At 34.4% G+C, this 137,913-nt stretch overlaps 20 protein-coding genes, 1 long non-coding RNA gene, 1 other non-coding gene and 1 pseudogene across 41 annotated transcripts; 13 read left to right on the top strand and 10 right to left on the bottom strand.

Annotated features, from left to right (window-relative positions):
* Positions 1-4,672, bottom strand: part of LOC125423924 (probable L-gulonolactone oxidase 6) — a 16,286-nt pseudogene extending 11,614 nt beyond the window's left edge.
* Positions 4,673-9,633: 4,961 nt separating this feature from the next.
* On the bottom strand, positions 9,634-13,322 carry LOC107423798 (probable L-gulonolactone oxidase 6). Its single transcript, XM_016033433.4, has 4 exons — positions 12,502-13,322; positions 11,015-11,270; positions 10,779-10,880; positions 9,634-10,667 (listed from the first exon to the last, which is right to left on the bottom strand). The coding sequence occupies exons 1-4, from the start codon at positions 13,189-13,191 to the stop codon at positions 9,931-9,933; spliced, it is 1,785 nt and encodes a 594-aa protein (XP_015888919.3). The 5' UTR covers positions 13,192-13,322; the 3' UTR covers positions 9,634-9,930.
* Positions 13,323-18,348: 5,026 nt separating this feature from the next.
* Positions 18,349-19,669, top strand: LOC132804569 (uncharacterized). The gene is made up of 2 exons (XM_060819248.1): positions 18,349-18,828; positions 19,292-19,669. Exons 1-2 carry the CDS (start codon positions 18,349-18,351, stop codon positions 19,667-19,669), a joined length of 858 nt encoding a protein of 285 aa, XP_060675231.1.
* A 3,668-nt stretch (positions 19,670-23,337) lies between these two features.
* LOC107423797 (probable L-gulonolactone oxidase 4) lies at positions 23,338-27,159 on the bottom strand. Its single transcript, XM_016033431.4, has 4 exons — positions 25,778-27,159; positions 24,508-24,763; positions 24,303-24,404; positions 23,338-24,189 (listed from the first exon to the last, which is right to left on the bottom strand). Exons 1-4 carry the CDS (start codon positions 26,465-26,467, stop codon positions 23,441-23,443), a joined length of 1,797 nt encoding a protein of 598 aa, XP_015888917.1. The 5' UTR covers positions 26,468-27,159; the 3' UTR covers positions 23,338-23,440.
* Positions 27,160-29,599: 2,440 nt separating this feature from the next.
* On the bottom strand, positions 29,600-32,767 carry LOC107423775 (protein IQ-DOMAIN 17). Its single transcript, XM_016033399.4, has 5 exons — positions 32,304-32,767; positions 31,885-32,160; positions 31,504-31,752; positions 31,075-31,212; positions 29,600-30,932 (listed from the first exon to the last, which is right to left on the bottom strand). The coding sequence occupies exons 1-5, from the start codon at positions 32,382-32,384 to the stop codon at positions 30,114-30,116; spliced, it is 1,563 nt and encodes a 520-aa protein (XP_015888885.1). The 5' UTR covers positions 32,385-32,767; the 3' UTR covers positions 29,600-30,113.
* A 2,972-nt stretch (positions 32,768-35,739) lies between these two features.
* On the top strand, positions 35,740-40,653 carry LOC107423783 (uncharacterized protein At5g08430). Of its 2 annotated transcripts, XM_060818683.1 has the most exons (9): positions 35,741-35,975; positions 36,987-37,066; positions 37,440-37,627; positions 37,827-38,775; positions 38,972-39,069; positions 39,376-39,435; positions 39,748-39,798; positions 40,011-40,083; positions 40,274-40,653. In XM_060818683.1, exons 1-9 carry the CDS (start codon positions 35,797-35,799, stop codon positions 40,408-40,410), a joined length of 1,815 nt encoding a protein of 604 aa, XP_060674666.1. In that variant the 5' UTR covers positions 35,741-35,796; the 3' UTR covers positions 40,411-40,653. The 2 variants fall into 2 exon arrangements, with proteins under 2 accessions (XP_060674667.1, XP_060674666.1); XM_060818684.1 differs by lacking the exon at positions 39,748-39,798 and having other exon boundaries at positions 35,740-35,975.
* An 8,825-nt stretch (positions 40,654-49,478) lies between these two features.
* On the bottom strand, positions 49,479-51,286 carry LOC107423780 (NAC domain-containing protein 43). Its single transcript, XM_016033407.4, has 3 exons — positions 50,920-51,286; positions 50,557-50,825; positions 49,479-50,310 (listed from the first exon to the last, which is right to left on the bottom strand). The coding sequence occupies exons 1-3, from the start codon at positions 51,101-51,103 to the stop codon at positions 49,525-49,527; spliced, it is 1,239 nt and encodes a 412-aa protein (XP_015888893.2). The 5' UTR covers positions 51,104-51,286; the 3' UTR covers positions 49,479-49,524.
* An 11,548-nt stretch (positions 51,287-62,834) lies between these two features.
* On the bottom strand, positions 62,835-63,914 carry LOC107423784 (uncharacterized). Its single transcript, XM_016033411.4, has one exon. It carries the CDS (start codon positions 63,626-63,628, stop codon positions 63,032-63,034), a length of 597 nt encoding a protein of 198 aa, XP_015888897.1. The 5' UTR covers positions 63,629-63,914; the 3' UTR covers positions 62,835-63,031.
* A 9,819-nt stretch (positions 63,915-73,733) lies between these two features.
* Positions 73,734-77,538, top strand: LOC107423785 (uncharacterized). Of its 4 annotated transcripts, none has more exons than XM_060818745.1 (7): positions 73,734-74,113; positions 74,825-75,007; positions 75,163-75,298; positions 75,705-75,822; positions 75,959-75,995; positions 76,094-76,361; positions 76,623-77,538. In XM_060818745.1, exons 2-7 carry the CDS (start codon positions 74,825-74,827, stop codon positions 76,721-76,723), a joined length of 843 nt encoding a protein of 280 aa, XP_060674728.1. In that variant the 5' UTR covers positions 73,734-74,113; the 3' UTR covers positions 76,724-77,538. The 4 variants fall into 4 exon arrangements, with proteins under 4 accessions (XP_060674728.1, XP_060674729.1, XP_048334483.1 ...); XM_048478526.2 differs by lacking the exon at positions 73,734-74,113 and having other exon boundaries at positions 74,152-75,007; positions 76,623-76,738; positions 77,119-77,538; XM_060818746.1 differs by lacking the exon at positions 73,734-74,113 and having other exon boundaries at positions 74,150-75,007; positions 75,705-75,795.
* Positions 77,539-80,042: 2,504 nt separating this feature from the next.
* On the top strand, positions 80,043-82,105 carry LOC107423778 (pentatricopeptide repeat-containing protein At1g05600). 2 transcript variants are annotated; one of them, XM_025076106.3, is made up of 2 exons: positions 80,043-80,328; positions 80,421-82,105. In XM_025076106.3, exons 1-2 carry the CDS (start codon positions 80,271-80,273, stop codon positions 81,944-81,946), a joined length of 1,584 nt encoding a protein of 527 aa, XP_024931874.3. In that variant the 5' UTR covers positions 80,043-80,270; the 3' UTR covers positions 81,947-82,105. The 2 variants fall into 2 exon arrangements, with proteins under 2 accessions (XP_024931874.3, XP_015888891.3); XM_016033405.4 differs by having other exon boundaries at positions 80,044-80,328; positions 80,492-82,105.
* A 569-nt stretch (positions 82,106-82,674) lies between these two features.
* LOC107423779 (large ribosomal subunit protein P1) lies at positions 82,675-84,182 on the top strand. Of its 2 annotated transcripts, XM_016033406.4 has the most exons (4): positions 82,675-82,816; positions 82,917-82,997; positions 83,465-83,680; positions 83,809-84,182. In XM_016033406.4, exons 2-4 carry the CDS (start codon positions 82,929-82,931, stop codon positions 83,860-83,862), a joined length of 339 nt encoding a protein of 112 aa, XP_015888892.1. In that variant the 5' UTR covers positions 82,675-82,816; positions 82,917-82,928; the 3' UTR covers positions 83,863-84,182. The 2 variants fall into 2 exon arrangements, with proteins under 2 accessions (XP_015888892.1, XP_048335913.1); XM_048479956.2 differs by lacking the exon at positions 82,675-82,816 and having other exon boundaries at positions 82,894-82,997.
* A 1,041-nt stretch (positions 84,183-85,223) lies between these two features.
* On the bottom strand, positions 85,224-89,186 carry LOC107423777 (granule-bound starch synthase 1, chloroplastic/amyloplastic). Its single transcript, XM_016033403.4, has 14 exons — positions 89,026-89,186; positions 88,446-88,805; positions 88,252-88,332; positions 88,056-88,154; positions 87,843-87,932; positions 87,439-87,502; positions 87,244-87,344; positions 87,032-87,141; positions 86,688-86,931; positions 86,398-86,574; positions 86,086-86,277; positions 85,910-85,996; positions 85,700-85,828; positions 85,224-85,562 (listed from the first exon to the last, which is right to left on the bottom strand). The coding sequence occupies exons 1-14, from the start codon at positions 89,113-89,115 to the stop codon at positions 85,446-85,448; spliced, it is 1,941 nt and encodes a 646-aa protein (XP_015888889.3). The 5' UTR covers positions 89,116-89,186; the 3' UTR covers positions 85,224-85,445.
* Positions 89,187-89,659: 473 nt separating this feature from the next.
* On the top strand, positions 89,660-100,185 carry LOC107423794 (uncharacterized). The gene is made up of 19 exons (XM_016033427.4): positions 89,660-91,512; positions 91,728-92,039; positions 92,150-92,389; positions 92,506-92,626; positions 92,693-92,850; positions 93,017-93,650; positions 94,155-94,219; positions 94,315-94,416; positions 94,525-94,667; positions 95,190-95,245; positions 95,893-96,542; positions 96,644-96,834; positions 96,971-97,259; positions 97,684-97,971; positions 98,070-98,179; positions 98,659-98,992; positions 99,090-99,497; positions 99,600-99,840; positions 99,924-100,185. Exons 1-19 carry the CDS (start codon positions 89,887-89,889, stop codon positions 99,947-99,949), a joined length of 5,994 nt encoding a protein of 1,997 aa, XP_015888913.3. The 5' UTR covers positions 89,660-89,886; the 3' UTR covers positions 99,950-100,185.
* Positions 100,186-100,579: 394 nt separating this feature from the next.
* On the bottom strand, positions 100,580-100,651 carry TRNAC-GCA (transfer RNA cysteine (anticodon GCA)). Its single transcript has one exon. It is a non-coding gene; the product is annotated as a tRNA-Cys (tRNA).
* Positions 100,652-101,167: 516 nt separating this feature from the next.
* Positions 101,168-104,221, top strand: LOC107423789 (pyruvate dehydrogenase E1 component subunit alpha-3, chloroplastic). Its single transcript, XM_016033417.4, has 3 exons — positions 101,168-101,762; positions 102,210-102,990; positions 103,702-104,221. The coding sequence occupies exons 1-3, from the start codon at positions 101,532-101,534 to the stop codon at positions 103,977-103,979; spliced, it is 1,290 nt and encodes a 429-aa protein (XP_015888903.3). The 5' UTR covers positions 101,168-101,531; the 3' UTR covers positions 103,980-104,221.
* A 400-nt stretch (positions 104,222-104,621) lies between these two features.
* LOC107423787 (conserved oligomeric Golgi complex subunit 4) lies at positions 104,622-108,235 on the bottom strand. Of its 2 annotated transcripts, XM_025076590.3 has the most exons (4): positions 108,095-108,235; positions 106,310-107,988; positions 105,251-105,889; positions 104,622-104,943 (listed from the first exon to the last, which is right to left on the bottom strand). In XM_025076590.3, exons 2-3 carry the CDS (start codon positions 107,948-107,950, stop codon positions 105,260-105,262), a joined length of 2,271 nt encoding a protein of 756 aa, XP_024932358.3. In that variant the 5' UTR covers positions 107,951-107,988; positions 108,095-108,235; the 3' UTR covers positions 104,622-104,943; positions 105,251-105,259. The 2 variants fall into 2 exon arrangements, with proteins under 2 accessions (XP_024932358.3, XP_060675189.1); XM_060819206.1 differs by lacking the exons at positions 104,622-104,943; positions 108,095-108,235 and having other exon boundaries at positions 105,143-105,889.
* LOC107423790 (RNA-binding protein CP29B, chloroplastic) lies at positions 108,132-109,561 on the top strand. The gene is made up of 4 exons (XM_016033418.3): positions 108,132-108,590; positions 108,665-108,766; positions 108,882-109,187; positions 109,267-109,561. Exons 1-4 carry the CDS (start codon positions 108,132-108,134, stop codon positions 109,315-109,317), a joined length of 918 nt encoding a protein of 305 aa, XP_015888904.2. The 3' UTR covers positions 109,318-109,561.
* Positions 109,562-109,865: 304 nt separating this feature from the next.
* Positions 109,866-111,923, bottom strand: LOC107423788 (pentatricopeptide repeat-containing protein At4g01400, mitochondrial). Its single transcript, XM_016033416.4, has one exon. The coding sequence runs from the start codon at positions 111,508-111,510 to the stop codon at positions 110,152-110,154; it is 1,359 nt and encodes a 452-aa protein (XP_015888902.2). The 5' UTR covers positions 111,511-111,923; the 3' UTR covers positions 109,866-110,151.
* Positions 111,924-114,937: 3,014 nt separating this feature from the next.
* Positions 114,938-119,846, top strand: LOC107423791 (two-component response regulator-like APRR5). 4 transcript variants are annotated; one of them, XM_048479373.2, is made up of 9 exons: positions 114,938-115,165; positions 115,351-115,596; positions 116,334-116,495; positions 116,598-116,728; positions 116,834-116,986; positions 117,395-117,569; positions 117,649-118,045; positions 118,386-119,172; positions 119,270-119,846. In XM_048479373.2, the coding sequence occupies exons 2-9, from the start codon at positions 115,362-115,364 to the stop codon at positions 119,378-119,380; spliced, it is 2,151 nt and encodes a 716-aa protein (XP_048335330.2). In that variant the 5' UTR covers positions 114,938-115,165; positions 115,351-115,361; the 3' UTR covers positions 119,381-119,846. The 4 variants fall into 4 exon arrangements, with proteins under 4 accessions (XP_048335330.2, XP_048335329.2, XP_015888907.3 ...); XM_048479375.2 differs by lacking the exon at positions 114,938-115,165 and adding an exon at positions 115,736-115,804 and having other exon boundaries at positions 115,457-115,596; XM_048479372.2 differs by having other exon boundaries at positions 114,938-115,596.
* On the top strand, positions 119,281-123,352 carry LOC107423793 (NDR1/HIN1-like protein 12). Of its 4 annotated transcripts, none has more exons than XR_009639765.1 (4): positions 120,582-120,599; positions 121,572-122,268; positions 122,422-122,489; positions 122,884-123,352. XR_009639765.1 is itself a non-coding variant. In XM_060819196.1 (3 exons), the coding sequence occupies exon 2, from the start codon at positions 121,642-121,644 to the stop codon at positions 122,251-122,253; it is 612 nt and encodes a 203-aa protein (XP_060675179.1). In that variant the 5' UTR covers positions 120,582-120,599; positions 121,572-121,641; the 3' UTR covers positions 122,254-122,268; positions 122,422-122,754. The 4 variants fall into 4 exon arrangements, 2 of the variants coding, with proteins under 2 accessions (XP_060675178.1, XP_060675179.1); XR_009639764.1 differs by having other exon boundaries at positions 122,872-123,352; XM_060819196.1 differs by lacking the exon at positions 122,884-123,352 and having other exon boundaries at positions 122,422-122,754.
* Positions 122,128-128,076, top strand: LOC107423776 (metal tolerance protein 1). 5 transcript variants are annotated; one of them, XM_048479379.2, is made up of 3 exons: positions 122,128-122,268; positions 122,422-122,489; positions 126,617-128,076. In XM_048479379.2, the coding sequence occupies exons 1-3, from the start codon at positions 122,250-122,252 to the stop codon at positions 127,802-127,804; spliced, it is 1,275 nt and encodes a 424-aa protein (XP_048335336.1). In that variant the 5' UTR covers positions 122,128-122,249; the 3' UTR covers positions 127,805-128,076. The 5 variants fall into 5 exon arrangements, with proteins under 5 accessions (XP_048335336.1, XP_048335337.1, XP_048335338.1 ...); XM_048479380.2 differs by lacking the exons at positions 122,128-122,268; positions 122,422-122,489 and adding an exon at positions 124,010-124,187; XM_048479381.2 differs by lacking the exons at positions 122,128-122,268; positions 122,422-122,489 and adding an exon at positions 124,570-124,588.
* A 2,683-nt stretch (positions 128,077-130,759) lies between these two features.
* LOC107423782 (transcription factor bHLH67) lies at positions 130,760-134,063 on the top strand. Of its 3 annotated transcripts, none has more exons than XM_016033408.4 (4): positions 130,760-131,536; positions 131,986-132,720; positions 132,846-133,307; positions 133,557-134,063. In XM_016033408.4, exons 1-4 carry the CDS (start codon positions 131,504-131,506, stop codon positions 133,638-133,640), a joined length of 1,314 nt encoding a protein of 437 aa, XP_015888894.2. In that variant the 5' UTR covers positions 130,760-131,503; the 3' UTR covers positions 133,641-134,063. The 3 variants fall into 3 exon arrangements, with proteins under 3 accessions (XP_015888894.2, XP_024932306.2, XP_024932304.2); XM_025076538.3 differs by having other exon boundaries at positions 130,763-131,248; XM_025076536.3 differs by lacking the exon at positions 130,760-131,536 and adding an exon at positions 131,568-131,720.
* A 477-nt stretch (positions 134,064-134,540) lies between these two features.
* LOC112492637 (uncharacterized) lies at positions 134,541-136,995 on the top strand. The gene is made up of 3 exons (XR_007242548.2): positions 134,541-135,458; positions 135,925-136,074; positions 136,222-136,995. It is a non-coding gene; the product is annotated as an uncharacterized LOC112492637 (long non-coding RNA).
* Positions 136,996-137,913: the final 918 nt, after the last annotated feature.

The raw sequence follows: 137,913 nt of genomic DNA, 5'->3' as shown, positions 1-137,913 counted from the left end.
TCTCTCCCTCTCTCTCTCCTCTCTCTCTTTCTCTCTCCTCCCCCGCCGTTTTGCCAAAATAAAAACCACTGTGGGTGACAATGTTCACCCACGTGGACCTCTCAGATGTCGACATGTGGCGTCACTGTTCACTTAAGCCAGATATATTAAAATATTACGGTATTCGGAAAGCTTCATATGTCCATAACTTTTTAATCGGATGTCCAATTTAAGCGTGCCGCTCGTCTATGAACTCGTATCGATGAGTACTTTACAACCATATGAAAGTCAAAATAAAATTCTACAATGATAAAAAGTCAACTCTCGACACCTTTTGGACAGTTTGCACCTCGACTTGTTTTGCCCATAACTTTCAAACCATAGCTCCATTTTCGACGTGCTACTAGTCTACGAACTTGTGCCAACGTGTAATTCGTAACGGTATCTCAGTCAATCTAGAATTCCATCCGAGTCAAAAAGTCAACTTTTGACCCATTCGGTCAACGGTCAACCTCGGTCAAAGTTGGAAAACTTCTGTTGTACTTTGGGACGGGGTGTTACAATGACATTGGGGGAGAGCCTGTGATATGCATATTGAAGAAAATACTCTATTCAACCAAGAAGCTCACATCTACCCAACGGCATGCACTCTTCAAAATCAAGTGCACCATAAATGGCAAAGCGTGTGAAGTAATCATAGATAGAGGCAGCACCGAGAATGTTATTTCAAAAGCATTAGTTAATGCTTTACAATTACCCACTAAGCCTCATCCTAAATGTTACAAGATTGGTTGGGTTAAGCAAGACTCCAAAATTCAAGTAACCGAAATAAGCAATGTCACATTTTCTATTGGCATCAACTATATTGATACTATTGAGTGTGACATAATTCGGATAGATGCTTGCCACATACTATTGAGGAGACCATGGCTTTTTGACCGAAATGTGCAGCACAATGGGAGGCAAAACACATACTCATTCATTTGATGACATAACAAGAAAATTGTCCTCTTACCACCAACCCCACCAAGAACAGGTCCACACAAAACTTCCAGAGATAAGCTGAGACACCCACCTCAAAACTTGTTGGGCCAACTTAACACTCCTAGTGCTACACAAGATTCCTCACTGTACAACCACTCTCATGCTTTAAATGCCCTTATTCTCAAGTATGCAGAGATGACAGAGAGTAACATTACTATCCCACCAACCATTCAACCACTCCTTGAATAATATAGTGACCTCTCACCAACTGAACTTCCAAATGAATTACCTCCTCTTCGTTATCTACAACATAATATTGACTTACTTCCTGGTGCAAGTCTTCCAAATCTGCCCCATTACCAAATGAGCCCCAAAGAACATGGAATCTTGCAAGGTATAGTAGATGACCTCTTGTCAAAAAACTTGATACGTCCAAGCCTTAGTCCATGTACCGTTCCAGCCCTTTTGGTCCCAAAGAAAGGCAAAACATGGCGTATGTGTATGGACAGCCGAGCCATTAACAAAATCACCATTAAAAATATAGGTTCCCAATTCCACGGTTAGAAGACATGCTGGACAAACTTGAAGGCTCTAATATCTTTTTCAGATTGGACCTCAAAAGTGACTACCACCAGATTAAAATCCGACCAGGGGATGAGTGGAAGACCGCATTCAAAACTCGAGAAGGCTTGTATGAGTGCTAACTGATGCCGTTTGGCCTTTGCAATGCTCCAAGTACATTCATGAGACTCATGAACCAAATTCTCAAACCTTTTATTGGCCAATTTGTGGTGGTATATTTTGATGACATTTTGGTGTTTAGCAAATCCAAAGAAGACCACTTAACTCATCTAAGAAAGGCTCTACAAGTGCTAAAGGAGAATAAGTTAGATCTTAGCATTCACAAGTGTGAGTTTGCTACTGACCGACTTCTTTTTCTTGGCTTCATTATCAGCAAGGAAGGAATCCATACTGATCCCAAGAAGATACAAGCCATAATTAATTGGCCTCCACCCAAGAATGTCACCGAATTAAGAAGTTTTCATGGCCTTGCCACTTTCTATCGGAGGTTTATTAAGAATTTTAGTGAAATAGCTACACCATTAACAACAAGTTTTAAGAAGGATGCTTTCAAATTGGGACAACCACAACTAGACAGCTTTGAACTTTTGAAGAATAAGCTCACCAATGCACCAGTCCTAGCATTGCCAAATTTTGACAAAGTGTTTAAAGTTGACACCGATGCATCCAAGGTGGGAATTGGAGCTGTCCTCACTCAAGAAGGCCGACCAATTGAGTTTAGTGAAAAACTTTGTCTAGCATGGCAGAAATGGTCCACCTATAAACAAGAGCTCTATGCTGTCATTCGTGCTTTTGATCATTGGCAACACTACATCATTTAAAATGATTTCATTCTCCATAGTGATCATCACCCTCCTAAATATCTCAATTCACAAAAAAAAACTCAATGACCTGCATGCTCGTTGGCTTGAGTTCCTTCAAAAATTCCACTACATCTTCAACCATAAAGCTGGACATCGTAATACTGTAGCTGATGCATTGAGCCGAAGGTATTCACTCCTCACCATTTTGAAATTCAACCTCCAAGATTTCAGCCACCTCAAGGAATTGTATGCTGAATATGAAGATTTTTCTTTCATATGGGAGCAATGCCAACTCCACCACAACATGGATGATTATCACATTGTTGATGGCTATCTCTTCAAAGATAACCAATTGTGTATTCCTAAGACATCACTACGAGAGTTCATAATGAATGATCTTCATTCGGTTGGCTTAGCTGCACATGCTGGACTTGATAAGACCACATTGACTATCACCCAATGTTTCTTTTGGCCTAAAATGACTACCAAAATAGCCTCTTTTGTTACCCATTGTCCCACCTGCCAAATTGCTAAAAGGCATACCCAAAACACTGGTTTGTATACTCCTCTGCCAACTCTGTTACAATTTGGGAGGATCTTTCCATGGAATTCATCCTTGGCCTTACAATGACTGTCAAACAAGTTGATTCCATTTTTGTAGTCGTTGATTGCTTCTCCAAAATTGCTCACTTTATTCCCTATAAGAAAGCCTCAGATGCAAGCTTTGTAGCTCACTTATTCTTTCCGGAGGTGGTTCGTTTACATGGTATTCCAAAAACCATCACTTTCGATAGAGATGTCAAATTTGTCAGCTACTTTTAGAAAGTTTTATGGAATAAATTTGATACCAAGTTGCAGTATAGCAGTCCTTACCATCCCTAAACCGATGGCCAGACCGAAGTTGTCAACTGCACACTTGGTACCATGCTTCATAGTCTAGCTTTAGACAAACCAAAACAGTGGAACTCTCACCTTCCACAGGTTGATTTGCATATAATAGCATGGTCAATCGTTCCACCGGTCTTCAACCTTTTGCCTTTGTGTATACAAAGATACCCAAAAATACCATTAACCTCATTTCACTCCCTCTGTTAGTTCATCAAGGAGCTATCACCTTTGCTGAAAATTATGCTCAGTTTTATAAGAAGATTCAACATAAAGTTGAGAAAGCCAACCTTAATATAAGGCAGCTGCGGATGCCCATCGTCGCCACAAAACTTATGCTGAAGGTGATTTAGTCATGGTTTACTTGTGAAAGGAATGTTTCCCTGCCGGTACATACAACAAGCTGAACCTCGCAAACTTCATCCTTTTGTCATCTCCAAATGTGTTGGGCCAAACACTTATCACCTTGATTTACCTGAAGATCTCCACATCTCTCCTGTGTTCAACGTTGCCGATCTCCATCCATATTGTCCTCAAAATGCTTCTTCTACTCTTTCTTTACAACTCGACGATGAGTTTCCTGACACCGGGAAGGAGTTGATGGAGGTGCAGCAACATAGCTCCGCAACTCGGTAGCAACTTAGCTCGGCAACAGCAGCTCGGCAGCAACATAGCTTGATAGCAGCAGCTTAGTAACAACACAATAGCTCAACAACAGCAGCTCGGCAACAACACAGTAAGCTCGACAGCAACAACAACAAGCTCGGCAGCACCAGCAGCAACACAGCAGCAACAGCAAGCTCAAAACAGCAGCAGCTTCATCATGAACAGTAACAGATGCTAAAACAGGGGAGAACATAGTGCTACAATACCATACAAATGAAACCCAATTTAAATCTTGTGGTCGTTAGCTTGCATGTGCCAAAGTTCACATGACCCAAATCAAAAACACACCATTTTGATCTTTCTAGAATAATTGTTTAAAACGGACCGTTTTCATTTTTAGGTTTATATATGTAATAGTTTGCCACATTTCGGGTAGACAATTTTATCTTCTTCAACATATGAAATAGCTTGGTGACCAAGCTGAGTTTCCAGCAGCTTCCTTTGCTGGTTGTTTGTGAATGGTAAATTCATTTTTCTTGTTTAATTGAAAGCTCCTACATCAGGTTGCCACCTTGATTTTTGACCCTTTCTTGGTTGCAGAAGCCACTGCCGCAATAAGTTCTTCCTCAGTTATGCGGTACACCACATTGTGAGCTCTACACGCACTGCGATTGGGAACGTAGCATAAGAGTTTGTTATGGTGCAGTCTGTGTTCTTGGACTTACACTGAATTGGCTCCTCTGGAGTACAACATACCGTTAACAACAAGAGAAATAGGCATTTTGATAGAGAAGGCCCCCCACAACACCATTTCTTGGGTATGACAAGGACATGGTTGCTAATTGAAGCGTAGCTCAATGCTTTGTTCTTGATATTGTATATGCAGTTGCATGCCTATCAGGACATATATATATATATATATATATATATATAATGCCAACAACTTACATAGGCATATGAATTCATAATGTAGCGAACTTGGTTATGTAAAAGATTTGATTGATTTAGTAACCTTTATTCACATATAAAAGAGTTCATAGATTTTTTTATATTAAAATATTATTATAATCTAAAAAAATTAAAAAACAATATTGTGTTATTTGTTTGGTTAAAAGTGAATAGAATAGCATTTATGAAGAATTCAATAATCTTTATTTGTCTGATTAAAAGAAAATTTAATAATTAATTTCAATAACTTTATTGCATTACAAGTTATACAGGTACTGGAACAATATATATGTATATACTCTATATACATTAACATAGTGCTATATCTCTCACATTTAAAACGATCCTTCTAAATTAAAATATATTATAAAGTCTATGACCGCAGCTTTGGTACCAAGAAAGAAATACGAGGTAATCGGTTAAGACACCATTTCTCGTATAATTATCATTTGTATTGTTTTACTAACATTAATATTATTTTAGCTGGTATTGTTATTAGTAATACTATTTTACTTCCATTTAAATGAGTTTAAATTGTTTTTAATGTCTTGCAAAATAAAAAAAGAGGAAGAAAAACACATTTAATTATTTATATAATTAGTTAGCCATCTAATCAGTTTTGTAAAAAGCCAGTTTAAAACTAAGGCTACCAATGATCGTAGGCTGATAAGCCAGAAACCTACTCTAAACACGTGCATTTCTTCCTCTTCCCCGAAGCCTTTGAACCTGCAACAAGAGAAAAACCAGTGGAAATATCACCGTGGAATAATATTGCCCAAATTACACATATTACACGGTGAAGCGGATTCCATCATCTTTTACAAAGATTCAGAAACGCAAATATACTAGAAATGCTGACAGAGGAGCGGACTACCACGTTCCAAATTTTGCATGCAAAAATGGACCTAAGTGCATAATTTACCAGCCCCACGTGTACAGTTAATCAACCACCATTCGTGTTCCTTGCAAACAAAAATCCACAAGATATTAAATGATGCAGGTACAGAGCAACATACAAAACAACAAAGTAATCGGATAAGATGCATTTGCTATATCAATATCAAATATACATATAGAGAGCTTTCAAAGGGTTATAAAGCATGCTGAATAAGTTCTCACTTATGTAGGTGGTGTAGCCCAATAACTCACCGACTAACCACCGAGCTAGATTTTTGAACCATTATTCTTGTTACAAGTATTGATACAAAGTTATAAATAATTACAAAAAGTTATAGAAAAAATCATGGCGTGATCTTAGACAAATGTTAACTAATAGGTAAGGCAATTATTAACTGAAAACTGTTGGGTGTGGTTGGCTCAACTGATCTGTCATTCACATTCACGCCTTTTTTTCTTTATATTAGAAGTGCAAAGACTATATACGGGTAGATATTAACTAAGATTAGGACTATAATTAAGAATTTCCTTTTAGGTGGGATTCACATAATCTCATTACTATGGAGGTAGGTCTCATCCTTTTGAATCTCATTGTCTGTCACAATCCAGTGACCATAGCACTTTGTTTGTTTAATGAAATAAACTTTTCTGATTATAATTGCCTTAGGTGAGGTGATTCCTTTCAATATGTTGGTGGTCCTCGTTCGGTTTTTTCTGAATATAAACAAGTTTCCCGATCTACCAACTGAACTGGTGGTCCTCGTCCAGTTATTTATTTATCTATTTTTCGGGTTAAATTAATCATTAACCTTTGAACTTGAAAGTTGAAATCATCGTTATTTTGGATTGTGCAACCACAAAATTAACAATATCCACACAAAAAAAAAAAAAAAAAAAAAAAAAAGCAGAGAGAAGGGGATAATCTTAGAGAAATGCTATGAGTGCGCACACACGACTAAAGTACTAGTAATGGCCGTCTGCTATTGTCTGTCCATAGTTAGATTCTGCCTTTTCGACATTTATTCCACTATCGTTTGCCTTTTTTTTTCTTTTCTTTAAGTTATTTAATGACGGATGGAGAAAACTCCGTCTTTGATGTTTTAGACTTCTCCTCTTCCCTCTTTTAACACCGTACTTATTTCAAAAAGAGATCAACTTGATCTTTTTCCCCTGTGTAACATCACGGAACGTTAATACCAAATTACCTTTAAAACACAAACATTAACGGCAAATAAGACCGTCAATTACTGATCGAGTTTTGGCTAAGAAAATATCCAGCCCTGCTTGAATCCTCCGAAAGCATCCCTAGATTTCTCCTTGAATCCTCCCTCCTACGATTTCTTTTTATGGGTTTTTCTGAATCTGAATTAAGACTTTTGGTGGGATTGACTTTAAAGTTTTCTTTTTTCAGGACCTACATGTCGGGTTGCATGGATGCCTTTTCAAAAGGTCATTGGGAGGTTTGGTCAAACAAAAAAGTCAGAGGATTTTTCTTTTCTTTTTTTGGATTATAAAAAAGTTAGAAGATTCAATGTTGGTTCATTCTGTAAAACTTCTAACGTTTCTCCAGCTGTATTATCGTTATCCAACTTTGCAGTCTATTCAACATCCACGTTTTTTCAGAAGAAAGTAATATTGATCACGTTAGTGCCATGTCATTGCTTGATTTTTTTTCTATTTCTATTTTTATTTTTTTATTATGCTTGACCATATTTCTTCTCAAAATCAAAAGACTGTTACTAAATACACTTTACCATCCTAAATTCTACATGTTTTACAGTTTATTAGAATTTAATCTCGTGGATGGAAGTTTATTATAGAAACGAAGACTCTTTTTTTCCCTTTTTTAAAAGGATAGAGACGAAGACTTTGCTCAATTCTTTTTAACCCTTTGATTGTTCAGTTTTGTTGGAATGGAATGCAAATTTTTTGCTCCCCTTTTTCCTCTTTCGTTACTCCTTTTCATTTTCCATTCCTCCGGTCCACTGGGGAGATAAGAAAAGATGTCCTCTTTTGGGATGTCTACGTGAAGCCACTACTCAAGTTTGACAATCTTATCACTCAAGCGGCCCAACCTTGACTGACTTCTGCCATCACTCTCTGGGCCATTGTCACGTGGCTCTCATTCCTTGCAGAAAGTTTAGGGTGGTTAGCGGCATTAATTTAGGTTTGACAATTAATTCGCTAATTGATATATTAGTATTAACATAGTATTTTTTTTTTTTAACAATTTACCTAAATTACAATCTATTCAAAATTATTTCATTTCCATGATTCATATTCTCGTGGGTTTCATTTCCATGATTCGTATTCTCATGGATATAAATAAAGATGTTCAACCATTAAAGCTAATCTTCTTTGTCAGTATTAACGTAATTAACATGATTATAAATGGATTATTATTTAATACGCTGAGCCATTTAATTTGAAATTGATACCAATAAGTCAAATTAATGTATATATACAAAATAAAAATAATGATAAATAAATGTATATTTTAATATATTATAATATAAAAAATAATAAAATAACATAACTAATAATAATATTTTATTAAAATAAGTTAAATAGGTCAGATTAAATAGGTCAATCTGCTTAGCTGAAATATTAAATAGGTGTGGATTAGAGTTGGAAAACCTCAGCACGATTGAACTTTTAATAATAGGTTGACACAAAATACAATATGGCTGACACGAAATACAACTAGTTAACATGCATGACTTATCACTCCTAGTCTATTCACATTATAATAATTGTTACCCATATTATTAAACTCCATACACATTTATATTTAAAACAATTTTTACTTCCTGTACCAATAAAATATATCTATTTTATCCCTAGAAGAAATAAAATTAAATTAACATACACTACATTCAAAATGCCCTAATTTTATGCTAGTACAATCAAAAAAAATCTCTAGTTTTCACACCCATTATAATTGGTAAACAAAAATGGGGTAAACAAAAGTGGAATGACAAGCGACGGACTGATGATTTTGAAATTGAGCATTGAAAGTGCCTTAATTAGAAGTTCATCTCAATTATGGTAAAAACTTAGATATTTGTCATGGATTAAAACTTTTTATGCTCGATACTCCATGAATCATAGAATTATGTTTGAATGTAAATTCAAGATAGATGAGATTGCTCTATATTTAGTTTTGAATTCATCTGAACTACGTACACTAGAAACGACATGAAACTTCGGATTGTATAATGTACAAAGCATTTGAAAAATTTTTGATAGTGAATCGGTTTGCTGTGCACAACCTGATTGTTTTTAATCTGTTCGAGTTTGTATATCTAATTCAACAATAGCTTTTGATTTATATAAGCTGAATGAAAATTTAAGTGAAGTCATTCAGTATATGTAGCCCAAATATTTTAAATTCGTCCATATTATATACATAGTAGAAGACAACCAGATTTAGTTTATATAACTATAAATGACAATTCAATGATATGTGAAATCATGCTGTCCATATACCTCAAATATTTTGAATTCATTGTTATATTTTTAGATTGAATTCTATTGCTACGGTTTGCTATTTTTTTATCTTCATCATTAATGTTTATTGTTTTTTTTTTTTTTCTAAAACGTTAAATACAGCCTATTATATGTCATATTTGATTTTCATTTTGGTTAAGTGCTTAATGATAGTACTGACCTTTTATTAATGAGTATTCTTGACATATAAAAATATTAATAAAAATATAATGCAGGTAGCAACTTTTGTAATATAAATAAAACCACTTTTAAATTTATTCCTCTAGTTTATTAGTTGATTGACCATTTTACCCCTTAATTTATTGGTGAATGCAGTTTACTCGTTGGTGCTTTATTTCAGTGCTAACAAATTATATTACTTTGAATGCTCAACATAATTTAATTTGCAAAATAACTTTGTTGAACTGTATTTAACATAATGATGCAACTAATACTAATATTAGATTTGAAAAATCATTCACTGTCTGCTTTTGCTATCGATAAATTGACACAACCACTAGTGTGCTATTGCATTTTATTTTAGTTTATTTTTTTAGCGGAAACACAAAGTAGTGAAGGAAGCCAATCCCAGGACCTTCCTATGACCAAATTAGTTTTTTAGTGCAAGATCCATTTGCAACAGTGTTGCAAGCTCCTGGTATAAAGAGCCAACAAATATACGCGAGAGAGTCCTCCAGCCTATGGCTTTACCTTTCACATAAACTTTCTATTTTCCGAAGAAACGAACGGAGGGCTGCTATTCGGCATAAATTTTGCTATTAAGACTTTCTTGACGAGAACAAACCCTTGCATCCTCGAAAACTTTACCATGAGTACAAAAATAACCTTTGACTGGGGCACAGTGAACATCTTCTTGGCATATGCACAAGCCTTCCAGTGCACAGCCTTCCTTGAACATGGCTATCCCACTCTGCAGTCCAAAAAGTTGGTCGGTCCATTCACTAGAGAAGAGCCCCATTGGATCATACAATTTCTTTACGGCCAAGAACTTGCCGGCATTCTTATACTTGTTAATCACCCCATCAAATACTATGTTCCGATTCTTCCCCCAGTGCGGCAATGCCCCGTATTTTATCACTGCCATTTGCTCTATTTCTTCAACGACATCCTCGTAAAGCCTAGGAGTCATTGGATCTTTGCTTCGATAATATGTGAAATCGAAGTCCACTGCATCTTCTTCTTTGCCTAGGTAAGCGCTGGAGATTGTGACATAGCGCATGAGAATCCCATTGTAGAGTTCAAGGCCGCACAAGGCCTTAGGTTGTAGCTCAACAAGCCTCTGCACATCTTGAATGAAGCTCTTAACCGAAGACAACCCAATACTAAATGTGGTTTGGTGAAAGAATTCGCCTTTCACTCTTGGGTCCCATGCACAAGCTGTGATCCTTTTGTCCTCTGGGCCTTCCAGGCAGGACCCTGATGCTTGAAGCCGGTGTTGATATCCTATTACGGGATAGCCCGTAAAGATAACACCTTTCCAAGTTCATATAGCTTTCAATCAGAAAACATATGCTATATTTATGCACACAATTTAAACTTTGAGACAGAACAGAAAGACTAAGTACATAAAAACAGAGTATATACCATTGTTAGTCAAACCGAATGCAGTGTTTAAGAGAGTGGACGTGACCAACTTTGCACCTATGCATTTCCCATCATCATCACTCTCCGATTCTTGATTCTCCTCTGACACAGTTGATCAGAACAACAAACAAAAACCATTAAAGGAAATATATATGTATATATATATATATATTTTTGTGTGTGTGTGCAAAGTGGTTGACAACTTGACATATAGCTACCTAACTAGTTAACCTAACCTGTGGTTCTAATAACTGCCAGGGTTAGGGAGGGTGTGGAACGGAAAGGTGTGAAATCATATAAACCATTGCCAGAAGTGTTTATGGGGACTCGGTCATCGACACGATAGACTGCCTTGTGTTGACTGGGGTACCATGTTATATCTGCAAACTCGTGCTTTTTTCCAAAGCTTGCTGCTTCATCGCCCAAGTCAGAATCGGTCTTGGTCAAGTAAGTAATGGACCGCTTGAACAGTGGCTTCAGTCTCAGAGTCACCTACACAAAGCAATCAACTTCTTAACTTTGGCACTTAATTATTACAACGGTAAAAAGAGACATATGCTGTCAAGCAAACTAGAATCCGATCAATTGACAACTAAACCAATTATGTGTTTGGTAAAGCTTAGCATTGATCCCAGATTCTCAAAGAGTGTGGTGTTGAGAAAACTCTATTATTTGTATTTGTACAAATTATTGTACAAGCACTATCGCAAAAGTGAAGTAATCATACACCACACTCACTCTTTGCTTGGACACTTCCGACTATACTGACACACACCCACTCAATAGCACTCTTCTCACTAGATAGGAGATAGCATACTATAAAATTGACTCTCACTCTTGTGCTAGCACACAAAGATATCAAGCTTTACACCTATTTATACAAGTAAAGTTTTAATTGAAGATAGCACTCAAAGACATCAAGCTAGCTTTACACCTATCTATACAAGTAAAGGTATAATTAAAGATTTTTACTGCAGCTATTTTCATCATCAATTTCTATCTATTACTCGCTGCCCAAGCTCTTAAGACTCATTTAGACAATTGTAGAATAACCTAGAAAAGTCAGTATTGACACTCTCGTTATGCGTTTATCATTTTGAATGCACTTGTTTTGGAGATTGGCTTGCTTAGCCCCAACTCGATAAGACTCGGCAGATATAGAAGAAGAAGTATATCTAAAGGGCTTGCTAAAGTCGGAAGAAGGATCCAGGCTCAGCAAACTTGGACAAGGCATCAAGGCGTTTTCGATCTGTTCTAGTAAACACTTCTGACTATTTCACAGGCTAGTGCAATGAATATGAGTTGTTGGGGGGGCAATTCTAAATACACCAAACAAACAACTTTATACACCCATACAATTAGTAGAAAGATTAAATTAATTGAAGACAATGGATCTGGGTATATACTGTTAATGTTTTATGCTACTTAGAACTAACGGAATTGGGGCTTCCTCTGATAATCTTGGTTTTTAAAATTAATTTTGTGTTGTATATTATTGTATATATCCTGTATCAATACGTTCACTTAAACATTCAGAGCAAGCAGCAGGGAAGGGGATTGAGTATCTTTTAAATTAACCAAATTCGTCATTAATATCTCAATTAAATACCTTCATATTCTATCAACCATCCATAGTATTTTTTGAAAAATGCAGTTTGTATGCGTTTGCATATTTTTTTTGGGCTTGAAAATTGAAGAGAGAAACTTGGACTATTAGATATACCTGTGAAATAACTCCCAAGATTCCAAGTGAAACCCTGGCTGCGTCAAGTTCTTCATCACCATCATTGAATACCCGAACCTTCACATATCCATCTTCAGGACCTCCTGGGCTGACAATTTTTAGTGCGGTAACATAATCATGAACCGAGCTTCCTTTACCCCATAATGTGCTTCCATGGGCACCTGTACTTAACAGACCTCCAATGGTCAAACCCCACCAATAGGGTGCATATGGCATGGCCAACCCTGCATTCGCAGCTTCGTGTATCAGCTCCTTCAGTGTCACGCCGGCCTCCACAGTCATTGTCATGGCCTCATCATCTATCTTCAATACACCGTTTAGATATTTTGTGCTTATGAGTAGCCCATCTTCGCCGCTTGGACAGATCAGCTTGGGAATGCTGTGAGAGTAACGTGTTGCAACCTTTATTTTTGACCCTTTCATGGTTGCAGAAGCCACAATTGAAAACAGCTCTTCCTCGGTTGTGGGATACACCACATTGAGCGCTCTACAGACAGTGCGGTCGGGGAAGGCACCAATAGAGTTTGTGATGGTGCAGTTTGTGTTACTGGATGTACACTTGATGGGGTCCTCTGGAGGACTACAACATACCTTCCAAAACAAAAGGAATATGCATTTTGATCGGAGAAGTTGCCCCACAACACCATTTCTCAAGTATAACAACGACATGGTTGCTAAGTATTATAGCGTCCACAATGCTTTGTTGTTGTTGTTGTTGTTGTTGTTCATTTCATAAATGCATCTGCTAGTAGGACATTTATATAATACCAATAATGTACGTATAGGTTTATGGATTGGTAGGGTATGTGACAAATTCAATTGAGTAAAAGATGCTTTAAAGTCGAGGTTAATCTAGTGGTTTGATGTTGAAGTCATACCCCTCAGTTATAGAACATTATTGTAATTGATATGTTAAAAAAAAAAAAAAAAAAATTTGCTTTTAAGGTATTGTTTATTAATTTGTTTTGCTGAAAGTGAACAGATCGTTGCCTTTGTTTATATTCAATAACTTTATGATATTGTGGGTTGTATGAGTATCGGAGCAATATACACTTAAATATGAAATATATATATATATATATATATATATATATATATATGCATATTTCAATATACAAAAGAGCAGTTTATCGTAGTTATTAGTGAGCAATCTTGCTAGAGTATCAACTATAATTTATTCACCAACCTATTTACCAGCTAATAGAATAACAAGTTCACCAAAAACCTAGTTACTAAATGATGTATGATCAAGTAAATATGGATGAGTAAGAATGAAACTCAATATAAATTAAACCAATAAAACATTATTTATACCATCTATCAAATGAGTTAAAAAATAAAGTTGCTAAAGTAGTTGGCCTTTGTAGTTTTATTGAGCCTCTAAAACAGCTTCTAAACTAGAATAATGCTACATATACAAGTTAATTATTTTAATATATAATCTAAGTATAGATAGGAGAACATTTTCATAAAATGGTAAAACTCAATATATACAAGTCAATAAAGCAATAATGATACACAAGCAGACAAACAGGAACATCTAAGTTGCAAATGTCAAACATCTAGCAGGCTTTCTTTCTCAACGAAATTTCTCTGATTTATTATTGCCTTTGGTGACGGTGACACGTGATTCTTTTGAGTATGTGTCTCAAAAGTCCGTAGCTTTAGGATATGCATTCCCTTTGCATGCAAGAGTCAATATCCGCAGGCTGCCTGATTTACCGATTGAAAGGAATATTTGGAAGTTTTAACCTAACAAGATTGTCGATTCTCACCAACTGCTGTCCTTCTTTGTTTGTTTGTTTGTTTGATTTTTTTGGTGTTAAATAGTAATCTTCACATTTAACTTGAAATCATATCATTTTAAAATATGATACGTACCATAAAATAATTAACAGATCAGGGGATAAAGGGGTTGAAAATGTCTCTTTGAGTGCATGTACAATATCTTGGAAGCCAACACGCTGGCCTTCTGAACTGCATGATGATTGTATTGTATTCAAGCAGTACGTAGTTAACGGATTCGGAGGCTTAATTCTCACTCAAAGTTGAAGACGGCAATATCAGTGTCTTGGAAATATCGACGATTTCCAGGAAATATCGGATATCAACTAAAGCGATATATAATCGATTTTTCAAGTATACGGGAATTTCAATGAAATATCAAAGAAATTACAGAAATTTAAAACCTTTCCCACCCTCGCGTCCATTAATTTTTCTGCTATTTTCCTTCTAATTTTTTTACTTTTTTATATGTACGGACCATTCTTTTTTTCTTTTTCTTTTTTGAGTTCTGAGGATATCGGTGTATAATACAATGGGAATTAAATAAATAGTTTATAGTTATCAAATAACTAAATATGTTTATGCAACAATATATATATATATATATATATATAATTTTACATTGTTACGTTCACGGAATTAAAATTGCCATATACAGTATAGCTATCATATCATATTATATATATGAGACAAAAAATAATTAATAAGTGAATTTACGAATGACCAAAACTTCAAAATTTTACAACGATTGAATATTTTGCAATATTTTCCTTCGATGGCTAAACAACAAACGAGTATATATCACATCTGTGGTAACCTTCATTACCCTCACGCTAACATTTTTTTTTTTTTTTGGGTAATTATCTTAACACGACAAAATTTGTTAACCACATTATAATTTTAATGATATTTTTATATTTTTTAAATACCTATTAATAAAATATCGGAAATATCTTAAATATTTAATCAAAATAAAAAATTAAATTTTCTTATACACTGAACGAGATTGAGATTTTCTGTCCCTTCTCTCTTGTCCCCAAGTCCTACAAATTAAATTGTGGCACCTTATTTAAATTTTATTTTATTTTTTAGTTTTATCTCTTTGCAATTAATTCTATATTATTTCTTCGTTCTGCTGTTTCTATCCTCCTCTTTTGCTATTTATTTGCACTGATTGATTGTTAGCTTCAAGAACATATTAAATTGCAGGTTTAGATTGGACCAACAAAAATCAATAACAGAGAAGAAAAAGAAAAACTATTTTTGCTTTCCTTTGTTTCAATCCAAAATAAAAATAAATTCAACTTGCTAATGCTTGACTGTTACTTCAAATCCCAGAGAAAACCAAAACAAATTGCAAGAGAACCTCCCCTCTGTTATAAAGCAACCTAATCTCAAACTGTCTGAAACCTCACCCCAAGAAATTGTATTAGAAGTTGAAGTTACCCAGCCGAATTTCTAGAAAAGCTTGTATTTGAAAGATTTTTTTATGCAGATAGGTTGGTGTAGCTCTTCTCTTGTCTTGATATTTTGATGTTCGGTGGACTGGTGTAATACATGGCTGCCTTTGTATAAACACTTGAGGTGGTGCCTAGGAAGAGATCAATTGAATTTGCATCAGGAGGTTGCTTATATGTTTGTTTATTTGCTATAGAAGGATTGGTCAATATCTAAGTTGTTAGAGCTATCTGTTGCATCTACTGTTCATTGTCAAATGTTAATTATTGATCTAAAATATGTGCCATTTTGTCGGCAGGTTATAAATAAAAAAGTTTTCTTTATAAAAAGGGCAAAAAAAAAAAAAAAAAAAAGAAGGAAGAAAAAGATGCAGATGAAAAATAAATAAATAATTAAAAAAAAGCAGAAAATATATAGATCTGTGACTTTTTTTCGGAAATTAAAGATGAAGTGTATTTAAATTTATTTTTATTAGGGACAAAACGACATATATTATTAGTATAAAAAATTAAAAAAAAAAAAAGGACAAATTTCATAGGGGTGTATGCAAGGTTTAAAATATCCGAAATTTCCTCGATATTTCTATTTTTTGAAGGGGTCAATATAAAATTTAAGTTCGATATAGAAATGGATAAAACTTCCATAATATCTATGGAAATTTCCGAAATTTCACGAAAATTTCCATGGAAATTTCCGTAAAATATCTACATAAACTCTTTGATGATTTGGTTAAAAAATCTATAATTTTCATAAAATTTACATGGAAATTTCAAAAATATCTATGAATTTTTTTTCATAAATATTATTGAAGAAGATAATTCATAATTTTTTTAAAAATTTATAAATTTTATTTTTCATTTTCTTTTAAGAAGAAGACAATATATCATTCAATTATATCAATCAACCAAATACTCTCCATGAATTTCCTATACCATGGGGTATGAATTTCCTATACCATGGGGTATCTTACAATAGTATTATATAGTTTTAAAATTAAAAAATTATTTTTTTTTGTTAGATAATCTTAGTACATTATTATGTAGTTTTGAAAAAATATTTTTATGCTAGAGAAAAAATATTTTTATGCTAGAGAATCTTAGTACATTATTATAGAGTTTTGAAATTAAAAAATATTCTTTATAAATGTGTGTTTAACCATTGCTTGGGCACTTTCTTGTCTCTATATATTACATTTGCTTGTCCACTTTTTTTTTTTTTTTTTTGCATAATTTCACGTGTCTTTTATATTAGTACATCATTATATAGTTTTGAAATTAAAAAAATATTCTCCATAAATGTGTGTTTGGCCATTGCTTGGACACTTTCTTATCTCTATATATTACACTTGCTTGTTCACTCTCTTGTCTTTGCATAATTTCACATGTCTTTTATATTAGTACATCACTATGTAGTTTTGAAATTAAAAAATATTCTTCATAAATGTGTGTTTGACCATTGCTTGGACACTTTCTTGTCTCTATATACTACATTTGGTTGTCCACTCTCTTGTCTTTGCATAATTTCACGTGTCTTTTATATTTTACCAGAGCCAATACATATTCTTCACAAGTCATGAGTGTGCTTTTGATTATGAAATATTCCATGGAAAAAAAAATTCACATTATTATTTTATTTAAAGAGCAAGTTTGATGCTTTGTTCTTAACATTTTTTCTTATACATATTTTCGGTTCTCACAAAATTTCAAGTTCTTTCATACAACTTCTTTGGATATCCTTTTTACAGGTTAGTTTCTTTATCTTAAAAAAAAAGAGGTTTATATTTACTTTTATACTTTAAGATCTAAATTATTTAATTCACTTGTATTATTGTAATTTGAATTATTAATTGTAAGCTAATCAATTATATATTAACATATGTATCTATCTCTATATCTATATGGTGAAAATGTAACATGTATATGTATATATATATATATTTATATGTAGTAATCATAAATGATTAGATTTATAAACCCAAATTTAATATATACATTAAACTTAATGTATGATGTGTGATTGAAAATATAATTGTTTTTTCTTATTGGATAAAAAGTATAACTTAAAAAACTCACTTTGTCATTTAATTTTTTCATGTTGTCTTCTACGTAAGCAAAACTTCATAATATAATATGTTAAAACCTATAAACAATAAATAAAAACTTGATTAGAAAATAAATCTTATACATATATATATATGTCGGCTAGAATATACATTGTTAAAGTATATTAAATTTGCCTAAATATATTGGTTATTTCTTTTTTTGCTTTGAAAATATTGGTTATTTCTTTATGTAGTGTTTTGTCCCTTTTCCAATTGTAAACATCTATACTCAAGACATTGGAGATCTGTAAGGAATCATTTTCATACTAGGTACATTCATTAAAAACGAATTATTTAATTTCAAAGATCTTGATTTTTTTGTTATACTAAATTATTTTTCATAGTTATAAGAAAATATTTTAATCAAATATCTCTATCCAATTCCGATTAAAAATTCAAATATATATATATATATATTCATAGACAAATATTAAAATTGTTATTATTACTATTACTGTTACTTTTATTATTATTATAGGATAATGGCTAGTGGAGGAAGCAAACATGATCCTACATGGGAACATGGTTTTCCAATTGAAGGTAATAAAAGTGGAACAATATGCAAATATTATAATCGCGTGATGAAGAGTGGTCAAGTAACACGATTAAAATACCACTGTAGTGGTATTGATCCTTCACACAATGTACAACCTTGTGGTCAAGTGCCTCCTGAAATTAAAAAATTCATAATAGATTTGTTAAAAGGAAAACAACAACGTAAGATCAAAAAAGCAAATAGAATGGAAGAGATTCGTGCAGATTTACGAGGACAACTGCATGCTGAAACATATGATGAGGATGATGATGACATAGCATATCCACCTTGGATGGATCCATATGAGAAAAATGATTATCGAGAGGCAATTTGTGCTTCTAAACAATCAGAGTGGGAAAGAAGTCATCTCCACAAAGTTCGATATCAAGCTGAAGGAGGCGAATCTAGCAGTCATGCTAAACCTACAGTACAACGAACACAAAGTCTTAAAGATCCACAATCAAGATTTGTTGCACCAAGCTTATACAAGTCCTCTCAAGCAAAGCAAAAAAATATAAAAAAAAAATTTCTGGAGGAAAAATAAAAGAAGGTATGGGAAGAATAATAAGTAAATTTTTTATTTATGAAAATTTACCAGCAAATAAAGTATCATCCCATCATTTCAAGAATTTGGTAGCAGGATGCTAACAAGCAAGGCCAGGTATAGAACCTCCAACCCCTTATGAGATCAGCACAAAATATTTGGATATGGAGTATGAGGAGATAAAAGACATGTAAACAAAATGAAAGCGAAGTGGGAAACCTATGGTTGTACAATCATGTGTGATGGATGGACAGGTTCAACCAAGATATCTATTATTAATTTCATGGTTTACTCAAAAGAAAGCACAGTTTTTCTAAAATCTATTGATGCTTCAAATCAAATAAAGGATCATAAATACATATATGAGCAATTGAAGAAAATAATTTTGGAAGTTGGGAAGAAAAATGTGGTACAAATTGTAACAGATAACGGCTCTGCATTTGTTAAAGCTGGGAAGAAATTGATGGAAGATTACAATTTGTACTGGACTTCATGTGCAGCACATTACATTGATCTCATGTTTGAAGATATTGGGAAGAATGAGAATGTGGCTATTGTGATCAAGCAGGCTAGAGCAATCACAACTTACATCTACAATCATAATTGGTTGCTAGCAAAGATGCGTGAAACTTGCAAATGTGACATCATTCGTCCGGGATTTACACGATTTGCCACAAACTATCTTGCGCTTGATAGCTTGGTTAGAAAGAAAGTAGGACTTTAAGCAACTATTCACATCTACTGATTGGACTAATCATAATTATAGTGCTTCAAAAGAAGGCCAAACAGTGAAAAATATAGTACTTAATCATACTTTTTGGGATCAAGTACATAAGATGTGACAATTATTTGAGCCGTTATATAAGTTTTTACGTATTGTTAACACCGAAGTTTGTCCAACAATGGGAGCAGTATATGAGTTTATGCGAATTGTTAAAGAGGAACTTGACAAAATGCATGGTGCAAAGTGGATATTAAAGATTATCAATAATAGGTGGGATAAAACCTTAAAGCATCCATTACATGCAGCAGGTATGAGCTCATAGTCAATTTATATAAAATATGTTAGACTTTTATTTTTTTGTTAATATAAAATACTTTATATCTTTCATTATTTATCTCTAATTAAACTAAAATATATATATATATTTTTTTTTTCTTTTATATAGCTTATTATTTAAATCCTCAATATCAATATAGACCTAGGGTTGGAGAAGATTCTAATCTTATAAATGTTGTACATGATGTCTATGTTATATTGGATCCTAAATCAGCCGCAATTAGCCAGTTTGGAAAGGAGGTATAATAATGATAATTTATTAACATAATATATTTTAAGGGTTTATAACTTTATTTTATTTTATTTTACAGCTTACATACTTCAAGGATACAAGGAAAGGATTTGCAAGACCAACAGCAATTGCTTCTAGAAAAGAGATGTCTCCTGGTAAGTTTAAATATTGTAGTATGTGAACATCAATGGATGTAATAGTACAAATATGTAATCATATAATAATTATTTTGTAACAGTTGAATGGTGGGTCATGTATGGTGGCAGTGCACCTACAGTAAGAAAATTGGCATTGAAAGTTTTGTCACAAACAGCACCATCCTCTGCCTGTGAAAGAAATTGGAGCACTTTTGCACTAATACATACAAAACAAAGAAATAGACTAGCATATAGTAGAATTGAAAAACTAGTCTATTGTTATTATAATGTGAAACTCAAGTTGAGGGATATGGAAGCTGAAGAAGAAAATCATCAAGACTTGGATCCAATAATAATATTTGAAACTATAATGGAAGATGATGATGAAGAGGGCAACCAAATATACCAATGGATTAGAAATGTTCATTTAGATGATCATGAGGAGAATCTTGATCCAAAGATTGCTCAACAAGCTGAAAAAGAAGGGATAAATGTTCAAAAAGTGATTATTGAAGAAGTAAATTCTAGTAGTGGTGATTCATTTCAAAGGCTTATGAGAAAGCCAACTAGAACTACTAGTGCTTCAGCTCCATTAGGTGGTACACATTCACAATTTGAGACTCTTAGTAGTCACTCTAGCTCCAGTGGTGATGAAGATAACTTCAATATATTATCTGAATTAGAAGATAGAAGAGGTAGGGGCCAAAGGGAATCACCAAGTCAAGAAGTTAGATTAAGCCCATTTACTGGTGAACAATATTACACACATGCAACACAGGATGAAGATCATTGGAGTAGAAATGTAGGTCAAAGATTCGATGCTGTTGGAAAAGACTATACACGTAAAGAGAAATCTATGATGGAGATGTCATAACAAGAAGAAGATTCAATTTCTATGAATTTTGGATCTATGAGGGTTGAAAGTCATTTTCATAATCCTTATTCAATGAATAATTATGGAATGTCATCAAGTAGCAACTCATGGGTACCATCTCAAACTCAACCATAAAGAGTAGTAGTTATGCACATAGTCAACCAATAATGCAAGATCCATATAGTTGGCATATTAATAATTATATGCAAAACTATCATGGAGATACATCTTTTCATAATTACTTCTCACATTTCACATCTCAAAATCAAAATGAGGAAGAAACAGATGATTTTCAACCACCCAGAAGTTCTATGTGGTATTAATATGACGTTTATGAACTACAATATAATTGTAATAATTGTTTTATATATTTTAGTTAATAAATAATTTTATCATATATGTATTTTTTGATATATTTTTATTAATAATAATTCATCTATGGTTATTAATGTTTAATTGCTCATTATAAATCAATTCACTAAGAAGAACATAACATCCATTCAATATTTTAGTGAGTTTTATAATTAATTTGATAATTGATGGATTAAATAAGCTAATTCTAAAGTTTCAATAAAAATTTCCATCTTTTAAAACAAATTTTCATCGTTTTTTTATAATTTTTTATCGATATTTGATATTTTTTGATATTTCCATGGAAATTTTCGTATTTTGAACTCTTGATATTTCCGTTGACATCGATATTTTGAACCTTGGGTGCATGTAAAATGTAACGTAACTAACAGTTTTTTTAGTACGAATAGAACTCATTTTTATTACCTTAATATCATACAACTTCTTAATTTTTCTAACAATATGTTTCGATTGAGGGAATAAGAGAAAAAGGAAAGGAAAAGATTTAAATTTTTTTTTTTGATTATTAAAATGAAAGGATAAAAATTACTATTTTAACCATCTAACTTTTCATTTAAATTGATAGGAAACTAAAAGAGAAAAAAAAAAGAATTTATTAATGAAATTTTTAAATATTTTAATACTATTCTTATTAATTAGAAGATAATTGGTTAGCTATTTTATATTTAAGACATTTTTTTAAAAGTATAAACTATATTAATTATTTTTTACTCCTTTCCTTCCATCAACAATCATTAAAACAAACAATTATCATAAATATTTTCTTTTCTTTTCTTTTCTTCCTTAAATTTATCTTTTCTTTTTCTTTTTATCCTCCAATCCAAACATTTTATAAAGTATAAATTATCATTTTGCCATATATCTTGATTAACTTGCTTAATTTTCGGTCTATTTGTCTGTTAAATTTATTTTTAAAAGCGTCATGGTTAAATTTTATTTATTATATACATACTTTTCTAGAGAAAGTATACTTTTCTTATATAAAAGAAAATATCACACTTAAGTATACTTTTTTAAGAAAATTTTTTTTTTTTTTCGAATTCAAATATTATAAGCATCTATCAGAAAAATGGAAATTTCTCTGAAATTTCCTATGAAGTTTTAATTTTTTTTATACTTTTTTTATATTAAATGGGGGCCCCAAAAAAAAAAAATCTAATTTTTTAAACCATGCTCCCGAACCATGCCAAACGTTTTCCCCCTATGGCGTGAACTCTGCCTTGGCGCACTATGCGACTGTACTCGATCTTTGGCGGACTCTGTTGCTGCTTTTTTCTCCCATTGAAGTGCTATTACGCGATCGCAATAGTAATATTATTGAAGAAAATATTGTTAGTACATTGTCAAAATTATTGATGCTGAAAAATGAAAAATATCAATGATTTTTGTCAGTACATGTGATCTTTTATCAGTGGATGTGCGTGCATATGACTATTTAATTGGATCTTTCATGCTGATATATTAGTTTAGTTAAATTTCTGTGTAGCTGTTTTTGTTTTAGAAGTCAAAAATTTAAGTGTAACCTAATTAATTAATATTGTATCAACATAAAGCCTATGGTGGCCACAGCTAGTAATGAAAAGATGGGCGTGTCACATTCTACCACATGTGATAGAACTTTTAAAAAAAAAAATTATAAAAATTATATATTTCATCATAAATCCATCATAAAATAAATTTATCAGCTCACTCTAACAAAATAATATATATATATATATATATAATATTATGTTGATTAACCAGTATAAAATAAAATAAAAACTGTTTATTATGTTCCTTGTACTTTCTTTCCATATACAGAGAAAAGTTTATGTGTAACCCTAATCGAAACCAGGCAATTGATATAAACATCGCTTCTGAAACTTAGGACGAGAACAAACCCTTGCATCCTTGAAAACTTTACCAGGTCTACAGAAATAGCCCTTGCTTGGGGCACAGTGAATGTCTTCTCTGCATATGCACAAGCCTTCCAGTGCACAACCTTCCTTGAATTTGGTTATCCCACCTTGCAGTCCAAGAACTTGGTCAGTCCATTCACTAGAGAAGAGTCCTAGTGGATCATAAACGTTCTTAATTCTCAAGAACTTGTTGGCATTTTTGTACTTGTTTATCACCCCATCAAATACTATGTTCCGATTTTTCCCCCAATGTGGCAATGCCCCGTATTTGATCACAGCCAGTTGCTCTATTTCTTCAATGACATCCTCATAAAGCCTAGGAGTCAATGGATCTTTGCTTCGATAATATGTGAAATCGAAGTCCACTGCTTCTTCTTGTTTGCCCAGGTAAGCGCTAGAGGCCGTAACGTAGCGCAGGAGAATCCCATTGTAGAGTTCAAGGCCACAAAGGGCCTTAGGTTGTAGCTCAACAAGCTTTTGCACATCTTGAATGAAGTTTTTAACAGAGGATAACCCAATACTGAAAGTGGTTTGGTGAAAGAATTCGCCTTTCACTCTGGGGTCCCATGCGCAAGCTGTGATCCTTTTGTCCTCATGGCCTTCCAGGCAGGACCCTGATGCTTGAAGCCGGTGTTGATATCCGATTACAGGATAGCCCGTAAAGATAACACCTTAAATTACATGTTCATGTACTTTTCAATCAGAAAACATATGCTATATTTATTCATACAATTTAGAATTTTTGAGACAGAGGAAGAAAAACAGAGTGTGTATATAAATATACCATTGTTTGTCAAACCGTAAGCAGAGTTTAAGAGACTGGAAGTGACCAACTTTGCACCTATGCATTTCCCATCATCATCACTCAAGGATTCTTGACTCTCCTCTGTCACATTTGATCAGAACAACAAACAAAAACCATTAAAGCGAATATTATTTTTCTTTTTATGTGAGTGGTTTGATATATAAATTATATAAGTTAAGCTAACCTGTGGTTCTAATAACTGCAAGGGTTACGGAGGGTGTGGAGCGGAAAGGTGTGAAATCGTATAAACCATCGCCGGAAGTGTTTGTGGGGACTCGGTCGTCGATTCGATAGACTGCCTTGTGCTGACTTGGATACCATGTTATATCTGCAAACTCGTGCTTTTTGCCAAAGCTTGCTGCTTCATCTCCCAAGTCAGAATCGTCCTTGGTCAAGTAAGTAATGGAACGCTTGAACAGTGGCTGCAGTCTAAGAGTCACCTACAAAGCGATTAAGTTCCTAACAATTATGCTTTATTTATCATTTTAAATGGACTTTTATTTTGAAGATTGGCTTGCTCAATCCTAATTCAGCGGCATAGAGGAGAAGGTCAATACTCAGTATTCTATTTCCTTGACCGGTATTTGTAGGACTGCTGAGGTTGGACGGACTCAAACGTGGACATGGCCACATTGGTTTTTCTATTTGGGCTGAATTCTAGTAAACGTGTCTCACCCAATCTCAGGGGCTACAAAGGACTGTATACACACATTATTAGAAAAATTAAAAATGATGAAACAACATAATTCTCGGGGCCCATCTAGTTATTGGGTTGGGTCGTTGGGGTTCGCCTATCTAGTTATTCATCATATCCTGCTTCTATGTATGGTCTTTAAAGTAAACCTTGAGATTTATTATTGTATATATATATATATATTTATATATATCTTGTATTCAGTTTTAAGCATTGCAAGATTGTTTCCTTTGACGTGGAGTAAAATGCAAAAGATTTAGAGAAAGGACGGCAATTCAATCAAGATAATCTCTGTTTATCCATATTTCCATATGCAAACATAGATAAACATGTACATATATAAATATATATATATTGTAGCGGAGTTTTTTTTTTTTTTTTTTTTAATTTGTTTGTAGTACAGTGTTGAATTGCAGTTTGATCTTTAAATTTATTATGCTTCAACTATCACTTAATCATTCAGCTGGCAAGCAGCAGGAGAGAGGCTTTGACTTGGGGATCTTTCAGATTAACAAAAATAACAAATCTTTCAATAAAGCATGTGTTGATATTCCACCACACACATCCAATTTTGCAAATCAGAATGTCAGAGATACTCAAAAAGGGTGTATAACTAGAAAGTGAAAATATATATATATATATATATATATATATATATATCCTCAATATGGTATTCTTTGACTTAAAACTTAGAGCAAAGTAGTCATGCTTAATGAGGTAAAAGCAAACTAAACAAAACCAAAATATATAGTTACCATACCTGAGAAATAACTCCCAAGACTCCAAGTGATACCCTAGCGGCTTTAAGCTCTTCATCACCATCATTGAGCACCCGAACCTTGACATAGCCATCTTCACGGCCTCCCGGACTAACAATTTTAAGGGCCGTAACATAATCATGAACCGAGCTTCCTTTACCCCACAATGTGCTGCCATGGGCACCAGTACCTAACAGACCTCCAATGGTCAAGCCCCACCAATAAGGTCCATAAGGCAAGGCCAACCCAATATTGGCAGCTTCACTTATAAGCTCCTTCATTGTGACGCCGGCCTCCACAGTTATGGTCATTGCTTCCATATCCATCTTCAACACACGGTTTAGATACTTGGTGCTTATGAGCAACCCATCTTGGAAGCTTGGACATACCAGCTTTGGAATGCTGTGAGAGAAACGGGTTGCCACCTTTATTTTTGAACCTTTCATGGTTGCAGAAGCCACTGCAGAAAAGAGCTCTTGCTCCGTCGTGGGGTACACCACGCTGTGCGCTCGACAGACGCTGCGATCGGGGAACGCACCGTAGGAGTTTGTGATGTTGCAGTTTGTGTTATTCGAAGAACATTTGATGGGGTCCTCTGGGGGACTACAACATGCCGTCAAAAACAAAAGGAAAAGGCATTTTGATCGGAGAAGTCTCCCTATAACACCCTTTTTGGAGTATAACGAAGGCATGGTTGCTAATTTTAGAGAGTTTTGGTGATGTTTTGTTCTTGGTGTATAAGATTTAATACCAAGAACAGGCTTATGGATTGGAATGGGAGTAGTAGTTGTAGCAAAACTCGGTTACGCTAAAGATGCTTTTAAGTCAGTGTAATTATAAAAAAATAATAACAATAAAATATAATTAAAATGATTGTTTATTTGTTAATTGGTTTCAAAGGAAATATTTGTAAGTTTATAATTAACCCGATAGAGAAGGTTGCCCATTCTTTCCAACTGTTTGGTCCAGCTTGTGAGTACCAGATCGTGATAAATAAACAAATAAATTTAAATATAACAGATAGAATAAAAAAATAAAAAACCTTAACTTTTAAACCATCATATTGGAGTCAGAGGATGAAGCTTCTTTTCCCTTTGTATACACTACCTGCCATAAAATAGATGAGTACAGGTGTGTATGCGTTGAAGATGACGTTAAGTGTGGTTTCCTCTCTTCCTAGTTTCAATGTGTTGCAGCCTTTGAAAACGAATTTGGTGATGGATATAGAGATAATAAGAGAGATAAAGAGTGGGAATACGAAAGTGGGAGGTCCTCTTTTAGAATTTGCGGAGTGAGTGCGTAGCATATGTTGTGTTGATAGCCAACCACACAATAAATTCTAACTTCTCAATGGATTCATGCCACTTCACAACACAATCTATAAGTTGTTGGGCCATTATGATGATTGTGCTATGCACATTAATATATATAATATATGTTTATGGGTAAGTCAGGCACTAAATATGATTATCAAGTTAATGCACTAGTTGGCGGTTGAGTCGGTGGGGATAAGTTTTCTTCTCTCGAATTTTCTATCTTTTTATTTTATTTTATTCAATTTTTATAATTTTCTTCATCCCTTATTCGGATCATTTCTTTCTCCAACTTCCTGTGATGGCTGTGTACTTCAATTAATCGAATTGAATGAAGTTATATAAAAATATGTATATGCAAATAAATCTCACATGATACCATTCATGGATTGCTATAAATACAGCTATCTAACTACTAATTAATTAAGATGGCTCAACTACTAAATAATTGTACCAAGACTGTCCCATTTATTATTGTTTTCACCATATTGAGTATCTAGCCTAATTCGATAATATCGCTTCTTTTTTTGGGTAAATCAATATCACCGTATTTGTTAGCATCTAAAAGAAGGTACATACTTTCTTATTAGATCCCACAGTTCCAATTTTAGGGTTCCGATTTCCTGTAAGTGCCCATGCAAAACTCAGGCCCTTGCCTACGGCCGGCCTTTTGATATTTTGACATTTTTAGGAGGAGAGATACTAAAGATGGACAAAATAAATTAAAAAAATATATATTTTTACAAATTATTATTATTATTAATATTATTATTATTATTATTATATTTTAAATTTTGGAGACAATAGCTTGGCATGTTCGGCATACCAACTGAACACGCAAGCTAACCCTTACGCATGTCTCAAGTTTGGGTCTCAGTGAAGAAAATATAGCTACAAAGCGCAATAATTGGAAAAAAAAAAAAAAAAGAAAAAAAAAAAAGAAAGAAAAGAAAAGCTGCGGTATTATATATATATACACACACACACACACTCAAATATATATATATATATATATATATATATGTGTGTTGTACATATATATGGAATTATTAATACCAATAGAAGGCCCTTAATAGTCAATATTGTTTATGGTTACCGGTGTTAGACAAACTTTGATATACAAAATAAATTAACATTCTAATAACTTAAATTTTTGGAATTCTAGATTAAAATTTCACCACCATCATATTATCATCTATTTAAGAAAGAAAAAAAAAATCTTGTTTTGTGGCATAGCAAAATGATATTTGTAAAGTTGTACATAGGAATTATAAATAAAAAGCCAGTACATCCTCAACTGGGGTTAATTGCAAAGTTGTCGGCAGTTAGAATTACTTCATTTTGATAACATATTCCGTATACTTTTAATACAAGTACCCTTTTTTCTAAAAAATTTAAGAAGTCATTTCAAACCAAAAATAATAATGATACTGCGAGATATAAATTCGTTTAGCCAAAAAAAAAAAGAAAAAAAAAAGATATATTCTTTGTCTTTTAGTTATTAACACACACATAGGCAGACCAGACCGGAACAAAAACAATTAACAAATTAGGAAAAATAAATTCACACCCAAATCATGCAAGGACAAGGTAAAGGAATATGAAATAAAATGAATCATAAAGCAAGGGAAAGCAAGTCAAAACTTATAAATACTCCCAAAAAAATACTAAAAAAACATCGTAATTACATTCACTAAGGGGACTTTAAAAACTGTTAAGTATAATTTTTTCCACATCCAGTGAGCAGATTTTCATTGAAAGTTAATTGTCTTTTCATAATTTTGTCAGATAGAAAATCTATCAGTGAGTCGGTAAGAGATGTGTGAATCCCTGGCTTCGAAGTAACTGGTTAAGATTTACAATTTTGGTTTAAGAAAAATGATGATATGTTTTTATTTCCCCAAATGTTAATAATTAATAATGCGGCAACACGGAATTATGAAATTGCCAGTAAGTGATCTCTATATAGATTGCCTCAAATTTAGAGCTACATTTGGAGAGAGATAGTCATTATGATAGACAATAGCAGAGGTCACTCTTAGTACCATTAAAGTTATTGCTGTACTGAGAAAGCTTAGGTGGAGGAGTTTATCAATGCCACTATCATTATGAATTTTTGTGAAGGAAAAAGGATGATGGAAAAATCATGCTACCTTGTCAGTTCTTAAGCTTTCACAAAAGGCTGCATTTGTTAACAGGCTTGGAGGAAAGCAATAAAGTGTCTTTCTAACAAGTCAAATAATTGGTAATTGGATCACAAAAGCAAATGCGCATTGATTCAATATATAAAGACGAGGAAAAGCTAACATTTAAGTGCTGGATAGCTGTTATTAACTTGCGCTTGCTGGGGTTCCACTTCCAGCCAAAGCCAGTGTTAAAACTTTCAAAAAATTTTACTCGGAGAAAAGTGCAGCAAACCCAACAAGGGAGTTTTTTCTTTTTTCTTTTTTTTTTTTTCTCGAGACACAGGCCAGCTATCAATATTTTCTGCCTCCCAAAAAGTTCATGCCAAGCAAACAAAGAACAAGGAGTTTCTCAATTGTTGAACTTGGAAATGTACAGTACTTTTGAGGAATGAGGATGGTGATGAAATAAGAGAAAGAAAACAAGACAAATTACAGAGTTGAATTTTATTTTTACATAATAGTCTTCAAAGTAGTTCAAATGGTCAAAAAGACACTGATTCACTAACGAGGCCCAAGTGTGGAAAGACACCAAATACGTTGTCAGTTCCTTCTTTATGATTATGTGTTGTCCTTTGCTTTGGTTTAATTTTCTTTCCCAACAATTGCATGTCTCACATATATGTTCGCTCCAAACCAAAACAAGAAAAGCCAAAAACTTAAAACTATAGCCCTTAACTATTCAAACCTCACTCCCAACTCTCTCAATTACATCCTAACTACCTCTAAATCCATCCAGTCGTTATTGGGTCAGAATTAAAGCTAAATCACCAAGCCCAATGTAAAGGGAATACCTAACAAGTTGTCCGTGACAACTTGTCAATTAAATTTTCTGATACTAATCACCTCAACCACCTTCTAAGGTCACTAGTTGAAGAAGGGGAAATCTCACCACCAAGGCTCTCAGTATAGCAAGAAGAATAATTAGACTGTTGCTCCAAACCCCCAAAATGTGATCCACTTACACTCTTGAAGCTTGGACTCCTCAAGTTATGCCCATAGCTTCCATACCCCATTCCTACACCATAAGGATCTGGAGCTGGGAATGAAAGCCGTTTCTTAGCTGAACCAACACCTCGTTCCCTCTCCGGTGTCGATGGTCTTTGCCTCGGTGCACTCTGAGACCGCACTCGAGCCTTGGCAGACTCTGTTGCTGCCATGTAGTTTGGCAGTGTAGGCCCGGTGCTTGTTCCGGCCCTTCCTTGTTGATGCAAACCTCCACTGTAGAAAGAGTTGGACCTCAAGCTTGGTGTTTGAGATGTATGAGGGCTTCTATCTTCTCTTTGGCAACGAGGGCTCGCAGACCGGACTTGAACAGGCCGGGTTTTGGAAGGCGAGGGTGTGACAGGGGAATGGTGACTGGGATGATGGTGTTGATTTTGATGGCCTCTATGGAGTGGTGAACTGGGCCTTTGTTGATGCTGTTGATGTTGTTGTTGGTAATGGTGGTGATTAGGATTTGATCTTCGGAAATTGGGAGTTAAATATGAATAAGGCTGAGAGGTATCCATTTCGACGGTTTTGATGGGGTCTCTCTGATCAGTTGAAGCTCTTCCCCTGTTTTCCCATGGCTTTGCAGCCATCCACCTGTCTAGCCATTTTGGTCTCTCTTCAAGCTCGTCTTCATTACCCATTGATGGGCTCCTACCAGTTCTCCATATCTTTAATAATGATATAGGTATGCAAGTATTGCACCGATTAGCTCGTAAATCGTTGAGGAATAAGAACAAAGAAAAATATGAAAACAGAGGAGCTTCCAGAGAACAGAGTCTAATAAAACAGAGAAGTATGTAATAGTCGTACCTCTTGAGAAAAGGCCTGAGACAAGTTCTTCTCACGCTTCATTGCAGCTTCTTTTCTTTGCTGCAACATGGCTTTTACTTCCTCAATTGTGTGGGGGCGTTCGTCCCAATCATCTGCGATGCTGCTTTCCTCTCTCGACTGCGATACATCACGAACATAAAAATGCCACAGAAAAACACATAAAGGCCAAGAATCTATGGGTACGCTTTGATCACCTAGGAAGTGTTTTCTTTATCTTTGAAAACAAAAAAATAATGTTCTCTTTTCTCCATCATTCACTTATATATTAAAAGCAAGAAAAGTACTTTGATTGAAACGCATAAAAGTCATAAAATGTTTTATTCATAGTTGTCTTTTTTTTTTCTTTTTTTTTTTTTAGGGAGGCCAAGATTGTTTCTTTATCGCTTATAATTGTGGTTTTGACCTTACCATGGATTTTCTGTCGGAAATGTCTTGAAGGTACCGGGATTCCCAAACACTATTGGTGTCACTGAAAGTGGATTTTCTGCTGCTGCCGTCATGGGAGAGTCTCATGCGCTGATCAAGCACCCGAGCCTGCACTCGCACCAGTGCTTGCATGCACCTCAGTGTCATCTTAGCTTGCTTTCTGACATTGTGACCTCTCACCAGAGCTTGCAACTTCACTAGCCCTTTAAGCGCCCGAAGAGCCCTCCTTGCCTTCTCACCCACAAACACATACCAAAAACAATAATTAATTAATTTTAAAAGTCCAAAAACAATAATTAATTAATTTTAAAAGTCACATTTTCGACCAAACAGTCTAGATCTACTATTCCCCGAATGACTTACCAAGTATCCTCTGAAAGCGGTCTGGATGACAATGGCAGCGTAATGTTCTCTAGCATGATTAGAAGGCCTAGTTAGGCGAGCCACCTGCACTGCCGCCTGAGCCGTGGCCATTGCAGCCTCGGCGGTGGCCACCGCCACCGCAAGCGCATGCTTTTGCTCTGTAGCTGCAGCAGTCACCGCTACTTGCTCTGTCGCCTTCGCCGGTGGGGATTGCTGTGTCACCGTTTCTTGTGGATTTGTGGGTTTCCTGAAAATCCATCTTCTCTTCTCTCTTTTCTGCACCCAAAAAAAAAAAAAAAATTTTCAAAATAAAAAAAGAAATTGCATTATTTTTCTCGATCTGCTAGGTAATAGAAAGCAAATTAACAAGAAACCCATAAAAATAAAAACAAATGAATTTGCGTTTGGAAGAGAAATACCTTTTCCTCATCCTCTTTAGTAGGAGATCTGAAAGCCCTTTTGACAGCGGTCAACCATGAGGAGCCTCCCTTCTTCCCCATCAGAAAACACAGTAAAACCCAGCTGCATTTACAGCAAGCATATTACTAATAAAGATCAGAAAGAGCCACAAGTCCAAGCAAGAGGTTGAGAAGATTTATGATAGAGAGAGTTTTTTGTGTGTGTTTGTATGGTAGTGCCCACTTTCCTTCTCGTTTAGTTAAGTCAGGGGAAGAAGATAGAGAGAGATATTAAATATAACTGTGACACAGAGAAACAAGGAGAGTGTGACGTCTAACTGTAGAGCTAGCTAAAGAAGAGGATTCAAACAAAATAATATCTAAATCGATTGGCATGAAGCCGAAGGAAGGGCTCAGAATAAAAAATTAGTGTTTTTTTTATTTATGGCATAAGAGGGGGACACTAATGGTTGTGTCAGAATCTACGTCAGAAACGATTGCTTAATAGTAATAGATAATTGGTTTTATTAATATTATTTATATTTTAAAAATACAAATATATAAATGATGAGAGGAGGAGTGGACGTGAACAGCAGAGCAAGTGCGAGGCAGCGAGTCTGTGTGTGTGTGTGTGTGTGTGTGTGCATGTGTTTATGTTGTTGTGTTTGTGAATGATTTCGAGGAATTTGAAAGGCACGAGAGAGAAATAGCACGTTGAGGATGCACAAAAGTGCTTTATTAGAGGCAAAAGCTGTTTCCTTTTCTTTCTCCAAATTTATTTCTTAAAAAAATAAATGTTCAGGATGATATATTATAAAAAAAGGGGTTTGAGTTGCCGGCTACCTTTTCAAAAACAACTTGGCATTCACCTCTCATGCTGTCACGTGGTGGTAGCAGAAGTGTAGAGAATATATCATGTGGGTGATGGAGCACGGTGGTCCTCCTCAATGATATGGAAATTAATTAATCAAATGCAACTTGATCAATTTGTGAATCGGGTCGTTGATCTTTGCATATATAGAAGGCAATCAATTGTTCTGTAGGGCCACTGCAAGTTGAAGTTGGAGATGTCCTTCATTTTGGGTTCATATACCCCATTAGCCAGCTCTACTAATCAGAATTCAGAAGGAGAAGACCAGTCAAAGTGGCTGGATTCCCTTGTTCTGCTTCTGAAGGCTGATCTCTCTCTCTCTCTCTCTCACATTCCAAAATCCAAAACTCCAAGATTTGTGAATTGTGAGAACCTCCTCCCTTGACGGACACTAATGTCCTGTTTATAAAAATATATTGACCATACACGACGCAACTCCAGATTCCAGAATCCATTGCAAATAAATGTTGGATACTTAGCCAATAACATATGAATAGGGTACGGTGAGAGAGAAATTTCTTATACATCTCTGACCATACCATTTGACTAACATATGCATTTCCGTATATGTATTATAAACAAATATTCTTACTTTATTTAAAAATATTTATGTATTTCCACAATGTTTCAAGTAGCTATACATGCCTACGTTACTAATAGGCCACAGGCTGAGACACGTAGAAACAAGACCACATAAATTTGGACAGGAGTATAATAGCACATGGTAGACCAATTTTTTGCTTGGACTGGATTTAGATTGTGGGCCATATTATATGGTGAGTCCAAGCCCAGCTGTGATCCAGTTGAAATTTTGACTGGGCTTTTTTTCTTCTTGATTTGAGAGATGGGACGGTGGTAATAAATTGAAAATTAAGAACTACATTTTGGTCTCCCTCTCTTAAGCTTAATTTTAATGGCATGTATTCAAACTCTTTCACAAAGATAAATGAATCCAACATTATTTCTCACATAGAGAAATCCTCCACTTACAGGGTGTAAGTTCTGACCAACAGATGTAGGATGACGTGATTATTATTTTGTTTTAAATTATTATAATAGGCTTAATTAATTTTTATCAATTATTGAGGATTATGTTCAAAAGCACACTCTTTTAGTTATTTGTTTAGTGAAATTCACATTTTCTGAATATATTAAGTTGGATCCTTTTCAAGACCCAACATAAGACCACCCATGTATTATAATATACCATCATTATTCAACTCAGACATGTTTGTGACCCCTTATAATTCTTGCTTAAACGCTGAGTGTATGGGGCTATTCTATACTTCGTGCTTGGGTGGTTGATGATGATTGAAGAAAAGTCATCTTTGAGAGAGACTGCAAAGATCTCATCCATGGTATCAATTCTCCAAATAATATTCGCCAGCCAACTGTTATGAAGGCTAGAAAATTCACAGGTTTTATGTTTTTTTAAGAGAAGCAAACAAAGCAGCTGATTGGTTGGCCAAGATAGTAGAAAAAGATTTTTCCCTCTAAGCTAGGAAGCAATTTAGTTGTTGATCTCTTATGCATTCTTTGCCTTGATATAAGGTGTCTGTACGGTTTTTTCACTGGAAATTTGTCTTTAATGAGCAAAAAACCAGTAGATACAAAAAATAAAATAAAAAATTCACAGCAAAGATTTTTCCTTGATGTTCTTTCCAAATAACCTTTTCCATAACGTTTTATCCATCACTAGTAGAAATTAATAACATTATATAATATAAGCGGTTTTATTCAAAATAATATAATATATAATAATATATTTATATAGATCGCAATTTTCTCGTCTGCCATTTTCCTACATGAATATTGAGTCATCCGCCAAATTACTTCCAGGAGGAAATATCTTTTGAAATCATTACTTACACAAAAATATGATTCTTTAAAATTTCACCAAAAAAAAAATATATATATATATATATATATACACACACACACACACACAAAATATATAGTTCTTTAGATTGCGTGGGTCCCATAATGAAACCCATTATGGTCTATCTAATATGATTCTTTTTATCTCAAAAAAAAAAAAAAAATTGCTACATCTTTTTTGAAAAAAAAAAAAGAAAAAAAAAAAGGGTTACTTTCCCATTATATTGCTAATATTTAGCAATAAATCTCGCGTATAAATTAGATGTTTAATGCCCTTCAGCATAATGTTCAACTTTAGGCGTTTATCGCCAATAAAACAGAAGAAATAATGAATGGACTTTTGATGTTGGTTTTAGATGACGAAATTTGTTTCCTTGGTTGCCTTTTTTTTTTTGTTTAAACCCAAACTGGGATTCTACTGGAAACCAAAAGAAAGTGTTTCCTTGGTTGGCTTTATGAAAAGACAATCGCTGACTTTGAATTAAAAGAAAGCCACGGCTCGGGTCAGGGGTCAAAAAGAATATCATACTACTAGTTTGACTATTTTTCTTTATTATTATTATTTTTTAATTAAATCCAAAAAGTGTTGCTCACCGACTCTCCCTTGGATTTGTTATATATATTATATTCAAATATTTTTTAAAAAATCTATAAATTCGTAGCATTTTAAATTTTGGATGATTTTTAATAATAATTGTGGTTTCCTTTATTTGGTAAAAAAGACTCTAACCAGTTTTAACTTACTTTGCTTGAAAAGTGAAAAGTATGAGCGATGGTGCTGTACTTTATTGGTATTTAATCTTAGGAAGTACAGTGGAAAGAAATAGTGTGTGTCGAAAGATGAAGAAAAACGAGAAGAAGCGAAAGATTAACAAAGCGAAGGAGGCAGAGGATTGGTGCTTCGTATGCAAAGATGGTGGACAACTAATAATCTGCGACCATGGGTATTTTCCACCATTCACCATTCAGTTCAAAGCACTTTCTTTTTCCAACTTCGCAACTTTTTTTTTTTTTTTTCCTCGTACTACCGCCAACACTGCTCACTCTTCTTTTTGGCACCTTCTGTTTTCGAAATACCCAAAAACCTTTTCTTTTTTTTCTTTTTTTAATTTGTCTTTCTTTTTGTTTTTCGTTTTCGAGACGAGGTTGTGTTTTACTGGTCTAATTATTTTATTAATCATGCGATGCAAATTGCGGGGATTGTTTTCCATCATATTATATTTGAAAATCAGGCATTCTTCTTATTTTGTTATCGCCATCAATATCTGATTTTATTTTATTTTATTGTATTTTTGGGTGGAGAAGGAAAACAATTCTTAGTTTGCAGTGTTGCAAGCAACAATGCGTACTGTATATGCTACTAGCGATTAATGTCACTCTAAAACAGTTTTAGAAACCCCAAATTTGTTTCTTCCCACCCCCCCTCTTCCTCTTTGAAGTAGGGTCCCAATTTTCTGTTCTATTAATTATATAAATCGAGTATCAGAGCTGTTAAAACCCTGTTCGCTGTAGAACTCACTTTAGTCCAAGCCATTAACTTTACTGTGTTCTGCAGTCTTTTTATTATAAATAATTATTATTATTTTGTGGGCGGAGGGAGCCATTAACTTGATTAATTATTATTATTATTATTATTATTTTATTTTATTATTATTATTATTATTTTGGGGTGTAAGCTAATGCCAAATTAAGCGATAGCATTACAAGAATTGCCATTATTTTCCACTCAATAAATTGATTTATGCCTAGCTGTATCACTCTGTAATGCCCCTATAGTCTATACTCTTATGAATATGTTTTAATGCCTTAGCATGATAAACTACAGTTTATTCTGTTATATATATATATATATATATATATATATTTCACTTCTTTCAGTTTCTAATTTTGATGCATTGACGACTGATTTGAGCATTATATTGTTAGAATGGTTCTAATGTGTGTTCTGGTCGTAGGGATTGTGTAAAGGTTTATCATCCTGATTGTGTTGGAAAAGATGAATCGTTTGAGAAAGCTGGAGGAAGCTGGAAGTGTGGTAAGTGGCATAAATTGGCAATTGATGTCAGCTTAGCATATGACTTTGATGTTTCTTTTGAAATTATTTGAAAGCACATTGAGAGTTTGATATGCGAAGATAACAAATTCCCACCTATTTGGTTTTATTGAACTAGTAGTTCATCAAGATGTGTTTCAAGTAATAAGTTGGTTTCTCCTTTATAAGTTAATTCTTATCTATATTTGTATTCCTCTTTACTGTCTTCAAACTGCATGTTTTATAACTACTAACATAGACCGAGCTTCCATCAATTGGCTTTTTATGGAGTGGACACTCGATAGAATTAACTGCTTATGTATACCTACTAGCATGGAAAAATGATAAGAACTTTTTTTATTTCGGTCGTATTCAGATTGGCATTCTTGCTCATTATGCCATAAAACCCCTAAGTACCATTGCTTTTGCTGTCCAAATGCTGTGTGTGAAGCGTGCATCAAGACTGCTGAGTTTGCTTGTGTTAGAGGGAAGAATGGACTCTGTGATGAATGTTTGGAGCTTATTCTACTTGGACAAGAAGATGTGGTTTATGACTCTGATGGGGTATGTCTATTCATGTAACGATTATGTTTTATGGGGATTCAGATACCATACACATTATCACATTGTATCTTTAAATTATGCGTGGTGAATACTTAAAACCTTTTCTTCAGATTCAGATGGTCTCTCTTTCCATATTGGCTAAAGATGCATAGCCGTGTTGCTATTTCTTTCATTTTATTCTTGGTTTATTATCTTTCAGGGGAAGATAGACTTCAAAGACAGAGAAACATATGAGGGCCTTTTCAAAGAATATTGGGAAATAATTAAGGAAAAAGAGGGCTTGACTTTGGATGATATACATGCTGCAAATACTCGATTAAAGAAAAAGAAAAAGAAGAATCACCATCGAGGCTCGGTTTCTGTGAAATTTGGCAAGATTGAAGAAGAAGATGTTATGATACTGTCTGAATCTGATAAGGAAGATATACGGGAATATAAAGTGCTGCACAAGAGAAAGAGATCCAAGAAGCAAGAGTTTATGGGATGGGCGTCAAAACCTCTCATCGAGTTCCTGAAATCCATTAACAAGATTAAAGATACAGCTGAACAGTTATCACATAATGAGGTCTATTCCACCATCAATGCATACATTCAAGAAAAAAATCTTATTCACCCAGAAAAGAAGAGGAGGATTCTTTGTGATGAAAAGTTGTATTCTGTTTTTAGAAAAAAATCACTATCTCAGACGAAGGTCTATAAACTTTTGGACTCCCATTTTATTGAGAACTTGGAGCAATCAGAGGAGGATGAGGATGAAGATAGAAGAAGTTTGCAACATAAAGATAAAGACAATGTTGAATCATATAAGAATATGATACAGAGAAAGGATGAGGATGTAGATAAAAGAAGTTTTCGAGATAAAGATAAAGACATTGTTGAAGCATATAAGAATAAGATACAGAGAGCTTTGAGCTTGGACAGAATACCTCAAGAAAAGCAAGTGGACGATAATATTGCTCAACAAAGCTGTTTTGCCTCCATAGTTGCCCACAATATCAAACTCATCTATTTAAGGAAGAGCTTAGTTGAGGAATTACTGAAGCAGATTGAAATTTTTCAAGGCAAAGTTGTAGGAAGTTTTGTTAGGGTCAAAAATGACACAAAAGATCATCTTCAGAGGGGTTCTCACCAGCTTTTGCCTGTAACAGGTAATGCTACTATGCATTCTTTTAGCATTTTATTGATGAATTTTCTTCTAAATAAGTATATATGATTCAGTTTGTTTCTCTACAACATTTAATTGTAATATTTTCAAAAAAGTTGTTGTCCTTTCCTAATTCTTATATTAAATGGATCACTGGTTTACAATATTTTTTTTTTACCCTTTTCATGTAACCCTCTCAGCCATACAGAAAACCTCAACTGGTGAAGTACTCGTGCAAGTTTCTTTGGTGACAGGTGATCTTCACCTTTGTATGCTTTCAGATGATGATTTTACTGAGGTAACCAAGCTCTTAAAAGGTTTTTCCTATAAATTTTAGTGAATTGTATTTAAAATGGCTGACTTTTGAAGTTAAGCTGATATATTTTTCCTTAAGTATGCATAACTTATTCTCTTTCAAGTTGTGACCCCAAATTTCAAGTTATTCTATTTCCTTAAGTTCCAAGTTTCAAGGATTGTAAAAATCTTTTCCTGCGGACATTGTTGAATGATTTTTATCTTTTTACTTGTTCCTTCTTGAAAGCACTTATTAAGATATGGGCCTTGCTTCAACATTGCTTTACTTAGTATGCGATATTGTTTGCAGGAAGAATGCATGGATTTGCAGGAAAAAATAAAAAGTGGCATTCTTAAAAAACCTACTGTTGTAAGTTCTATTTTACCACCACGCACCCCTGAAAAAAACTGTTGCAAGTTCTATTATAAATATGTTACATCTCTTCTACAGCTGGTTGTAAGTGAGTTTCACCGTGTTTTATCTTCTGAGGGCTTGTGTTCTTTCATAGCATTAAAAAACTCAATAACTGAAAACTTGAATAATAATAGTACTTATGTCTGTGTTATAAAATTATGAGAAATAATATTTCCTTGTTAAAATATTCCTTCTATTAGATTCTGCACAAAGAATGAGAAGCAGACTGTTTCAATAACCTTAACTGCAAGTCTATTACTTCGACAGGTTGAGCTTGAAAAGAAAGCCACGAGTCTATATAAGCATATCGTTAAGCATGTATGTTTTTCTGATCGACTACTTTTAGTATCTAAATCATATATTATTTTGTCATCATGAACACATCTCTGTACTGTGTACGCATAACTGCCATTTATGTTTATGTGCTTTGGTTTCCGGTTTAATTTATTATCTCGTTTACATTTATCAAAGAATCTTCACATTTCCCTTCTTATACTTGACCCATCGTTTTGCATTGTATGGAAAATCAGTGGATTCAGAGAGAGCTGGTCGTACTACAAAGTCGCATAGATTATGCAAATGAGAAGGGCCGGAGAAGGGAATATCCTTTCTAGTTACTACATTATAAATTTGTCATTTTGGATATTTTTACTATTAATTCAGAATTTGGTAGTATATATTATACACAGTGCTCATTGTCGTATGGTACTAACTGGGACTCGTAACATATTATGATTTTGTTTTCATATTAAGAAACAAGGGTGTGGACCTTGACCTCTATCATGTTAAACATTGTTTGAATATATGGAGCGAAGAGAACTACTCAAGAAACCAGCAGAGCAAGAACGGTTACTGAAACAGGTGCCAAAGGTGATCGCTGAAACTATAGCGTTGAAACCTGCTTCTGCAGGATCAGACACAGATCAATGAAGAGATCGTGATTCAGAAAATGAAAATCCTTTTTTGGTGGTTTCAAGAATTCGCCCCAATAAGCATGGACAATAAATTGATAAAGGGAATGAAGTTTTATGCTCTAGCCGCATTTTGTTTGAACTCTGACCGGTCGGCCAGGTTAGGCAAAATAAAGCCCTTTTGTTTTTCGGCTTATTTTTTGAAATGTAAATTATTACTGCAATATAATTTTTGCTCGTTTGGGGCCACAAGTTTCACCAATCATGTTATTTTGTTTTGGTTCAACGGCTTTATAGCTAGAAGGTTTGAAATGGCTCCGTCCATAGGTGAGTTTGGTCGTTGCACATATTAAAAAGAAGGCCCATAATGCATCTATTTGATGATAGAGGTCTAGACCGATCCGTCTCAAGAAACCAAAATAATAGATAAATAAATGCTAATAAATCAATTTCTTAGCATTTGCCCAAAAAAGGATAATCAATTTCTTAGTGCATATATATATATATATATATATATATAAAGGTCTCTTCCATCCACCTGATAAAGTATTGTAAGGAATTCGTCCTACCTTGTATTATCATATAAAAAGTTATTTCTCGAACTTTTTCCCTAAATGGAGTGGAGTGACAGGATATGCTTTGAACCTCAAAGCATATTCATGTGTGAGCAAGTACAACTTCTTAAATTATGCACCCAAAAAACAATAAAATAATAAAAGTACACCTTTGATAATGTCAAAAATAATGTACTTATTTTTATCATGAGAAGAAAACCAATCCCCCCCCCCCCCCCCCCACCCTGTCCAAAAAAATTAAAAAAAAAAATTATTGCACTTTGGTGTTCTCCATAGTTTTGTTATTTAACTTTCATAAATAGTAACTTAAATTTTTAATTTTTTTATTTATTATAGATTAATTTAATTTTTAATTTTACTAAACAAATTAATAATAAATCTATCAAAAAACTTATTTTTATAATGAATTGAAAGCAACAGAATCTGTGAGAGATATTAGGGTGTTAATCATAGACAAAATTATTATTAATTTATTGGACTAAATTAGGGATTAGATTGATTTACAATAAATTAAAAAATTAAAAATTTTAATCACTATTTTTAAAAATTAATGGTTTAGATCTTAAAATTTTAAAATTCAAACATACTTAAGTACTATTAACAAAAAAACAAAAAATAAAAATGAATAATAAAAAACCAACTTTCAATTGATTCTGTTTCTGCACCTGTCATTGGTGCCTTGGTGTACATATAATTGATCCAATGTTCTGTGAATTATGACCCTATTAAATTAAATTATTTTTCTCTGTGAATCACCCTATGAGACTCAGACAAATTCCATTAACGAACAATTTTTTTTTTTTCTGAAAACCAAAATATTTTAGCTGGGTGATACAACATTTTGATATAGTTTCATTAACCAATAAAACAAGGATAACAGTTTTTAATTTATTTATCTGTTAATGTGCCTGTATCTAATTTATTTATATTCCTATCCTTAATTTGGTAGCTAGCAGCTAGTGAGACAAAAACCTATCAGGAAAAATCTCTTATTGAGATTGCATATTGATACTTCCATATATACCTACTAGGTACTGATTAAGAGCTGATTTGACACTACAAATGATTCCAAACACCATATATGTAGCTATCTAATTCATTTTTCAAAGCGAAGGGAACAGAACATTTGTTCATATAAAAGGGTACTTCTTGAGTTAGCATATGAAGGACGAGGGAAAGGAACCTATGAAGGTAGACCACCTACATTTTTTTTGGGTAGAATAGATGACGTTGACAACAATATATATATATATATATATATATATATATATATTTATACCTAAATAAAACAATCATAATCTATATGCTATAAGCTCAACTGAATTTCCTCGTAATAGTGCTGTAATGGTAGTGCTAGTGTTTCAAAAAGCACATTTAGAGGAGTTTGGTATAGTGTTCTTAATTCAAGTTTACTTTTGAATTTTAGGGAAAAAAAAAAAAACCATTTTTCATACCAAAGATGTATGGTCCTTGTCGGCTTGGCCCAGAGATGTGGGTAAAATTATTTTTTTTGTTAGTTGTAATGTGTTTATTTATTTATTTATTATTATTATTATTATTATTTTTTCTTTTTGAGAATGTTGCCTTAAAAAAAATAGTGAAGATGTATGATTTATTTATGTTCGCTAGGCAATGACAATAATATTAATTGTAAAAATAAAAGGTAGTTTTGAAAAAAAAAAAAAGTATATATATATATATATATACATTTTTCGGGGTTGAACTCCCACCCCTAATAAAACCATTTAAAACGTCCTTTAGGGTGACAATTTTCAATCATACACTTGAAATAATTGTGGAAGCAATAAACAGTCGCTAATTTAACTTCTAATGACCGATTTGATAATGCATCAAAATTTATTTTTAGCAAAAAAAAAGAAAAATAAAAGAAAAATAAAAGGTTAATAAATTCGAAAAGGAATCTCTTTAAATCACATGGTTGATTGTAGGGTAAGGATGTTTCTTCTTTTGAAAAAAATCTCATGTTTTTTTGTTGCCTCGAGGTTAGTAAGAAAGGAGAATATATATGTATATATATATATATATATATATATATATGTCTGAACATAAAATTTATTAAGCACAAACATCGGATAGATCATGTGCTTGATAAAAATCCAAGAAAAAATTAAGTATTAATTAATGCTTTTTGCAACTTTTAATCTATCAAATATCCTTTGAGATTCGATTCTCTAGCCTTGTTTTCCACCAAAAAAAAAAAAAAAAAAAAAAAGGTGTTAGAGAGCCTTCTTTAAAGCTGAGCTGACACGTCATTGTAAAAATTGATCTCTGCAAATTAGAATTGTTAAATGTGCCTCGATTTTCAATCTTTAGACGTAACACCTTGCCCGCAAGTGCCTTATCAACCCCACCTCACCAACCACAATTACCTCACTATTAATTTTAAGCTATGGGTTTTATTCTTTTGGTTGTCCCCATTATGATATCATTTTGGAAAAATCATTACTAGTCGATCCCAATGGTGGTTCTCCAAAGTCCAAACTCCCAGCCAACACCCTTCTTTTGCCCCCCAAAAGCATCATGGCATCAATTTGACTACCCTGGCCAGTTGTTATGTGGGGTTTGTCGGCGAATCCCTTAACGCAATTTGGCTGCATCTTGCTTTGGGTCCCTGATGTAACACCTCCTCCTTTTTATTATTTATCAAATTTATATTATAAAATGAGAATATATTAACATGTGAAATTATAAAAGTATCTTTCGAATTAATTAATAATTAAAAATTAAAAATTACTTGAATAAGGGGTAAATTTAGAATTTGTTACATCAAATTGTACTAATCTAAAATGAAAACTATATATATTTCAAAAAATTAATATATATATATATATATATATAGATAGCTTTACTTAACCAACTAATTGATTTAGATTCAGGTTAAGGCTTGGTTGCGGATTTCAAAATGGTCATAATCACAATCATCCAAACATTTTTCATGAAAAATTTACACATTTTAGCGAATCAAAATGATGGTCGGCCAATAGATGGGATGTCCTAGATATATAGACCTTCTGGTGCAAAGTTTTGTTTTTTTGGTGAATACCTTCTGGTGCAACGTTTTTCCAAGGTAAAGTTGATGGGAAAATGCCACCTCTAGTGAATCTCACTTTCAATAGAATTTTTTCCCTTTTTTTGATAAATCACTTTCAATAGAAGATTAAAATATACAGTTACAGCGATAATATGGGTGAAACTTTAGTGCTTTTTTTTTTTTTTTTTTTTTTTTTGAACTTGGTGAAAATTTAGTTGGAGCATATCCAATTACTATATATGTTATTGCTATATATGATAGATTTTTTTTCTTTTTTTTTTTTAAGAAAAAATGAATTTTTAATTATTTTTTTAAGGAGAATTTATAATATTTGACTGGTGTTATAAAAGTAAACATTCATTTGATAATATTTAGGCTACATCAAATTAATATTCCTTTTAAACATTATTATTGAAGATCAATTGTTTTAAAATGATGTTTATATTTCATATGTAGTATGTTAATTTTCAGAATTTACATTTCCATTCAAGATGAATGCTCTTTAGATCTTTTGACAAATTCATTGAATTTTTTTTTAAGATGCTCTAACAACCTTCCAAATGAATTAAACTCTTTTTTTCTATGAGCACCGAAAAAAGAAACTGTTATTAGAAAGAAAAAAAAAAAAAAAAATTTCTGTTACAGTTTTAGCCCTAACAAAAGTAAGATGTAAGTTTTAACTGCAGTGCAAGAAGAATCTCTTGAAGAATTTCCAAAAGTGATATTAGAATAATATTTCGACTTGCTTTTTAATTTATCACTGATCTATAAATCACTATTCCTGAAGGACCTTTCCTTTTTTGATAACTATTCCTGAAGGCACCGGAAAAAAAAAAAAGAAGACAAAAGATTATAGTGACCAAGGGAAGAAAAAAAAAAAAAAGTAAGGATGCGTACGGCTTGCCTTATAAATAGAGAAGATTCGAAAGTGGGCTTCTCCTTTTAGTCCTGAAAGCAGGCTACCACCTACTGCCAAGCTAGATAAGTTGAAGAATATGTGCTATTGTAAATTTATAGTTTTTTTTTTTTTTTTTTTAATTTTTTATAGAGTGAACTTATAGTTTGCTACTCTGAATTTCTCAGAGATACTTTTTCAAATAAATCATCACAGCGTATACATTTGGTCTAATATTTATCATTAAAATGGGGCCGCCAACAAATGCATGTACGTTTGTTGTTTGTTGCACACACCCAGGAGAGTGGACAACCAGAGAAGAGATCGTCTGGATGAGAGCCAATCTATCCTTACTTAATGGCTTTCTGCTTTGAAATGGTAGGATGTCCAATGGACTTGCTGACATGTTGGCAAAGAAATCTCTTGCCCTTGATTGTAACTGTCATTTTGATTCTATTTCCTGTCTAATTTTCCTGATGATTTTCGCTCAGCAGCATTAGCTGATGCGTTTATTGTAGAACTCTAATTCCTTCCTTATTTTGGAGGTTCTTTTGTGCTTAATAGCACCCTTTTTTCAAAAAGAAAAAAAATAAAAAACCATGTACTTAACATATTAAATGGACTATTATTGGCACTTAACATATTAAATGTACTATTATTTGATGTAAAACAGTATATTGTAACTATTATATTAACTTTTTTTTAAATAAGCATTAACTTTATTATTATTAACGAGTGAATTGGATCCATGATCTTACATATGGAGAGAATATAAACATTATATATATATATAAGAGTACGAACATTATCACTATATTATTATTATTATTATTATTATTGTTTTGGTTGAAATATCACTGCATTATTTCCACATGCACTTATACTCTAACTGAATGAATATTTAGTCCTATTATTTGGGTGTGATACAAACTAATATTATGAATAATACATTGTGTCCCATTTTTTTTTTTTTCTTTTTGTACGTGTAACCACAAAATTAGTTGTGACTTGTGATTGATAACCACTTTTAAGTACTACAAGGAAACAAGTATTAATTAATGTCAGAAAGTTATAAATTTGTGAAAAAAATTAGTAATTGGTATCCAATTGCTTTTTAATCATTACATATCCATCTCATCTTATGATGAGTTTCTCAAATTATATTCTTGTTGCCATGTGATCTTTTTTCTTCCTTATTCATTATCCAAATGATTTTAGGCTCTCAACTTTCCACCATGTTAGGCTTTTTAATAATTCAATTAATTTTTTGTGAAAAAATTATTCAATTAATTTAAATTGAAATTTCAGCAGCAGCAACAACAACAATAATAATAATAATTTTATGAATTATGACGTCTTATATCTGTCATACCCCATGTTATGTGCATGTAAAGCCGGCATAAAGCACTTTCAACCAAAAAAAAAAAAAAAAAAAAAAAGTAATCTTATTGTGAAGTAAACATTAGTTATGGAATTGATAAGCAAATTTATATAAGAAAGATGCCATCTTCCAAAAAAAATTCATTTGGAAATTTCTTTAATCTTTAATATATATATATATATATCCCTTTATTTGACCGAAAAGAGAAGCTTTATAGAACGGTTTTATAAATTGCATTATTTATTAAAGGAACAAATTAACTCCATAAAACAAAATAAACGGACGCGTAGGAAAGGAAAACGACAAAACAAAACAAAAAGGACGAAACTAAAAGTTGGATCAAAATTTCATAAGAAAAGTAGGAAAAATTATTCGATACACTATACACTATGCATATACACCCTTCATTTTACATAGAATCTAAACCCTATATGTTTAAGCAAAAAAAAGTAAAATTTTCAGCAAAAAGAATATAAACCCTATATGATGTAGAATAAACTTTCCAAAAATAGCATTAAATAGTAAAATTTACTGTTATTTTAAATAATAATCCGAATATAAATTCTTCTTCCTTTTATTTTTTTCTCCCAAAATATATATATATATATATATTATAAAACCATAATGCTCTAACATCTGAAATCTAATGAGAATATTAAAAAAAAATTGAAAAGAAACCAACAAACCTTAATGCTTTTTTTTTTTTGGATAATAACAAACCTTAATGCTGTAACATCTGAAGTGCAATGAGAACAATACAACAAATGAGATATGTAGAGAAACAGTAAGGAAGCGAATAATTTGGGAGGTGTGCTGCATGGGACAAGGAAGTTTGTATGGGTATTGGGTAAGGCAATTAAAGATATTCGTATCCTTTTCATGGGGTTGGTACTAAATGGGCCTTTAATCCTTTATATCTATTTGTTGTCTTTAGCTTTTAGCTGTAGCTTACTCTCTCTCTCTCTCTCTCTTTCTCTTCCTTTCCAGTCTGATATATTTATATAATTTCATGTTCCCCAAATCCCAGTTTCCAATCTAATATATATTTTTATAATTTCATATTCCCCAAATCCAAGTTAGAGAGTAAATATTAATAGAAAAAAATTGGAGTGGACCCAATTATAATTTAGCTTACAAAAGTTTCGTATCAAATTTTCAGTATTGAAAATTATGGACATCCATATTATTATGATACGGATTCACAAGTATCATAACCGAACTGTATATATATTGAAATTATGGTAAGTATGGTTTAGTTATATTCGAAAATAACTAGCACAAAGTTAAAATATATGGTGATTTCAATTTTTATGTTGACTGTAAAAAATTTATATATTATATATATCTACATATATATATATATATATACGGAAATTCTATGATGAGGACAGTTCGACGGTTTTTTAGAAAATCATCACCAATATTATAAAAAATCGTCATTAATACTATGGTTCATATGAGAACCGTCCGTACTATAGACGGACTATATATATACATATATATATATATATATATATATATATATATATATTTCTTGCTTTGTTTTGTGTCGGTATATATTTTAGGGAAGAATAAAAAAGAAAAAACATGGTCCGTTTTTGTAATCATTGGTCAAGACATGAAGTTCATAAAAGTAGTCTTTCTTTTAATCATCTCTTTCATCAAATAAATACGAAAGCATGTTCCCGCAGAGATTAATTATAATAACAAACTGCTTGCTTTTCCTTCCTCGGTAAACAATTTATTACTATTTTTTTCTTAAATTTTTTTTGTTTAAAAAAAGTGAATGTTGTTCTAGTGGATTCACATACATTCAGCCAAAAAAAAAAAAAAAAAAGGGCGGATTCACATACTTGCATGCCGAAAAAGGTCAATATAAATAAGCCTTTTTTTGGGGTAAATATAAAAAAAAAATAAGTTACTCCTAAAATAACGGTAACAAATACAAAGAGAATTAGAACGCATCAAAGCCAAATGGTGCTCGAATAGACGTGAAGGTGCAGTCTTCCAAAATACAAACGGAAAGTTAATTTGAACTTAGAACTCAATGAGTACATACGAAGATCTGAGTGAGAGTTTACTAGAAAATCAAATATAATAGAAGGATATATATTATCAAATATAATAGTCAACACTCAACATGCAGACATTCTATAAGATCATATATATATATATATATATATATATATATATTTCAAAATTTAAATTTTGTTTTCTTGTATATATTTTAAAGTTCTTCGACTGGATCGTCTAATTAATTTGGTTTTATTAGACATGTATTAATCTACACGGACTTTATGATAAACCATAATATTTTAAATTTGGAACTGACTAGCAATTAATTTTTTTAAAATTTATTTTTCAGAAAAAGAAGAATTCATCAAGTGACAAACATCTCATACCCTAAAAAGTGTAAGAACCGGCTATATATATATGTATAAAGTGGACTCTTTAAGGTTTTATATCAGGCACCTGGTCAAGTAATATATATATATATATATATTTTTTTTTTTTCCTTCTCCTAATTATGACGAGACAAAGATGCAAAGCTTACGTTTTTGTTGTTGATTGTCTTTTTGACTTATGAAAAAAGAGGGTACGATTAATTCTTTATCTGCCTTGTCTGTGTGTGTGTGTGCGCGCGCGTGTGGGTGCTCAATTGTTTGCATGTTTTCGGCACTGTCTGTTAGTCATGGTGACTTGGACCAGACTTGCCAAAGGCTCAGCACCTTCCTCTCACTAAAACAAGCCGACAAGCCACGTGATCATGAAGGCTAATTGATTATTATACATGACCAATCCGAGCATATCTAATTAGAATATTACAAAATTAACAATAATCATAATAATTAAAAAGAAGTTTGAAGGATTATAATTGCGGTTAGAAAGAGATTATCATATCCACCTACAAATTTTTGCTAGGCCTTCTAGACAGCAAATTCGGAAAATTAATGGTAGACATCGTGATTAAGCAAAGATAATGGTTGACAATGCCACCCCATCTGAAAACTTCCTAATCACCTTTTTTCTTTTTTATTTATCTAACAATATATATATATATATATATATATATATCTATATATTTATTATAATGTAATATTATCTCGCATATATATATATATATATATATATATATATATATATATATTGAATATAACTGCCTGCAATAATGTAATCCTCTGACTTCAAGAACTATATGATATATTATTAATTAAAATAAGGTAGTTCTGTTATATAGGAGAGTTGGACACGTGGCAGAGCGGATCGGAGGATGACAAGGATGATGATGATCGAGCAAAAGTCCATAGATCGATTTCGCTGTTGTAGTGGTGAGTGGCATGATAAGATTTGTTGGATGAAGATGAAGATGATCGTACGTTGGGTATTTGCAGATCATGATCGTGATCATGATCATCATGATCATCATCGTTGCAGTAAGTTATGGTAGGGTCACTGAAACAGGATAATTGCCTGGAAGCCTCCGTTTGGCCGTTGAGTTGGGAAGCAACCAGACGATCAAGAGCCACCCAGTTGGAGAGGCTCGACTCCATTTGGTAAACCAGCTGGTTGTTAGGCTCGCTACTGGTAGTACTACTTCCATGGCATTGGTTACTACCATTCATAGTGGCTTCGCTGTCGGTCAATAAATCTGCGTTCATAGATTGGTAAGTAGTACTAGTTGAGTTTGGGCTCTCCAGGCTTGGAAGTTTCAAGAACCTGTCATGGTAGCCAGTAATGTTGTTATTGCCGAAGCCTGCAGTGTTGATGGGTTGGAGAAATCTCGAAGTGTTGGTGATGTTTGCTTCATTCTCTTCCTTGCAACTCCTTCCCATGTACTGAAGTATTTGCTCCAGAGCTCCTTCGTTACATGAATCGAACATCTGGTGGTTCCTCATTTCTCCTGTGATGGATGAACTTATGGGGCTGTCTAGGGTTTTGTGGTGATTTTTCTTCTTGAAGATACGGCAAACCACCCACCCCTCTTCGGTTGAATTCTCTCCCATGACCGTTGAAACCTGCAAAAACATACAACATACATACAAGATCAATATATATATATATATATATATACATACACGCACACGCATTGAAGGCCAGTACTAAATATTACTTGTATCTCTGATACCATGATAAAGCATAAACCAAAACCACTGTTCACAACAACAAAAGCTTAAACTCAGAATTGGGTTATATACTTTAACAAAAAGAAAAAGATATATATACAATTTAAAGACTGTAGATCAAATTCAATAATGGCTTACATTGTTGTCATTTGTGTTATCATCGAGTCTATATTCATGCATAATCCAGTCGGACTTTAGGCCATGGGGAGCTCGGCCTTTGTAAAAAACTAGAGTCTTCCTCATACCGATCCGCCTGCAATTGCTGTATATCACCTTATCACGCCCGGTAGCCTTCCAGAATCCGGCAGCGGTAGCACGATTCGTTCGTGTTCCTGTTGGGTATTTCTTATCCTTGTGGCTGAAGAAATACCAGTCGTTTTGAGGGGTTGTTCCAATTTTACATTTCTCTGTAGAAGAAAAAAACACACACCAGATGATTATTAATTGTTCACATTCTTTAAAATTTATCATTAACAAGCACTTAATAAATTAGGTAAGTACCTTGTATATCCCAGGGCTCAAGCTTATTGAGATCGACATCGCGAATTACATCGAGATCAATCCTCTCATTTGAAACCTTCTTCTTCAAGTAGTACTGCAAGAGCTCCTCCTCGGTGGGATGGAAGCGGAAACCAGGAGGGACTTGAGACTGTCCGTTTACAGAGATACTCATGCTTTCAGGCATTTGATGAGTTTTTGAAATATTTTGTCTTGCAAAGAAAAGTTTAGATATATATATATATATATATATATATATATAAAAGAAAATCCCAGAATCCAAACAAAGTAAAGATGATGCCTTGAAAAAGTTACAAGAAAGGAAAGATCGAAGAAGTAAAGAAACTTGTTGGATATCCAAATGAGTATGTAAGGAGGAGGCTATATATATGGGGCTTAGGTCATGTTTAAGGTCGACCAAAAAATAAAAAATAAAAATACATGAAAAATATTCAAGCTTTTTGTTCTCATGGGACACATTTTCATAAATATCCTTTTTTTTCTTTTTTCTTTTTTCTTTTTTTTCTTTTTTTCTTTTTTAACTATATTATCATTTATTGTGCGGTTTTCGAGTGTGGGGTTAGTTTCACTGTTGTCGGAGAAGAGCCACCTACCTACAAAGATGGAGAAAGAGGGTGTCCTATTGGCAAAGTGTTGTGGGGTCAATGTGGGTATCAATTAAGGGTCCCACAATTGGACGTTGTGGGCAACTAAGACGTGTAAGAGCGCACGCTCACATCCACAACTAAGACCTTCGACCTTAATCTCCCTGGAAAAGCACCTCTGAAACAACCATGGACCATTTATATATATATATATATATATATCTACATTCTCTGAAGCTTATTGTATATAAAAAATATATATAATTATATGCAACCACCGCCAACAAATAAAAAACAGATATGGATTGGAAAGTGATTTTTTTTACGCGTTTAATTTCACGGCCAGTAACATGATAAAACATTTGATTTAGAGTGGCCTTTTTATGGGGACGACCTTTCATTATTTTCATTTTGGCCTTGACAACCACTGTTGCAATTATATGTGCTTGTTTACAAACAAAACCTCTCTCTCTTTCAATTATGAATAAAATGGTGGTTAATTTATTAAGTACGTGTACTGTTCCTTACCATTTACGTGTAGTTTGTAATTATCAAGATTTCTTAGTGGTTGTTATGAATAATAATACGTGTGCTAGTTGTATTTGGATACTTTGATGATGATAAAATTAACATACTGAAATCAAACCATAATAATTAACCTATGCTCTGTTTTTCCTTTTCCTCCCCTGTTTTTTTCTGATTTCTAGCCCCTTTTAAAGCAGTGAATTTCCACAGCACTATTGACCTGGGTGTAAGAATTGTTTTGACTTATAGCTACTAATTAGATGTATTCACTTTGTAAATCTTGTGCAAGAATTATTTTGACTTACAGCTCCTAATTAGATGTATTCACTTTGGAAATCTGACATCAGAGAGTTAGGTTTTCCTTCAAACCAATCTTGAAGAAAGCAATATGATTGGCTCAAAAGTTACATCATTATGTTAAAATTACTGATTAGCTACTTGCAGTTGTGTGGACTAGTGAATTTATTTAACAGCCTAACTTTACGTTATCTACATATTTCTTAATATGTCTAATTTAACAGATAATTAAACAAACAGGTTCTACTCTGAGTATGATTCAAGTAAAATATTTCCATCAATATAAAAAATAAAATAAAATAAAATATTTCCACGCTGCTGATTCTCCTAAATAACAGAGCATCTTTCCTTGGATATAAAATATAGATGGAAGAAATCTTAATTATTTATTTATGGAAACTAATTTTCTGTTATGGTTGATAAGGAAGACAAAGTGACCAAAAACTTATTGGAAATTAATTGTACATACTGCATTAATGATGTCACATATGCTACACATATAATTAATATATTTCTTTGTAAGATTGTATTAGAATTTTATATGCATCAAATCTAGCTATATATACAAATTCAGGCTAATGTAAGACTAATTTTGAAAAAATTTGGAGACTACTGGGACTGGACGTCTGGACCCAGTCTCTGTCTATTCACGTAGTCAGTGAGTTTGGGGTCTTTTTTTCGGCTCTCCACGGTGAGGTGAAATTTTCAATCCTGTCTTAAAATTAAAGTGACGGATTTAAAATAAGTGAACCTCAAAAATCCCCTTTTTAATCTATTTTTATTTCTTAATGAAAGTCCAAAAAATGATAGAAGTCCGTTGGGCTAATTAAAATTAAGCTTCGTCCAACAGAAATACTGATAATTTGACCAAAAAAGAAAAAAGAAAAAAAAGAGATAAGCAACGCATTGGAATTTTGATGGAGGACACGTACGTATGTTTTGACTATCTTGAATGTTAATTAGTTCAGTATGCATAAGTGTAAGTTAAGCTTAAGTTAATTAGTTGGGATTCCCAAATTGAAAACCAAAAAAAAATATTAATGGAAAAAAAAAAAAGTATAAGAATTAAGCCCCAAGTAATAAGGACTTGTCCGACCAGTTAACATATTCTAAATATATATAAAAGATTTCACTTTCTTCAAAACGTCAGCAAAAGAAGGAAGAAAATGAAAATTCAGTTAGGCAGCATTTAGGGGTCTTGTTGCTAATCATTTATTAGCTCCATTGAATTCCTACACTTTAATCATTCTTTTGGCTGATGAATGACCAAGCAACCACTTTATACTTTTGTTACTAACCGGTGTACCCATAATGTATCTTTTTTTACTTAATTATTTTTTTTTAATTTACCAATAAACACACTCTCACGCACGTTTTTGTTGTGGACTGAAATAATTCGTTTATTTAAAGAAAAATAAGAGAACCTTCTATAGAATTACTAACATATGATTACCTTAATTACCTTGACATATCATTTTATACTTTTAATTCATCATTTATATATGTATGTATATATATATATATATATATTTATATTCGTGTGGCAATCGTCTGTGTATTGAAATGTGGTATAAATTTACGACAGAGAAAAAGGAAAGAAATAGGGTATAAATTAAGCCCCAAGAAGCTAATAATACAAACTAAGCGAAATTAAACCTGAATTTGCAAAAACAAATACGAAATGGTTGAGGCGCTAATTATATATATGAATACAGGGAAGCTTGTCATTTACGAATCAATATCTTCAACATATACAGGACAACAGAGAATTAGTAACAAAGTTAATTGCCACGAGTCTCTCACCTTCTATTCTCTTATCCTTTCCATTGTAATTAATTAATTATATAAAAAGTTCATGGAAAAATTAGGAACCTACCAGCACTTCCAGTGCCAGAAAAGGAAATTCCATTAAGGCTAGCGAGGTTAGGTCTTTAATTTGTTAGAGTGGTTAGTAAGATGTAAGGCGACCAAATAACATAAGAAAAATTGAGACCGCTTCTGTAAGTTAGAATTACTACTTTTTTCAAAAATTTAATCTTTAGACGTAGATTTGGTTTTTTTGGATTGGAGGTTAAGTTAATGAAAAATAAATTATTATTTTTTATATTTTTATTTAACATTTCTCTCACATTTTAGTTTAATATATTTTAAGTTTATTTTTTGAGCTTTAATATATTTATTATTTTTGAGTGGAATTGTTAAATTTTAAATTTTGAACTTTTTGAATTGCTGATATTATACTATATTATTCTAAAAACTTAAGCATTCGAGGGAAAATAATAATTCTACTCTATGTGTTATTTCTAATTCATTTATTACTAATTTACTTGTACTTTGAAATCAATTCTCAAAGCATGTCCTCTCACGAAGGGCTCTACCGACCCAAAAAAATAAAAATAAAAATAAAAATAATGGTCAAATTTATTTACAAAATAATTTAATTTGTGGAAGCTAGCTTGAATGAGAAGCAAACGTAGGTGATCATATATGTTGTGGTTATGGTGTTCTTAGTAGCTAGTGGTGATGAAATGTCAACGTTAATTTAGTAACAGAAAAATTATAATAAATATTTAAAAGACAGCATTCAGCAACAAAAGCTTAGCTTAGGGAATAGATAAAAGACAAAATATATTTCAGCAAATCAAAAACGCATAGAAGTTAGTGAAAGATATGCTTTGTAATTACTATACAGGTTTAAAGTGAAAATTTAATATATATCTGCTTTTACCCTCTTTTTTTTTTTTTTTTTTCCTTTTTCTTTTTCTTTTTTTGGTGTCTCATTGGAAAGAATAATTTGGTAAGCTTTTTTTTTTTTTTTTTTTTTTTTGTTTTGTTTTGTTTTTAGGGGGCTTGGTTAGGTGAAGATAGAAATCAATCAGCTAGATGTTGCACACTAATTGCATGGAAAATTGAAAATTGGAGGATTTGTATACGGCCTGGTAATGTCCAAGCCGAAATGTGGTAATAAGAAGGAATCTTGAGACACTTTGGAAAAAAAAGTAGTGGTGATTAAGTAATTTGAGTGTAACCAAGATTGTGGTTAATGGAAAGGAAAAAAAAAAAAAAAGATAAAAAAAAAAAAAGAGAAGAAGATAGAAAGTCGTAAAGAGGTAGAGAGGGTGGGGTTAATTAAAAAGTTATAGTTTGTTGATTAAAATTAAAGATGACCAGTCACTGCCACATCCAATCTAATTTCCTTCCTCAATTATGTTCTCCCTCTTCCGATCCTCTCACTACGCCCTTCATATTTCCCCTTCTTAGCAGCCTGCCTCTTGTATGCTATAATTTATATATGAAAATCTCACATCTAACCCTTTTTTTTTTTTTTTCTTTTTAACTGATATCCCAATTAATATTAAGCCGGGTTGTCACTAAAGGGAAAGTATGCCAGCGAAGCACACTAAAATTCCAGGTTCATCCCAATTACATGAAAAAAAAACAAAAAAACAAAAAAACAAAAAAAAAAAGAGGGCCGATATGAATTCCAATCGCAAGCGTTGGGATATGACCACTAATTTAACTTAATTTTTTCTATTGAATTAATATTGTGTAACATTTTACAATTTGATATAGTGTTTCAAATCCACAATCTTATGTGGTGTAGATGTAAAAAATCTCATTAGATGTAGATGTAAAAGGTATATTAATTTAATATCTTTTATATGGACCACATATAATATCAGTGTATATAGTTTCAGAAAATTATCCTTAACACTAATCGAACTAGTTAACCATTTACACTCTGGTAATTGATATTGTTGGTCATTGATACTGTTATTTTAGACATGGGAGACAAAGACTACTCCATGCCAGCAACCCATCCACAAGATCATTAAACTCACGTGGTGAAAGATAGATATCATCACATAAAATCAGTCGCATTCTTCAAATATGGTGGCTCATAAGCAAGTTAGATTCTCTCTAATTATTTACAATTTTAAAGTTTCGCTAGAAGAGGCCGTCTGTGGCTCAAGATATTTTTAGTTGCTGATTTACATTGGTTTTTGAATTAATAAATAAATAAATAATCAGTCTCATTCACTCATCATCAACTCTTAAATGGACCTTACGAAAATTTAAAATAATAATCATAATAAAACTTTCAAAAATGAAATTGCATAGGCCAGGCAGCCCTTGTGCTATATGAAACAGTGAGCATGATAATGAAATTGCCTAGATATGCACGGCATCAATTTTTTATTTTTATTTTTTATTTTCCATTTTCTTTAATGGATGGAACAATTTTATTTAATTTTAGCGTGGTAACTTGAACACAAGCTGGTAAACACTTTGGGAAAATAAATTCTGATATAATCAGGTAACTAACATATATAAACCAAATATTTGAAATCCATATATATCTTTTTGTGAATTAAGTTCATCTTCATATCCTAAATTAGGAAAAGATACCTAAAAAAGGTAGCTATTCAAACGTAAAAAAAATTGAAATCTTAAACGGGTTTTACTATTTATCATCGTTATGTATTAATTTTTTATATTAAAATTTTAGTATGGAAAAAAATATTTTTAAAATAATCAATTAAATTATTAAATAATATATAAATTTTACTGTTGTGCCATCATCAATTACAATAAATAATATTTTTTAAGCTGCTACAATTTAATATTAATGTACTTAAAAATTGTTTTCAATTTGAAAATCATCTGTAGCATATATTCTCGACGGTTTAAAACAATAATGCCAGATTCATTACTTTTTACCCACAAGGTAAAATGGAAATTATTGCCATCCCACCTCACGAAAAGTTCTTTAGTACAACTGTTATACCTTTCAACAAGTAAAACCAATATTCGTTAAACATGCTTAAACGAGTTTTTAAATTACACTGATTGCGTGTCCTTTTTTATTACGGATTGTCATACCACTAATGTCACACAAACTGAAGATTTTCTCTACCCCACAACTTCTCTAAAGTTGTTGAGAATAAAATGTTTTTTTTTTTTTTTTTTTTTTTTTTTTTGGTTTTGTGGGAGGGTTAGGATGGGCTACTAGATTTATGTAAAAAAGGCAGTTTATTTTTTTCTTTTTCTTAATAATTTAGAGATACTATTTAAGCTAAGCTAGAGCTATAGGGGTTACATAATTAACTGTAAAATATTACTAAAAATAATATTGACGCAGCTTCAAATTTTGCAGCTTACAGGTATTGGTATAGTCCTACAAACTACAAAGTACTTTATCTGATTTCACGTTTTATGACAAATTAATTTTATAGCAATGTCTCTGTCCAATTCTACTACCAAAAAGTTTTTTTTTTTTTTTTTTTGTAAATGCAGATCATAATTATTTTCAAACTAATAATTATAATTCATTAATTAATTTAATGGAAGACATATATATATATATATATATATTGAAGCACAAAAATTAAACTTCTAGCATTTCAAAAAATCCACGTACCAATTTGACTTTTTTTCTTTCTTTCGATAGTCAAACTTTATTACTGTACTAACGTCACAAGCGGTAGGAAGGAAGGAGATACTAATATATATAAGTAACATAGAAGCAGTTGTGACAGTCCAATCTAGTAACTAAGCTGATTATAATCAAAAGTGTGGTTCATGAGTGCAGAAAAAACAGTTTTGACTTAATATATATATATATTCTTTCATTAGTAATATATAGGTCCGGGACCATGAAAGAATGACAGATCATGTAGTGATTCAGTTGTGAATAAATGGCGTGTTGCAAACAATTATGTATATGTTTTTCAAAGGTGTGTTGGAAAAAACTATGTATATGTTTTTCAAAGGTTTATGTCTATTTTGTTGATGTTTCTACGTCCTTAATTTGGTGAGTCCAAATACTTGACAAACATAAATGAGCACCAAAAATACGTCATCATGATCTCTACTGATAACTTATTGGCCCAAATTTTTTGTTTTTTTTTGGCTGCAAAATTGGTCGCATGTCCATTCCTTCACATCCACCCAACAGAATCACCTTTGGAAAAACAATACAAAAGAAAAGGAAAAGCTAACTATATATATTGCAATTTTCTGTTATACGTAGATATGGATGATGATTGGGGAACCGATCGAATATATATACGTCGAACCTAGAAGCCGGTTATAACCATCGAACCTACAAGCTACTGGCTAATGTAATCATGCATGCATATGCATATATTTTCTGTTAGTAACATATCGTTTCCAAAACAGTTCAAATGACAATAACATTTAATGTTAATCCACAAGTTTTGAATTCAATCAACTTTTAAAATAAAATCTCCCCTCTCCAATTTATGTCCCAAAAAATATATACATACTCTGTTTAAATTTAGAACCATGGATGTATCAACTATCATGTATGTATATACATTTATATACCTATTTTTCCCCCAAAAAAACTTCATAGATATACATATTACAGTGAAAAAATTAATAAAGAAAAATAAAATTATTATTTAATTTAGCTAGTAAACCTACGATGTGGACGTTCTGTAATTAAACAATAACTATTTCTACTTTGAGGAATATTAATTTTAAATCATTCATGCATTATCAAAAAGTCATTATTGTTGATCAATTATTCAATATTGATTTCTTTATATTATCATGCATTCATAGAATTTCTCGAATTTAGGGGCCACACATTTGGAAAGACTGCAGAGGTAAAAAGAATGAGTCTTTTATATATATATATATATATGTATTTTTTATTTTTTTTTTTTTTGGGGGGACACCATGAATTATCTAATTCGTTCACGCCATCGAATTAATATGCCACATTATTCCTTGAAACCTTCTCATCGATCTTATATGATTTTATATCTCTTCAAAAATAAACATGATTGCATTTATATGATCATTCTAAAATACGCAACCTGTAAGGCGGCTTTTTTTTTTATAATTTTTTTAAAAAAATATTCAAATTTGAAATTTATTGTCCAAAAAATTCTGTGGTTTTGCCATTAGCATCTCTATACACCCTATTACATTACAGAGGATAATAAGCCAGTGGCAGATGCATAGATTGATAGGACTTTGATCCTCATACACTACATCAAGTTATACTTTATGGTTGGCATATAATTAAGAACCTTAAAAAAAAATTATAAAAAAGAAAAAAAAAAAGACAAAAAGAAAAAAGAAAAAAACAAGAGAAGACAAGACAAGAAACGTCACATGTATTACGATGAATTTCAATAATTGACAACCGAACTCTCTGTCTATGTGTGTATTTATACAAACATATACATATATAACTAAATCATTTGAGCCGTTGAAAGTCAAGAAGAAGATTCCATTACCGTATGATTGATGAAGAAATAATAGAATGATACGTCTATGCATTATTCAAATAATGCTTTGGAATAACAATGATGAAAATTGTTTCATGCATGGAAATTGAAAAGTGTAAAAATGTCTTCAACTTGGCAATTATTATTATTTATAATCCAAGAAACTATTTTGTGGAACCAGCAACCTAATCTGATTTTGAGACCTACGTAATTGAACTTCAATATTTTAATTTGATTCAGACTTTGGAAACAATGCATATACTTGATAAGATGATAAAAAAATAACAAATATTAAAAAGAAGTGATAATCCTCACTCATTGGAGGAGACTGAAGGAAAGAATCTTTTTTTTTTATATATATACAACAAGTATTTCATGCATAATAATTAAGAATATTATCGCAATTAAAATATATTATATACAGTTTTGATCCAATTAAGATATATTAATTTTATAAAATTAAAATACAGTTAAAATTAATCAAAATAAATCAGTCATTTTCATTTCTGATATTTTTAAATTGTATCCTGATTTTATAAAATTAAAATATTATAAATGGATAATTATTTTATATATATATATATACATATTATCAACTTAATACTAAAGTAGTGTTATATATATATATATATATAGTTTTTAAATGAAGAAGGAAATGATTCAATAATCAATAATTATTTTATGTATTTAATAATTAAGCAAGGTGATCATTGCTTACAATTACACAGCCTTACAATTAATGAATGAGTAATGTGCTGTCATTAATCCACAAGTTTCCTGTGACAGAACAAATTTAGAATGTGAAATGGAGACAAAAAAGTATTTATTCATGAGACCAAAAAGGATGCCTTTGGGCTGGAATATTTGAAATATATCAAATCAAAAAGAAGTTCATGCAAAGGACTAAAAAATTTAAACATAAAGAGGAGCAATTATTGACACCCTTTTTTTGTTATCCTTTCTCATGACAGAAGAGGTTATAAAGTACTCTAACCTTTTTTTTGACAATATAACACACACACAAAAAGCAAAAAATTAAAAAAGTAAAAAAAATTAAAAAAAAAAGAGGGAAAAAGAAGAAGAAGAAGATATTCATAGAAAGGAAGAATATAAAAAAATGCTATATTGATCATCAACTATAGAAAATTAAGTAGAGCAATCGAATAATTGCCGGATTTTAATCAATTAATTGACTTTGGACGGAGATAGGTTAAAGTTTTAGTTCTTCCTGATGATTTAACATTTCACCACATATATGTAAAATCTTTTTCTTTTCGTCGAAAAAACCAAATAGACATATCATTTCTCTCTACAGATTTCTTTTCTATTTTTCCTTTTTACCTTTTGGAGATTAAACATTTATGTGCTCCATTAATAAGTACCTCAAAAGGTACCTACCATTAATCAATTTGATGTCAATAATAAAAACTAAAAAAAAATATATATATATATATATATTTTTTTTTTTCTTTGTAAGTGCTTAACTTGAATATTGACATGAAAAAATATTTGGAAATTAAATAGAAAGAAATCATCATCTATTCTAAAAACTATAGTTAATAAAAAATAAATCCAAGAATGTATATCAAATTCATTTTTCAATATAAGCCTCAAAGCTTGAGAATATTTTTACTGGTCTCAACTTGAACCAGGGACTCTCAAGAGAATACTTGTAATGTAAGTCCACTATAAACAAGGATGTGTGCTAAGAATGGGAGGAGATTAACTTAGTCGTTGCGCCTAATTATTGAATAAGCAATGGGAAATTAACTATACATGATGTGGTTGGTGTTGAAGGTAGATGGATGAGGGCCCCAAATCATGAAATTGTATTGAAGTTTCGTTCTCATTGAACTTTGGTTTACTTTTTTCCTGAGTGGGGTTAGTTCTATGCACAATGCACTTCTTTGATAAGAAAATAAAGAAAAGGAAAGCAGAAAAAAACAAATTAACGTTTCTTTCCTCCTTCCATGAGTATTTCTTAATTGGATTCAAAAATTGGACTGGAGCTAACCATATATAGTACATATGTACCATGTATAGTTCTTCTAACGCTTTGCGGTTTAAATGAAAAAAAATAAAAATAAAAATAAAATACAAAGATTATGCTTGAATAATGATTAGACTAGTCCTTTACCAAAATTTAAAAATGAAAGTATGATTAGATTGGTCGAAGATGATTTGCAAGCTGAAAGCCAGAGAACGGAACCGACACCAAACTATAATAAGTTGGGCCTTAAAGATTGTTATTTAGTTTACTAGAAGCCCAATTTTCAATGAAAATGATTGGGCTCATATACTGGTATCCAACTGGTGGATGGGCTTGTGGTCCGAAATCTTTTTTTCTCAAAATTTTTTTAAGAGATGGCCCAGTTCTTGGTTTCTAGTAATCTTTTACTTGTATCCAAGTGGTGGATGGGCTTGTGGACCGAAATCTTTTTTTTTCTCAAAATTTTTTTAAGAGATGGCCCAGTTATCTGTTTCTAGTAATCTTTTCAAGTATACTTGTATCCAACTGGGGGATGGGCTTGTGGACAGAAACCCTTTTTGTTTTTTTCTCAAAATTTTTTTTAAGAGATGGCCCAGTTATTTGTTTCTAGAAATCTTTTCAAGCAGATATTTCGGGATTTAGATTTTTCAATCCTTTTTAAATGTTTAAATTCGAAACTCATGCTTTTCCCATATTTTTGTGAAAAAAGAATGATCAATCATTTAAATCGCGGTTAATAAATAATCAGGTGTATTGTGAGGTTGAAATCAATAAATGCCAGCATTGGGGGGATCCACAGAATAAAGCAAGGCACGGTGAATGATTAATTTGTTGATGATGATCAAGCTTTCATTGGCGATTTTTTTTTTTTTTTTTAAATCAAAGAATAATTGACTCACTATGAGAAAATATAGAATCATCCAAAATTTTCATTTAATGATGAGAGTCAAACAATTCAGATTTTGCTTTTATCTATGTTAATTCCTATTATTTATTTTATAATAAGTTTGGCTGGAATCTTAATATATCTTCCTGATTAATTAGTGCAAAAACAGCTAGGATGGTTTAGGTGCATTCAATTTATTAGAGTTTAATTGGATTAAAGCTTGCGAATGGATGCAGAATTAATCATAATTTTGGCTTCTAAAATCCATTAAAATTTCAAAGTTAAAAACTTGAATCCTAATTGAATAGAGAAGAAATTAAAGAATAATTTTCGTAAGTAGCACTTTGAGGGTAATAATTATACTGATATTATAATAAATATACATAAGAATTATATTTAAAAAAAAAAAAAAAAAAAAAAGGACCAAGGAATTATAAAACATAGAAAAATCTGACTAAACAAATATCCGGTCCTATGTCTCCAAGCTAGAAAAGAAGAAAAGAAGAAAAGAAGAAGAAAATGTTAAGTCGTCCAGTTATTGTGAGTCTCAGGAGGAGGATCCTTTCCAACTACTAGAGACACTGAGCTGATCGGAACTGGCGAGGGAGGAAGCAGCGTTGCCACACTTGGCGACGGTTCTAACGCTCTCGATCAACTCCTCGGTGCGAGCATCCTGAGACAAAATCTCCGACAGCTGCTCTGGGCTTATCACCAGCTTCACCTTCCACACCCCGCTGCTATTGTACCTCGGGAACACTTCCGCCTCCGCTCTCTTCCTCATCATATTCATCCCTTGGCCGCTGTCGCACGACGACATCCTATACGGCGTTAAAACGCTGCCCTTTACCTCCATGGTGGCTTCTGGGTCTTTTGAATTTGCCCTGGTGGTAGTGGTGGTGGTCTTGGTCTTGTTGTAGGGGTTGAGAGGCAGCAGATAGTATAATTCTCCTGGGTGAAGCTCTTCGCTGTGGAGCAGAGGCTCAGAGAAAAGGTCTCTGCTTCTGAAAATGGCGTGCCCTGGGAACTCGTTCGTTATGCAGTTCACCGTGATGGGTGCCAACAGCTCCATGATTCCTCCGTTGGATGTCACCACTTTCACCACCTCTTCTGCCTCTCCAAACCCTTTAAACACACAGTTCCCCATTTTCAATTTGTTTTTCTAACAAGTTGAAGGAGTGAGATATATATATATATATATATATATATATATATATATATGGAAGATTGTGAAATGGGGTTACAGAGAGAGAGAGAGAGAGAAAGAGGTTTATGGTGGTGGGTAGAGGAGGGAGTTTCTTGAGGGCTTCATAATTCAATTGATATATTGTTGGCCATATGGTCAGCCGACACAAGAATCCTTTTCTTTTGCATATCCAAAATCCCATGTATGTGGTTTTTTAATAGCCGGTTTGATCCCACCTTTCTTGATGCCAATGGATTCGCTTCATCTCACAATCTTGGCATCTAATATTTTTCTTTTATTGTGTAATTTTTGTTACTACAGAGTGCCTCGTGATCATGCGATCTTGGCCCTTGATCTACCACAACTCAAAGTCAGATTTTATCACAAGCAGCAACCCAATAGTGGGGCCCAATAAGCTCACGTGTTGCACTGATGATGATATTATCTTTGTTTTTATTAATTGCAGAACGTTGATCTGGACAGGTAAGAACAAAAATTATGTATGATGAATGTTGTGGCGGTCAACGTTTTCCAAATACGAAATATATATTATAGCCATTAGCCAATGGGATTGTTCAGTTGGTGGATGATGATGATGATCGTCGATCGATAGGTTGATTATGTTCAATGCCACCACCAGTGTTTGTTTGCTCTTTTACCATCTTTGCTTTTTCACCCACTGGATCCCACTTGTCGGCAATGCTAAGCCAAGCCATCGTTAAATATGACAAAAGCGATTTCAGGATCACGAGGCCCCCCGACCACCGGTCACACCACCATAATTTTCTATTTCCTTACCTCAATGCAACGACGCCGTACCCTTTGTTCTTTTCCACTTACTGGGCCGTAGCCCAGTTGGACAGAGAACCCACCCATATCATTCCAAGATTCAGATTGACCCGAATGAAAATGAAAGCTGACCACAAAATAATACTAAATTACTAAATCCCAATCTTAAAATAAATAAATAAATTCTCTTAATTAGAAACCAAGCTTTTCACCCAAAATATAAGATGATGTATAATTTCTTCCTTTTTTTTTTTTTTTTTTCCTTCTTTTTATAATATACATAGCAACAACATTGCAAAAATGTGAAGCATCAAGCAGCAGTAATCTCTAGCCTGAAAAGCTTTCGGTGACACACACTCAATTACGTTTTGAAATTTTCTTGTATGGTGATGATTGAATTGATCGAATGTCCTAAAAAGCATAAAAAAAAATTATTTGCAAACGGTTTTGGGGATGTTTTGGCCCAGTACAAGGAAGTGGGGGACACTATGTTCCTTTTAACTCATTTCCTTTTTCATTATAATATGACAAAAATAGGCAACGTTATTACCATTTGCAATTCACTGATTTGGGACATTTATCCTTCTCTTTTTTTCTTTCTTTTCTTTTTTTTTTTTGTGAATAACATTTTCATTTCCTTGAAATTAAGAGACGCCACTCATTTTCATTTCCTGCACGTTACTAGTATATATATAGATCTCGACCTGGTTAGATTTAACCACCAGCTTCCTTATGTGGTTATCTACCAGTCTCATTTTGTGCATTTTCCGCTTTAATCATAAAAGATTGTGAGATTCAGCAGTTACTCAATTATACTCCATCCTCGATCCTCATCCTCCTTTTGTCCCAAAAGATGACTGCCAGTAGGATTAATTTTAGTTGCCTCGCAACCCGACCTACCAGCTACCATGAAAGTACTTGGAATTTTAGGGGCTTTTAATCTCTTTGTTCAACTATTTTTATTAATTTTCAAATCAGGCATATGATACAATAATAGCTTTATCAACACCTAACGTCATTGTAATGATTTAGATTCTTAGGTGGTAAAATACTTGAAAGTTTGAAGTTGGACGGATCATCAGCCAAAAAAATAAAACTCATGCGACGGCTTTAATCATTTTACCCAACCCATTATGGTACCTTTTTTTTTTTCTTTTTTGGGTAAATACCCATAATCATTCTCTCATTTCTAATATTGCTAGCTAATTCACGTACTAAGTTAAGTAATTATTATTTTAAACATGTTCTACTAAATTAAGTTTTAAACATTTCATGCATAATCAACAGTTCTCATTTTCGCTTACTCAGTTACTGTTTTTAATTAAATTAATTCATCTGCCTGGCCATCTACTTAGCTGAGCTGCTGACTATATATATAAAATATTATAACTACTAATCTATAACTTTTCTCAAAAATATTAATTATTATACCCTCACGACTCACACACTTTGTCTATTTAATCAAATTAAATCCAAAATCATCTTCTTAATTAACTTAGTATAGGACCCATTTAAGGAAGCTTAATTATATATGTCTAATTATTTAGAATTATTAGCTTTGTTAGTCTCTAGATTATATTCACAATTGCACTTTGATCTTTATTTACGGAAAAAGAAAGTATCTAAGCCACTACCTTGAGAGGAGGGCTTGCTTTCTTCTTGGTTCTTTCTCCTTTCTAATAGTCATTTCTAGCCCCTTCCTGCTTCTGCTGGCCAGCTGTGCATTGCATAACCAAACTAAGTCCTCCTGGGAAACCATTAGTTTTTTTAGGAATTGACCTAGCCAATAGAAATCCTTAAGCAATTTAAAGTAAGTATTAACCTTGTCCTCATTTACTTTTTTAAAGCTAGCTAACCATAGAGATGGGAACTTGCATAACCATCAGTTTTTAGTACACACTGGTTTTTGAACAATTTTTGTCTAATTTTTAATAGTTTTGAAACATTCAATGCACCTAATGCAATATATAATAGTCTTGTATAGGTTTATAATTTTGTAACTTCAATTTTTTTTTTTTTTTTTTGGGTGTTGATGTTACAATAGGTGTGCTGCATGCTTTAAAATCATTAAAATTAGGATTAAAATAACTTTAAAAACCAAATTATAGCAAAAACTAAAGTTTAGAGAATACAATGCAAATAAAAATTCAAAGATCAAAGTGTTCGTTCAGAGACTAATAATTGTGATTCCTGTAGGTGTGATTCATGTAACTGTGAACATATGTCTCTGCAAAGTATACGAATCACATGACCTTAGGGGTAGAGAAGCTGCTTGGTTAAGAATGGAACTAAGATGTTACGTAAGCATTTTTATTTATTTATTTATTATTATTATTTTTATGGAAAGATGTTATGTAAGCATGACTGTGGAGACGTTTACCAATTTTTTTCTTTTTTTTTGGATAACTGTGAAGATGTTTTCCTTGGTTACACACAATGCATGGAATCTTCGCAACTGAAAGTGTCTTGGGCTAGAAAAATGAAAATGAGGTTGAGATTAATAGTCTAAAACTGACTACTAAATTAGTCATATGCTTAATTATCCTACAAAAGAAAAAAATTCATATGCTTATTTATAAATCAATAATATTTATCATTTGGCGGATAAAGGTAACCATTTTAAGTTTTGGTCATGTTAGGCGCGAGGCTTGAGTTTTTAGATGGATTTCAAATTCAACAAAAAGGAATATGTCCCACCATAGTACCCCATTACTTTGCTAAAACACGTTTATTATTTGTCTCTTCCAAGGGAAAATGTATATTCATATTCTTTTGCTCCATAACACATTTAAAAACTTTGTAGTTTCTAATATTCTCAAATAAAATAAAAAATAAAAAAAATATAGTTTGTAATGATTAATTTCTTCCCATCTCTTTCCAAATTAATTAAGCGACTAGGCTAGCCTGGCGATGCCGTCCTTCATTTTTAATTTTTTTTTCCGTGTTTGATCAAGGCCCGGGCTTTCCTACCGAAGTTTTTGTCCCGTCTATGGGCCGTGTTCAATATGTTGTTCAATAATTGCACACCATCTCAACTTATATATGCTTACTTTTAAAATGATAAGCCTTTTACACATGTAAGCGGAAAACAAATTAAAAATCCTTCCAAAATATCTGTTTTCAGATTTTATTTTCGTCATGCTAAGTTGCAGTACCTCATAATATACGATCAACACGCTAATTCTTGACTATAGAAAATCATAAGGTTAACTAATTGAATTTTTCATACTCAATTTTCAAAGTTTAATAATTTAGGTCCATATATAATTGGTATTAAATTATATCAATTTTCAAATTTAAAAATACTAATTCATAAAAGAACAAAAGATATTAAAATATAAAATATTAAAATTATTTTTAAAATTTTATACATTGATATCTTTTTTTTAAAAAAAAAAAAAAAGTTTTGTATTAAATTTCAAACTATAATATACTAAAAACATATTTTTGAAACTAGCTTTAAAATTTTACACTTTATTATTTTTTAGATTGGAATTTGATATAATCTAATATTAATTAGGTGGGATGACTGTTAAACCATATTAGATTAAAAATTAATATATTCAAATTACAACAAATTAAAAAAATTAATTTTTTAAATTGCTAGGTTAAAAAAATTATAGGTCTCAATTACAAAAATATGAAAGTTAAGATATCAAGATGCATTTTATCCAAAACCCTTTTACATATCCCGTGAAACTAACCGTCCCTGCAGCGTTGTTCATCCTTCGTCAGCTGGCGCTTCGCTTGCTTCATGGCATGTTTCATAACTTCAAGTATATGGCGTCAACAAATTCCTGCAGATAAGAATATTTTCATGATTTTTTAGCCAATATATATATATATATATATATATATTGATATGATTATTTTAAGAGTAATTTAAATTCAACATAATGTGCATGAGGCATGTCTAATATGAAAGCGTAATTAAATAATAATCCCAAGTCAAAGGGTATGATATATCTGAAAGTCCAACATATACAATTTCCTACGTTTGCTGGTGTCTGGAACGGTTTGTCAACATCGTTTTCTTTGGATATGTCAACCTTAATGACCTAAACATCTAATTCTCGAAGGTGGGTCATTTGTATTTAATGCCTAGATGTTGGTCTATTTCTCTCACATATATGCTCCAAATTAAAGCTAACCACGTCCACACATCCATACCCACCACACACACAGACAGTACGAGTAAGTACAGGTGAAACAATGGGGAATTGGTTTGGGAGGAACAAAGTTGTGTACCCTCTCGAAGATGATGAAGGCCGACACAGAACATCATCAAACAGTTTGAAGGTCAAGGTGCGTATGACTGAAACCCAACTCAAGGAGTTGATGGCACGGGTTGATATGAGCAAAGAGAATTCCAATCAGCTTCTTGGCCGATTGATCCTCAACGACTGTCTTCAAGGAAGGTTTACTGCTCGTATTATTGCTTCTGCTGATGGTCATCTGGGACCGACGTGTGCAAGGGTATGCAGTTTGAGCACCATTTTTGAAGAAGAGAGAGAGAGTTTTTGAGTCTATTAATTTGAAAGCCACTCTAAGAAAGGGGGAAAAAGGATTTAGATTATGTAGATGGAGTACATATATGTAGTATAAAATTAGACATAATTATATAATATTTTGTACCCATTAAATAAATTAAAGTTAATAATTATAAATGTTTTCCTTTATTTCCTTTTTCTTAATCTGAATTCATTTGATCTGCCCAGCTATCCATAGAAATCTTCAATGTTTGACTTGTTGATATATAAGATCTTTGCAGATCTGATATGCAGGATGATCTGCAATCCCTTCTCTGTGTCATTAAAAATATATATATGTTAATTAGCGCGAAGCATGCTCTTCATGGTCCCAGTAGAGATTTACTATAGACTTGTTGGGGAATTCATAATATTATATAATATTTCTTTTCTTAATATTATGCTTCCGCTTCAACAATGAAACATTGAAAATGGTGAGGGCATAAAGTCCAACACGACTCAAAGCGTGCACACGTGGGACATAAGGAGTTGATTTTATCTGTTGTTTTGAATTGAAGCTTACACGAGTTTTGAACTAGCATTTTCAAACTTGGTTTAGAGTATTTAGACTGAAAAATGTGCTTGATAAACCTAAACAACCTGCTAAAATCAATTTTTGAATCTTTAATTCACTGAAAATTCAGGGTGAATTATTCCAGAGATATGTCTGTAGAGACTATTAATTCTTGTTTCTAATGCCCACGATTGACCTCAAATTCAAGTAGAGAAGCCCGTATGTAAATGGCCTAAAACACACTTTCCATTCATCTGTAATAGTTATACACTTTTTAGGCTTTGGCAATTTCCCAAAATTCTAATCGACTTAGCTATAAACATTATTCGCATGAGATAGTTTCAGAAATTTGGGCCACTTAAAATGACCATCTTAGGCAAATTAAAGCATCAGAAGGAATGAAAGGTTGGGGAAGTTTCATTATCAACAACAGAAAATGTCTTCGGCAAAAACAGAACGAACAAATCACATAATGTGCACTTGTTATTTGCTTACAAGGACAACACCACAAAGATTGACCCTTGACCATTAAGCCCGATGGGTTGAATGGGATACAGATGAACCTGACGCTCATATACGTTGTTTTACATGGGCCTCTCTGAATATCGCAATGTGAAGTCCACTGAATTTATACGGCCCACAGATATTTTTTATACGATAGCTTGAAAATTTTGAACAAGGTTTTGTAAACATGGATATATTATATATTTATAATCAAATAAGGTACACAGAGAAAGATCAAAATATGGTGGAAATGTTTTACTTGAACAAATATATTATATATCTTTTGACATTGGCTGTTTACTAATTCATGGAAGCGTAAAAAACAAGAAAAAAAGGGAAAGAAAATAAACAAAGAATTCCCTTTTCGATTTTTCTTTGGAATATAAATAAGAATACTGTTTTGCTGTCTAAATTATTAATTAATTTATGAAGTGGGGGCATAGATTTCATATATGGCAGGAGGAAGAATGGTAAAGTGGGACGTGTCGGGAGGTGAGTACTGAGTAGGAAGGGTGGTAGTACCAAAAGCGTAGGTAGGGAAGCAAACAGGGTCTAAAAATTTGGAAAGAAATAGGAAGTGGTACAACCTGCACAGCTCTGAATAGGGGACTGTGATGTAATAAGAGGCAATTCAATGGGTAATGTAAGTCCAAGGAAACATAAAACTGCATAAAGAGCCTCTTCCTGTTGCTGATCCCCTGCAGTGCTGACCACCCCAGTATCCCAGAATATCCCCCAACGCCAATGCTGCTTCTTTTTCACCCTAGGATTTCCCGTTGCCAGATATCATCCAACGGTCTAGATCCTGGGCTAAAATGGGTAATTTCTGAGGGTTGGACAATAATGGGAAGCTACTGGCAAGCGGCATGTGCTTCGCTTCTGACCCTCTTCTGCTCATTGCCTGCCTGGTTTTGCAGCCTTCATGTGGATAGTACGACACCCTCCACATTTTCTTAGGCTACCCTTTTTATTTTCTTCCATTTTTCTTTCTCTCTCTCTCTCTCTATCCAGAGCTTGGCTTTGCTTTGCTTGTCCTCAAGCCAGCCTCCATAACTTTCATTTTTCCCAACGTTGGTTTGACTCGAATTTTCACGCACCATTCTGTTTTTTTATTTTGTTTGTTTAATATGCATGTATATTTTCTTCTCTCTTACTTTTTGTACTTTGACCCATGTGACATGTGGTGTGGGAGCTACATGAAAAATCTCCACAATCTATATTTGGCCCCCGGCTGATCAATAAAATCTCTGAGGCTTTTTGTATCTATGATTTCTTAATTTACACTTTAACTTTTGCAAAATCCAAGTTAGTTTAACTCGGACATTAAATTAAACAGAGTTTTATACAACAGAAAGGCACTTTCTTTCTGCTAATCTTTTTGGACGGTTTGTTGGATTATATATTGTTTAAAATGATGAATGGAATGATCTTAGTTGGTCATCTAAAGGGATGGCAAATTGAAAAATACAATAAACTTTATTGCCCGTTACACATTCTCTAATCTAATAGCAAATGAAAAAGAATTGTTTTGAACTTGACAGTCTAGACCTAGCTAGTAGAAAAACTGTCCCCATCGGGATTTTGTTATCATTTCCATTCAATTTTATTGAAATTGGTGGGATTATAAAAACCATGTTTAACCAATGGTCATATAGCCTCGTTCTAATTTTGCTTAGCAAAAAAGTTATTGTTCATTATTACTTTATTTATTTGGTGAATATTGTTCATTATTAGTTGATAATGAAGAAAAAAATGCAAAAGCTTTGTATATAATCAATCAGTTTAAGATATAAGCTTCCTCATTGGAGTATAAATTATAAAAGGATAGAGACGAAAAGATTATAGATGGTGGTGCTCAATTCATTTTGCATTTGTGCATATATATATATATATATATATATATAAGAGAATGATGAATGCAATTTTTATTTTTAATTTTCCATAATTATTTATTACTCCCTATTTTTATTTAAAATACTAAATCATACTCTTTTTTTTTTTCTAAAGAAATAACTATGCAATGAATTTTTTTTTTTTTAATTGTGGTGAACTTAGCAATATTTTTTTTTGGGGGGGGGGGGGGGATCAGGGATTAGAATACTTATTTATTTAAGTTGAAGAATAAAAAACATTACAGACAGTCAAAAAAATTGAGATAAGCGGGAAAGGATTAATGTTTTTTTTTTTTTTTTGGATGAAATGGATTTAATGTACTTATCCAACACTTTTTTGTTTTTAAAAAATGATATTGGTTCAACTGTCATTTTCAAATATATGGCTGAAGATCTTTGGAGCTTCTTTGGGTGGTGGCTAGCTATGGGTGGACTTAGCAGAAGCTCAACACCAATTTCTCTTTCTTTCTCAAGTCTCAAGCCCAGCTTAATAGCCGCCAAGAAAGCCGACAAAGAAGAAAGAGACACATAGATGGTGGTAATATCAGACAGAATGAAAAAAAAAATATATATATATATATATATAAATATAATATAAGAAAAAGATATTTATTTATGGAAAATTTATTAATATTTTTGATAATAGAAAAGTGAAGAAAATAAAATAATACTAAAATAGGAAAAAGAAAACAAGGAAGAGAAAAAGGACAGGTTTGACCGATCTCTTCGAGAGTCCAAAGCCGTTGTGTGGTAGCGACAGTCATGATTCGGTTTCAGGGTTTTAATTATATCTGGTGGAGATCTAATTACCCTCCTCATATTTTTCCCTTTTGGCTTTTCTACCCCCTCCACCCCCCCATTTTGACCATTATAGACGCCGCTTACAACGCTTCTTCTCCTTTCCTTTATTGCTTCTCTTAATTATTACCTTTTTTCTATTAATATTCTTTCCCATTTTTGTATTACATCCATCAGGGGTGCCCCTTTTTTAACTCTATCTTTTCCTAATTACTAATATACCCTCCTTTCTGTTTCTATGCCTTTTTCATTTTTCCCTCCCATATCTAATACCTATCTTTAAAATTATTAGTTTCATTTCTCTTCACTACAACAATTTAATTTACTTCTAAAACTACCTTGATATAACAAACGATTTGTCGGTTTTAAGAGCATTTTAGATCAATAATGTCACAGACCTTAACATATTACTGTAATTTTGCTAAGCAAATGAATTTAGTTCTGACAAATAAGTGACATTAAGCATAGTAGAGGTCTTTTTTAAAAAATAATAATAATAATAATAATTATATGGATCAAATTTCTACCAATTCCTGGCGAGCTCGACATTTCAACAGCTAAGATGAGGTGTAATAAAATGTTAAATGTAAAATCATTGTACAGGCATAATTGGTTTTCATATGCCAGTTTGATACACTAGAGGAGTTTTTGGACTACTGCTCCAAACGCATAAATTAAGAGGGACCCAATGGGACAACATGGGAAAGCCAACATATCAAAGACAATGGATGTTGTTGAGATTAATAATACATAGGGTGTTAATTTATGGGGCAGTGACTAACCCTCACGAGGCTCACAACGTTATGAAATCTGCTGGCAATGTCCGTTGGAAAACCCTTTGACAGAGCAATGAGAATACACCATGCAATGAAGGGTAATTTTGGAATTTCATGTTTCTTAATTAGGAAAAGAAGCTGGTTAACTTACAAAAACAAAAGGGTGCTTAGAATGGTTTTCTAATCTTAATGTTCACAACCCAATTTTTTATTTTTTATTTTTTATTTTAAAGAGAATTTAGAAGGTCGTGCCAGAAAGTTCTGGCCCACCAAACATACTTATTTTCTGAACATTTTTCTTTTTCTTTTTTTTTCCGGTTAAGATAATAGCTGAAGGTTCTGGAAAGAGAAAGAGAGAGTTGAACAGAGAAAGACAGAGAGGAGAAGAAGAGAGGGCATCAAGGTATCATCCCAGAGCCCCACCAAAAATGCCATAAACAGAGCAAGCAATATTAAGAGGTGGGAGAGAGAGAGAGAGAGAGAGAGAGAGAGAGAGAGAGAAGGAAAAGGAAGGTTGAATACAGCGAAGCAGATGTTCATGCAGACCCACCCTCCACAAATGAATACTATTAATAAAATATATATTATTAATATTATTATGTTTATGCATATAGCAGAGAGAAAGTGCTGATACAGCAAAAAAGGTTGGTCACTTGGTCTCTCGGGTTTTTGATATTTCATTGGACACCTTATGGCTACTGTTGTCGTGGGTGCCCACTAGCAGCTTTTTTGTCTTCTACCTTTTCCCTTCTCCTCCAATTTTTTTTTTTTCATTTATTCTTTTTTCTGATTTATTGTTTTTATTGTTATTTTTTTCTCTCAGCATAAGCCGGAGTGTTTTTGTTTATGTGTGTGTATGTATATATAAGTATATTTGTTGGAGGTGGTTTTTCTTTTTTCTCTCTCTCTCTTTCATTTCCATTTTTTTTTTCCACCCTCAACAGTAATGATTTTCTCGTTAGGGGAATCGTTGTTGAGGAATCTGAGGAGTTGTTCTGGTTGTGAAAAAGTGGCAGTTATAGCGGTAGAGAAACAACAAGTTATAGAAAGGAGGGGAAGAAGAGGAATAAACAGAATCACAAGTGCACGAGTGTTTTCATTGATGTGATATTTGAAAACAGAATCAGCTCTTTCTGGCCTTATTTACCCCCCTTAAAAACAAAAAAAGAAAAAAAATTTCTCTTTGTTTGGGTTTTGGGTTTTTCTCCGTTTTCTACATTTATCTCTTTCATTCTCTTTATTATTATTATTATTTATTTTTTATTTTTTAATTTTGGGATTTTTGGGGATACTTGTATTGGTGTATATCTGTGTATGCGTAATTGTTTTCCATGTCTCAACCAAGGCAATTTCAGATGGTGGGTAGTAATAATCCTGGGCAATACAATGACACAACTTTTACGAAAATCTTTGTTGGTGGTTTGGCTTGGGAGACTCAAAGGGATACCATGAGAAGGTATTTTGAGCAATTTGGAGAGATCCTGGAAGCTGTTGTTATCACAGATAAAAACACTGGGAGATCCAAGGGTTATGGTTTCGTAAGCCCATTTTCCTTTTCCTTGATCATGTTCCACTGCGGAGAGCATTACTATTGCTTTGTTTTTTCGCTTCCACCTGATGATCTCTCTCTCTCTCTCTGTCTCTCTGATTAAGAAAGTTGATTCTTTTATTTGTCGACTCTTTATTTTGTTAGGTTACATTTAAGGATCCAGAGGCAGCCATGAGAGCTTGTCAAAATCCCTCCCCTGTTATTGATGGAAGGAGAGCAAACTGCAATCTTGCGTCTCTTGGTGCTCATAAAACTCGTCCACCAACTCCTCAGCAGCATGGTCTCTTTTCTTTCTCCTTGTTTTTTGTTTTTTGTTAACTTTTGATTCCTATATAACACTTTTTACCCATATCAATGCGACTCAAACACTTAAATTTTTTGGGCCAACAATGGATCACTACACAATGTAAGCATGCAGAATGTTGGAATATATATACTGCATCCATATTAGTCCCTTATCAACTTGCTTTTCTTCTTGCTGTAAAGTATAAATTTCAGTTTTTGAAACCATTTTCATTGGAATATATATATACACATATGTACATATATATGTATATCTCTTTTATCCTAATCAAGCTTATATAAGTTACTAATCATGGAAGGCTAATTAAAATCAACAAAAATTGGGATCTAAACTAATGGGAGTCAGAAAAGTATATGATATGGATAAAATCTTTGTTATGCAGGTGGAGGACGATTTAGACCGGCATCTGGATTGGTGGCTCAGCCAACATATCAAGGCTCTTCATCAACATACTTCCATCATCCCGCTGCTCAGTACGCATTTCCTTATTCAGCTTATGGGTAAACTATCTAAAGAGATTTAGCAATATAGCAAGGACAGAAATACCTTTTCTTTTCTTTTTCTTTTTCTGCATTTAGTATCTCTTTGTTAATTTCTGCATTTTTTTTCTTCTGTTTTTTTTTTTTGGCTTTTAAGGTACACGGGATATTCACAAGACTCCATATATCCCATGGTAATTAATTATATATAGTGTATATGTTGATAGAAAACCATATTGCTGATTTCATTGATCATACTCTGATCTAATTTTTAATGGAATTGTTGTTGCAGAACTATTACAGTGTGTATGGCGGCCAACAATTCTCACCTTATTTAACCACTGCTGGAGCGTCAGGACCAACCGGCATGTTACCCAATGTATACCCATTATATGCTCAATATGCACAGAGTAGCCAGGCTCATGCTTATGGCGTTCAATATCCTCATATGGTTCAGTATCCACTTTTGCCTCATCATTATGGCCCCGCTGCCACTGCCACAGGGATCCTCTCACTTCCTTCTTCAATGGCCATGACCACCACCACAACCACCACCACAGGTGATTAGAAAGGAATTAAGCATTGTTGGTTTGAAATTTTGCCATTTCATGGAAATGAGTGAAAGATAAAGCGATTAATTTTGTCTCACTTTTCTTTTCCAAAGTAGAATTCAAGCTCTGACATAGCATTAACTAACTAATTCTTACATATTTCTTCAAAGTTTCATGTTTTTTATTTTTATTTTTTATTGATTTATTTGCTCCTTAAGCCTTTCAAATGTCAACCATTGGCAGTAGAATTCACATGTACACTGCAAACAGGTGGTACAACAGCAACAACAGCGGTGACAGGAACAGGAACAGCAACAGTTGCTTCACAAGCCTCTGGAGCAGCTTCCGAACAGAATTCTTCATCAACTTAAAAATTTTTTTGGCAGGTGTGCAAAACAAAGGGATGTTGTCCTCTTACAAAGACACTAACATGCATGGACGAAGGGTCAAAAAGAGCAAAAGTGAAATAAGAAAGAAAATATTTTTAAGCGGCTGATTCAAAAAGGATGCCTAATCACAGTACTACTAGCATAACAAGAGAAGGAATCCATTTCGCCAACAGATTGATTGTTCATTCATGGAAACAAGCATTTACCATTTCATCATAAAAGCTTGTTTCCATTAACATCGTCGTCTTTATAATTGTCATCAATTACATGTTTGGTTTAGGACACATTTTTATAGGGAGTCTTTCTGAGTAGTTTTTAGCATTAGGAGAAGAAGAATCATATTCATTTTTTTTTTTTTTTTTTTAACTTATTCGCAGAAGGTGGAAACTAAATATTGGCTTTGGATTCTACCTTGCATACTAATCCCCAGATGATTATGTCTCGGTTGCATAAAGCATCCTATGACATATACCCCCTTTTGTTTATATTCGCAAGAATTATTCTGGTTCAATAGATTGGTTTTATGTCTTTGAACCAGCTTGCATGTGGTTGGTCAACAAGAAAAAAATTAAAAAAGCAAAAAAAAAAGGCAAAAGCTCGGATAGCTTGGCCATTAACTTATAATTTTTTGCTTGTTTCATTATTCATGATTTATACTTTTGAGATAGGATTAGTTGGAAAAAAAAAAGAACAAGAAAGAAGAATGTGTCCTTTTGTTTCTTCTTTTGCAGATAATTGTCATGTATACCTTTCATCTTTCGCTTTCAGTTGGCATTGCTAAATTGTTTATTTATGAATCTTCTTTTGCATAATCACACTTTAAATAATTTTTGGGAATCCAATGGGATCTCACGAATGGGAGACGGTGAGTGCTGCTGACTTTTTTGATTCAAAGTTTGGCATGCGACTTTTGCATCATTTGCTTCGGATTCTAGTACTTTGTTTTTAATTTTGTCAATAGCTATGTCAAATAAATAATGAAAGTGAAAAAAAAAAAAATATATCTATGAAATTTGTGGGATACGTAATGCCATGTGTAAAATCAGCAACAGCTGTATTATTTATGGGTTAAGAAGGGAAAGATAATGAGGCGTTTTTCTAATTCCTCGTTGAATAGAATTAATCCAGCTGGTGTGTAATTTGATAATTATCCTATCCGTTAATAACATTTAGACTGGCTCACCGGTTCCTTCATATTGAAGGAAGGGTAGGTTCACATTAATTAATTATGTCAACTATTTGATATTTATCAACAATTTATATTTATTTTAAGAAGCTGATAATTTTCTTATTTACAAGTTCACAGCAACTTGACCTTCGTATCTAATTCAGTTCTCTTTTAATACATATTTTATCTCTGCGTCTTAAACAATAATCTACGTAACAGCTGTAAACCACTAACGTCACAAATTTAAAATGGCATATGTTTTTTTCTGAAAAAAAAAAAAGAAGTCCAAAGTTTCCAAAAAAAAAAAAAAAAAAAATCCAAAGTTCATCATAATCCAAAAAAAATTGTTATTATTTTTTTTAAAAAAAACAAAAAAGTTCAATTTTGATTTTTGATTAACATTTTGTCCAGATGTAAAAGATTAGCATCTGATTATTCTTCAGATTCAAAGTAATCAACCTATGAATATAAAGTAAGTCTTAGAAAATTGATTGGGGAAGCAGTAAAGTTTTGAAACGAATACTAGAAAGAAATACCAGACAAAGTTGGATCAAGAGCCAAGACACAAACAAATGCACCAACTTGGGCCTGTACACTTAGACTTGGAATCCAGGATTAATTCTCTAATCCTAATAAAATCGGAAAACTGGCAAACCAACATTTTTTCTCTCTGCTGCACCATTCATTCATTAATAGAATATGAGAAAACAAAAGGCAGTCATCGATTTATTGATGTCGAACAGGTTACCAATATAGAATATGAGGGCCATTTTAGTTTTTAGTTTTTACTGACGTTGGTGCTCAAGACCAAAATTTTGTTTAAAATTAAGTAATTGTTTAGCAAAAAGCAACTATTCTCTCAAGCAAAAACTGAATATTAATGCCTTCATTTCTACTAATTGCAGACAATATCAAATGTGAAATAAGCAAACTAAACTTTTTGAAGAAATAAAAAAAAAAAAAAAAAGTGTCATTCCCCGGAAACGCATTTCACCTATTATCAGTTATTGGGTTGACTGTTGCGCTCTGTTCATCATTGTTCATTGTCAATCCAATTCAACTTTTATCAGTAATCGTCTGTCTACATGAGAAATAAATATCTCTATCTTCCTCTAATGTTTTTTGAGCAAATGATTTCAGTGCCTCATGATCTACATTCATCATACCTCCTCAAACATACCATCTTAGAAATCTACAGGATTTTCACTCAATTGAATGTACTGGCTGATACACATTCGAAGTTGATGGTGGCAACACAATCCAACCTCTTGAAAGTAGACGTATGAGATATGAATGATATGCAAAATGGGTTTTTTGTTTCAGGGATCAGGAGGTCCCATGATCCCCATGTCACCTAAAGTTCTTTAGGATTACAATTGGATCCGGACGATATCAATTAATGTGCCACTAACTCCAAATTGTTCCCAAAAGCCGGTGAAGTACCGAGATAAACATACATCTATCAAAGCAAAAAAAAAAAAAAAAAAAAAAGGTGATAACATACATATAAACCTGCAAATTATTTAACAAAATTCTAGGAATGTCATCGAATATTCATTACCTCAACAAACGGACAACGCTTGAGCTCCTCAATCTGCATTGCATTTTCCATGCAAATGGTCAAAATTAACCATACTTACACTTGGTTATTTCCATGACTTCAACCACATCCGACAGGACTTTTTTTTTTTTTTTTTAAATATTTTTTTCAAAAAAAGAAAAAAATAAAAAAAGAAAAAAAAAAAGACCGCATCCGTTAGGAAAGATACCGATTGGAAATACTTACTCAGGAAGAGAAAATGGTATCAAACTTAGAATCTTTTAATAATTAATTGCAGTACCAAAAAACAAATTTTATAAAAAAACCAAATCTTTCATCAAACAACAGCCCGTACAACTAAGAAAATCGATACTAGGCGTACCAACAAAAAGAAAAAAAGAAGTAAAAAAACAAAAAAAAACTATCGAATGTGAAAATTGAACAAAGCAGTTAATACAAGAACCTGGCGACTTCTACAATCGGCGTTGATTCGTATCTTATCGCTATCCTCTTCAAATCCCTTGAAACCCCCCCAACAAACAAAAAAAAAAAAAAAAAAAAAAAAAAACGCTATCCTCTTCAAATCCCTTGAAACCCCCCCAACAAAAAAAAAAAAAAAAAAAAAAAAAAATCAAATTGGGTCTGGAGAGAGAGAGAGAGAGAGAGAGGGGAAATAGAGGAGGGAGGGAGCCAGAGCCGGAATCGTAAAGCTTGTAAGCTGATACATTCCGACGCTTTTTTCGATTATCTGCAATGGGGATCTGGTGAGTGGAGAAGGAGATGTAACGGTCAAGTAGAACTCTCTAGTTTTATTTATCACAATGTCTTCTTCTCTTTCCCGATTAAGCTGTCTCTGCTTTGCATCTACATCTACAAGAGGTATTGCTGCCAAACTGTTTGACATTTTGCTCAACTGAAAGTTCCCTTCCATCGTTTTGAGTTTTAGCCACTTTTCGTTCTGTTCTGTCAAGGTTACTGCAATATCTTGTACACCATGAATATAAGATGGCCGAGGCTTTTAACCCCCACACATCTTTCTCAGATTATAAGGACGCAGAAAAATCCATTAACTGCTCTCAAAATCTTCAATGAAGCTAAATCCAAGTACCCTAATTACCGTCACAATGGTCCAGTTTATGCCGCCATGATTGGCATCCTTGGGAACTCTGGCCGAATCACCGAGATGAAAGAGGTGATTGATCAAATGAAAATAGACTCCTGTGAGTGCAAAGATTCAGTTTTTGTAGATGCAATCAAGACCTATGAGAGAGCTGGGTTGCTGGATGAAGTATTAACTCTCTTTAAGAACATTCCAAAATTCAACTGTGTGAACTGGACGGAATCTTTCAATACCGTTTTGCAAATAATGGTGAATGAGTCTAGGTTTGAAACCGCTCACCGTCTTTTCGTGGAGAATTCTTGTGGGTGGGAAGTCAGGTCTAGGATTCGGTCTTTGAATTTGCTTATGCGTGCTCTGTGCGAAAGGGGTCGTTCAGATATTGCTTTGCAAGTTTTCCAAGAGATGGATTATCAGGGTTGCTATCCGGAAAGAGAAACTTATCGAACATTGATGAGAGGGTTGTGTGAAGATGGCAGGCTGAATGAGGCAAAACATTTATTATATTCAATGTTTTGGAGGATTTCTCAGAAGGGTAGTGGTGCAGATATTGTAATCTACAGGACCCTGTTAGATGCTTTCTGTCATCATGGACAGGTTGAGGAGGCAATGGAAATACTAGGAAAGATATTAAGGAAGGGGCTCAAGGCTCCCAAACGAAGTAGTCATCGTATTGATCTCAGTTACTGCAGAGATGGTCAAGATGTGGAAAGAATTAAACAATTGATCAATGAAGCTCTGATAAAAGGTGGCATTCCCAGTTTGGCTAGTTACACTGCCATGGCTATTGATCTTTACAAAGAAAATAAAATTGTTGAAGCTGACAAAGTTCTCGAGGTAATGCAAGATGGAGGCTTTAGGCCGACGCCTTTGATTTATGAAGCAAAGATGGAAGCATTATGTAGGGAAGGGAAAGTTGATGAAGCAGTGAAAGTGATTGAAACGGAAATGATGGAGGGAACTTGTGTTCCAACTGTTAGACTTTATAATGTTGTGCTGAGAGGGCTTTGTAATGGAGGCAAATCGGCATTTGCTGTTGGATACTTAAAGAAGATGGCTAAACAAGTGGGTTGTGTTGCTGATAAGGAAACTTACACTATTTTAGTTGATGGACTATGTCGTGAGGGTAGATTTGCGGAAGCAAGCCGTGTTTTGGAGGAGATGTTAATCAAATCACACTGGCCTTGTGTTGAAACCTATAATGTAGTGATCAAGGGTCTATGTTCTGTGGGCAGGCAATATGAAGCTGTTCTTTGGCTGGAGGAGATGATTAGCCAAGGCATGCTACCACAAAGTTCTTCATGGAACTCGTTGGTTTCATCCGTTTGTTGTAACCTTGGAATCTGCAACGAGGCTTATAGTCTACTCACAGCCTCTTGATTGCCTAACATACAATACAGTCAATGTTGAATACTTATTCTACACATCTTTTCCCCCTTTTTTTAATCGTTTGTCCATGTTATTTAGTTAATTTGTTTTGAAGTTCAAGAAACTATTGGAAGTGTTTATATAATTGAATAGGTTATTGTTTTTGTTGAACTATTTTAAACTTCCTTTTTATTGCCACATTCCTGCCTGAAGACAAAGGTAGATTGGTGTCCAGCATGAGAAATAAGGTTAAAATTCTTGGATTTTATCTCTGCCAACAATCTTTTATGTATACATTCATGTACATAATTAATTTAAAATATATTTTGTTCTAAAAAAGAGCTATAACTTTTAGTTTTTCCTTTTTATTTAATTAAATATAAAAGCGTATAGAGTAATATTAAATTATTTAGTACAAACTTTCTTTCTTTGAACAATAGTATAAACATTACCATTCACGTTCTTTTCTATTTTTCCTCGAGAGTTTTATTAATCGAGTTTGTAATTGTCAAGCTATGATAAAAAAAAAAATAAATAAATAAATAAAAGGGAAAAAAAAAAAAAAAAAAGGGAAAGGGCAAAAAAATAAAGAAAAGATTTTGAGAAAGCCGAAAGTCCGGCATAAAACTTGGGGATTGGGGGGCAAAACGGACACGTGTTGAGAGAGTTGTCAAGAGCTCAGATTGGGAGCATAATGGGCTTACAGTTCAAAAGCCCATTTTTCACTTGGGTGTCACAAATTGGGCTCCAAACAATCTGAGGAGCCCATTTTCAGTTGCATTTAAAAACGAGTACCTGCTGGAAATCAGAAACCCTAGCATTTTCACTCTGTAGCCGCGCAGCAAAGACTCCGGCAGAGACACATCGACCAATCCCGCTCAGGTACTTTTTGTGTATCTTCCATTTTGACCATTTATTTTTATGAATTTGTTGTGGGTTTTTGATGGATGATTAAGCAGTTTTGGATTGTGGGTTTGTGTAGTAAGTAGAAACGATGTCGGTTGGAGAGCTTGCTTGCAGCTACGCCGTCATGATCCTCCAAGACGATGGCATCCCCGTCACTGTATCCTTTCCCGCGATCTTTTACATCTTATTATTATTTTTTTAATTATTATTTTTTCATTGCTTAGTTTGGTTCCCAGTTTCTTTTTGGACTGTTTTACCCAACGAAACCGCTGTGAAAAATCGTGTTTGTGTTACTTTTTGGGGTTTATTCATTATTTTCTGGTTTGTAGAATAGGGAATGATTTTAGCCCAATAACCCTTTAGTCTCAAATAAGATTATTCACTCCTGGTTGTTCTTACTTCCAGAAAATAAATTAGAAATTAAGTTTTAGATGTTTAGGATTGCTTGGAAGTTGCTTTAAAAGGTTGATGTTTTAACAATTCACAATCAGATTGAGATTGCTCCGCTTCTCTTGGGGGTCATTTATTATTTTTTTAGTTTGTAATTATTATTATTATTATTATTATTATTCTTATTTTGTGTGTTTGGAAGATGGGTTTTGTCCTTAATGTAAATTAAAATAGGCGGAGAAGATTGCAACCTTGGTAAAAGCTGCCAATGTTGACGTAGAATCATACTGGCCAAGCTTGTTTGCTAAGCTTGCAGAGAAGCGTAACATTGAGGATCTTATATTGAATGCTGGTGCCGGTGGTGGTGGTGCTCCAGTTGCCGCTGCTCCAACCGCAGGTGGTGCTGCTGCTGGTGGCGCTGCTGCCGCTCCTCCACCTGAGGAGAAGAAGGTAAGAATGGCATTTCATGATTTAGAGCGGACGGGTTGTATGTTTGTTGCCATTTTTATTTTGGTGTTTTTTTTTTTTTTTAAGAAAAATATCGGATTAATATACATTTGTTTTCTTTCTCTCTACAGGAAGAGCCCAAGGAAGAAAGTGATGATGATATGGGATTTTCGTTGTTCGATTAGGAGCTCCTTTCAGATGATGTTTTACTTTGCGTTTCTAGTACTTCTAAGAAGTGTTACGTTTATTAATGTTTTAGGCTGGTCTTTTCTTTTGGTTGATTAGATATGTATGCACTCTATTCGAACAATTTTTTCAGGGTCCTTTTGTCTTAAGATTTTGAGCGTGTGCTTCTTGATACATAAAAGAATTTCAGATCAATTTTGCTTCCTTTTAATCTTTAAATTGTGGCTTATATATGTAATCCTTTTTGTTAAGAATAGTGTATGCTCTGCATCCAACTTTATTTTACCATATAATTAATTGATGGGATTGTCTTAATTAATTGATTGGATTGTGTTTCAATGTCACTGAATTTCCGTTCCCCTGACTCACTAGTGTGCTAGGCTTTGTTTATGAGGATCAGCGTATGGTTAAAGATGATTTTTCAGGGGCCTTGAGCTTGAGCTTCTTGATACATAGAAGAATTTCAGATCAGTTTTGCTTCTTTTATTCTTTAAATTGTGGCTTAGATATGTAATCCTTATTGGGAAGAACAGTGTATGTAGGGATGTTAATGGGCGGGACGGGGCTGGTTTTTAAAATTCTGTTCTCATCCCCGCGGGGAATTTTACATTCTATCTCGGTAATTTTTCCGTTTCTTTAGGTGCGGGGTGGAATCGGGGATTTTGCGGCGGGATGATTTTTTTCATTTTGTTTTTTAATTGATTTTTTTTTAGAAATTTATATAAAAAAATTATTTTATGATTAAAATATAAAAAAAATGATTACAATGCAATAAAAATATAATAAAATATATTAAAAGATAAATTTATAATTATAATAAAATATATATTTAAAAAAATAAATGAAAAAAAAAAAATTTTACATAAATAAAATTTTATAAAAAAAATAATAAATAAATAAATAAATATATATATATATATATATTGGGGCGGGGTTATTATTTCCCGTTTCCAATTCGGTTTTTAGACATTTATCTTGAGTTTGTCCTGCATTCTTGAATTTTTGGGGAAAACGGATTCTCGAATTTTTAGGGAAAATGGAACGGTGCACCGTGGGTATCTGGCTGCGCTGGGCAAATTGCCATCCTTGATGTATGTTCGGCATCCATCTTCATTTTACCTTATAATTAATTGATGGGATTATCTTTAAAAAGTAGTTGGGATTGTCTCTCAGTGCCACTGAATGTCCGTTCCCCTGACTCATTAATTTGCTCAGGCTTTGTCTGTGAGGATCAGCGTATGGTTTAGATATTGATTAAACTAAAGATATATTAACGACGTTTATTTTTAGTATCAAAGATATGATTAATCTAAAGATATACGAACGACGTTTATTATGATTGAAGACGCATATATTGGTGTATTATAATTAAAGACGCATATATTGGTTCAGTATGATTAAAGACCGTATGTCCCAAAAGTTTTTGAGGATCAAATAAAGTCAATTACAATATACAGTAAGTGGGTGCATGAGACTTGCGTTGGTTAATGGATCACTTCTAGTTGTGTAACGCCGGTGTTAACAAATAAAACTCGTTAGAACTAATGGGTTGCAACATTTTCCTTCCAAAACTCATTAGAAGTCACGGAGTGGCAACATTTTCCTTGGCCAGTGGTGCAATTTCCTCACCATCGATTCCGGGTTTGCTGCTGGCAACATCCAGACTCAGTAGCACATCCTCCCACTTCTTAGCAGGTCCCTGCACCACGAAAACCATTCAATTACAAGAATGTGGGAATTCCATTCATCTATTGTCTTTGGATATTACAAGAATGTGGGAATTCCATTCATCTATTGTCTTTGGATAGCATCTCCCTTGGATAGAATTTTTCTCACCTTCCATGAGAGATCTTGAGCCATGCAGTTCTTTATAATCTCAGTCAAAGCTGAAGTTCCATATGTGACTAGGGCTCGTTTGACAGTTGTTGACACTGCTATTGCGTCTGCAGGATCAACAGCATCACTCTGAGAAGGTAACTTGTTAGAAACTTCCTCATGTACAGGCATCGAAAATGCAGTGTAAAAACAATGGAAACAAGTTAGTACTTCAACACTGAAGGCTCCCATATGAAACCCTGTGAATCCTTCTTTGACGGTGTCTACCAATCCACCAGTTGAGGCAACAATTGGTACCTGCAGAGGAGTAGAAAACAGGGAGACTTGTAGTTAGCAACATCAGATAAAAGCTTAGGAATATGAAATTCTTTTGCCAAGCCTCTTACAGTTCCATAACGCATGGCATGCAATTGAATGAGACCACAAGGCTCGAATCTGCTTGGAACCAATATGAAATCAGCTCCGGCTGTTATCATATGTGCCAGAGGAACATTGAATTTTGCTACCCCTCGGGCCTTGGTAGGATATAGTTTCTCCAACTGTTCAAGCTGCTTTTCCATTGGCTTTTTACCCGTCCCCTGACAGATTACCAAGTTGCAATAGGCTGATAATATGCATATATGTGTTGCAATTTCAGTCATTGGATAGCAGTTTCTGGAAAAAAAGGTGAAAAACAAACTTCCAGGTTGAATGCTTACCAGGATTATTATCTGAACATTCTCCTTGATGAATTGGGGAATGGCTGCTATAAGAATATCTGAACCTTTCTGTTCTTCAAGCCTACCTATGAAGCCCACAACAGGAATGTTTCTATCCACTGGTAATCCTACTTCTGCCTGGAGGGCTTCTTTCAAAAGAGGCTTAGCATCTAACACCTGAGCGAGTTAACATTAAATGATATTTGCCTTAATTGAGAAAAAAAAAAAAAAAAAAGCATATTACAAATAATACTGGTTAACGAAGTTATTTCTCTGTTCAGGAACCTCACAGTTGAAGCATCATATTTGACGCTTGTATACTTGTCAGTTAATGGGTTCCATTCCTGTACATCCATGCCATTTACAATTCCAATGATTCCAGTTTTCCTAAGGACGTTATCCAATTCCACTCCTTTCTCAACCCCTGAAACAAGTTCCTTGGCGTAGTATGGGCTAACAGTCAAGACCTTGTCTGATTCTAAGATTCCAGCTTTCATCCAATTAATTTTTCTCCCCTTTATTGGTTTGTCATAGCTGCATAATTTGGCAGAATTTGGAATATTAATAATATTTATACCATGAAAGTTTGAGGCATATGATAATCATGCTGTGTTAAGTTCATGGGAATCATTACCCATCAATGAAATCAAAAGAACTTTTGTAATGGTCTGGGAGATTAAGGAGTGAGAAGTCTGCAAATGCAAATCTGCCTTGGTAAGCAATGTTGTGAATGCAAAAAGCTACCTGACAGATGACAGGAAAAATTCCTTCTTAGCTTTTCCAAATAAGCAAATAACGAAAAAAAAAAAAATTTTTTTTCAAAGATTAAAGAACATTTCCACCTACTCTTGCACTCTTATATATGCCTCTGGATTTGTAATTTGTTTCCAGGTAGCATGCAAGGGGTCCAGTGTGCCAATCGTTAGCAACAAAAACAACATCTTCACCTGGAAGCCGAAACTTGTGTTTTAGATGTCTCTGGGACAATGTAGAGTAAAAGAATCGTTGGTTTTGAGAATCATAGATGAGTGTATACATTACCGTATGGTCCAGAAAAGTATTTGCTGTTGGTAAAATTTAGAATCCTTGGTGCTTCTAGAGCTGCCTAATCCATAGAATTTAAAGCGTGAGAAAACTGAGAACACTAACAAAATAAGGAGTTAAGGACTAAGAAACCAAGCTACACAGCAGATGAGACTATAGATATATTGCAAACTCAGGTGAATACAGTACAAAAAATACAAAGAAATAGTGCTTTATATGTGTATGTTTTAATATGTTATTCACTGCGATATTGTGTGGAATGGTGGCGTGAATTAGAATATTCCTTGGAACACTTAGAGCATACATTCTAGTTTGCACGTTAATTAATTTAGGTGGATTGATGCAGGATTAAGTCTAGCACATGAGAACTGTGTAACCAAAAGGATGGAGAATATATTCACCTGGCATAACAGGCTAAACCGAAGTTGGTTGTCCTTGTAATCCTCTCCAGCAATAGGTCCATAAATTTTGGACGCAGTTTTTCCCCACACCTTGATGTTTAATTAATAATCATGTAATGTAAACATGTGGTTGATTAGTCTCCTCAACATAATTCATAGTCGCTTCAAGAAGCAAGAGAAAAAAAGATAATGGCTTCACAAAAGAAGACCAACCTTTTCGAGGAACAACGGGTGATCCACAAAGACACGATCAACTCCTCGTTTGTAGCAATGGAAAAATCGAACTTTTTCTACTTTTTCTCCCACTTTAAGCTTATAAACCGAAGGGAACATTGTCATTTAATTGGACTAATTAGTTGGACTCAGGGTCTGCAAGCTTTGATGAAAGTGCATCATATAAATAACCTACCTCTGTTATGACTTCTGTATCCCAAGCATCTTTATACTGGTCATAACGTGGAGACACGGTCATAACACGATGCCCATTAGCCTGAGAAAGTAACTAATTTTGTTGAATTGTGCTATGATTTTTAACAATATATGTGCCCAGGTTTAGGAAATTTGATAAAAAAAAATTTGGGTGAGTATAAAAAGCTATCTTACTGCCATAGCTGGAGGTAGACCTCCAAGAACATCTCCGAGTCCGCCAGTTTTGCTCCATGGACCAACCTCTGTTCCGAAAAATACTATGTTCATCCCGCAAACAATGAGGCCTGAAGACCTCCAGTTTCTGCTCTCGGATGCATATCTTTTTGCTTGTCTGCCATTTACTTTTGCCTTTGCTTTGACATGTAACTCATCCACTTTGTTGGTAGCTCTTAGCCCACGGTGGGTTGTGATCAAATCTTTCTTTAACGTTGCTTTAGAATCTGGTCCAATAGATTCTCTGAGGTTGACATGTAAACTTCTTGTGCAAAAACTTGAAGCAGTCAGAGTTGCCATTGGCGATCGATGTTTTTTGTTCTGGGAAAAAAAAAGAAAAAAAAGAAAAAAAGAACAGAATAAAACAGAACCCAGCAGCAAGATCAAAATCTTTGCTATGAAAAATGTCGTGGTCTACATTTACACGGCAGATATGATATGATCACATTTGTACAGAAAAAAAGAAAATGCTGAAGAATTAGGAAAAACCAATAACAAACGAAGAAGAACTAGCAACTACGAAAGTGGAGCAAAAGCATACAGAAATGCAGCAATGGGCAGAAGAGAGTAGCAAAAGCCTGCAGTTCGTGATGCTTTTTAAGGATGCAGAGCTTGTTCTGAATTCCCACATAAAGACATGGTGAATAGAGGATGGTTAAAGGAGAACCTCAGGTTATGTTTGCGGCTTACAGAGTATGAGAGATTAGAGTCATGGGATTGGGACCAGCAGCATATGAATAACTAGGAATATGCCAATCCACATCACCAAAATTTTGTACGCTACTATGCTTCTGTATGTTTATGTGTTTCTACTTTGTAGCACATGAATTTATTAACAAACATTTTTTAAATCAATGTTTTTTTATTTTTTCCCCCATAATTTACCCCCCCAAAAAAAAAAGTGTTTTTATCTTTATTTTTTTTTCAAATCAATGTTAATAAATTTAATCTATTAAGACGTGAATTTATTAATATTTTTGAAATCGATTATTGCAAATAATAATAATAATAAAAAAAGTAAAACTCTGTTTTTCCTAATGTACACTGCCCTACTTTATTTGATTGTGGAAATGACAAGTAAGTTACCTGTCGTTGATCGATGAAGAGCCCTAATCAAACAAATAACGGATCACGTTAGTATAGACGTTAACAGCGTGATTTGACGGGAAAAGAATCGACGATCTAAACGGCGTGTCGTTGGTGTGAGAAAGACGGAGGAGGAGGAGGTGTCTTGCGACGCAGAAATCCATCTTGAAAAGAAGTGAAGATCAGCTGAACCTTCTGTTAAATAATTCACGCTGCTGCGATAAGCAAACGCCGTCGTCGATGTATTTGGCTGAAATTTATAACAAAGACAGCTTTAAACCCCACCAAGAACCTCTCTCTCTTACAAATTCCAAACATGGCCCTCGACCTTGATTCTTTTCTGGGTTCGCACCTGTCCAGCGACGACAACGACGACGACGAAGACGACAGTGCCCTCAATTCAGTTCCCCACCGTACTGTCGACGAAATTCTCAACGACTCCGATTCTTCCACGTCATCGTCTCCCCCTCCATCCCCACCCTCTACTCTCCACCGTCTCTCCCTTGATCCCAGACCTCAATCCTCCAACGACGCCGTTTCGGTTTCTTCCTTGAAACTCTCGTCGCAGCCTCCGGTTGATGACGGCACTCGCCAATCTACTGATGGGCATAAAACGACCCAATTGGACGAAAGGCTGGTTCGACCGAGACCCAGTTCGTTTACTCGGTTTAAGTCCGGTGACTTTTCCGACGATCCATCCCGGCGGCCTTCGAGGCCCTTTCCTTCGTTATTTGGAGGTGTCAGATCCAATGCGAAGCCTGGGGCGGCGCTCGCGGCGGCAGTGGCGGCCTCGAGGTCCATGCCGACCCCACATGCCGCTGCGATTAAGTCGAGGATGAGTGCAGGGAGTGAGCGTTTGCAGAAAGTTCTAGACGGTGGCGAATTGAGTTCCACTGCTGGTTATGACTTAGAGACCGCTTCTGATGAATTGGGTTCTAATTCAAACGGTGATTTGAATGCAGTTGGTTCGGAAGTCAGTCAGTCCGATGAAAAGTTACTGGACGATAGCAATAATGATGAGAAAGCTGGTGATTTGCAAACTGCTGCGAACGCTGGTGATGGGTTTTTGGGAAGAGATGTTAGTTCTGAGATTTCCCATGAGAGCGGTGGAGATTTTTGTAATAAAGAAATCAAGAACGAAGCAGAACACGCTTCCAAACTCGATAAGAAAATGGTTGATGATGTCGCCGAAGAGTTTTTGGGTGCTAATGCGACACCGCAGATTTCTACTTCGTCGGATGTGAGAGAGGATATCAATTTTGTTGAGAAGTCTTCTATTTCAAATACAGACGATGTTGAGAATACAAATGCTGGGCCTAGTGCATCAGTGATGGATAAAAATTCGATTCTTTTGGATGCCCATGATAGCAATGGAGGAGGTTCTTTTTCTTCTTTGCATGACGCTGATGATAATGAAAAGGTTGATAATGAAAACATTGCAACCTTGGAGTCAGAAACAGGAAATGCAGGGAATAGCATTCAGTCTTCGGGAGATAATGATGAGGGGGTTGATGGCTATGATGCTAGTTCATTGAGTGATATTAATGAACTTGTGGAAGAGAGAATTGGGCAATTGGAAAGCAGGAGGATTAATAGAAAAGAGGAAAAGAAGTCACGGTCCCCCATGAAGCCACTGGAATTAGCTGAAGAACTAGAGAAGAAACATGCTTCTTCTGGTTTGCACTGGGAAGAGGGCGCTGCTGCTCAACCAATGAGGCTTGAGGGCGTTCGGAGGGGGTCTTCAACGTTGGGATACTTTGATACTGATGTCAATAATACCATTACGCGAACCCTTTCATCTCACGCATTCAAGCGTGATCACGGTTCACCTCATGCCTTAGTTGTTCATTCTAATTATATTGCAGTAGGAATGTCAAGAGGGACCATTGTAGTTGTCCCCAGCAAATATTCTGCGCATAATGTTGACAACATGGATTCGAAGGTTACATTTATTTATGTTTATCCATATATTCATATTTTCTGTTCTCTCTTTAGCTTACTCTTGAAAGGAATTTAATACATAAATTTGGAAACGAATTTGAGAAGAATCGCTTTTAATATTTCTCGTTTAAGATGATATTTAGTAGTCAATTTGATTGATACATTTGAAGGTATGAGCTGAATGTTTAACTATGCTGTGTATGTTCTATGTTCCAGATGCTAATTCTAGGATTGCAAGGGGAACGGTCTTATGCTGCTGTAACTTCTATGTGCTTTAATCAGCAAGCGGACCTTCTTTTGGCTGGTTATGGTGATGGTCATATTACAGTTTGGGATATGCAGAAGGCATCCGTGGCAAAAGTTATTACTGGAGAACATACAGCACCAGTAGTACATACATTGTTTCTAGGACAAGATTCTCAGGTTACGCGTCAATTCAAGGCAGTAACTGGCGACTGTAAAGGTCTGGTTCTGTTGCATTCTATCTCGGTGGTTCCCTTGCTTAATAGGTTCTCGATCAAAACACAGGTAGGATATCTTTAGCATCTGTAAATTATGCGTGCATGTGGCATTGTTTTCATGTAAAATTTCAAGATTGTAATACTCAAATTGATCATCTTGTCTATTGATTGAGATAGTGCCTTCTTGATGGACAAAGAACGGGCACAGTGCTATCGGCTTCCCCACTCCTTTTTGACGAATTTAGTGGAGGTGCTTCTCTTTCTTCTCAAGGAAGTGCCATGGGTTCAGCTAGCAGCATTGGAGGCATGATGGGGGGTGTAGTAGGGGGAGAAGCAGGTTGGAAACTCTTTAACGAAGGTTCTTCTTTGGTTGAAGAAGGTGTTGTCGTATTTGCCACACAGCAACATGTTCTGGTGGTATGAAATCTAATGATAAAATAACTTCCATGTGCCTATAATTCTGTGAATTCATGCTTCCTTATATTGAGGGATTTCCCATTCACAACGCATTAAGCCATAAATCTTTGTTGTAGGTGAGACTTACACCAACTTTGGAAGTCTATTCACAATTTCCTAAACCAAATGGGATTCGGGATGGTTCCATTCCCTACACTGCTTGGAAATGCACAACAGAATCTCAAAGTTTGCCTACTGGTATGAATTAACTTGGTTTTATTTAATTTTCCTTAGATAGATGTTTATTATTTGAATTTGTTGCAGAAAATATGCCTACTGAAGCTTTGGAGAAAGTTTCTCTGCTCGCAGTTGCTTGGGATCGGAAAGTCCAGGTAGCAAAGTTGGTCAAATCAGAGCTAAAAATGTATGGCAAATGGTCTCTTGACAGTGCAGCCATAGGTGTGGCTTGGTTGGATGATCAGGCATGTATAAATTTAGTTCTTCTTTTGTCACGCAGAGATAAGAAAATTCAATCCGCATATTTTGGGTTTCTGATTACATAAATTCTAATTTATTCTTTTGAGTTCTCTGCCTGCAATAGGAAGTTAAAAAATTATGTAAATGATTGATGTTTTTGTACCTTTCCAGATGCTGGTGGTTCTGACAGTTACTGGTCAACTGTGCTTGTTTGCAAAGGATGGTACTCTAATTCACCAAACAAGTTTTGCTGTAGATGGTTCTGTAGGGGATGATCTTGTTGCTTATCACACTCACTTTATTAATATGTATGGAAACCCTGAAAAAGCTTATCACAATTGCTTAGCCAAAAGGGGAGCTTCTATATATATTCTTGGACCAATGCATCTTATTGTGTCCCGCCTTCTCCCTTGGAAGGAAAGGATTCAAGTTTTACGGAGAGCGGGTGATTGGATGGGTGCCTTGAACATGGCAATGACGATTTATGATGGCCAAGCTCATGGCGTTATTGACCTTCCTAGAACCTTAGATGCTGTACAAGAAGCCATCATGCCCTATCTGGTTGAGTTGCTTCTCTCATATGTGGAGGAAGTATTTTCCTACATTTCAGTGGCATTCTGCAATCAAATAGGAAAAAAGGATCAACTGGATGATCCAATCAGAAATAACACTTCTGTGCACAGTGAAATAAAAGAACAATACACCCGTGTTGGTGGGGTTGCAGTTGAATTTTGTGTCCATATTAAAAGAACTGATATTCTTTTTGATGAAATTTTTCCCAAGTTTGTTGCTGTTGAACAAAGAGGTATTTTGATTCAATGTCTTCTTTCTTTAAATTCTTTTCTAAATTTATTGCTGCGTATGAGATTATTTTAAGTCTAGGAGGTTATCCTTCAACCACTTTTATATATGTTGAAGGATCAAATAGAATTAAAAATTGTATAATCATGCATTTGCAATGGAATGTAGAACGAAATCAGCTCATGTTCATATATGCAGTGTTGTGTTTCTGATGTAAAATGAACTCTCTTTGTACTGACCTTAAAACTATAGTCTTGAAGAGCACAATTCAAAACTTAGTGTTCTTGGAACGGTATATTACAGCTTTTAGTTTTGCAATTTGAGAGAGATTTTTGACAGTTGATTAGGACAGCAAAGATGGATTTGACTAATGGTGTGTCCATTTCCTATGTGTTATCTGCAATTTATGTACTGTGAAATTCATGGATTTTTGCAAAATATGATGCCAGATACAGGGTGCTAATATTGAATTTCGTCTTTTAACTGAATTTTTTTGGTTCATTTTTAGACACATTTTTGGAGTTGTTGGAGCCATATATATTGAGAGACATGCTTGGTTCTTTACCTCCAGAGGTATTGCATAATGTTAAAAGTGTTTTGGCTACGTAGCAGTTATATCATATGTAATAGTTTTCTAATTTTTATGTTTTCAAAAATCTTAATCTAAGATCATGCAAGCACTGGTAGAGCACTATAGCTGCAAAGGATGGTTACAACGAGTTGAGCAATGTGTCCTTCACATGGATATTTCTTCCTTGGATTTCGACCAGGTCTGTAGCTTTTAGATGCTTGCTAACTTTATTTCTTGTTAGCCTTTTTTCTTATTTTAATAATCTCTCAACTCAAATGTGGATTGTTATTCATTTTTTTTTTTCTAGGTTGTCAGGTTATGCCGGGAGCATGGTTTATATGGTGCCCTGGTGTATCTCTTTAATAAAGGATTAGATGATTTCAGGGCACCTCTGGAGGAACTCTTGGTAGTCTTAAGAAATAGTCAAAGTGAAAATGCTGCTGCCATTGGGTATGCATGCCTTAATATGTTCTTTTTTCCAATTAACTATAATTTGTTGGCGTATTATAGTTTGCTTTTTTTTTTCATAATTGTGGTCTTGTCTTTATTGATAAATCACTTTATGATGTTTTTATTAATTGTGAACTGGGAAGTTCATATGTCAGTTTCCGTGAGTTCAGTTATGAAATGTTTTCCACTGCTAACAATCTGTAATGCTCATAATAATATAAAGTATGATTGCACTTGTAGAAAATCATATGTGAGAAGGGACGAAATTGGACTCCATACCAGTTGCTTAGCTATCTCAATGATCACCATAAAAAACTTTGGTATCTTAAAATATTCTTGAAGACCTTGAATTAGATATTATTCTTGAGTTTGTGATCTTATGATTATTGTTTTTTTGGGACCATTTTTCCAAGTACTAAAATTTCAAGTTATGCAAGTGGATATTTCAATTGTTAGTTCTCTGTTATGATCTGAAAGTGCTAGAATTTATTTATTTATTTATTTATTTTTTCTTGTTAATAGGTACAGGATGCTAGTTTATCTGAAGTACTGCTTTTCAGGCCTTGCTTTTCCACCAGGTATGAACCTCAATCATTGTCGGTAGAGTTGTTTCTTTGGAATAACAGAATCCTTCCATGCGATTTGAATAAGCTTGGAAAGGCTTTTATGCATCTGAAAACTGATGTGTGTAGAAAACCCAAAGCAATGCAATGTTATAACATGCTTTCATATTGGTTGTGGTATGTCATCTTATACATGTCAAAGTGAGTACTAACAATTCTATAATCCTTCCAAGAGAAAACATTGCTTTTAAGCTTATTAGTATGCATAAGTGCTGATGTAGTCCAATCTGGCTTGTTAGTGGTAGAATGTTATGGATAAGACCCTGAAGTGAACCATTTTACTATGTCTTTTGAAATTTCTTCCTGTAGGTTATGTGTAGAACTTGACATTATTACAGGATGATATTTGTTCACTTTGTTTTATCCATCTCATATGATGAGCGCTTGAGCTCAAAGTTTGTTAAATAGCTTTACTTTGCCTAATATTTTTGTTCCCTTCAGAAGTTGCTTGATTCTACTGCTTTGGCTCTGGAATTTCCTCTAGAAATAAATGTCATAGAATGACTATAATGCATTGAAATAAGACTAACACCTCACTTTCTCTCAGTACTGTGATCATGCTACAACTAAGAAAAAGTTTTTGTAATTATTTCCATATGCAGGACAAGGAACACTTTCTCCTTCACGTTTACCATCTCTTAGAAGAGAACTTATGCAGTGTTTGTTGGAGGATTCAAATGCCCTTAATTCAACAGCAGTTTCAACTTTGTCACTTAGAGCACCATATCTGAACCTGTATTCTCTCTTAGAGTTAGATACTGAGGCCACTTTAAATGTGCTGAGATGTGCTTTTAAAGAACTTGAAATTCCACAGCCGGAAAATTCTACTCATGATGTGGAAGTGAAAGAAGGATACAATTCAATGACTCACAGTCAGAAGCTATTGGTTCAAAATACAGTAGATGCTCTCATTCAGATTATTGATAAGGACATTTCCCAAGCAGATAGGATTTCTACTAGTGATGACAGGGGATCAGTGGAAAAGTGGCCATCAAAGACAGAAATAGGTCATTTATTTGAGTTTATTGCATACTATGTTGCATGTGGAAAAGCTAACATCTCAAAAAGTGTCCTGGGCCAGATTTTGGAGTACTTGACAACAGAGAATAATTTTCCACCAAATGATTCTGTACATATCATGACCTCCAAGGAAAGAGAGAAGCAGGTGCTTGCCCTTCTGGAGGAAGTGCCTGAGACTGACTGGGATGCATCTCATGTGTTACACCTATGTGAAAAGGCAGGATTTTACCAGGTATCTCTATAGCATCTTATAAAGTTGTATTGAAACATGTTTCGACCATTAAAATCTCTCTTCTTGATTACTTACAGTATTGTTGTTATAATCATATTTAGGTTTGTGGCCTGATCCATACCATTAGAAACCAATATCTTGCTGCTTTGGATAGCTACATGAAAGATGTAGATGAACCAGTGCAAGCCTTCTCCTTTATCAACAAAACATTATTAGAGCTGAGTGACGATGAATATCCTGCTTTTCGAAAAGCAGTAATTTCTCGAATTCCAGAGCTGGTTGACTTGAACAGGTAAATACTTATCTTGGATATTTTTGCATATTTAGTAAAATATTGGTTCTTCTTTGTCATGGATGTCTCTTTTTTTTTTTTTTTTTTTTTTTTTTTTTTCCTTAATACAATCTCATGCATTTCTGAACCTTTGCAGAGAAGGCGCTTTTTTCTTGGTTGTTGACCATTTAAGTAATGAAAGTTCACATATTTTGTCTGAACTTCGCTCTCATCCAAGAAGTCTTTTCCTATATCTGAAAACAGCAATTGAGGTTCACTTATCTGGCACACTCAACTTTTATAATTTGGAAAAGGTTAATATAGAGAGCGTGAAGAATAAATCGAAAGGACTTGAAGCTTACTTGGAAAGAATCTCTGATTTCCCAAGGTTTCTGCGTAATAATCCTGTACAAGTGACCGATGATATGATTGAACTTTATCTAGAGGTAAGCACTTGTACAACTATTTTAAGAATACTGGAATTGATTTTAATGGTCTTCCTTATTTTCATTTTCCCAAGTGACTATGTGCTTGTTTGGTTGCATCAAGTAGAAAGTGAAATTCATTATATTTTGCCATCTTTGACTCATTTACTCAGTTAAATGACCATATCCTCTATCAATTTGGGTCAGCAAATTTCTATTCTTCATATAACTGTTCATTTATTTTGGAACAAAAATTTTTCTATGGGACTTAGTGAGTTGAGTTGAGCCTATTTCATGACTAGAAACTTACTGTAACTTAAGTTTGTATTTTGTCATTTTATCTTCTGTTACTGAATCTTGATTATGCTTCAATTAAAAAATACTCTAAATTGATTCTACATTGTTCTACTGCCTCATGTTCTAAAAGTTGTTTTTCACTTTGCAGCTACTATGTCAATATGAACGCAGTTCAGTTCTCAAATTCCTAGAGACTTTTGATAGCTATCGTGTGGAACATTGTTTACGACTTTGCCAGGAATATGGGATTGTAGATGCTGCCTCATTCTTATTGGAAAGGGTTGGTGATGTTGGTAGTGCTCTTTTACTTACACTTTCCAGCCTCAATGACAAGTTTATCAAGCTTGATACTGCTGTGGAAAGTATAGTTCCCAATGCGACCTCACGCAATTTTGCTGCTACGAAGAGTTTTAGCGCTGTTAGTAAATTGGAGGAGGTCTGTTGATATGGATTTTGATTCATAAAGTTAGGCATCTCTTCATCTATTTGTTTGTCTTGTTGGCTAGTTTTTCTAATTTGTTATCTCTCTTACAGGCCAATGAAATAGGCAATATATTGCAAGCGTGCATTGGATTATGCCAACGGAATACCCCTCGTTTGAATCCTGAGGAGTCGGAGGCTCTATGGTTCAGATTACTAGACTCGTATGTTTTGAACCAATTTCCACCTTCTATCATGTCTAAGTTTCTGCAGTGCGTGATTCTCTGGTTATTACGTGATATTGCATTATTTTTATTTTGCCTTACACAAGTAACTTGATAAATAGGATTGTATGAAAGATTTCCAGTATGCATGATTTCTAAAGGAATGGAACTCTAAGAAGAGTAAAAAGCAATTTGTTGAAGGAGAGCTATCCCATTTTGTTTCTTCTTTCTTCTTTGTTTTACCTTGGTTTATGCCACTGGTCCATGATTAGAATGATAGAAGCTTGGCTCTTGGGTTGGTTGTCAACAAAATTTTGCAGCGTTTGGTCGTTTTGCATAATCAAGAAACCTAAAAATTTTTAAAAATTATCTGCTGCATGGAGAAGTTTTTGTTTGTAGTTTCTTGTAACTGCCATTATCTTTAAATTCATTTACATATATAGTTTCAAGGCTAACCATCCTGTAAAAATTTGATGCAGGTTTTGTGTGCCTTTGATTGATTCATATAGGGATGGAACAGTATCTGAAGAAGGAAATCCTAATGGAATTTTAGCTGGAGCATCGCACATGGAAGAAGATGAGGAAGAGCCCATAATTAAGTGGAGAATTTCAAAATCCCACAAAGGTGCTCATTTATTGAAAAAATTATTCTCTTTGTTCATCAAGGAGATTGTTGAAGGCATGATAGGATATGTTCGCCTTCCGACCATCATGTCCAAACTCCTCTCTGATAATGGTAGCTCGGAATTTGGTGACTTTAAACTCACAATACTGGGAATGCTTGGAACATATGGTTTTGAAAGAAGAATTCTGGTAAGTGCCGTCTATGGCTTTAGTTTATGCTGTAGACATGCAATCAGATCCATACTTGAAATTCTTGTCATTAAAACATCCATATTTTCATATGTAGGATACTGCAAAATCCTTGATAGAGGATGACACATTCTACACTATGAGCTTACTAAAGAAGGGTGCCTCTCATGGGTATGCCCCCCGTGGTCAAATCTGTTGTATATGTAATTGCCCTTTTGCCAAGAACTCTTCTAACTCGGGCATTCGAGTTTTCAATTGTGGTCATGCAACTCATCTCGAATGTGAAATTCTGGAGAATGGCACATCAAGTAGTGGATCCTCTTCAGGATGTCCTGTTTGTATGCCTAACAAGAAATTGCAGAGGTCTAGGAATAAATCAATACTTGCAGAGAATGGTTTAGTAAAAAAAGTTCCAATAAAAGCCCAATCGGTACATGGAACAACTGTTCACCTTCATGAAAATGATGCATTTGAAAATGCCTATGCGCACCAACAAATATCACGGGTAAAATTCTGGAGAATGGTTTACTCTTATTTTCAAGTTCTTTTTCGTTTCCTAGAACTTATCATTTCTTGATGTTAATCGAATTTGTAATTTATTTTGCAGTTTGAGATCTTAAATAGTTTGCAGAAAGAACCACGGTTAGTGCAGATAGAAAACATGCCTCAGTTGAGGCTTGCTCCACCAGCTGTTTATCATGAGAAGGTGAGGAGGGGAAGTGATGTTTTAACAGGAGAAAGTAGCGGCGCTCTGGTGTCAATAGAGAAACAAAGTAGAAACAAGCAACTCAGGGAGCTTAAAGTAAAAGGCTCATCTCTTCGATTTCCTTTGAAATCCAATATATTTGGTGAGTTTGTTTAGTTTCAATGTTTCACTTTATAGAAACTGTTGGTTATTTAATTCTGACACATGATAGATGCTTTTCCATAGGCAAGGAGAAGATCAGCAAGAGGTAGTGTAATTTTCATGTACAGAGTATAGACTAACAATGCTATCGGTGCCGTCCAATAGTTGAGGATCTACTGTCCATTTTGCTGAGTTTTGACCCTTTTTTTTTTTTTTTTGGTTTTACATAATTTGTAATTACATCCATAGCTGCTGTATATTATTATTGGAAGTAGTACAGATTTTGTATATGGAAAACAGAGAAAGGCTCTTTTTTGGTTAACTACGAATAGAAATCATTCATTCATTGAAAGAAAACGTGTTTTCTTTTTTTTTTTTGGGGAGAAACCATGAAAGGTTTGGCGGCTTGTGAAGTTGGTATATTAGATGGCATGAACTTTTCAAATTGATTGGAAGGCAGCTAATCTTGTATTCCTAAATTCTTCAGTTTTGATGAAAGGATAGTTGAAGTTGCTTTCTATTTGCCCAATCTTTTCAATCTCCAGCAAAAAGATTTGGTTTGAACTTTGCGAAATGGTGAAACAAGAAAGGTGTAATTTTAACTTTTGGATTTGGAAAATTTAGAAAATATCAATAAAAAGCAATGCCCTTTTGGTTCTTCTCATAGCATTGTGTAGTAGAAATTGTATTGAAAGTGATGGGAGGAGAATCACAAAAGATTAAATATTACAGTTTGAAAAAGGGCCCAACCGGGTTCGAACCGGTGACCTCTTGATCTGCAGTCAAATGCTCTACCACTGAGCTATGGACCCTGTTGATACTATTTTGTTTCAAATTCTTAAAAATAAATAGAAAATAAGTAGCCGAGGAATCGTCTGATCCATGACGTGTTGGAATTCCTCGCTATCCACATGTCATAGCCGCTCCCCCAAACTGTTCGGACCCACTTCAACCTCAAAACACAGGAATGCAAAATACTCATGCATAGATGTCTTCCATTTTGGATTACCCAAACAATAAAAATAAAGGCTCACATAATATTAAACCCAAACCCAAAAAGATTATTTGGAAATGAAAAAAAAAAGAAAGGCAGAAGATTTTCAATTCAATACACAGATGTCTAGCAGCAGAAGTAGCCAAATTTGGACTGTCAAAACCTAGTTGATGCGCATATAAAAAAAACTCTAGTTCTCTGAAATAAAAATGTTTTAGTTGTTTTGCAGACCCAAAATGTCAAAATAAACGAAGAAAAGGGGGACAACCCCCAACTGTCCAAGAAAGAAACTGAAGAGAGTTGCAATTATTATCTGAGTTTACGAGGCCACAAATTGTGAATAATATTAATGTATATATGTGTGTGTATATATATATATACACAAAATTACGCAAGGTCTTAATTGAAATGTACAAGCAGTAGTAGCTTATGGTTAGTTGTGTTGGGTGGCTTTCCCTTTTTGTGTTTTCTTGTCATTATTCGTATCAAACAAACTCGTCCCAACGCTCTTTCTACCAGGCGGAACCGGTTATTTCCAAGCTTCCCTCCCTTGTTTTCTCCGCCACTTTCCCTCTCTTCCCTTAATTACTCTCTCTCTCATTCCTCTCCCACTTTTCTCTCCTCCTATAAGGACTATTACCCATTTCTTTTTCTGGATTCCCAAACACCTCTTTAAGCCTGGAAAAACACAAATAACAATGTCTTTCTCCGCCACCAAGTTCGCCCAACCCCTCCCTCTCAACACCACCTCCCCCAGATCCAATGATAAACCCACTTTGCTCAAGTCCTCTTTTATTGGATCTACCCAGAAGCTCCGTTCTGTTCCTCTTGCTTCTAAGTCCAATCATTCCGTTTCTCGCCGTCGATCCGTTGTTGTCGCCGTTTCCGACGTCGTAAAGGAGAAGAAGCGCCATTCCACCACCAATCTGGTAAAAAAAAAAAAAATTCTGTTATTCTGTGTCAATTCTTTGCTAAATTTTCTGGAAAGCTTTTATTTTTTCTTATTTTCTGTCTCGTTGCATATGAAGCTGACAAAAAAGTAACGATTTTTTCTTATTTAAGGTTTGTGGGTTTCTATATTACCAAAAAAAAAAAAAAAAAAGATTTGTGGGTTTCTTCTATTGGATGGTAAGATGTAGGAATAGTTCCATTGTTTGCTTAATAAATTGGAATTCCTGAAACGAATCAATCAAAAGATTTAAGCTTTACTTCTTAGTCAATGTAAGGGTGAAAAATCTGAGAAATCTTTGTCCTTTCTTACCTCACGTTGATTATGAAGAAATGTTGGAACTTTTAGGTTGAATGCGTTTTTATTCTTAAGGAAATCTTTTCCTGAAACAATTATTCATTGGCTTTTTCAATGATTGTGTGTTCAGCTGATCACAAAAGAGGAAGGATTGGTGCTGTATGAAGATATGGTATTGGGCAGAGCTTTCGAGGACATGTGCGCCCAGATGTACTATAGGGGAAAAATGTTTGGATTCGTTCATCTCTACAATGGCCAAGAAGCAGTGTCAACTGGGTTCATCAAGCTTCTGAAGAAGGACGATTGTGTGGTGAGCACGTACCGGGATCATGTGCACGCTTTGAGTAAGGGTGTCCCTGCTCGTGCTGTGATGAGCGAGCTGTTTGGGAAGACCACCGGGTGCTGCCGAGGCCAAGGTGGTTCCATGCATATGTTCTCCAAAGAGCACAATGTTCTTGGTGGATTTGCTTTCATTGGTGAAGGGATACCAGTGGCAACTGGTGCAGCTTTCACATCTAAATATAGACGGGAGGTGTTGAAAGAGGCAGATTGTGATAATGTGACGTTGGCATTTTTCGGAGATGGTACCTGTAATAATGGACAGTTCTTCGAGTGTTTGAACATGGCGGCATTGTGGAAATTGCCAATTGTGTTTGTTGTTGAGAATAATTTGTGGGCAATTGGGATGTCTCATCTGAGGGCTACTTCAGATCCAGAGATCTGGAAGAAGGGACCCGCTTTTGGTATGCCAGGCGTTCATGTTGATGGAATGGACGTGTTGAAGGTGAGGGAGGTTGCAAAGGAGGCAATCGGAAGGGCACGGAGGGGAGAAGGGCCCACATTGGTGGAATGTGAGACATACAGATTCAGAGGACATTCATTGGCTGATCCAGATGAGCTTCGTGACCCTGGTGCGTATTTGATTATGCTTGTCTCTTTTGTTTGTTTATTTTTTCACGGCAATTATGCATCTACCTCTTTATATATATATAGATAAGATTCAGTTATGATCTTCTCTTTCTGTTTCTCCCCTAGTACATTCTATTATTAGATCATACCTTTTTCAGTATTTTTATCTTGATGTGCGGTCGTTTCTTCTCAACTATGGACCATTAAGTAATTTGAGTGGTTGCTTTAATGAAATGTAAAAGCATCTAATTCTCTAGTTATCTGGGTAGAGGACAGTTGTTCACTCTAATTTGGAAGGAGATATTCATTCCTTTACTCACATATTTGGAATGAGTTGGTGATAATTTTGATGATCGAAACCAGATAGAATTTCTGTTTCATTATATCCATTGAAGAATGATTTATCAGGATGGTTTAAAAACAGTGTACAATAATCCCATGACTGTTATCCCCCGGGTTTAGTACTTCTGTCATTTTGTTTGGATGGTCTTTTGATTCTTTTGCAGCTGTTTAGATATATAAACGAGATGATTTAAATTTAGATGCAGTGGGAAACTAGTTAGTTCAGCATGCTCTAGCATTTAATGTTATATAAAGAATTCTTTTTTACCGTCGGGTTTATTGTAAAGTAATATGAGTCATTTTAATGTATTGTTATTATCCTTAGATTTATTAATATTAACAACCATCTTTTTGGTACCCCCTTTTTGCAGCTGAGAAGGCACGCTATGCTGCTAGAGACCCCATTACTGCGTTGAAGAAATACTTATTTGAGAACAAGTTAGTCAGTGAGCAAGACTCAAAGGCCATAGACAAGAAGATAGATGAGGTGGTTGAGGATGCTGTTGAATTCGCAGATGAAAGCCCTCTTCCATGTCGCAGCCAGTTACTGGAGAATGTGTTCGCAGATCCAAAAGGTTTTGGAATTGGACCTGACGGGCGGTACAGATGTGAGGATCCCAAATTCACTGAAGGCACTGCACATGTCTAATCTCTTAAGTTGAATGTTAATTTTATCTTCTGGGTTTAGCTGTGGGATTCTGATGCGTGGTTTTATACCTACTGCTAGCTGCTTATCCGTCACTGAAAGTTTGTATTAGCTTTTTTCCATTGTAACAAGAACATGTTGTTTAGGGTGGGTTTTCCTTGGTTTCAATTTTGTTGATGCTTCTCTTTAAATTATCATTGTTTATTTGAAAACTTAACAGAAAATAAAAAATATATTATTGGTTATGGGACTAGTACGGGGAATGACAAGCCGCCCCAGAGGGTTTTATTTACCATACAACCCTCGAAAAATTGATGTTACGGCCTTCTCTTTACTTGTGTTTGATGCAAAATAAGATGGTTTGGAAATTTGAACATGACAAAACTTAAGTGAAGATAAACAATTATGGCTAATTTCCTTGTTTTTTTCTGTTATGCATGATTATCAGAGGTCAGTTTAACCAGGGCTCTATTTATTCATCCTTTTCGGCCGAATTCTTAACCAAGGCAAAAAAATTGTGGATTTGTATTTTTGACTGGTGAATTCAATGCAAGTATAGTTATGGGTTAAATTTTTTTTGTTGAACAAAAGATAAATGTCTGAGTAGAATCCATATCGCTTTAGAAGTTGATTTCGATGGGAATGTTTTGATGAACAAGCCTTGCGTGGCCAAACGCACATATCATTTAACTGCAATCCAAACCTAGCTTTTCAAATATATCGGTTGCAAATTAGAGTAGAACCAAGACCACGTACTAAAAGTTTGAAGAAAAGAGACACCCTGCTAATCAATCTCAAAACTTGGGTAACAAGAAAAGCCAGGGTCTTACTTGAAAAATGAACGTACTCTAATTAACCTTTCGATGCTTCCCAAAAAACTAAGCCAACCTTGCAGAAATGAACTTTTTTTGCAACCTTTCATCTCTTTTGTCAATTTGGCACACATAAATGTCTGACAGTTACCATCCTGAATGTAAAAAGATACAATAGTCTTAGATACTCTCTGACCAACAACGCTAAAACCTCCAAATTAAGAAATTTGGCAGTGCAAATGGTGAATCTTTTCGATAAAAAATGCCTCATTAGTTTCCCAGTTATCCAATAATCCAAATGTCTGGTCGTACACTTCTTAAGGTTCAAAATTGAAAGGTGTATTGAGTGCCGTGTAGCAAAGAATCTCGGAAGTATATCAATATTTTTAAAGAAAACCTCTAGCAGGAATAAGAATAAAGATATCTAGGAAAACAAACAACAAAAGAATATGATCAACTCACTGAAGGTGATTACAACTTAAGAGCCGCAATTGCTTCAGGTTTAAAATCAACCCTCAAACCCAAAACTCGCCTAACTTCAGCTGGTGTAAGCCTCCATGTCATAGGTCCCGAATTCTCACCCCAGAAATCTAGAATCTCAGAGACCTTTTCTAGGTTGAGAATAGTAGCCATTTGAGTGAGACGAGCAAACTTATCTCTAACAGTCCTTTGAGTCATGCTAGAGAAGTGGCTTACCAATGCCCTAGCATCTCTATCGAGCTGCAGTCCTCCAAGCTGACTGAATCTTTTCTGCATCATAGTCACTTCCAGCCTCTTCACGATGAAGTCAATGACCAAATGTACAAACGAGTCATAATTGTTGGCTGTCATTAGAGGCTGGAGCCATGCTACATTCGACTCAACAGCATGGAGAAGTCTCTGGACCCATGGATCATTGACCTCATTATCTGCATATTCAGCCTCAGAGAGCTCGTAACTGATGGTTGCTACACCATCTAGCACTGGACGAATTCGGGGTGTTATGGTTGCAACAAGTTGTTCCATGCCAGCAGTCAAAGATTGCTTGAATGTGTTGCTCATATCCCCCAATTCAGACAAACAAGATTTTACTTTTTCTCTATCACCTGGAGCAGGGAATACCTGATAAAATTTATTTCAGTTTAACAATTAGATATTGGAACTAAATTCTGATAACAACATATTCTCACATGTATTTGTGAAAAAGGCATTTAAATAAGCTCGAGAGAAATGTAAAATGAAAGTGACAATATCCAATCTATACTGGCAACCAATGCTCACTGATCACATTTAAGTGGTCCAGTGGGACATGCGAATTATATTAGCACCAGAGAACCATGGGTATTAAGAAATTAACATTACGGTCTAGCAAACTTGATATCAAATGTATTGCTCCAAACTCTATCTATGGACTAAATTTTCTAATCCAATTTAAACCTCAACCAGGCTACCAATTGGGTCGTAGACTAGATTGTAGTTACTCTTTTACAACGCAGAAGTTCAAAAATTAAAGCACAAAGGTAAATCAAGTAGTTTAGTTACCTCTGCACATTGCTCCTCAATCTCGTGTTTCAGTTTCAGGACATACTCGCAACTAACATCCATGTTGTTCAAAACTGTTGCAATCTCTGTTCCTGTCTTCTGCACACCAGCACCACCCAAGAACTGCTTCACGCCAAGGTTTGCCTCTCTCATTTTCTGTTGCAATGCCTCATGATATTCATTGCTCAACAAGCTACTCGCGCTGCTCAACACAGCAATCACGGAGCTGATATTGGAAGTAGATATTGCCCTTCGCAAACAACTCTGTAGTACATAGAACACATCGTCCACCATTGAAGTTGTAAGACTGTCAGGTACATGCTCATCAATCCGAATAGCCTTCCTTACATTTTCCACCATGAAAAATCCCTCTAGAATGACATAGAAACCAGTAATTTCTTGAACAACTTTGCTGAAACTTCCGCTCCTAAAAGCCTTGGTTGCTCGCGGGACCAACTCTGCATCCACAGAAGTCAATCCCTTGATCTTCGACACCATGAATTCTGTATAGTCCTCCCCCAATTGCATCAATGACAGTATTTCTTCCAAGTACAACTCAACCTCCCTGGGATCCGGTCCCTCGGGAGAACCTCCAACGGCAAGCAAGTTCTTGTTTTGGGCATTGATATCGGAAGACAGCATTGGCAATTTCCTATACTCCATGTACTTCTTCAAGATCAAAGAACCACGGGTATCACACTCCTCTTGAAGCTCACAAATCGCATAAACAATACCATCCTCGCCACAAAGACTCCTTAAAATCTCACTGTTTTCTTCAACAGCCAAAACGATGTCTTTGAACAAATTGGTCAGACACCCAACAAAATTAGCCTGTGTTTGGCCACCACCAGCTACATTCTGGTCCATTAATTCCACCAAATGCTCAAACTCAAGCCTAGATCTCATCCCAATCACCTTCCTCAGATACCCAACATACACCTGCAATCCCTCTTCCTCCAACCCCAGCGGCGTATACAACCGAATGAATCTCAGGATAGTCGAATGGTCCCTCTGATCCACGGCCGCCGAGAGCCGCTTCCTAACAATCCCTTCAAGCTTCTTCTTTGACTCCATGAGCTGCTCCCTCTGCTCCGACCCAGAGTCCTTGTATTTCTCGTCGATTTGAAGGAACGTCTGGACGTAATTGGCAGCGGCCTCGTAATCTTCAGTTTCCAATGCCCTCTTAACTCCTTCAATGCAATTGCCCCTCTCAACAATGGCGTCGAGGCGAAGGAGCGTGGAATTGACCCGGGATTGAGCGAGATCAAGCTCGCGGACTTTGCCGCTGACGTGGTCGGCGAGATCGGCGGTGGAGGAAATATTGGAAAGCATGTGGTCGGAGTCGGCCTTGACGATGTGGAGGACATCGGCGGACTTCTGGAGGTGGAGGAGGTGCTTGTCGAGATCGGAGCGCTGGGAGAGGAGGCTATCGAGTTCCAGATCCAGGGCTCGCTGGTAAGCAATGCACTCGTGGAGGAGACGCGTCATGGCTCCGACGTCGGTGAGGCTCCGGACGTGGTCGAGTGCCTCGGCGGTGCCGAAGTTTATGGAGGTTGACGACAGCAGATCCTGGTGGTGCCGGTGGTGGTCCGATTCGAACGCAGTGACGGATGATCCATTTGGGGTCGGTGTGGAACCCATTCTCTTCTCTTGGAGCGCAAAATGAAAAAAACGTTAAACTACAAGAAAGAAGAGAATTTATTTTATAACGGGTCGGGCTAGTGGAGCTCCGAATTGCACTTTATACAGTTATCCTATCCAAATCTGTAAACAAGGTACCATTACCAGCAGTACATACGTTGAAGCAAAGTTTACTTCAGATATGGCGGCGGCTTTCTTAACCATAAAACCCTCTCCATCTTCATCTTCATCTTCATCTTCATCTTCTTCTGCTTCTTTCATCGTCACCCGCAGTACAAAAGCTACATCACCAGCTGCCCCAAAACGACGACACGTTTCGTGCCATTTCCCTTTGCTGCGTCGGCATCGCTCAATCCAGCTACGCTACCTTCAACAATACAGGGCAGCTGCTGCTGCGAATTTTACGGCTTTGGCTGTTGTGGATGGGGAAGCGGCGGTGGCGGAGAAGGATGGTGTAAATGACTATCTCTACCACTTCGAATCTAATAACCGTGAAAACGACGACGTTCCGGACTCCCAATTGACGAACCCCTCAAATGCAAGACCTTGCGAACTGTATGTCTGCAATCTCCCTAGAAGCTGCGACATCCCTGAACTCACCGACATGTTCAAGTCTTTTGGAAACGTCCTCTCTGTTGAGGTACCCCTCTTGTCTTGCCTTTCTTATTTCTTTATAACCAATTTTGTTTTTTTTAATCTTTTAATTGATTTCAGATTTCACGGAATCCTCAAACGGGTTTAAGTAGAGGAAGCGGCTATGTCACACTTGATTCGATAACAGCCTCAAAAGCAGCAATTGCTGCACTGGACGCTTCTGTCTGTGTGAAACTTTAAGCTACTCTCTCTGTATTTCAATCTACATTCATTTTGTGTTGCGGTTCCTGAAACTTGGTTCTTTTTTATTTATTTATTTATTTTTTTTTTTTTCAAGGATGTTGGTGGGAGAGAAATGCGGGTCAGATTTTCAGCTCATATGAATCCTAAGAGGAGGACTTCCGAGATTTTCAGTCCAACTCCGATGAAGAGTTTAATATACGAAAGCCCTTATAAGCTCTATGTAGGCAATCTTGCCTGGAATGTTCAACCTCAAGATTTGAGAAACCTTTTCAGCCAATTCGGGACTGTGACCAGCGCTAGAGTGTTGCATGATCGGAAAGCTGGGAAAAACCGTACTTATGGGTTTCTCTCATTTTCTTCGGCTGCAGAACGTGATTCCGCAAAATCTTTGAACGGAACAGTAAGTCCATTTCCCACCCAACAGAAACTTGCTTTCCTTGTTTCCATTCCTCATTACCTATTCCCATCCAACTATGCAGGTGTTTTCGCGACGGACCATTGTTGTAAGAGACGGTATAGAAAAGGAATGAACCTTTGACTGAAGCTTTGGAACACCGGTAATTAAATAACTTGGAGCAATCTCCTCGGCGGCCTTACATGGCCCTGATGTGCCACAGTTGGAAATTTTGTATTTTGCCTAAAACCACATGGATAAATATACTTCTCAACTTTGCTACATGGCTAGCTCATTGTTGCAGACCTTGGTATTAATGGTTTTTTATTGTTCCCAATTATGTGAAACAGAACATTTACATACAAGTGTAGCTTACATCATCTTGCGGCAGTAACTGAAATTTTTTTTTTTTTTTTCTTTTCCCAATTTTCCAAAGTAGCATGTTTGTTTTCTTTGTATGCTTTAGTCGTAGTTTTGTCATAATTACTAATGCTGTCAATGAAATGCAATTTAATATCACTACTTTACAGCATACAGCCTTGGGTGAAACGAAAGGATACTTTCCTAACAGATGCAATGTCTATGAAAATATCAATGTGCAATGTTTTAAAGCATTGTCTTTTGTATTGCTTTTTCTTGTTGACAGAATGGCAGTCGTAATTGTGTAATATTTGCATTTCGCAGTTAAATTAGAACAATATTTATTTCTTAATATTGTAAAATTACTCTATCCAAAACATAATTACAATTGGGAAGGCAACTTGCAAAATTAAGTGTCTGAAACAGCAAGGCTTCTCCAAACGCCCTAAGAAAAAGTTGGGCAATCCATTTCCCATGACTTCTGCAAATCCCTCGAGTAAGGAACAGTGGGCAAATCAGATAGAAGATGAGCTGTTTGTAAGTTAGAAACCTGAGAAGATTTTCATATATATCATCTAGTAAAGGACAAAATCATTTAAAGAATGCCCTCTCACACCATATACTTTCTCGACTGTTTTATTTCCTTCTGTTGGATCTCTTTCTCAATTTCCTCTATTTTACCAATCTCATTGCCTTCACACATCCTAGAAACTATCATAAGCCAAGTATCTGAATGAGGAACTTCACCGTGCATTAGAATCTCCCATAGAACACCACAAGCTTCCTCAACTCTTCCAACATTACATAAACCATTAACTAAAGTATGAATGAGAGAGAAATGTGGAGAAAATCCCTTTGATATCATTTCCTCCATATATTTCTTTCCCTCATCAAGAATTCCTTGATCACATAAACCACTAATCAAAGTTCGGTAAGACAGCATATTGGGTAAGCATCCATTTGATTCCATATCCTCAAGAACCTTACAAGCATCAATTGCACGCCCTTCTCTACAAAACCCAAGTACAATGGTATTATAATGGACGATATCGGGATTGCAACCCTTAACCTTCATCCTGCATAGAAGCTTGTATGCCTCCTTGAGCTTCTTTTTCCTACACAAACTGTTCAACAGTGTGGTATAGGTCAACGTATCAGGAACAAACCCTTTGTTCAACATATCCTCTAGAAAGTCCGCTGCCGTATTCACCTGACCCTTCCTACACAATCCTTGCATCAAAATGCGATACGATTCCACGTCCGGGACAATGTCTCTCTTAAACATTTTGTTGAACAGTTGGTACGCAATGCTAAGTTCACCATTAAGGCAGAAGGCGCGCATGAGAATATTGTAGGATTTAGTATTGGGGAAAACTCCATAGCGGTGAGCATTCTTGAAAAGATCAAAAGCTGTACGGATGTGATTCCGGTGAGCAACGAGAACTTCAAGAATGCGGTTCAAGTGTTTGGGCAAAGGCTTACAATGGAATTCAATCATGGTATAAAATGTTCGGAGGGCCTTGTCGGGCATATCGGCCTCTCCGTAAATTTTAATGATGTGGGAAAATAGAATAGGGGTGACGGTGTAACCCTCAGCCTTGAGACGGATGAGAAGGTTGTCAATGAGAGAGAAGTGATTGGAACGGCCAAGCTTGAGAATGAGGGTGAGATAGGCAGAGTAAGAATGGCGGAAATTGGGTTGACGAGCAGCGTAGTCAAATATCTCTTTGGCGAGCAGGGGATCCGATTGGGAGGCGATGAGCTTTTGGACCCTTGAAGAAGACCCAAATGCAGAAGCAGCAGTCGCTTCACCTTGGCGTTCATGTCTCTGGTTTTGGTCAGTTGGGGGTTGCTGTTTATGGGGCTCCGAAGAGTAAAGGAAAGAGGAAGCTTTTGGTGAGTGGATGAGATAGCGAGCCAGTGCTCCCACAGCTTTTGAGGATCGAATAAAACATTGCTGCAATTGCATCTTTTTTTTCTTTTTTTTTCTTTTTTTAAATGGTTTCAGCTTCTGGGGGATTCAATTTGCAATTGAACGCGTAGATTAGGAGATGGAATCAGTGGCAAGAAATAAAGTGGCAAACCCGAATTCAAACCGAAAACGGGGAGCTCAACGACATGTCGTTTAGAAAATGGAAAACAACCAAAAACATAATTACGGTTTTTTTTTTTTTTTTTTCCCCTTCTTTTTTGAGCATTGATAGTTTTTGCTAAAAAAAGGTCATGCAAATACTAATTTTAAAAAACAACAATACTATTTGCCTTTGGAGATAAAAGCCTTGAGTAGAGAAAAAAATATGAAAATAAATGCCACCATAATCGTGCTAATAATCAACAACAATGTTCCTATGTTTTCTTATGAGTGGGAATAGAGAGAATTGAGAATGGAGGGAATAGGCGACTAAAGCGAGCGGGATTTATAAATAGAAATTGGTTATTTGTTTTTCTACAAATAAAGAAAATATTTCCTTAGCTACGAGGAAGGAAGATTGAGTGGTATCACATGCTTTATGATGTTAGAAATTTTGATAGAAAATTCTACAAATACAACAATGCAATGTTTTCTCAAGTTTTAAACGTAAAAGGCCAGGAAAAAAAAAAAATATTTAGAATCACGTGCGAGATACTTACTATATGATTCATTTAACACTGTCAATATCCCAAAAGACAAAAATGAAGAAGAAAGAAAGGAAGTTTTGGTTAAGTGGCCAAAGGAGGACCACGTGTCTAGATGGTGGAATATACTAATTCTTATGCTGACAGTCACCTGCAGCTGCATGTCAACTAGAGAGGTAGAACAATTGACTCTTTTTTTCTTTTTTTTCTTTTTTTTTTTTTTTATAAGAAATAGAACAATTAACAATTAGAGCATACATCCTTATCATATCGTTATCAGGCCGGCCACATGAAATTTTCATGTACCAATTGTAATACAAAATTATTAGAATATCCATAATATATATGAATATATGTGTGGAATAAAATACAAATAAAATATAAAAAATTAACAAAATAAATACAAATACAATCTGAAAGTTTTTTAGCTTTGATCTGTATATGAAGAATAAATTGATCCGAGGTCTGTATGGTACCATATTGTTCTTAAAACAATTTCTGTCCTACCGGTGCAGATGTTTTTCCGACGGTTGTGTTCCAGGATATAACAAAATTGAAAAACTCTCGAATTTAACACCCTCAAAACTTTTTCTTTGAACTTTTTAGTGTATTAGATCTTTACCACTCTTTCTATGTAAAATTTGCCAGGAAAAGACAATATGCGAAAAAAGCACCTTTTTCTTAAATTTTTTTTTTTTTCAAAAAAACATGAGGGTGAGTGAGAGGTTTTTCCAAAAATTTAATTTAAAAAAAATGAAAACCCTTTGTTTTCTTCTTCTTTTTCATTTTTTTTTTCCAAGACATAAAAGACACTTAAAGCCCATTAACTCCCCACTAACCCAAATCATTCAATAAAGAAAACGTTTAAAAACGTTACACCAATTTGATTTTATGACTTTTCTTTACAACCGCACGATCGATAAGAATTTTGAAAAAATTTAAGACGACATACATTTTTTTTTTTTTTGGGGGGTCAAATATGCATGTAACACAGCAACGTGATTTGCAAATGCAACTTTTCCAGCTCCAATCACTCATTTGCCTTTTTTTTTTTTTTTTTTAAATGATATTAAGGTACATTATTATAGTGTCTGTCACATTGGTTTATCAGGAAAATATGCATTATTTAAGTTACATACTTGTATTTTTCATATAAAAACGTGAATAAGCCTTATAAACACAAACACTAGAGGAAAACGAAATAATACAAATAATTGAAAGTACACTAGTTACTCATTTCAAAGATTTGATTTTTCATTTTTAAAATAAAATAGTTTCATCCTTTTTTTTTCATTTAACATGCATGTTACTTCGAAATCATATATGAACTATAATTTAATCCTTTTTTCTTAAAGACAAAAAGAATTACGTTCTTAAAGACTTATAGTACACCAATGAATCATCATATGTACAGATATTTAAATACAAAAAAAAAAAAAATATATATATATATATATATATATATAATAGAAGAACTCTGCTTGAATTACAATTTGAAACACAAACATTTCTTGTCAGTGACAAAGTTGCTATAAATCACAATAATACTACAAGCGTCAAAATTTTAACTAAAAACACTTAGCAAATAATACATATTAATATATTATTTGTTATTACATTTTTATAATCTAAATATTAATAATATTATAGATATATATATATATATATATTAAAATATTCAACAAATTTATTTACTAAATAATACATATTAAAATATTATTAATTAATATATTTATATAATTTAAATATAAAAAAAACCTTAAATAGATAAGTAAACTTAAAAATAAACTAATTAAATATTATCATATCATCTTTTACATCATTTAGTAAATAAAATTAATAAATATTTTTATAATTTTTTTTAAATATATATCAATAAACCTTTTAAATAAACAAGTAAATTAAAAATAAATCAAATAAATATTGTTATATTATTTAATAAATATTTTAATAATTTTGACATTATTAAATTATAAAAGAGCCAATTGTTAAACGGACTAAACTTGATTTGACTAAACTATTCCATAATATGCTCCTTTTTTTCTTAAATATTTAAAAAATTAAAAGAAGGACATAAAAAAGTGTGGACAGAATATTTTTAATTTTTAATCTCTTACCCATTTTTCAGACCATATTTATATAAAAGAAAGAAAGAGGGAGTAAAATATTGCAAAGTAGAATAAGGGGAGGGAATTAGTGCATTTTATTCGCCTCAATAAAGAAGACAGCGAGACAGTTGGCGCCCATAGACGGAGACTTCCATGCCATGTTAGCCAATAAATAAGATAACGTGACAAAAATCCCAAATTCAAATATTTGAATGAAAAATATCAAACTAGAAAAACTCCGATAAAACAAAAACAAAAAACAAAGATTATGAAGTTCAATATCCGTTTGTTTCTTTTTTTAATTAAAACACAAAAAAGAAAAAAAAAAAAAGAAGAAATAAGTAAATAAATAAAGAAAGTAAGAAAAAGCTAATGCAAGGGCTCAAATTCAACGCCACAAAAAAAAGAAGGTTCTATTCGATCTCCACGTGTCAGACTGCGGACCATGAGATCTGATGCATGGTGGCACAGTGCAGATGTGGCAACCTCTCAAACAAAAATATCCTGAACAAAGGAACCCAAAACCTCTTTAACACGTGTCCTTGAAGTGGGTCCCACACACCATGGAGTATCACAACCATACTATCTGGAAGAAGAAAAAAAATCAAAAACAGTGGTTCACAGATCGCCACGTAGACACAACCAACCAGAAGCCAATGACGGTCTACCTTTGGATCGACCCGCACCCCAATTCCCGATTCTCTCTTTCCCAGCAAAAAGAAAGATATTTTTTGCAAATTTCCTTCATCGTTACGCGGCTGAGAGGCAAAGAAACATTATTTTGTTAAGTATTTTGAGTTCCTACTTGGCCTTCCGTTTTTCAACAAACAACCACCTAAAGCCTCAACGCTTTCAGATATTTTCATTATTAGCTTTTGGATTAATGACAAAGAGGATGGGGTACTAATAATACCAAGATTTTATATTTATTTACTCCCTCAAACCTTTCTCTTTTTATTTTTTATTTTTCTCTTCTTTATTTTGGAATCCTATTGTTGTTATTGTTACTGTGATTTGGGTTTTTGTAAAAATTGTGAGAAAATCTTTGGGTGTTTGTTTGTCTCTGTGGTGTGGTGTGTTTGTAGGGTGTTTGAGAATGGGTGAAGTTGTGGTGAGTGGTGAGCAGGATATGGTGGAGATGAGAGAAGCAGAGAAAAGTGAGCAGAGTAATAAGAAGGGGAAGGAAGAAGATGAAGATGGTGGATCTACCACTGAAATGGTGAGGTGGGAAAAGTATCTTCCGAGAATGGTTTTGAGGGTTCTGTTGGTTGAAGCTGATGACTCTACGCGTCAGATTATTTCAGCTCTGCTTCGTAAATGCAGCTACAGAGGTCAGTTCTTCGCCGCTTTCATCATTTTGTTACATTGCTTCTGTTTTGGCTTCTTTTTGTTCGCTGTATATGTTCCTTATTGTTACTGTTGTGTGAAAAGTTTATTTCTTGGTCTTTTGCTGAGAGCTTTTTTGGGTAGTGAATGTTTTCTTCCTCAGAATTTTACTTTGTTCAAAGGAGGTGTGGAGCTTTTAAAATTATTGTTCAGGTACTTTATGGAGATTTAATGGCACTCTTTATCTTTTAATAGGATTTTAATAAAAATTTTATTTTCAGGTTTCAACGTAAATTTTTACTCTTATGATTCTTTTTTTGGTTTTCTCATGGGAACCAAAAATAAATAAATAAATAAGTTGAAAGCACTTTTTTTTTCCTTATGCTTTAATTGATGTTGCAGCTTATTTCATGCATTCTTGATTTTCAACGATTTGAATGCTGACCATTTCAAACTGTTTCAATTTGGAAATTCCATCTATAGCTGTTTAATCAATTTAATAGAGAATGATCTAACATGGTCCAATGTTTACTGAGTAATTCTACATTGCTTTAGAATTTTCATTTACTTTATTGCAGTTTCTTCAAGTTTTTGCAAGATATAATCCTATTTTGGATTATTTTCTCAATGACACCTCAGCAACACATAGTTCATTTTTGTGTTCTTTCAAGAAATTTTGTCAATTTTTCACTTTATTATTATTATTTAGAATATAAAAAAATAATTTTGTTTGTTCAAGCAGTTTCTGCAGTTCCTGATGGATTAAAGGCATGGGAGACTTTGAAAGGGAAACCTCATAACATAGATCTCATACTAACTGAAGTGGAGTTGCCAGCAATATCTGGATTTGCACTTCTTTCTTTGGTGATGGAGCATGACATTTGTAAAAATATACCTGTCATTAGTATGTACTCTGTCTCAAGTCCTGTATATTCATCATCAAATATTGATATTAAAATTGAATTTGAAACTCTCAACATTAACCTTTATTTTCCTGACCATACAGTGATGTCCTCTCAAGATTCAATTAGTATGGTCTTGAAATGTATGTTAAAAGGTGCAGCGGACTATCTCATTAAGCCTGTTAGAAGAAATGAATTGAGGAACCTTTGGCAGCATGTATGGAGGAGGCATACTGTATGTTTCGTTGTGTTTTACCTTGTTAGTTTCCCTTTTCACATTTGGTCTTTGCATGCATTGCAACAAACCTATAACTGATACTTTATGTTTTGTTATCTTCAGCTGCTTGGTAGACAGTTTCCTCAAGACATGGCCATGCTGGAGCATAAAGTGGAGGCAACTTCTGAAAACAATGCAGCCAGCAGCCATTCTAGTGATGCTGCCGCTTCTATGCAGAAAACTCGGGAATGCAGTGAAAAGGGGAGTGATGTCCAAGTATGTATATTTAACAATCAAATTTTTTGTAATCATTTCTGCTAGAATAGATATCTTGTTTTTGGGGTAGATTTTGGAACTACTGCAGTTTCCCACCCTCTGCTATAAGCAAACACGTCTCCGTCTGCTTTAAATGGGGTACAACCGAATAAAAAATGTAATTGATTAATCCAGTGTTTGCATTCTGGCTCACTGAGTGTCAACTGTCTTGTCCCTTTAAATGTTTCTCTTTGATCGTACAGTTGACACATATAGGAAGAGAAATAAGTTAGAATAAATGTGTCCAGGATCGCCGATGCAACTCATAAGTGAGGCCACTTATAGCTTGAGAGAAATTTCTTTTTCAAGATTAGGTTGGCTTCATGAAGTTTCACATAGAGACTGCATGGTTTGCCACCTCTTGTGCAGAGCACTTGTACCACGCCTTACTTGGAAGCTGAGAATATATGCGTCCAAAATATGCAGGATATTTCGCGGCTAAAGTGTGGTAATGCTTCTAATTTGAGCAATACTGATATGGAGAGGCATGAAGAGTGTACTAAAATGGATGAAGAATCAGTTATGCTTGAAATCGAGGAAGGAGGTAAGCTGTTTATCTTTTTCCATCTGTATGTTTATTTGGAATTTTCTTTACTTGGCATCTTATAAGTTATATGTTGCAGAGAAGCCTAGATTCAGAATGGAGGATGGACCTTGCAGTGGAGTTTTAAAATCAACAGCTTTGAGACTGGAACCAAAACTTGTGGCTCAGAATGGTAGTGTACAACCAGAAAGTTTCAAAGTCAGTGCCAATGTCAGTGGACTCAGTACTGAGATACAAAAACACTATGTAGAATCGGCTGAACCTTCTTGTGGAGTTATCGACTTGATTGGAAAGTTCGATAATCGATCGACGTGCATTGATGGTCGCTCTGCTATCAATGCTGATGGTTTAAACAACTCTGAATGTGCTCCACAATTGGAACTTTCTTTGAGGAGAATTTGTACGAGCAACTCAAATAACCAGGGGGCTGGTGAAAGACTTATACTGAATCATTCTAATGCTTCTGCATTTTCATTGTGAGTTCGTTTTCACACTTAAATAATGCTTTCTAATGCTTCTGCATTTTCATTGTGAGTTCATTTTCACACTTAAATAATGCTATAGCTTCTTTCTAGAAGAATCATTGAGGAATTAGAGCTTTACACATAATGCTTAAAAGACTTTCCTTGTTTATAGTGAAGATCACAAGTGAACCTAAATTACTTTTTCTCAGAACCTCTTTGACCCCAAGACAAAAGAATCCCCTCCCTAACATCCCCACTTGCAAAATGAGTACTGAAACTTTGAATTGAACCGAAAGGAAATATTTTTTGGTTCTAACGATGATTTCTGATCAATCTAAATTCCTATCTGCAGGTATAATAACAGTAAGACATCGCAACCCCTTATCCCAGTACTTTCCAGTAATTGTTCTAAGTCAGAGGACGGTGCTCATGAGCTATTGTTCAGTCAATCCTCTGGAAATTCTAATAATGCCATGCAACACCATGGTGCCGCAACAAGTAATTGTCAGGAAACTATGGCTTCATCAGCTATCAGTCAATCTGGGCAAACCAAATCATCCTTTCCAAGCCCTCAACTTGGGCTGATTCCAGTCACGGGGCTAAGATTTGATAATGTCTCTCCTGGATATGGTCAGTTTTTCCCATCCTTGTTTTATACACAACAAAGTGCATCCTCCATATGGAGTCCTAAATCAGCATGCCAGCGAGAAAAGTCCCCCTTTCCTACCTCGGGCCATTCAAATCCTGACACTCATACTTCAGAGAAAGGTCATCACCATTATGAGGAAACTATCAACAATTCTGTTGATCAGGATAAACCCGAACATGATAATTTTGATACTATGGAGGAATTAAGACCTGGATCTCCTACTGATGAGCAGAACGCTAGCAGTAATTTATCCAACGGCGCTGCAAGTCATATTAGTGGCGGTGCATACGGGACTTCTGATAGCAGAGGTGATGGAAATGGAAGTTCGGGTATGGCGGTTGAAAAGGCCACAGCTCCTCAAAGTGTGAATGACACTAGTCATTTCATCCATGAGGGATTTAAAGGGATGGATTCTCTCCGGTCAAGTCAGAGGGAAGCAGCTCTAACCAAGTTCCGACTGAAACGGAAAGATCGATGCTTTGAGAAGAAGGTATCCATCTTTATCGTTTTATATAGCTGCTGTTTCAATAATCTTTCAATGCACAAACCTTCAAATCTGAGCCCATGAATGCTGATGTTTGACACAGGTCCGATATCAAAGCCGGAAAAGACTAGCAGAGCAGCGGCCGCGAGTGAAAGGACAGTTTGTACGCCAAGCACAGGCTGACTCTCCAGTCGTTGATGCAGATGGTTCATGAAATTCGTATGCTAAAGTTGTTTACATTTCAAGCTGTGAGTTTCCCGTGCCGTCCCGTTAACATGGAATATAGCTAGGATAGAACTTAGAAGCAAAGAATCTTTGATTGTTCGATGCAGGGTCTACCATATGTGAAGGTTTTTGGTAGAGTAGAGTAGGATGGTGATAGAGCGACATAATAGACCTAGTATAGTGGGGTTGCTGCTAAAGATAAGCTACGATTGGGTGTCTTTGGCGTTGCCAATTAGTTTTGTCTAGTGATTTTTGAGATCTTTTGGTTCTTTTGGTACTGAAATAGGCGGTGTTAGCTCTAATTATATGGTGGTGTTGACTGAGTTAATTATTTAGATAATTATGTTTTGCATGTAACTCAGAGAAATATTCAAATGTAGCTAGTTTTGATTGTAATATAAAAGTGCATTCACTAGGTTTGAATATACAGGTTAATGATATCTCCATTAGAAGCATACCCAAGCCTCCTTTACATTAGCTTGTTTTCTCTTGTTAATTGCTGGTCCTCTTTCAGTGATTTTCTAAAATACTTGCATAACCATAACAACGAATCAGACAAGATTGAAGTTGGGACAAAAAGAAACGGATAAAGAGAGAACAAAAGCCAAAAAAAAGCAAATCTTAAAAGATTAGGAAAGAGAAAAACAGAATGGTGCAGTGAACTGAAAGGAAAGCCATTCTTCTTGGTGATTGGCGGGCGATTTTCTAAATGTGATGTGGAATTTTAGGTGAGGAAGCGGCAGGGTGACTAAAGGGATGCTTAAAATGCATGCAAAAAGGTGCAACGTGGGGTTTATAGACCGTGTAACGCGTGGGATCTGACAAGGCTTTGCATGGTGCGAAGAGGACCTTACATGGCCAAGTGTTGAAAAAGCCATCGAAACAGAGCCACCCACCGTCTCATTGTATTGCAGTAAACAGTTTCTTAGTCAGTCACGGAATGACTAGTCCATTTGTCGGCAGAGAGAGAGAGAGGGAGAGGGCAGTGATCAGCTGCTTTTTATCAAGTTCTCTTTTACCTGCAGCCGACACGGCGATCAAGAAGCCCCCTTTTCTCATTCTCACCAGCGTGCCCTGGCTTTTATTTTATTTTTTATTAAGTCTCTTCTAAATTTCCATCTTAACGAGATCAACCTTTCATGTTGGGAAGAGAGCCAATTTATCTAAAATCTTCCTGCCAGCTTTTTTTTGAGGTTATAAATTTACTGGTATGTGGATTGTGGACAACCACACACACACACACACACACATATATATATATATATATATGTGTGTGTGTAATTTTCTAATATATGTGATAGTGACGTGGAGGTTTGTCTATTTTATTAAAATTCTGACCAACTTTGAATTTAAGATATTTAGTTACAGTAGTTTGATTTCACTAGTAGTTTAGTATACAATTTTAAAATAAATTAAATGTAACAAATAGATGATGGAGAAATTATTAATGGAGATGACACCCCATTAAGGAATTGCGAAGTAATGGTTAAGCGCTTGAGCCCCCATCCCATCAAATAAAAGCAAACAAAAAGAAATTTTGATTTGTTTAAAAGGACCTTCCTTGTTGAATAAAATGAGCACTCAAAATGCAAACGAGCTTTAGAAGCTGGTCATTAATGCTTCACCTCAAAGCAAAATAAATAATTTTACCAAAATAATTTGATCTACAACTTTTTTCTGTTTATTAGTTTGGACAACTACGTTTTTACCCCCTTATTCGAAACATATAACAACATCAACAAGACATGTCACATGTTTAGGGAAAATCAACTTGATTCTCTTCAACTCACAAAAATTGGAGAGGATTCGGATTCAAGTTTAATATAATTAAATATCTTCTTTGCATCAATTAAAGTCTCGCTCTCATAAATGCTTTCCATATGAAGTTTTTGAAAAAAGTAAATAAAAGACGAAAAAAAAAATTTATTATATCCATAGTATTAGAAGAAAATAAACTCTAAAAAAGAAAGAAAGAAAATAAAAATCAGCCTTCTTTTTTTCTATTTCACTTTTTTGTTTCATTTGTTCCGCAGATTCTTCTATTTGCTGCTTTCCGTCTCTAAAGCACCTCTTTATGCTTTCTTTCTCTCTACTCTCACTCCCTGTCTCTATCACTCTAAATATATATTTTTTTAAATTTATTAATATAAATAAGGACTAATTTTGTTTGCCATTGGCAGAAGAGCAGTAGAACACTTCAGAAGGAGGAAAAGCCCAAAAACCCAAAACCAGCACCACCTTCTTCCTAAGATGTCCGACGGAAAACAAAATGGAAGGACCTATAGGCCGAGCGACCCACGCAGAGCCTGTTGCACTTTCCTAACCATACTACTCCTCTTAGCCGGAATCACGGCCCTAACTCTCTGGCTGGTCTACCGACCCCACAAACCCAAGTTCACCGTCGTTGGCGCCGCCATCTACGAGCTCAACACTTCTACTCAGCCGCTCATCTCCACCACAATGCAGTTCACCGTCGTCACCAGAAACCCAAACAAGCGGGTTTCAATTTACTACGACAGGCTCTCTGCTTTCGTCTCCTACAGGAACCAAGCGATCACTCCTCAGGTGTCTCTGCCCCCGCTCTACCACGAGAAAAAAAGCACAGTAGCCCTGTCGCCGGTGCTGGGTGGCGGGACGGTGCCGGTGTCGGTGGAGGTGGTGAATAGTTTGGCGATGGATCAGTCTTATGGGGTAGTGGGTTTGAGGTTTGTGCTGCTGGGGAGGCTTCGGTGGAAGGCAGGGACTGTAAGAACAGGGCACTATGGGGTGTATGTGAAATGTGATGTGCTGGTTGGTATAAAGAAAGGGGTTCTGGGTCAAGTTCCATTGCTTGGATCTCCTGGATGTAAAGTCGATATATGAAAGAAGATTTTAGGGGCAAGTTTTCATTTTTCTTTCTTTTTTTCTTTTAATGTATTAGTTTTTTTTTTTTTTTTTTTTGGGTGTAATTTCTAGCACTTTTTGAGTTTTCTTTTAGATTTTCCCTTCAGTCTGTAATACTGATCCATGAAAAACAACTTTTAAGTTCAGAAATCAACCTGTATGTTTCAACTTTCAAGGCCACTGGGGGGTATAGCAACGATGAAAAAACGAAAAAGGTTAATTTCTTCTTCTTCTTTTTCTTATTCCCAATTAGAACTTTCTGTTCTCTGCTCTGCTAGTGCAAAAATGTTTATTTAACTGTGATATGCCCTGCTAGCTTTTAGATCTTGGTCTCCACTTGGAGTTAACTTTTCAACAATATTGCCACTGCCCATTCAAAAGTTTGAGACGCATGGCTTTTCCATGCACAGCTGATTAGAAACCATAATTGTTGTTTAATACTATCTTAGAATTATAGTGGAGTTTGCTTTTTTCCACTAATTTTTTATGGTTGCAAAATTAAAGCATAGGCAATTTGAAAAAAATAAAAATTGAAGACCATGATTTGGTGAACGATCCAATATAAATGTGATAATTGATGTAAAGTTTTTCATGTAGCTTATTAATTAGGTTGGGGACAAAAGCTAGCTATAGCGGTTGCTTTTGCTTTTGGACACAAAAAAGATGCACAAAAACGGTGGTGGTGGTGACCAAGTGTTGGTGCCAAGTGACCCGGCAGTAATTGTACCGTATGGAAACCAACAAAACCAAAAAAACGTCATCTTCGGTAATGGAGATGTATTTTATATAGGGATTTTATCCTTCCCAACAAAGAATCCTATCCAAAGGGTAGCCTTATCTTCTTCACTCCATGTGCTCCTCTTCAAAAAGTGACACACTGATTTTCACACTCACAGTTGGATTTATTTAGCCTGCTTTATTACTTTTTTTCATCTTCTGTTAAAATTTATAAACTTGCACATGTTTGTTATTGGGAAGAGTTTATAACTAAGAAACTAATGACATATTCTTTATTCGTGAGATAGTATATATCAAAGATTAAAAGGGTCAGTGGGTAGGGACTCATTGATAATGGGCATCGCATCTCTCAATTTTTGTGGCATTGAATGTAAGACTAGGATGTCTAATGGAATCAGATTCATATACTCTTTAGTTAATTAATCATGAAGATGCTTAGCTATTGATCAACAACTTTGAAAGCTTTTGAATAAATGTTTTCTCAAGAATCTAAACTATAGAAAAGGAAAAGTTGATAACTACGCATAAAAAAATAAAAATATAAAAATTAGTGGAGACTATAATAAAAGTAGGATTTATTTGGAAAATATGACCGCACAGTTGGGAAAAGTGAAGGAAGAAAAAAGGGGTGGGCGAGAGTTAGGCAACCATCTCTTTCCATGCACTCTTTTTAATTTTCCAAACGGATTTCTTTTCTTTTCCAAAAGAATTTGTTTTGATATATATATATATATATATTTATATATGTTGGTTCAATTTGTAATCCAGCTATCAGTTCAATTTGGTATTAGAATCAGGATTTTCCTCCTACAATTGATAAGAATTTATCAAAACAGAGCAATTTTTTTTTTTTAACCTGATTTTTTTCCCACAAGATCAAGCTTATAAATACTCTTTTTTGTGGACGGGAAATATAATGCAAGTTTGATTGGTGGTTTAAATTAATTTAGAAGGTTTTCTCTCTCTCTCTCTCTCTTGCTGCAAATTTGAATTATCTAATAAAAAGCCCAAAAGGCCCAACAATTAAGTACAAGAAGAATGGTTATTTCTTAGTAGTAAGAAAAAGCCCAAGCACCATAGCTTGCATTACCAACCACTAATCTTAATTAGAGAAGCGTCATTATATTAGAATGAATGGCGAAGTCGTCGGCTATCCAGTATTACAGGTGGAGAAGGTATAATTTTTCTCTTACCATATTGTTAATTCTTATTCTTGTACATTTTTTTTTTTTAATCAACAATACGTCGTTTTCCAAAGTCAGTACATTTTGCGAAAGATTGGATGCATGCATATGTTGGTTTTTTTTTGGTGGTGGAATACCGCACGGTGTTTCTCTGATTGGCGTTTATAGAACTAAACAAATAATGATAATATAACAAAATCAAATCAAAATAGATCCAGGTGGGAAGGTTATTAAATTAAACCATTTACGTAAGTTTCCAATTTTTTAATAGTTTCATTGGTTTTCGAATGAATATATGAGATTTTTCAGAGGAAACCTATATATGCTGGAAATTTCTTCCTTTTCTTTTCCCATATGGAGGAGGGGTATAAAAGCTTCTCATTTTTGACATGGTAAGAAATAAATCGAGTTTTATAGAGTTTTCATAAAAGATCCTCACAGCTTCTTATACTTAGGCCAAGCATCATCATCAAAATCAAAACATAAAATAATAATAATAATAATAATAATAATCAACTCGGAAAGTGTAGGTGGTGAGTGTCCAAATTTAATGTTAAAAATGAATTCATACGGTATTGGTGAATTGGATAGGTTCATTGAGTAATTGGGAACCATTATGATTAGAGATGAATTATCTATTAATAATTTCTGGCCTTTATATAATACGTTCCAGCAAATTAAGTGTTTACCACATACGCACTTCAGAAAATAGCTCTCAATCCACGTATGAATTTTTTGTCCATGCTTGTTTGGAAGTTTACCATCAAAATTAATTTTTACAAACAAGGCCACCGAGGAGACAAAAACCAAAATTGTCAGCCTCATTTAATTTAATTGAATTGACTTCAACTGCTATTCAATGTTTGACTAAGATTTGGAGCTGGGTCGGAGCTGGTTGCTGGAATCACCATACAATCGATTGTAAAACATATATATATATATGTAAATAAGAGAGGAATCCGACTGAGAGAATTTATAGCACAAATTACTTTTTAGGGAAAGCCCATAACTGTAGCTACTACACTATTGGTTAGCAAGTACAATACACACCGAATCCAATAAATTACCAAGTATCGTTGTGATTTGCAATTGCAGGAAAGAGAGTACTAGTTTCATCAATCATACATAATTACATATACATAAGCTTCAACTTGGAAAAGGGAAGTAAGTTATCCTCGCTTTTATTTCCTGAATCTTTTATGTATTATTTTTTTTTTTAATATAAAAAAATATTGCTTTAATTAAAACTTTTCAGTATATTCATATTCCTCTGTTTATACTACTTCTGTGCTCCTTATTTTCTATATATTATATCGATTCCTGCATGCGTATCGTTTTACTTTCTGTTGGAGAAAAGTTGAACGGTGGTTCTGGTAGCCTTTCTAATCTCCTGCTTAATATCATCTATGGGTTTTTTTTTTTTTTTTTGGATATATTCTTTTAATTTTCTGAATTCTTATTGTTTCGATTTTTTTGTTGTTAGCAATTTATCTGATGGGTCTTTGACTACACAATGTGATTTGTCCATGGCCTTTGAGATGTTTTCCGTAATATGTTTCTGTTCAATGTTTGATCTTTTTGCGAGTAGTTTTTCGACAGGGTAGCTTTTAAGGCTTTTTTTTTTTTTTTGGGGGTGAATGAGTAGCTTTTGAAGGCATTGAGTCTTTTGTCTGGTTGAGTTTTTATTGGTAGGTTTTCACTGCGATAAAAACTGATCTATAATGTTCTGTTGCATAAACTCTTATTTGCCTAGATCTTGATCAATGTTTCTCTGGATTTTTGCTTGCCCTTTTAAAGATTTCTGAAATTTTTTATGTTCGTGTGAAGCTATCTGGGTTAATTTATTTACGCTATTGTTTAATTTTAATAGCTAAATAATATGGCGGGGTGCGTATCTGGCCTGCTTAGATTGGTGAGGGGCAATATAAATTCCCTGATGGTTTTAGTGTGTCTTTGATATGTTTTGAGCAAATTTTTGCAGATTTTTATGAACAATTTTTTTGGATGTAGTTATATAAGATACGTCAGTTTTTTTTAACAACATATGAAAGACCGGGGAAGAAAGCACTGCTCTGGGGATGTTTCTTAAGTTTGACAATACTGTGCCCAGTTGTAGTTATTTATATTATCAATTATCAGGTTATTCATTCCAATATGTTGTTATTTTAGTGCTCTTTTCTTATCATCTTCTGTAACAATGTATCTGTAACCATTTTATTTATCCTGAATTTCATTATATTTGTCTCTGCTTAAAAGTGTTCAATGTACAATGTTTTAACCTTGAAGACAGCTCAACTTAGTTTGACAAGTTTCAAACAATCTTGTTCATACTGTTTTCTATACTCAATCGCATTAAATATTCACTATCATTAGGTGAAAATTGTGTGTTCCCTTTTCCTTTTTTTATCTTTGATTTTCAGATGGAGGAACAAAGTTTACAACATGGGCAGATTATTGAGATCAGAGGTGATGTTTCTGTTCGAGAGAGGAATGCTGGAGCGAGTAAGATTTGTGGGGAAGCTGCCTGTGGTTTCTCCGATGCTGGATCTAGCTTAAAAGATGCTAAAGAACGATCAACTTCCATGCGCAAGCTCTTAATAGCAGTGGTTCTTTGTGTTGTCTTTATGAGTGTTGAAGTAGTTGGAGGCATCAAAGCCAACAGTTTAGCAATATTGACAGATGCAGCACATTTGCTCTCAGATGTTGCAGCATTTGCCATATCCTTGTTTTCTTTGTGGGCTGCTGGCTGGGAAGCCAATCCTCGCCAGTCTTATGGGTTCTTTAGGATTGAAATTCTTGGTGCTCTAGTCTCCATTCAACTCATATGGTTGCTGGCAGGGATATTGGTGTATGAAGCCATTCTCAGACTCATTAATGAGACTGGTGAAGTGAATGGCTTTCTAATGTTTATTGTAGCTACATTTGGTCTAGTGGTTAATATCATTATGGCTCTGTTGTTGGGCCATGATCATGGCCATGGACATGGACATGGTGATCATGATCATACCCATGGAGTGACAGTTTCTGCTCATCATCATCATCATCATCAGGATGAGAAACATTCAAAAGCTGAGCATCATCATACTTATGAAGGTCATACACACGATCATGAATCTGAAGAACACATTGAACCGCTGTTGGATAAACCAAAAGGTGAACAAGAAAAGAAGCAACGAAACATAAATGTACAAGGAGCTTATCTCCATGTCCTTGGGGACTCCATCCAGAGTATAGGAGTAATGATTGGTGGGGCAATCATATGGTATAAACCTAAATGGAAGATAGTTGATCTGATATGCACCTTAATATTCTCGGTTGTTGTGTTGGGGACGACCATCAAAATGCTGAGAAGCATACTTGAAGTCCTGATGGAGAGCACACCGAGAGAGATTGATGCCACAAAACTCGAAAGAGGACTGTTGGAGATGGAGGAAGTTGTGGAAATCCATGAGCTACATATATGGGCCATAACAGTGGGGAAGGTCTTGCTAGCTTGCCATGTCAAGACCAGACCAGAAGCCAATACAGACATTGTGCTGGACAAGGTGGTAGATTATATCAGAAGGGAGTATAACATCAGCCATGTAACCATACAAGTTGAGCGTTAGAGGCTCTTTGGAGCAGAAGATGAGTATAGATTGGAGTGCTACAAGTTCTGTTGCTGCACATACTTTTGTTAACAGTAGGTGCTTCAGATTTTGAGCATTTTATCTATGTTTGGACAACATATTGTCCATTTTTTTTTTTTTTTTTTGAATTTTAGTAAAATTGTTAATGTTTAGTGTTGAATACTTTGTAAGTTGGATTTAATAGATCGAATGTCGATTCATATGTGTCTGTTGAACAATGAGTAAAAGGTATAGGCTGGCTTTTGGGAGGACCTTCTGAGGCTAGATGAATGAACCATTCTCTTAACTGTTTTGAGTTTTCATAATGTACAAATACAAAATGAACTAAAAACTGTATCCCCCTTTCCTAATCCTCTGTCTCTTGAAGGCAAAGAAGTTTTCAGTGCTTATAGGCTTAAAACCTCCCAAAACAATATTTAAAGTTCCTGTAATTCTCTAATAGTCTTCAAAAGATATATATTTATATATATATAGCTATAATGGTCTTTAATTTCCAGCTTAGCTGTTTATAGCAGTATGTTGATTCAAAGAGATATGTATAGCTTGATGAAACCAATATAATGGTACTTCATATCTGTTTCCATTTGTTTTTTTCCTTTCACGGGTTCATAGTGATTTCTTCTTATGGAGAGGAGTCTCAACAAGCTAGATGCTAGAATAATGCAATCTCCACCACCTGTAAGGTTACATCAACTCATGACATAGTCAAGATTTGGGGTCTACCGGCCTAAGTTTCCAAGGGTCACAACAACTCACAAGCATATAAAATGGTGGTTTCGTTTCATCTTCCTTCCATTTTATCACAAGTAGACACATATGGAGGTGGGGGCGAAAGTTCTATTATAGCTCTTTTTTATTTTATTTTATTTATTTATTTATTTATTTTCTTTTTTTCTGTGATGTGAGTTTAAACTATGAAAGCAACCCCAGTACATTGATTACTGGCTAGGAAGAAATAAGCCAAAATCCCATCGATTTGAACTCTCAATCTTCTAAGATAAGGATAAGATTTCCAAGTTTCTTGTTAGCTGCAGAGATTTCAGAGCGGTCGAACCCATGATGGATTAACATTGCAAAAATCTTATTGTCAACTTTTTTTTCGGTGCCTGCATGAGTTAACAAATGGGGCTCTGATGGTTGGCTTAAATTGGTTCCAATGGCAATGCATTAGTTTTATATAATGGAAAAAGAAAATGGACTATAAGTTGGGAAAAGATGCAAAATATCTAACCAATTAGCTAGATTGTAGTTTTCAAATAGGTTTCTTCATTGGATTGGATTGGATTTGTCTTCATTGTAAAAGCTTTGTGAGTCTCAATTGTAATTGTGTCATTTCTGTGAAGTTGTATTCAAATATCACACCATTATGCAACTTATAATTGTGAAAATGAAGAGCAGCTGAGAGCTGATCATTAGCAAGGCAATTTGGATTACTTGCTAGATGTAGAGAGAAATCAGGTAGCACATGTTAGATGCTTACCCAAGAAATAAAAAATTAAGATAAAAAAAAGGGATAACAGAACTAAAAATCGCCTTATAGGACAGAGTCATGCTATACAACAGGTGACAGTACGAGTTGTCTGATAGCAACCCATGAAAAAATTATAGCACTTTGGCCGTTCATAAGAATGTCCTTGTTAGGCTTTCTCAGGAAAATGAATGGGAGAGAGAGAATGTGCCTTGATCATCAGGGCACTTGAAAAATGATCATCAACTGTAAGATTTGCTGCTTAATAAGGTCCTTTTTTTTTTTTTTTGGGTATAGAAATGGAAACAAACTTTACAAGTTGAAGATATTAAAGTGTCCAGAGATAATAGATTTGCCGAATGACTTTATATTGAAAGAGATAAAAGCAAGAAAACGTTTAGGTATGGAGTTTTCTGTTGAGAAAAGCCATAATAGCCTTTTTGTTTAAGCCTAGTTGCAACAGATATTGGCAGCAGATTTATCTGTGATTTTGTGACAGTGTTTCCTGGTAGAGGGCTAGGCCTTTGCAAATTGCTAGACATTTAAAAATAAAAAAATAAAAAATTTGATTGGAGAAGAGGAAAATTCAGTTGGAAAATATGGAAAATTTGTATCTAGGATTCAGTCCCATCATGTACTTCAGTCGAGACAAATTTTCTGTCCCGACACAATTAATGCAGAACATGCCCACAGCTGAAGGGCATAGGACCCCAACACCCAAAATTTTTACTATTTATTTTATTCAGAACAACAACCAACAGTAATTTTTACTATTTATTTTATTCAGAACAACAACCAACAGTAATTCTTGTTCTTGTTCTTGTTCTTCTCTTCTTCATCTTCTTTTCCATTTTTTTTTTCCAGTATTTTTTCTTTTGTAACATAAAGATGCTCTTTTATATTCCATATTCAAGTGGGCTAGAGATGGACTGTTAATTTCATAGAAAATACATATATATTACTTCGTTGTCATGAGTCATGACCTTTTTTGGGTTTGAAATCTCATTCTTGAAAATTTCTGTTTGGGAAAGCTAGCTTTGGCCTCAACATTGGCACAAGAGATTTTTCTTCCTTTTTTTTATTTTTTTATTTTTCATTATCTACTTAAAACTTGCATATTGTCGTGGATTATATAGCTACCTCCCTAGATACGACAATAATCTAAATTGGTTACAGAACCAGAGTCTGATACGCCGTACAAAAATTTCATAAACATTTGTGTTATTTCTCTAGCTAGCAACCTTTAAACATCAAATCTCTCTTATCTTCCTAATGTATTTGTAAGATTAAAACTGAAAGTGCTTCTAATAAATTGCCACAGCCAGTTAAAAATTGATTATTCACTGGAAATCTTTCAGCAGTGAAATTTGAAGGCCGAGTAAAAAATAAATAAATAAAGTTAGGGAGATTTGGGAAATGGGGAGTGACCCATCATCACTCATCAGAATATGACACAATCCATATGAAGACTTTCTAAGGATTTTTTTTTTCTTTTTTTTCTTTTTTCGTTTTTCCTTTTCTTTTGTGCATTGTAGAGAGTAGTGAGTAGAAAGAGGAGAAGAGAGAGAGAGAGTCCCCACAACTCTCTGTCCCCGCTGCCGGACAAAACTGCCACCGCCAATAATGCTTGGGAGCTTGTAAACCAGACAACCCCAGCTCTCATTCACTGTCTCTCTCTCTCTCTCTCTCTTCTGCTAAGTCTTACCAACTCTCTCAGTTTCAAGTATATCTGCTATATCTTCTTTCCCTCAGTTTAAAAAGAGAATTTGTTTTAAGAGAATTTTCAACCTTTCATTTCTTACCACTTTTTTTTTTTTCTTTTAATTTTGAATTTTTCATTTTCTTTCACCGATGTTTTAACCCAACTGCCATCTTCAACCTCTCTTTTTAAGTTGTTGCGTTGTTGTTCTCTGTGCTTTCTTCTTCGGTGGAGTTGTTCAAAGCAAAGCACAGTAGTGAGTAGACATTTATTAAATATTCTATTAAAGACTACCACTTAGCTAGCAACAGAAACTAAGGAATAATTTTCTACGGTTTTTGGACATGGGGTCTCGTTCTACTCCTTGGGTCATACATTTATTACTCTTGTTTAGTTAGTATCACAATGGAATGTTGGTAACCAACGAGAGAGAGAGAGAGAGAGAGAGAGAGAGAGAGAGAGAGAGAGAGAGAATTTAAGGTAGGCACGCTTCAACAACTGCTCAGCTGTAATGGAGAGGCTTCAAGGACCCATTAATCCCTGTGTATGTTACTTTTTTCTTTCTCAATTTGTACCACTCGTTTTCTTGTTTCCCATTCTTGCAATCCCCATTTTCTAGCTTCAAGAAATGGACTGCTTTTAGTTCTCTGAATGTTTTTTTGCATTCAATGCAATGTGTTATTTTCCGGGATAAACACCAACACCTGCTGCGCTCTTCGTCTCTCTCTGTAAACATTCTATTCTCATTCCACTTTTATCTCCCTCCGCACTTCTCTCTCTCTCTCTCTCTCTCTCTCTCTCTCTCTCTGTGTTCAAACTGACCAAACCCCCTCCCTCCCCACCCCTGCAGTCCATGACAGTATTAATTCTCTATTACTTCCTTCTTTCTTATTTTATTTTATTTTATTTAAAAAAAGAGGAAATTTTCTTGCTTTCTTTTTCCAGCTTGTTCTTCCCATGTTTTATCTTCTAGGTTTGTGTTTTTTTCTGCAGTTTTTTGGTGACCATTTGGATGTGGAGTGCTTAGAACAAGGACTAAGCAGTTCAGCTGGGACATGGAGATTCGAGGAAGAAGAAGAAGAAGAAGCACAGTTGTCAATACCAGGGTTGGATGATAGAATGCCGTTTCTTCAAATGTTACAGAGCGTGGAATCACCAGCACCTTTTTTCCCCTTGAAAGAGCCAAGCTTTCAGGCGCTGTTGAGACTTCAACACCTAAAGAAGCCATGGGAATTAGGGAACTCCTTCAATATGCCCCAAATGGAAACCCAAATTCAGGCTCTAGAGCTTGAGAGCTGCGTAACCCAACACATAGACTTTGTAGAGGAGTTGCATTCACCCATTAAATCCGAAGCCAACAAAGATGTGAATAATCAACACCACCACCCACATTCAACTGAGGGCGTGAGCTCAGAATGCAACCAAGAACAACAACCAAGCTCAGTAGAAAACAACTCAGCCTCCAATGGATCCGTATCTGCTTCTACCTGGGCTCGGGCTCAGGCTCAGACCCACCCACAGAACGCACCCAAACAAATCCACTCCTCTAAATCTCTCCCTGTGACCAGGGAAAGAAGAAAGCGCAAGAGAATCAGACCGGCCAAGAACAAGGAAGAAGTAGAGAGCCAGCGCATGACCCACATTGCTGTTGAACGCAACCGCAGACGCCAAATGAATGACCATCTCAACGTTCTTAGGTCTCTCATGCCCACCTCCTACATTCAAAGGGTAATAATTAATCACCTTTTCTATTTTTAGCCCTTTTATATGTATATTCCTCCAATCAACCAAATCTTTGTTCCATCATCTGAAATTAATCTTTTTTTTTTCTTGACCAAATAAAATTAATTAAGGGTGACCAAGCGTCCATAGTAGGGGGTGCAATAGACTTTGTGAAGGAATTAGAGCAACTTCTTCAAACCCTTGAAGCCCAAAAAAAAATGAGAAAATCAGAAGGTGGTGGTGGTAGCAATAATGGAAGTGACACTCCGGTTAGCTCATCGTCTTCCTCTGCAATGGCTGTGGCATCCAATGGGATGTTCATGTCGCTTTCCCAATACAAAATTGGGTCGGAGGAATCCAACAATAATAATAATAATAACAATGGAGACGAAGTCACTGCGGAGAACAAGTCTGAGGCAGCTGATATAGAAGTGACTGTGATTCAAACCCATGTCAACTTGAAGATCCAGTGTCCAAGGAGACCTGGCCAGTTGTTAAAAGCCATTGTTGCACTTGAAGATCTTAGGTTATCAATTTTGCACCTCAACATTAACACTTCACACTCTACAGTTCTTTACTCCTTCAACCTCAAGGTATTGTTATTAAATCATATATTCTGTCCTTTTTTTTTTTTTTTCCCTTATTCTAGTCAACCATTCTGACTTTTAATCCCTATCTTCTATAATTACATTTCTTTTTCATTTATTTTATAATATGTAATAGTATTTTTTTTATATTTTTTTTTTGAGGTTGGTTTTTATTTTTTTATTTTTTAGGGTGTTTATATTTAGGAATTTATTCTATTTATTTTGAATTTGAATATGGTGGTGATGATGATGCAGATTGAAGATGGTTGTAAGTTAGGATCTGCAGATGAAATTGCTGGAGCAGTTCATCAAATATTCAGATACATGGAAAGCAGCTGATATTTTTGAAATTCTTAGAAAAATGGGCTCTCGAGGGAAAAGAAGAAAGAAAAAAGAAAATGTAAGATGCTTTTTATGGGGATGGGAGAAGAGGGAGGGAACAGGCTACAGAGAGCACCCCCAATTAGAATTACATAGTCTCAATCTCCTAGGCTGTGAGTTGTACCACAGAGGTTGCAGTAGTGACAGGGCAGATTATGATGTTTACTTGTTGATTTTATAATATAAAAAAATGGTTTCCCTGTTTAATGTTATTTATTTATTCTCAGAATTTTTGTTAGTACTGAAAGAAAAAAAAAAAAAAAAAAATGAAAAGGAGTGGAGGGGATTAGGAGGGACCCAACATGCCTGGCTGAGTTGGGGTTTATTTTGAATATCAGATTCTCATGATTACAATTTGCAAACAATGCTTCTCTTTCTATATTTGACTTTTGGCAATATATCCGTATACTATAAGATGTTTCATCATTATATATGCTTTATGCATGTCCTTCACCTGCACTTTTTCCTCCTCTATACCTCCATAAAAATATGTAGCCCCTTAGCTTTTTGCTACCTTTTTTATCATATGTTTCTATCACCTCTGTATCTGTCTTTCCTTGGCTTCCAAGGATATTTTGCTTCCAATTTTTTTTTCTTCTTATTTTCCAAGTCTGTAACAAGTAGGAGCTGGTAATCAATTAATTTTTCTAAGCAAGCTGCAAGACAAATTCTCGTTCTTGGTACATACCCATTGAAACGCCTCATCAATCTAACCAAGAGTACCCTTAACATCTTTAAGCCAAGCTTGGAAATTAAACTTTGGGCAAATGCTTTTTTTTTTTTTTTTTTTCAAACTCGAATCTTGGTTTTTTGGAAAGAAGCGCTGGGAGTAGTATGTTTAGTTTTTTGTTGAGATAGGACAAAAGAGAGGACAAGCTACAGAACTTGAAATGTGAACCTAAGTTGGCAGTTTGTGAAAGCTAAGCAGAATTTGGCTTCTTCTCCATGTGACCGCTAAAAAGTTGCACAGCTCTTTTTACAGTTTAACCTATGATCTCTACCTAATTTACAGACCCCTTTTATTTATCTACCTACTAGTTATAATTAGTAGTGATTTGAGAATTCAGTAGTGAAATTAACATTTAGGGTTTGCTTTTTGATCTTTAGAAAGCAATCGTTCACCTTTTTTCCAGAGACTATAAATATTGCTATATATTAGCGTAGCTATATAGTGTTGGTCTGTGATATGGATATAAAGTTAGCTTGGATATATGGAGGAAGAAGCTACTGGGAAGCCATATCAGGAGAGACATGCATGTCACCTCCTCTTTCACGCAAATGCATGGCTTAAAATAGATATTTGGTGAGATCACAGCTCGTGCTTTTTCTTCACAGGAATGAAAATAATTGAAAGTTCATGCTTAGAAACAAGTATGACGTTTGTAGAAGATTGATATTGTTAGTTAGCAAAAAGGCAAATGGGAAAGTCAAAGAGTGATGAAGGAGAGAAGCTCATGATCATGAATATATATATCCATGGAGAAGATAATGGAGATTTTGCAGTAGCAGTAGTAGCAGCATGCACATATCCCCATGTCACCATGGCCATGTGGGAAAGAAGTGTAGGAGGTAGAAGGAGACGTCATATTGAAGGTGGTTTTTGGCGTTGGTTCCGTTTGTTTTTCAGTTACAGGCTTTTCCTCAAGCTCAGTCCCAATCCAACATCATTTGGTTTTTGGGCTACAGCCTCTCTAATATCATTATTGCCTTCTCTTTCTGCTGCTTCCACAAACCCCCCTTTCTGCTCCTTCCACAGCTTTTTCTTTTCTTCTCTATGTATAGTCTCTCTCTCTCTCTCTCTCTCTTTAATTTCACATTTTTATAGTTGCAAAAAAACATGATTTTATATCTAAGTTGTTGAGGGGGAAAAAAGCATTAACAATTGCAAAAGATTTTGATGATATACATAAATGGTAGGCTATTTTCGTCAAAATCAAAGAAAAGAGTAAGAATGCAAAATCATATTGGAATCATTCATTGTATTCTAGCATATGTGTCCTTCCAAATGGAGCCACATAGAGGGAAACATTATCCTAAAACAAAAAGACTTGATTATTTCCTTAAAAAAGGAAAAAGAATATATATATATTTTTTTAAAAAAACATCTGCTTTGGGTTTTGAGACATTTGGTTCATAATCTCGCATTTCCATAATATGATTAGCGAGAGCTTTTAGGCATAGTAGTAATAATAATAATAATAATAATAACAATAAAAAATCAATCTTATGCATTATAATACAGAATATAAATATTTGGTTGGGATCGATTTTTGAGAGTCTGAAAGAAGACCGCCGTCAACTAGTGCAGGAGGCTAAACTTCGATTTACACTGCAAGGATGACTTTTAGGCTTTAGCAAAGAGGTATTCACCAAAAAAAGGCTTAGCAAAAAGGTAAACATTTGTTCTTTTTAACTACTTTCATTTTCATTTTTTTATTTTTGATTTTATTTTTGATTTTTTTTTTCTTTTAAAGAAAAAAGCCCTGCTTGTATACCGCCTATCGAACCATCCATAACCATCCACAGCTTTAATTTGCAGGTGACATTTCCATGTGACTACGTTCCTTTCATTGTGCATGTAACACCAGCGGACAGTACTGTATGTGAATTTTCTTTTTATCATATTTGATTCTTTTATTTCTATTTTCCTGGAAAACCGTATTTTAGTTTCTTTTACTTTTCTCGGTCAGAGACATAAGATATTTCAACCATAACTTTATTTTGTCTTGGAATTAAAGGTGATTAATTAGCACAGTGCTCTTCCTTTGCAAGAGAATCAAAATCACAGTTTAATTTTTTCCTTGATTAATTCATATTAGATCTAACAATATATTGTGTTTGCATCAAATTTAATCCATCTAAATACAACTGGTTAAACTATGGAGATGGATATATCCAAATTCATTTGTTTAACCAATTAATTTATTAAAAATATATATAAGTTTGAGAATTAAACTTATTTGAAAAAAGGACTTATTTGTTTGATATTTCTAAAAAAATTAACTAAAAAAACAAATGTTTAAATGATAGATTAAGCATTTTTTAAATTAGAATATTCAAATAATTACAAAAATATCCTGGTTAATGGATTTAAGGAGTTTATTGTGTTTTAGTTTATTTTACCTGTTAAAATTTGCTAACTTATTAGATATTGGTGGGTTTTAATTATATGGATCCGATACGGTAATACCCAACTTAAACATGTATGAACTTTCCCGGATGTAAATTGATAATGAAACAAAAACCAATAAAATATTTATGATGGAAGCAATATTTCAGTTTTTAAATTTCTTCGCAAATCTTTCTGACTGTACTTCACCGACTTTGGGAGTATGCGATTTGATGTTTATGAAGTAAATTTTTGTACAACAAATTGATTTGTGGCTCATTTCTTATGTGTTTTGCTACCACACCACTCTTAACATATATTAACGAAGAGGTTATAAATGATACTATTAGTTCCTGCGTTATGCTCACATTTGCATTTTAATCCTTATTATATTTTTAGCATTTTGATTTACAAATTTATTTTTTTGTTATATTTTAAACCGTCAAACTATTTTTAATTTAAAAACAATTTTGAAATATGCAATGCACCTATATAGCATGAAAATAACAAAATTATAAAATTGGATTATTCCATAAAACCCCTTACATGTTACATTAAGTGCATTGGACACCCAAATTTGATAAACTTCAGACTAAAAATGTCTCAAGAACCAAAAAAAATGTAATAAGATTAAAGTTTAGGGACTAAATGCCAAAAAAAAGAAGAAAAAGTTACAAACCATAGTACAAATATGACTATTGTTGAGATACTACTAGTGCTAATAACCCTTTAAAAATAATAATAATAATAAAGAGCAACCTTTGTTTTTCTTTTTTTTCTTTTTTTGGTGAGATAAAGAGTGACCTTGTAATCAATATGAAGTATGCAAATCATATTTGCTAGATCTATAGTTTTTTTTTTTTAAATGTTTTTGTAAAAAAATAATAATTTTTTTTATATATATAATTTGGGTAATTATGTTTAATCCTAAAGTCAGTTAACAATATGGTAGGAAACCAACCATTCCGTCACTTTGTAAGTCTTGAGATTGAGGATTCAAAATTTAGTAAACCCCATATGCGTTTCAGGGGCACTTCATATGTGACGTTGTTGGAGAGGGACCTATTTAGACGGTGGATAATGGTTCCACTTCCGCCGATAATTTTCACTGAGAAGCCCTCT

Source organism: Ziziphus jujuba, chromosome 7 (assembly GCF_031755915.1).
Source record: "Ziziphus jujuba cultivar Dongzao chromosome 7, ASM3175591v1".
Classification (NCBI taxonomy): Eukaryota; Viridiplantae; Streptophyta; class Magnoliopsida; order Rosales; family Rhamnaceae; genus Ziziphus; species Ziziphus jujuba.
The sequence above is the reverse complement of the archived record's forward strand: the minus strand, read 5'-3'. Positions and strand labels throughout refer to the sequence as shown.

Coding starts and splice junctions, on each gene's coding strand:
- LOC107423797 (XM_016033431.4), bottom strand. CDS start 26,467: ATGCCTTCGTTATACTCCAAAAAGGGTGTTATAGGGAGACTTCTCCGA. Junction 24,405..24,507: donor TGCAGTTATTAGAACCACAG/GTTAGCTTAACT, acceptor CAAATGTGACAG/AGGAGAGTCAAGAATCCTTG. Junction 24,190..24,302: donor TTACGGTTTGACAAACAATG/GTATATTTATAT, acceptor ATGTAATTTAAG/GTGTTATCTTTACGGGCTAT.
- LOC107423787 (XM_025076590.3), bottom strand. CDS start 107,950: ATGGGTTCCACACCGACCCCAAATGGATCATCCGTCACTGCGTTCGAA. Junction 105,890..106,309: donor TTGAGGAGCAATGTGCAGAG/GTAACTAAACTA, acceptor AAATTTTATCAG/GTATTCCCTGCTCCAGGTGA.
- LOC107423775 (XM_016033399.4), bottom strand. CDS start 32,384: ATGGGGAAGAAGGGAGGCTCCTCATGGTTGACCGCTGTCAAAAGGGCT. Junction 31,753..31,884: donor CCGCTTTCAGAGGATACTTG/GTAAGTCATTCG, acceptor GTGGGTGAGAAG/GCAAGGAGGGCTCTTCGGGC. Junction 31,213..31,503: donor TTTCCGACAGAAAATCCATG/GTAAGGTCAAAA, acceptor GATGTATCGCAG/TCGAGAGAGGAAAGCAGCAT.
- LOC132804569 (XM_060819248.1), top strand. CDS start 18,349: ATGGCTAGTGGAGGAAGCAAACATGATCCTACATGGGAACATGGTTTT. Junction 18,829..19,291: donor GCAGTCATGCTAAACCTACA/GTACAACGAACA, acceptor AATCAAATAAAG/GATCATAAATACATATATGA.
- LOC107423788 (XM_016033416.4), bottom strand. CDS start 111,510: ATGCAATTGCAGCAATGTTTTATTCGATCCTCAAAAGCTGTGGGAGCA.
- LOC107423794 (XM_016033427.4), top strand. CDS start 89,887: ATGGCCCTCGACCTTGATTCTTTTCTGGGTTCGCACCTGTCCAGCGAC. Junction 95,246..95,892: donor AGGCCTTGCTTTTCCACCAG/GTATGAACCTCA, acceptor TTCCATATGCAG/GACAAGGAACACTTTCTCCT. Junction 99,841..99,923: donor TTTGAAATCCAATATATTTG/GTGAGTTTGTTT, acceptor GCTTTTCCATAG/GCAAGGAGAAGATCAGCAAG.
- LOC107423798 (XM_016033433.4), bottom strand. CDS start 13,191: ATGTCGTTGTTATACTTGAGAAATGGTGTTGTGGGGCAACTTCTCCGA. Junction 11,271..12,501: donor TCTTGGGAGTTATTTCACAG/GTATATCTAATA, acceptor TGCTTTGTGTAG/GTGACTCTGAGACTGAAGCC. Junction 10,881..11,014: donor GGCAGTTATTAGAACCACAG/GTTAGGTTAACT, acceptor CAACTGTGTCAG/AGGAGAATCAAGAATCGGAG.
- LOC107423779 (XM_016033406.4), top strand. CDS start 82,929: ATGTCGGTTGGAGAGCTTGCTTGCAGCTACGCCGTCATGATCCTCCAA. Junction 82,998..83,464: donor ACGATGGCATCCCCGTCACT/GTATCCTTTCCC, acceptor AAATTAAAATAG/GCGGAGAAGATTGCAACCTT. Junction 83,681..83,808: donor CTCCACCTGAGGAGAAGAAG/GTAAGAATGGCA, acceptor TTCTCTCTACAG/GAAGAGCCCAAGGAAGAAAG.
- LOC107423778 (XM_025076106.3), top strand. CDS start 80,271: ATGTCTTCTTCTCTTTCCCGATTAAGCTGTCTCTGCTTTGCATCTACA. Junction 80,329..80,420: donor TGCATCTACATCTACAAGAG/GTATTGCTGCCA, acceptor TGTTCTGTCAAG/GTTACTGCAATATCTTGTAC.
- LOC107423780 (XM_016033407.4), bottom strand. CDS start 51,103: ATGCCTGAAAGCATGAGTATCTCTGTAAACGGACAGTCTCAAGTCCCT. Junction 50,826..50,919: donor TGAGCCCTGGGATATACAAG/GTACTTACCTAA, acceptor TTTCTTCTACAG/AGAAATGTAAAATTGGAACA. Junction 50,311..50,556: donor ATAACACAAATGACAACAAT/GTAAGCCATTAT, acceptor ATGTTTTTGCAG/GTTTCAACGGTCATGGGAGA.
- LOC107423785 (XM_048478526.2), top strand. CDS start 74,801: ATGTCTCAACCAAGGCAATTTCAGATGGTGGGTAGTAATAATCCTGGG. Junction 75,008..75,162: donor GATCCAAGGGTTATGGTTTC/GTAAGCCCATTT, acceptor TTATTTTGTTAG/GTTACATTTAAGGATCCAGA. Junction 75,299..75,704: donor ACCAACTCCTCAGCAGCATG/GTCTCTTTTCTT, acceptor TTTGTTATGCAG/GTGGAGGACGATTTAGACCG.
- LOC107423790 (XM_016033418.3), top strand. CDS start 108,132: ATGGCGGCGGCTTTCTTAACCATAAAACCCTCTCCATCTTCATCTTCA. Junction 108,591..108,664: donor GAAACGTCCTCTCTGTTGAG/GTACCCCTCTTG, acceptor AATTGATTTCAG/ATTTCACGGAATCCTCAAAC. Junction 109,188..109,266: donor CAAAATCTTTGAACGGAACA/GTAAGTCCATTT, acceptor CCAACTATGCAG/GTGTTTTCGCGACGGACCAT.
- LOC107423777 (XM_016033403.4), bottom strand. CDS start 89,115: ATGTGGGAATTCAGAACAAGCTCTGCATCCTTAAAAAGCATCACGAAC. Junction 88,333..88,445: donor GTCTACCTCCAGCTATGGCA/GTAAGATAGCTT, acceptor TTACTTTCTCAG/GCTAATGGGCATCGTGTTAT. Junction 85,997..86,085: donor ATGCCATGCGTTATGGAACT/GTAAGAGGCTTG, acceptor ACTCCTCTGCAG/GTACCAATTGTTGCCTCAAC.
- LOC107423782 (XM_025076536.3), top strand. CDS start 131,661: ATGCAATGTGTTATTTTCCGGGATAAACACCAACACCTGCTGCGCTCT. Junction 131,721..131,985: donor TGCGCTCTTCGTCTCTCTCT/GTAAACATTCTA, acceptor TTTTTTCTGCAG/TTTTTTGGTGACCATTTGGA. Junction 132,721..132,845: donor CCACCTCCTACATTCAAAGG/GTAATAATTAAT, acceptor AAATTAATTAAG/GGTGACCAAGCGTCCATAGT.
- LOC107423793 (XM_060819196.1), top strand. CDS start 121,642: ATGTCCGACGGAAAACAAAATGGAAGGACCTATAGGCCGAGCGACCCA.
- LOC107423791 (XM_048479373.2), top strand. CDS start 115,362: ATGGGTGAAGTTGTGGTGAGTGGTGAGCAGGATATGGTGGAGATGAGA. Junction 116,496..116,597: donor TAAAAATATACCTGTCATTA/GTATGTACTCTG, acceptor CTGACCATACAG/TGATGTCCTCTCAAGATTCA. Junction 119,173..119,269: donor ATCGATGCTTTGAGAAGAAG/GTATCCATCTTT, acceptor TGTTTGACACAG/GTCCGATATCAAAGCCGGAA.
- LOC107423783 (XM_060818683.1), top strand. CDS start 35,797: ATGAGCGATGGTGCTGTACTTTATTGGTATTTAATCTTAGGAAGTACA. Junction 37,067..37,439: donor TGGAGGAAGCTGGAAGTGTG/GTAAGTGGCATA, acceptor GGTCGTATTCAG/ATTGGCATTCTTGCTCATTA. Junction 37,628..37,826: donor TGGTTTATGACTCTGATGGG/GTATGTCTATTC, acceptor ATTATCTTTCAG/GGGAAGATAGACTTCAAAGA.
- LOC107423789 (XM_016033417.4), top strand. CDS start 101,532: ATGTCTTTCTCCGCCACCAAGTTCGCCCAACCCCTCCCTCTCAACACC. Junction 101,763..102,209: donor GCCATTCCACCACCAATCTG/GTAAAAAAAAAA, acceptor TTGTGTGTTCAG/CTGATCACAAAAGAGGAAGG. Junction 102,991..103,701: donor AGATGAGCTTCGTGACCCTG/GTGCGTATTTGA, acceptor CCCTTTTTGCAG/CTGAGAAGGCACGCTATGCT.
- LOC107423784 (XM_016033411.4), bottom strand. CDS start 63,628: ATGGGGAACTGTGTGTTTAAAGGGTTTGGAGAGGCAGAAGAGGTGGTG.
- LOC107423776 (XM_048479379.2), top strand. Junction 122,490..126,616: donor ACGATGAAAAAACGAAAAAG/GTTAATTTCTTC, acceptor TTTGATTTTCAG/ATGGAGGAACAAAGTTTACA.